This window comes from Bos javanicus, chromosome 18 (genome assembly GCF_032452875.1).
Source record: "Bos javanicus breed banteng chromosome 18, ARS-OSU_banteng_1.0, whole genome shotgun sequence".
Lineage (NCBI taxonomy): Eukaryota > Metazoa > Chordata > Mammalia > Artiodactyla > Bovidae > Bos > Bos javanicus.
In genome coordinates, this window is record NC_083885.1 from 61,574,020 (window position 1) to 61,718,198 (window position 144,179).

A 144,179-nucleotide genomic window follows, 5' to 3' on the forward strand; every position below is an offset into this window, starting at 1 on the left:
AAGTACATAGCTGGACCAGCAACCATCATCTCGTTCTTGGTGGCTGCCCTGTTTTCTATGTTATCTGGGCTCTGCTATGCTGAATTTGGGGCCTGGGTACCACGCTCTGGTTCTGCGTATCTCTATAGCTATGTCACAATGGGTCAACTCTATGCCTTCGTCATTGGCTGGAATGGAATACTTCCATTAGTCATGGGTAAGACAATGGGCCAGCAAATACTGTGCGGCTTAAGATTGGGAAACCATGTTGGAGGATTGGATTCTCAGTCATTCATGATACTTTATTCTTGACCTTGTGCAGGGAGGTTGATAATAGTGTCAGGAAGACCCCACAACTGCATTCAACTGGATTCTATCCTATGTCCTTAAATGATGGACCATGAACCCAGGAGGAAAGGGAACTGTAGGGAATGGGTGAGAGGGAGGTGTGTCCCACAGGCTCACCCCCTCACCATAGTGAAGTCTTTGCTCAGTTGTTGCCTTCCTGGGATTTTCCTTTACCACTTAATTTCAAATTTCATGCCTATCCCAGCCCTCCCAGTCCCACTTATGTGTTTTCTTTTCTTGTATAACATTGATCTGCTCCTAACATATTAAAACACCTGACATTTTGGTGAATCATTTGGGTCTACTCTCCCCAACCCATGAAAAGAAATCTTTGATATTTTGTAGCAGATATTTATATATACGGTATTTGTGCATATATAGTCTTCTTGTATATACAGGTATTTTATCTGTGTTTTTAGATCCTATGGCACATCAATTTTTGTTTGTCAATGAACGCTCCTTCTTCTGCCTCTGCAGGCACTGCCGGCTTGGCCAGGGCATCAAGTTACATCTTTGACAGCCTGATTGGGAATCACATCTCTCAGGCATTACAGGAAACTTTCTCTCTGCACCTGCCTTACTCCCTGGCCACATATGCAGACTTTTTTGCCCTGGGCCTGGTACTGCTGATGACAGGTGAGACAGGGCTCAATGATAGGATGGGGAGAGCAGGGTGTGGAGTGGGAGCTGGTATAGGAAAAGCTTGACATGGCAGACTGGTGGGGGATTAGAAATAGAAAGAAAGGTTTAGAGACAGAAGATAAGACAAACCATTGTGTTCCACCCTTGGCATTATTGACAGTTTGGGCTTATCATTCCTTGGTGTGCAGTGGCTGTCTGTGAATTTTAGGGTTTTTTTTTTCTTAATCATTATTAAGTGTTGAGTATCATCTTTGACCTTTGCTCAGTACATACCAGTGACATCCACCGCCCCAAACTGTGGCAATCAGGGTGTCTCCAGATAGTGCCAATCCCTTGGGCATTGGGGAATTTTGTCTCTTGGGGAACAAAATTACCCCCCAGCTGAGAATCGTTTACTTAGACCAACAAATCTTCCTATGTACTGAGGCTAAAGATTTCTTTTTAATTAAGAGGAAGTTCACATTCACTTTTTTTTTCACATAGCATAAAATTCACCACTTTATTATTTTTCCCAGCTTCAGTGAGGTATAATTGACACACAACATTGTGTAAGATTAAGGTGTACAACATCTTGCTTTGTTAGACTTGTATTCTGAGAAGATTGCCACAGTAATTAACTATCTCAAAGTGTACAACCATTTAGTACATCTGTAATGCTGGGCAACCATCACTTCCATCTAGTTCCAAACACGTTCATCACCTCAAAAGGAAACCCTGTTCCCACTGAGCACTGTCTGTCTGTCCACCACCACCAACTGCCAGCCCTGGGCAACTATTTCTCTGCTTCCTGTTGTTGTTCAGTCACTAAGTCATAGCCAACTCTTTGCAACCCCATGGATTACAGCATGCCAGGTCCTCTGTCCTCCATTATCTTCTAGAGTTTGCTCAAATTTATGTCCATTGAGTCAGTGATACTATCCAACCACATCATTCTCTGTCACCTTCTTCTCCTGCCTTCAATCTTACCCAGCATCACAACCTTTTCCAATGAGTCAGCTCTGCCCATCAGGTGGCCAAAGTGTTGGAGCTTCAGCATCAGTCGTTCCAATAAATATTCAGGGATAATTTCCTTTAGGACTGACTGGTTTGATCCCCTTTCTGCCCAATGGAATCTCAAGAGTCATTTCCAGCACAACTCAAAAGCATCTATTCTTCAGTGCTCGGCCTTCCTTATGGTCCAACTCTCACATCCATACCTGACTATTGGAAAAACTATACCTTTGAGTATACAGACCTTTGTCAGCAAAGTGATGTCTCTGCTTTTTAATATGCTGTCTAGGTTTGTCATAGCTTTCCTTCCAAGGAGCAAGGGTCTTTTAATTTCATAGCTGCAATCACTGTCTGCAGTGACTTTGGAGCCCAAGAAAAGAAAATCTGTCACTGCTTCCACTTTTTCCTCTTCTATTCACCAGGAAGTGATGGGACTAGATGCTATGATCTTAGCTTTTTGCATGTTGAGTTTTAAGCCAGCTTTTTCACTCTCCTCTTTCACTTTCATCAAGAGGCTTTTTAGTTGTTCTTCACTTTCTGCCATTAGGGTGGTATCATCTGCATATCTGAGATTGTTGATATTTCTTCTGGAAATCTTGATTCCAGCTTGTGCTTCATCCAGCCCGGCATTTCACATGACGCACTCTGCATGTAAGTTAAATAAGCAGGGTGACAATATACAGCCTTGACATACTCCTTTCCCAAATTGGAACCAGTCCATTGTTCCACCTCCAGATCTAACTGGTGTTTCTTGACCTGCATACAGATTTCTCAGGATACAGGTAGAGTGGTCTGATATTCCCATCTCTTGAAGAATTTTCCACAGTTTGTTGTCATCGACACATTCAAAGGCTTTGGCGTAATCAATAAAGCAAAAGTAGATGATTTGCTGGTATTCCCCTGCTTTCTCTATGATTCAACGAATGTTGGCAATTTGGTCTCTGGTTCACTTGCATTTTCTTAACTCAGCTGTATACCTGAAAGTTCTTGGTTCACATATTGCTGAAGCCTGACTTGAAGGATTTTGAGCATAATATTGCTAGCACTGAAATGAATGCAATTGTATGGTAGTTTGAACATTCTTTGGTATTGCCCTTCTTTGGGATTGGAATGAAAAACTGATCTTTTCTAGTCCTGTAGCCACTGCCAAGTTTCCCAGATTTGCTGACATATTGAATTCAGCACTTTCACAGCATCATCTTTTAGGGTTTGAAATGGCTCAGCTGGAATTCCATCACCTTCACTAGCTTTGTTTGTAGTAATTCTTCCTAAGGGCTTCTTGCCTTCATACTCCAGGATTTCTGGTTCTAAGTGAATGATCACACCATCATGGTTATCTGGGCCATTAAGACCATTTTCATATAGTTCTGGGTATTCTTGCCACCTCTTCTTAATCTCTTCTGCTTCTGCTATGTCCTTACCATTTCTGTCCTTTATCATGCCCATCCTTTCATGAAGTGTCCCCTTAGTATCTCCAATTTTCTTGAAGAGATCTCTAGTCTTTCCCATTCTATTGTTTTCCTCTATTTCTTTGCACTGTTCACTTGAGACGGCTTTCTTGTCTCTCCCTGCTATTCTCTGGAATTCTACATTCAGTTGGGTATATCTTTCCCTTTCTCCTTTGCCTTTCATTTCTCATCTCCCTCAACTATTTGTAAAGATTCCTCAGACAACCATTTTTTAATTAATTTATTTATTTTAATTGGAGGCTAATTACAATATTGGGGTAGGTTTTGCCATACATTGACATGAACCATCCACAGGTGTACATGTGTCTTTCCATCCTGAACCCCCCTCCCATCTCCCTCCCCAGCCCATCCCTCATGGCTGTCCCAGTGCACCGACTTTGAGTGCCCTGTTTCATGCATCAAACTTGCACTGGTCATCTATTTCACATATGGTAATATACATGTTCCAATGTTATCCTCTCACATCATCCCACCTTCACCTTCTCTCACAGAGTCCAAAAGTCTCTTCTTTACACCTGTGTCTTTTGCTGTCTTGCACAGAGGATCATTGTTACCATCTTTCTAAATTCCATATATATGCATTAGTATACTGTATTGGTGTTTTTCTTTCTGACTTACTTCACTCTGTATAATAGGTTCCACTTTTCATACCTCATTAGAACTGACTCAAATGTGTTCTTTTTAATAGCTGAGTAATATTCCACTGTATATATGTACCACAATTTTCTTATCCTTTCATCTGCCGATGGACATCTAGGTTGCTTCCATGTCCTGGCTATTGTAAACAGTGCTGCGATGAACATTGGGGTACACATGTCTCTTTCAATTCTGGTTTCCTCAGTGTGTATGCCCAGCAGTGGGATTACTGGGTCAGATGGCAGTTCTATTTCCAGTTTTTTAAGGAATCTCCACACTATTCTCCTTAGTGGCTGAACTAGTTTGCATTCCCACCAACAGTGTAAGAAGGTTCCCTTTTCTCCACACCCTCCCCAGCATTTATTGTTTGTAGACTTTTTGATGGCAGCCATTCTAACTGGTGTGACATGGTACCTCATTGTGGTTTTGATTTGCATTTCTCTAATAATGAGTAATGTTGAACATCCTTTCATGTGTTAGTTAGCCATCTGTATGTCAGACAACCATTCTGCCTTCTTGCATTTCTTTTCCTTGGGGATGGTTTTCGTCATTGCCTCCTGTATAATGTTAGGAACCTCTGTCCATAGTTCTTCAGGCAGTCTGCCTACCAGATCTAATCCCTTGAATCTATTTGTCCCCTCTACTGTTTAATCAGAATGGATTTTATTTAGGTCATACCTGAATGGCCTTGTGGTTTTCCCTATTTTCTTCCACTTAAGCATGAATTTTGCAACAAGAAGCTGATGATCTGAGCCATAGTCAACTCCAGATCTTGCTTTTGCTGACTGTATAGAGCTTCTCCATCTTCAGCTACAAAGAATATAATCGATCTGATTTCAGTATTGACCTTCTGGTGATGTCCATGTGAGGTGTTGTCTCTTGTGTGGTTGGAAAAGGGTGATTCTATGACCAGTGTGTCATACTTTCTGTATCTATAAATGTATCAATAATGTGGGAGTTTCATATTACATCTTTCCCACAGGACTACTGGTTCTGGGAGCTCATGAATCAATCCTGGTTACCAAAATATCCATTGGAATAAATATTTTGGTTCTCATTTTCATTATCGTCACTGGCTTTGTTAAGGGAGATCTGCATAACTGGAAGCTCACAGAACAGGACTACAAACTGAACACATCTGGATCCAGAGACATCTATGGCTTAGGAGGGTAATATTGGCCTTAATATATGGGTGAAGGGCATGCAGAGCTGGTATGGTGTAGACTAAAGATATCTGGGCTGATGGATCCAAATGAAGCAATTCCTGGAACCCAGGACTTGAGGTATGAAGGGAGAAGCTCAGTAGAGATGGCTGAACTCACCTCACCCATGTTCTTTCTCTCTCCTTCTCTCACTGTAGCTTGGGCCTTCTGGGTTCTGGAGGTTTTGCACCTTTTGGCTTTGAAGGGATTCTCCAGGGAGCAGCTACATGTTTCTACTATTATTTTGGTGTTGATGGCATTGCCACTAAAGGTAACGTGGTCACTGTATGTCCCATCTAGGGTTTGGGAACAGACTGGCTGTCCCTGGCTTAGGGGAACTCTGCTTGTGGAGTGCAAAATGGAAGGGGATTTTGTGATTTCACTCCAGTGTGTTTTCCTGACCCAACACTTCTTCCCTTCCTGCAGGGGTAGAAGCTCTAAACCCTCATCGTTCCATCCCCTGGAGCATTGTGATCACGATCTTTATCTGCTTTTTGGCATATTCTGGTGTCTCAGCGGCATTCACCCTTGTTGTGCCCTACCACCAGATTCAGCCTCACGACCCTTTGCCACAAATCATTCTCCATAGTTGGTGGCTCCCCGCCAGATACTTCATGACTATTGGGACCCTCTGTAATTTTATATCCAGGTCAGTGTCATGGTTTTCTTCCTGTCTACTGTCGATGCTCAGATCTCCCAACCCTTAGAATTGATAGAGAAGACAGGGAGACACCTTACCCCAAGTCGACAAGAGAGCAGAAACCCGTCTGTCCTGCTTCTCCACATCCTTACATGTCCCCATCTTCTCTTCCAGAATCCATAGTACCATGTTCAGAATGCCTTCTTTGATCTACATGATGGCAGAGGACGGGCTCCTTTTCCGGGTACTCACGCGGATTCATGTCCACACAGGCACCCATGCCGTGGCCATCATGTCTGCTGGAAACCTTACAGGTTAAAAACAGAAAGAAAGAAAGAAAGAAAGAAACCCAAGCCTTAACTTACATATTTTCAGCAGTTTCTCTCTCCCTTCTCCACCTTGTTTGTGACCTCATTCTAGGGATCATGGCGTTACTCTTCAGGTTCACAGATCTTGTGGATCTCGTGGCAGTTGGGACCCTGCTCATTTACTCCCTGGTGGCATTTTCTGTTCTTGTCCTCAGGTGAGACCCCACTGCACCTCGGTAGGGAGTCTTGGAGATTAGTTGGGAGGTAAACGTCTTCTGCCTTCAGCTATCTTCTAAAAGTCCTGCTCTGCTTAAGACAGGACACATGTGAAATAGGCTGTGTGATGTTGGATGAGTAGGGGCTGCTGTTAATATTGCCTTAAAACCTCTAATTCAGGTACCAGCCAGACCAGAATTTAAGCAAGAATGAGAACACAGAGGAGGAAATTGAGATGCCTGACCCTGAAGAACGTCCGTTGGACTCTGAACCTGAAGCAAGAAACTCAAACATTCTAAAGAGTCTGTGGTTCCCTATCAGCACCATCCCCACTAGGAAATCTGGCCAGATTGTCTACGGATGTGCCTCACTACTCGGTGAGCTGTGGGATTTCTCTTTGGTCGTTTGCTGAAATTGACAGTATGGTGTTGGAGTGTGTATTTTGTCAACTGAGGAGTCTTGGTGATATAAGGGCCCTTGCTGAGGTGGGCAGCCTGGGGAGAGGAGTGGCCCAAGGTCTTGACATCTTCAGCTTCTGAAGGTGAACCTGTTCTCCTCCACCTTGACCCCTGTAGTTCTCCTGATGATAATCTTGAGCCTGATCCTGGTCCAGTGGTCCAGTCAGGGGTTCTCTGGAGACTCTGAGTACACACCAGTGGCTGTGCTGCTGCTGCTGCTCATCATTGGAGTCACAGTCATCATCTGGAGACAGCCCCAGAACCCCATTCCTCTTTATTTTAAGGTAAGTGACCTTATGTGCCCAAACTGTACACCTGGAGTGAACATGCTTCGTGGTCTAAACATCCAGGGAGTGAGGGGAACTGCTAAAACCAATGGACTCTTCCCTGATCCCCCTCAGTACATTACATACACAGTCTGAGTAGGCACTGAATACACAGACTGAAGGCTGGTCTTCTTGCCCACTTGGGGTAGAGTCTCTCATTCAGGCATCTGGGGTGTGTTCAGGGATGACTGACTCTGCCCCACAGGTCCCTGCTCTGCCTCTCCTCCCACTGGTGAGCATCTTTGTGAACATTTACTTGATGATGCAGATAACTTCTGGGACCTGGGCCATATTTGGCATCTGGAATGTGATTGGTAAGTGGTATTCTGGCATAAAGAGACCCCTTGAGTGACTGATCCCAAACTGAGCTCCCCTAAGCTTCTTGGCCACCATAATAGGAGGCCTATTGGATGTTTGTAACCAGGAAGAGTGCCTACTTATCCTTCTCATTTTCTCATTTCCTTACTAGGATTTCTCATATACTTTGGATACGGGATCCGACACAGCCTGGAGGAGAACGATGAGCAACAACCACCAACTTCCACCTCCCAGACTCCCGACAAAAACACCCCTAGTCCTGAGTCATCTTAGCCACAAGTCATAGATGCTGTGTAGAATCCCTATATACATAGGAGGTGTCTTCTGCTACATGAACACTTTCAGCCACTATGGAGTGTGAATGTGTATGCATCTACAGCCCTATCTTTATTGCCAGTGGACAATGTGACTTTAATGTTGTCTAACTTTTAAGTAAGCTTTTCAAAGCATGATGTACATACAGAAAAACACATGCTTCTTAAGTGTGCACCAAGACGAATTTTCAAAAAGAAAGTACAACAACATAACAGTGGGAGAAAGAAAATGTCAACCTGGCACCTGAGAAACAACTCCTTGTTCCCATCTCCAGCCTGAGCACAGAGCTGGCCACTTGAGGAGGAAACATAGGTAATCATATATTGTGTAAGAGTTACACCTTAAATATTCAGTCATCAATAAGTTTGAAGTAAAAGGTCAGTTTTCATTCCAATCCCAAGAAAGGTAATGCCAAAGAATGTTCAAACTACCAAACAACTGTGCTCATTTCACAGCCTAGTAAGAAAATGCTCAAAATCCTAAGCTAGACTTCAGCAGTACATGAACTGACAACTTCCAGATACAAGCTGGGCTTAGAAAAGGTAGATGAACTATAGATTAAGTTGCCTACAATTGTTGGATCACAAAGAAAGCAAGGCAATTCCAGAAAAACATCAACTTCTGCTTCATTAACTATGCCAAACCCTTTGACTGTGTGGACCACAACTACTGTGGAATATCCTTAAAGAGATGGAAATACCAGACCATCTTACCTGTCTCCTGAGAAACCTGTATGCAGGTCAAAAAGCAACAGTTAGAATCAGACATGGAATGGTGGACTGGTTCACAACTGGCAAGGGAGTATGATAAGGCTATATATTGTTCCCCTCTTATTTAAATTATATGCAGAGTACATGATGCAAAATGCTGGGCTGGATGAATCACAAGCTGGAATCAAGATTGCCAGGAGAAGTATCAACAACCTCAGATGATACCATCCTAATGACAGAAAATTAAGAGGAAATAAAGAGCCTCTTGATGAAGGTGTAAGAGGAGAGCGTAAAGCCTGGCTTAACACTCAACATTCGAAAATACTAAGATCATAGGATCTGGTCCCGTTACTTCCTGGCAAATAGAAGAGGAAAAAGTGGAAGCAGTGACAGATTTTCTTTCTTTGGCTCCAAAATCACTGCAGACAATGACTGTAGCCATGAAATTTAAAAACACTTGATCCTTGAAAAGAAACCTATGACAAACCTAGAGAGCATATTAAAAAGCAGAGAGATAACTTTGCCGACAAAGGTCTGTCTAGTCAAAGCTATAGTTTTTCCAGTAGTCATGTACGGATGTGAGAGTTCGGCCATAAAGAAGGCTGAACACTGAAGAATTGATGCTTTTGAGAACTGTGGTGCTTGGAAAGACTCTCGAGAGTCCCTTGTACTGCAAGGCCATCAAACCAGAAAATTATAAAAGAAATCAACCCTGAATATCCATTGGAAGGATTGATGCTGAAGTTGAAGCTCCAGTACTTTGGCCACATGATGTGCAGAGCTGATTCAATGGAAAAGACCCTGATTCTGGGAAAGCTGAGGGCAGGAGGAGAAGAGGGAACAGACAATGAGATGTTTAGATAGCATCACTGACTCAATGGACACCTCCAGGAGATAGTGGAGGATAGAGGAGCCTGGTGTGCTGCATTCCACAGGGTCACAAAGACTTGTACATGACTTAGCAACTGAACAACCACAACAGGACCCTGCAGGCATGCCCCTGAGATATTCCTGCTTTGATTCCAGACTACCATAGTGAAGAGAACTGGCAATAAAGAGAATCACACAAATTTTTTTATTTAACTGACTCAATAGACCTTGGTTTGGGTGGACTCCGGGAGTTGGTGATGGACAAGGAGGCCTGGCTTGCTGCGGTTCATGGGATGGCAAAGAGTTGGACACAACTGAGTGACTGAACTGAACTGACTGCATATAAACTTATGTTTACACTACACTGTAGTCTATTCAGTGTGCTATATATTCTGTCTAAAAAAATGTACATACTTTAACTTAAAAGTACTTTATTGCTGAAAAATGCTAGCTGTCATCTGACAACCCAGAGTTGCCACAAAACCTCAGTTTGCAGAAACTGCAGCATCTGCAAAGCACAATAAAATGATATCTGCTTGTACATGTGTATGTATATATTGAAAGATGTATAGTTATTAAGCACAAAAGATATATATGTATTAAAGTATAGGTGCCAAGGTTCATTGTTGATCTAAAATCAATGCATCTAGATGTCCTGTAATACTATTTGCTAAATCTGTCACCTCTTGGTATCTCTGTATGGTCTCCACATCATAATAACCTCTTGACATTTGGGATTAGTCAAACTTCGTTAGGGCCCATCCTCATGACCTCATTTATCTTAATTACCTCTTTAAGGCCCCCAAACAAAATACAGTCACATTCTGAAGTCCTGGGGATCAGGAATTCAACATATGGATTTGAATGAAGGGACATGCATTCGCCTCTTCACACTTTTGACCACCATTTGCTTCCCAGTGGCTAAAACAGTGTCTGAAATACAATAAGTGCTCAGTTATATTTGATGAGATATTTAATGAAAGAATCATATGTACATGTAATATTTTACATGACCCAAGATGGGGAACTTTTTATTTACCAATATTTATCAAAGGGAGACCACAGTATTTGTTTGGGAAAAATGATATTTTATTAAACGACTTGGAACAGAAAATGAGACTTTAAGGTCATGTCTAATCTATGACTGGTCTTCCCTGGTGGCCCCATGGTAAAGAATCCACCTGCCAATGCAGGAGACATGTTCAGTCCCTCGATTGGGAAGATCCCCTGGAGGAGGAGATAGCAACTGTTTCCAGTGTTCTTGCCTGGAAAATCCCATGGACAGAGGAGCCTGGCGGGATACAGTCCAGGGGATTGAAAAAAGAGGCAGACATGACTTAGAGACTGCTGCTGCTGCTGCTGCTGCTAAGTCGCTTCAGTCATGTCCGACTCTGTGTGGCCCCATAGACGACAGCACATCAGGCTTCCCTGTCCCTGGGATTTTCCAGACAGGAACACTGGAGTGGGTTGCCATTTCCTTCTCCAATGCATGAAAGTGAAAAGTGAAAGTGAAGTCGCTCAGTCATGTCCGACCCTGTGCAACCCCATGTACTGCAGCCTACCAGGCTCCTCCGTCCATGGGATTTTCCAGGCAAGAGTACTGGAGTGGGTTGCCATTGCCTTCTCCAGATTTAGAGACTAAACAACAACAATTCTTAGCTGGTGCTGGCTAGATAATTTCACAGGAGAGAAAAAATGCAGAGAGAAATTGGGAAGAGGAGAGAGAAGAGAGGGGTGAGAAGGTGGTGAAGGGTTCTGTGAGATGAGCAACTCTTCCCTTGGTCTGATCTCACTTTCATATGAAAATCATGAAGTGATTGATGTAGGTAGGCATCTCACAGAAAGAAAGATTTTTTAAATGATTATTCTTGGTGTAGATTGATGAGGGGGAAAAACAGTTGGCAGAAGAAGGAGAAAGAGCAAATCATTAGTGTGTTATTCCATGAATGTGTTATTTAAATAGGTGGTTCCCACAGATCGCAGGAAGTCAGTGAGTGGTTGGGAGCAGGGCAAGAAGGTGAGGAAGGGGTTTGGGAGATGACTGAGGGTCTGCTGTCTTTCCAGGGATAAGGATACAACATGGACACCCTCCGGAAGTCACAGATTCCTCTCCCTCCACCCCATGCCTACCCACTCTACTGGCCATGTGAACCTGGAAACGTCACCTAACCTTCCTTCTAACTGTCTAAAAGCTTGGCAAAGAAGTGGAGAAATAAGACACAGGATGAGTCCTTACATAACCTGTGTAACCTATGTAAGATGGGAATTTCAGAGTTGAGGTTCTTGGCTCAGTTGATGGAAAATTAAATAACAATCAAAGAAAAAAGAAAAGAGAACTTTGGTTATTTTTGTAACATCCAGATTTTTAAGATAATATCCTGAATTGTGATTGATAATCTACCAGGACATATCAGATTTTTAGGAATTTCATATAATTTTTAGAACACATATTAATAACACTTATCCTTCCAATATAACCTAAGAAGGTTTATCATCACTTATTTGAGAATGCATGTGTGCTTAGGCACTTCAGTCGTGTCTGACTCTTTGAGACCCAACAGACTATAGCCTGACAGGCTCCTCTGTCCATGGGATTCTCCTGGCAAGGATACTGGAGTAGGTTGCCCTGCTCTCTTCCAGGGGATTTGTTAATGGCACCCATGTAATTATATGTGCCAGTATGCCTAATTGTAATGAGGTAGCTATCATTCCTTGAGATGTTTTAGGAGCTTTCTGAAAAATCCCCAGAATAGCTAGAGGTCAAAAAATATTTCATTTGGGGCTTCTTTGGTGGCTCAGTGGTAAATCTGCCTGCCAAGGCAGGAGACATGGGTTCTGACACGGGCAGATTCTCATGTGTGAAAGCACTTGCAGAAGGTCAGCTTTCCTGCAGAGAGGTTCTGGCACTCCAAAAAAAATAAAAACAATTCTGGTCAAAGCAAAGTTGGAGGTGAGAGAATCTTTCCCCTCCCCCACACAAGGAAACATCCCCACACAGAAAAGGGGAGTGATGATTGAGTGCTCAGCTACCCTAGTTCTGCAGGACATCACAGCAGACACCTGAGAAGGACATCCACAGCAGCACCAGAGACCTGAGACGGGACCTCCATGAGGAGGGAGAGGAAAAATATTTGGAAAGACACAGATAAACATTTCAAAGGGGGTAAAAAGGATTGCTTTTCTCAGTGAGTCCATTCACATGCCTCTGGGAGCACCACACCAGAGAATGTCTCTGCTGCATCCACAGGAACCCTCAGTACGCCGAGTGCTGGACCCACACCTCCCCACACTCTTCGGGGGCTCCTTGTGGGACCCTGCCCCTGCAATGTCCTGGGGATCTCAGGTAGACCAGAAGCAGGCTCAGAAAACCAGTCCCCGCTCTGGGCGAGGGCGCCCGCAGACTGGAGCTCTAGAGCCACCTTCTGGAAATCCAGAGACAGGTTTCCAGGAGGCAGCCTGGTGGGTTGTCAGAGCAGAGATACAGAAAAGCTTCAGAATTCTCCCACAAGGCCTCCCTGGTGGTTCAGTGGTTAAGAATCCGCCTGCCAAGGCAGAGGACCCAGGTTCAATCCCCTGTCTCGGAGGACCCCATATGCCACGGGGCAACTAAGCCCACATACCACAACTACTGCAGCCTGTGCTCTGCAGCAAGAGAAGCCACCCAAGGAGAAGCCCGTGCACCGCAACTAGGGAAAGACTGTGCAGTAACCAAGATCCAGGGCAGACACACTTCATCAATTAATTTAAGATTATTAAAAAGGATTATCCCACAAGAGGGAGCAGAAAGAGTGAAATAAGTGTACTGATACAAAGACAGAGAAAATCCCAGAAAATAACTCCACCATGAAACAACAGTACCCCAGTTGAAGTTAACCACCAAAGATTGAAGGGTGTGTCTACTACAAATATAAAAGCATAGTATAGAATTATACTCACAGTTCTACTCACCTTCATCCTCTTGGGAGCAGCCTCTCCACTGAGGAATTTATTACCACTTTAATTCCCAGAATTTTCTGCTTTGAGTCAGATGAGAGAAACTCAGAGAAGGCTTCTTTCTGCATCTGTTGCGTCTCAGGTGTTTTCCCTTTAAAATAATCTTCCTAACAACTCTGGGTTCAAGAGCATCCCCACACAACCAACTAAAACTCACCACAACAGCTTAAGCTGCTTCATTCCTTTTGTGGAGTTGGCTTTTCAAGGATAGACACTTAGATCAACGGGATAGAATCGACAGTCCTGAGACAAATACTTACATTGATGGTTCGTTTTACCCATGGGAACCAAGACAATACAATGGGTAAAAGATAATGTCACCAACAATAGTGCTCAGACAAGTATACATCCACATGCAAATAAATAAACCTGGACCACTACTTCACAGTAAAAAAAAAAAAAAAAAAGAAAGAAAGAAAAATTAACGGAAGCTTGAACTACGACATGTCGTCCCCACAGTGACAGTGTCTGGCTGGTGTTTTAGCAAGTGTGTCACTTGTTGTATGTCAGAATCTTGTCCACTCTCTAACCCCTCGCTACTTGCTCATCCCTCCCCTCCGACTCCTGATTTTTACCTTCTGTGAGACCTACTGCTTTTGACCTCCTTCAGCATATCTCCCTTTCCTCCCTTGATGCTCAGTCTTCCCAGAAAACAGACTCCTCGGGATCCTATTCCATCCCTTTGTGCAAGGCTGGCTGCAGACATGACACTTGTTCAATGCTTTTGTTGCTTGAATTCACATCAGAGACTGTAAACTCCCCTTCTCCTGGTTGGGGTCCAGCTGGGCTTGGGGGTCGGTCCCCCACAATGGAGTGTCTCAGGTCAGGTGCAGGCTGTGGGGAGTTGAGTCATGTAAGAGGACTGGGTAGGAGGAGGAGTGTGAGTGGGTCCCCAGTTCTGCTTAGGGTCCTTGATGATCAATGAATTCAAGTGTTCCTGGAAATAATCAAGAAACACAATAGAGATGGAAAGGTTATATTTGATGCACACTGAGGATTATAGTGTGACAAGGATGAGCCAGCCTCTCTGAGAGCTCTGAGGAACTGCTCTGCTCAAGCATGGTTTCCAGCACAGTCTTATACCTCATGCATACAAAGCTCACACATCAACACGACAGGGTGTATTCCTTCAAGGTTTCAAAAGAGACAGACCTAGTACATAGACAGTGAGACAGCAGGACTATGGTTTCTGAGAAGGGAACCTTATCTTCCAGGGAGTGTTAACCCAGACACCATAAGAAGGGATTTGCAGATTTTCTTTACCTCAATGGTTAAAGCAGATGAGCTGTGAGGGTCTGACAGGCTGTCTTAGTTCACACACAGTTCAGGCTGAACCATGGATGAGCCCAAATGACTTCCCCATGCCTTAATATGTGAACATCCTCTCCATCACAAGCAGATAAAAAATCTTAGAACCATATGATCCAGCAATTCTATCTCTGAGGATGTACCCAGAACAATTGAAATCACACCCTGGAAGAGATATATGTTCACTCAGGTTCATAGCAGCTCTATTCACAATATTTAAATCATGAAAGCAAACTGACTATCCATTTGCCAAAGAATAGGTAAACCAAATATGGTATATACCAATAATAAAGTATTATTCAGCATTTAAAAAGAAGAGAAGGGACTTCCCTGGTGGTCTAGTGGTTAAGAATCTTCCTTGCAATGCAATGTATATCGGTCAATCCCCAGCCAGGGAACTAAAATCCCACATGCCCCCAGAGCAAGTCTGAGAGCTGCAACTAAATAAAGCTTTCCAGCTGCAACAAAGACTCAGTACAGCTAAAATGTTTTTAAAATGTTTTTTTTTTTAACTTTACAATATTGTATTGGTTTTGCCAAATATCGAAATGAATCCGCCACAGGTATACATGTGTTCCCCATCCTGAACCTTCCTCCCTCCTCCCTCCCCATACCATCCCTCTGGGTCATCCCAGTGCACCAGCCCCAAGCATCCAGTATCGTGCATCGAACCTGGACTGGCAACTCGTTTCATATATGATATTATACGTATTTCAATGCCATTCTCCCAAATCATCCCACCCTCTCCCTCTGCCACAGAGTCCAAAAGACTGTTCTATACATCAGTGTCTCTTTTGCTGTCTCGTATACAGGGTTATTGTTACCATCTTTCTAAACTCCATATATATGCTTTAGTATACTGTATTGGTGTTTTCCTTTCTGACTTACTTCACTCTGTATAATAGGCTCCAGTTTCATCCACCTCATTAGAACTGATTCAAATGTATTCTTTTTAAGGGCTGAGTAATACTCCATTGTGTATATGTACCACAGCTTTCTTATCCATTCATCTGCTGATGGACATCTAGGTTGCTTCCATGTCCTGGCTATTATAAACAGTGCTGCAATGAACATTGGGGTACACGTGTCTCTTTCAGTTCTGGTTTCCTCAGTGTGTATGCCCAGCAGTGGGATTGCTGGATCATAAGGCAGTTCTATTTCCAGTTTTTTAAGGAATCTCCATACTGTTCTCCATAGTGGCTGTACTAGTTTGCATTCCCACCAACAGTGTAAAAGGGTTCCCTTTTCTCCACACCCTCTCCAGCATTTATTGCTTGTAGACTTTTGGATTGCAGCCATTCTGACTGGTGTGAAATGGTACCTCATAGTGGTTTTGATTTGCATTTCTCTGATAATGAGTGATGTTGAGCATCTTTTCATGTGTTTGTTAGCCATCTGTATGTCTTCTTTGGAGAAATGTCTATTTAGTTCTTCTACATATAAAACCCTAAAGACTCCACCAGAAAATTACTAGAACTAATCAATGATTATTGTAAAGTTGCAGGATATAAAACCAACACACAGAAATCCCTTGCATTCCTATACACTAATAATGAGAAAACAGAAAGAGAAATTAAGGAAACAATTCCATTCACCATCGCAATGGAAAGAATAAAATACTTAGGAATATATCTACCTAAAGAAACTAAAGACCTATATATAGAAAACTATAAAACACTGGTGAAAGAAATCAAAGAGGACACTAATAGATGGAGAAATATACCATGTTCATGGATTGGAAGAATCAATATAGTGAAAATGAGTATACTACCCAAAGCAATTTATAGATTCAATGCAATCCCTATCAAGCTACCAATGGTATTCTTAACAGAGCTAGAACAAATAATTTCACAATTTATATGGAAATACAAAAAACCTCGAATAGCCAAAGCAATCTTGAGAAAGAAGAATGGAACTGGAGGAATCAACCTACCTGACTTCAGGCAAAGCCACAGTCATCAAGACAGTATGGTACTGGCACAAAGACAGAAATATAGATCAATGGAACAAAATAGAAAGCCCAGAGATAAATCCACGCACATATGGACACCTTATCTTTGACAAAGGAGACAAGAATATACAAAACTTCTGTACAACAAAGGAAACTATAAGCAAGGTGAAAAGACAGCCTTCAGAATGGGAGAAAATAATAGCAAATGAAGCAACTGACAAACAACTAATCTCAAAAAATGTTTTTTTTAAAAAGGGGAATATAACATAAGCTATAATGCAATGACCTAGTGGACATTATAGTAAGTAAAAGAAGTGTGACAAGAAATGACAAATACCATATGATTCCATTTAAATGAAGTGGTCATATTCATAGAGACAGAAAGTAGAGTGGTGATTGACAGGAACTGGGAAAGAAGAAAGCAGACATTTTGTTGAATGTGTAGAGATTCAGTTTTGCCAAATGAAAAAAGTCCTGGAGTTTGGTTACACAAAATGTGAATGAACTTCACATGACCAAAATGCACACTTAAAGATGGCGAAAACTGTAAATGTAATGCAATATGTATTTTAAGATAAAAGAAATTTACAACCTCCCCTGAGGGTAACCACAGAAGAGTTAAGAGCTGATACCAACACGGCAGATGCTCCCCACCTGCCCAGCCCCATCCCCACCCCAACAACCAGGGGGTGAAGGCTGTCTTCTGTGCTCAGGACTCCCTGCTTCGGTTCTTGGAAATGTTTCAGCTCCAGCCCTACACAGCTTAACCTCAGCCTCCTTGACTGACCCAGTGCTCCAGGCTCTGCTCCAAGGATCCAGTAAGTCTCAGGTCACCCTTTTCTGTAGGAGAATGGGCGCTGAGTTCACATCCTCCCAAAGAGACCTCTGCAACTCCAGAGTGCAGGGGTCAGCTTGGCTCCAGCCTGAGGATGGAGAGACCCTTTTTTTAGTTGAAAGGAGGAGAAGGTGAGAACTGTTGTGTTTGTGAGAGAATGGGTGGGGGTGGGGGTTTGGATCAAGTCTGGAGGTTGGGAGACTGTTTTTAGACTAATGTTCAAACAATATGAAAGAATGCCTTTAGGACAGGGGGAAGGGGAAGTTAGGGAGTTTGGGATGGACATGCACACACTGCTATACTTAAAATGGATAACCAACAAGGACATACTGTAGACACAGCGAACTCTGCTCAATGTTATGTGGCAGCCTGGATGGAAGGGGAGTTTGGGAGAGAATGGATACATGTATATGTGTGTATATATATATATATATATATATATATATATGTTTGGTTGGGTCCTTTTGCAGTCCACCTGAAACTATCACAACACTATTTTTTATAAACTTTTTATAAATTTTTTATAAAATTTTATTATTATAAACTTTTATATAGGGTTTCCATTATGTGAATCACTGATTTCAGTTTCCTGTATACTGTTGGCCCTCCAAATTTATGGGTTCTTCCTCTGTGGATATTGGGGCAACTCTATCGATGTGAACAGCTGTGGATTTTGGTATGTGCAGAGGACTACTGCATGGTAATTTATATTAAGTCATTTTTGGTTTTTCTACACCTGGGAACTCTGTGAAGCTGGCTCTATTATTTATCATTGGCAGCAATTTCTTAAATGGTTGTAAGATACTCATGACATAAATTAATCATCTTAACAATTTTAAGTGTACAGTGGGGGAAAGAGAGGGGGGTGCAGGTTGAGGAAGTAACACTGACATGTATACACTGTCATGTGTGAAATAGCTAGCTAGTGGGAAGCTGCTGTATAACATGGGGAGCCCAGTCTGACGCTCTGTGATGACCTAGAGGGGTGGGATAAGGGGGATGGAAGGGAAGGTCAAGAGGGAAAGGAACACATATATAGTTACAGCTGATTCATGTTGTTGTACAGCAGAAACCAACACGACATAGTAAAGCAATTATGCTCCAATTAAAAATTTTTAAGTATACAGTTCAATAATGTTATCTATATTTACATTGTTGTGCAGCCAATCTCTAGATCATTTTTCACCTTGTGAAACTAAAACTTTGTCCCCATTTTATGATAACTCTCCACTTCACCCTTCACTCCAGCCACTGGAAAACCACCATTTTGCTTTCTGTCTCTATAATTTGATAACTCTCAGAAGTTCACAGAAGTGGAATCATGCAGTATTTGTCTTCTTGTTATTGGCTGAGGTTACTTAGCATAATATGCTCAAGGTTCCTCCATGTTGTAGCACACATCAGAATTTCCTTGACTTTTTAAGGCTGCATAATATTCCACTGTGTATATAGACCACATGGTGCTTATCCATTCTTTCATGGAAGGACATTTGGGTTGCTTCCAACTTTCAGCTATTGTGATAACACTTTTGAACATGAGTGTACTAATATCTCTTTGAGATCCTATTTTCCATTCTTTGGGATATACACCCATAGGGTGAATGGATCATATGGTAAATTAATCCACTTTTAGCTTTTAGAGGAATGACCACAGCAGATGCCGCATTTAACATGCACAAGAATTCATTAGTTCAGTTCAGTCGCTCAGTCATGTCGACTCTTTGCAACCCCATGAATCGCAGCACGCCAGGCCTCCCTGTCCATCACCAACCCCTGGAGTTCACTCAGACTCACGTCCATTGAGTCAGTGATGCCATCCAGCCATCTCATCCTCTGTCGTCCCCTTCTCCTCCTGCCCCCTATCCCTCCCAGCATCAGAGTCTTTTCCAATGAGTCAACTCTTCACATGAGGTGCCCAAAGTACTGGAGTTTCAGCTTTAGCATCCTTCCTTCCAAAGAAATCCCAGGGTTGATCTCTTTCAGAATGGACTGGTTGGATCTCCTTGCAGTCCAAGGGACTCTCAAGAGTCTTCTCCAACACCACAGTTCAAAAGCATCAGTTCTTCGGCACTCAGCTTTTGTCACAGTCCAACTCTCACATCCATACATGACCACTGGAAAAACCATAGCCTTGACTAGACGGACCTTTGTTGGCAAAGTAATGTCTCTGCTTTTGAATATGCTATCTAGGTTGGTCATAACTTTTCTTCCAAGGAGTAAGTGTCTTTTAATTTCATCAGCAGAACATAGTCAAGAAGAAAATGGAGGTCCGTATAAGTGAATGACTTCTTCAAAGACACAGGGGTGTTGAGGAAGCCAATATTCTAATAATTTTCTCCTGGGTTCTTAACCTTGCTCTTAACCAAAGTGCTGGGCTTGGACTTAAGAGTATCAGAAGAGAGAACCCCCTGAAGGTAACTCGTGGTCATCCTAGCCCTGCAGAGCCATGTAGTGAGGAGACATTTCAGGCCTCAAAGGAGCAGGAAACAGAGTCCTGTCATTTCTAATTCAGAATGAAGGTTGGTCCCCCCTCCCTCCAAGCAGTTGGAAGACCTCTCTGGTTTGATGCTATGACTGAGTTAGTCTAAGTCTGTCCCTCCCTACAATTCCATCTCACTCTGCCCCAAAGCAGAGTTCCTATTCCATGTCACTCTGCAAGCAATGAAACAGGAAGCTCTCAGGTTTCAGGATCCTTGGTGAAAAAATTATGCAGAGTCTGAGCTCTTTGATTACCAAGCTCCTAAAACAGTCACTTCATATGTATCAAAGAGGGGATGAAATAATGATGATGACAATTTTCCCTGCATTATACAGGAAAAGAGGGCAAAGGTGGTATGTAGTTTGTGAAAACTCAGAAAAATTATTATGTTCCAGAGCTGGTTGGTTTCAATTAAAAAATCATATTCTTAACCATTCATTTATTAAACCGTTCATTTATTCATTCATGCATGCTCAGTCATGTCTGACTTTTGGCAACCCCTTGGACGGTAGCCTTCCAGGCTCCTCTGTCCATGGACTTTCCAGGCAAGAATCCTGGAATGGGTTGCCATTTTGTCTCCTGCATCTCCTGCATTGGAGGTGGAGTCTTTACCGCTGAGCCACGTGGGAAGCCCCTCTTATCCGCTCAATTTATACCAGTTAAGCAGCTTCTGTGTGTCAACACTGCATTTGAGGCTTTTTCTTCCCAAGAAGCAGAAAACATATCCAGGTTCTTTAGCTGGTCTAATAAGTAAATTGATGTGAGACAAATCAACAAATTTAATTTGTTATATATGTGAAATTGTGAAAGTGAAAGTCACTCAGTTGTGTCCAACTCTTTGTGACCCCATGAACTATATAGTCCATGGAATGCAGGCCAGAATACTGGAGTGGGTAGTCTTTCCCTTCTCCAGGGGATCTTCCCAACCCAGGGACTGAACCAAGGTCCCCGGCATTGCAGGCAGATTGTTATGTATGAGAGCCCCATAAAAACTTGAGGCTCAAGAGAGTCAAGCAATGGAGGCTTATATGGTATCATGAGTTCAACAGAACAAGGGAAGAATCTGGGGCTTCAAAGGGGAGGAAGACAGCTCAAAGGAAGATGGGAAGAGCAAACGCTTGGTGAACAAATGTTTGCCACTCCAAGCAGGGGAGACCTTCTGAGATTAAAAAGTTCTCTCTGGTAATAGCTCTCTTCCTGGCTTAGGTCCCCTAATCCAACTATTTTGAGCAGTTAAGAGAGAGGCAAGGAGCTTCTCCAGAGTCTGCTGGGTCTTAACTGCCTTCAGCTCAAAACAGTCTACCTGCCAAAGGGGTACATTTGGGGAGATAGAATCCACTCCATCTCACTTTCCTTCAAGCAACCTTTCCAGTAATTTTGAATCATATTAAAAGATGTATTTACGTTTAAGGAACCAAAGCTCTGAGACAGAGAACTTGATCAATGTGTCCTTTTACCACCTGCTCCCCATCACTCCATTGCTCCATGGAATTGGACTCCCAGGATCAAGGGCAGATGGGACTTTTTTTTTTATTGAAGTAGTGTTGTTTAAAACCTCTTCCCTGATAGCTCAGTTGGTAAAGAATCCACCTGCAATGTGGGAAACCCTGAGTTGATTCCTGGTTTGGGAAGATTCACTGGAGAAGGGATAGGCTAAATTTCTGCTGTACAAATTCAGTGATACATATGTGTGTGTATATATATATATATATATATATATATATATACATACACATTCTTTTTCATCTTCTTTTCCATCCTGGTTTATCACAGAATATTGAATAGTTTCCTGGGCTACACAGTTAGGACCTTGTTGTTTAAGATGGACATTCTTAATGACTTTGTGTCTTGCATTCCTCAGCAGATCGTAGCCTCCTCAACTCCATCAAGGATGCTGCGTCAATATGTTCACCAACTTGGTCAGAAGCTGGTCCACAGGCGGCCACTGGAGCCCATAGAGGAGTCTGAGAGTCCCGTTGCTCATCTAAACACGCTGGACCTGGTGGGCTTCGGTGTGGCCAGCACCTTGGGAGCAAGTGTGTACATCGTGGCTGGTGCAGTGGCCAAATACATAGCTGGACCAGCAACCATCATCTCCCTCTTGGTGGCTGCCCTGTCTTGTGTGGTGTGTGGGCTCTGCTATGCGGAGTTATGGGCCCAGGTACCATGCTCTGGTTCTGTGTATCTCTACAGCTATGTCACAATGGGACAACTGTGTGCCTTCATCATTGGCTGGAACCTCATCCTGTATTTAGTCATTGGTGAGATGATGGAGTGGGGGAAAGTGTGGGCCTTAAGATCAGGAAGCAAGGTGGAAGGAGGGTTGGGGTCTTCTCTCATTCACAAACACTTTGTTATCTACCTTGTTGAGGAGGAGGATACCATTGGCAGGAAAACCCCACAACTTCATTGTACTCAGCTCTATTCTGTTTCCTTAAATGATGATCCAGGAAACCGGAAGGAAAGGGGACTGTAGGGAGTGGGTGAGAGGGAGGCATGGCCCACAGGCTCATCCATTCACCATATTGAAGTTTTTGGTCAGCTATTGTCTTCGTGGGATTTTCCTTTACCACGTGATTTAAAAATTTCAGCTCTCATCTCCCAGCCTCCCTAGTCCCACTTCTCTGTGTTCTTCTCTTGCATAACATTGATCTCCTCCTAATTATACCAAATAGTGAGACCTATTTTGTGAGTTATCTGGGTCTGCTCTTCCCACCCCAGGAGGAGAAACTCTTTGAGATTAGGTACTTTGTCTTTCTTTCATAATATATCCCATGGCACATAGTCAAGAATAAATTTGTGCTTGTTAATGAATATTCTTCTGCCTCTGCAGGCACTGCCAGTTTGTCCAAAGTGTGGAGCATCACCTTTGACAGCCTGATCGGAAACCACATCTCTCAGGCATTAGAGGGGACTTTCTCTCCGTATATGCCCTCTTTCCTGGCCACATTCCCAGACTTTGTCGCTCTGGCCCTGTTGCTTGTGATGATTGGTGAGAAGGGGACAGAGACAGGATGAGAAGAGTGGGGTGTGGAGCAGGAGCTGGGGAGGGAAAGACTTGGGTGCAGAATGAGGGGGGTTAAGACTGGAAGGAAAGGTGACAGGAGGGGAGGACACACACTGCTGTTTTTTATCCTTGGCACCACTGACAAATTGGGCTGGATCATTCTTAGTATGGGGGGCTGTCCTATGCATTGTAAGGTTTTTAAAACATCAGTGTTGGGTGTGGAGTAGCAAACATTCCCAGCCTTTACTCACTAGACACCACTGATGCCTTTCCTGCCCCCAAACTGTGACACCCAGAAAGTCTCCAGACAGTGCCAGCTGGTTGGGAAACAAAATTACCCCCGCTGAGAATCATTGACTTAGACCAACAAGCTTCTTCCTCCGTACTGAGATCAAAGATTGCTTTGTTTTTCAACTGAAAGGAAGTCCTCATAGCATAAAATTAATACTTTTATTATTATCTCCCAGCTTCATTTAGATATATATCACATACAGCACTGTATAAGTGTAAGTTATACAACCTGATTATTTCATAGACATGTATTGTGAGATACGAAATCAATCATCTGAAAGTGTACAATTCAGTGGCACTTAGAACATTCACCATGTTGTGCAACCATTGCCTCCATCTACTTCCAAACATGTTCATCTCCCCAAAAGAAAGACTGCTGAGCAGTCAGTGTCCTCGCCGCAGTCTGCAACTTCCCACCTCTGGGAACCATTAGTCTCCTTTCTCTTTCTATGGATTTATTTATTTTGAGTGTTTCATATTCCATCTATCCCATAGGAGTAATGCTTCTGGGCTCTTATGCATCACCCCTGGTCATCAAAGTGTTCACAGGCATCAACATTTTTGTTCCAATCTTCACAATCATCTCTGGCTTCATTAAGGGAGATCTGCACAACTGGGAACTCACAGAACAGGACTATAGACTGAACACATCTGGATCCAGTGATATCTATAGGTTAGGAGGCTATGACCCTTGGCCAGAGAAATTCTTTTGAAGGGGAGGAGGGGGCAGTGCAGAGCTGGGAATATGATAGGGACTAGAGAGATCTGGGCTGGTGAATCCACATGATCAGATGTTGGGGGTGCTGGAGCCCAGGACTTGTGGTATGAAGGGAGGAATCCAGTAGAGATGGCTGAGCACACCCCACCCATGTTCTTCCTCATTCCTTCTCTCACCATAGCTTGGGCCCTCTGGGTTCTGGAGGGTTTGTGCCCTTTGGCTTTGATGGGATTCTCCAAGGAGCAGCCCTATGCTTCTACTCATTTGTTGGTTTCGATGGCATTGTCATGAAAGGTAACATGGTTATTGTGGATCCCATCAGGGGCTTGGGCACAGTTTCAGCTGCCTTGGGAACAGGGGTTGGCAGATGGTTAACCTGCTTTGGAAGATGCAAGAGGAAAGGGGATTTTTTCTTCTTTTTGCCTTCACACCAGTGTGTTTTCCTGACCCAGTACTTCCACATGCCTGCAGGGAGAGAAGCCCGAAATCCTCAGCGTTCCATCGCTTTGAGCATGGTGATCTCCATCTTCATCAGCTTTTTGGCATACTCTGGTGTCTCGGCGTCAATCACCCTCATGGTGCCCTACTACCAGATTCATCCTTACAGCCCCTTACCGCAGGCTTTTCTCCACGTTGAGTGGGACCCTGCCAGATATGTCATGGCTGTTGTCTTCTTGTGTGCTCTTTTATACAGGTCAGTGCCATGGTTTTCTCCCTGACTACTGTCAGATTCTCAGGCATCTGTCCATTGGTATGAGGGACAAGAGAGCAAGACACCCTACTCCATGTAGACAAGGGAGGAGATGCACTAGTCTATCCCTCTTCTCTATGTCCCCACACTTGTTTCTATTTTCTCTTCCAGCCTTCTGGGCACCATATTTTACATGTCGCAGTTGATCTGTGCAATGGCCAAGGATGGGCTCCTTTTCCGGGGCCTTGCCCAGATCCATCCCCGCACAGGCACCCCTGTTATGGCTGTAATGTCTTCTGGAATCCTCGCAGGTGAATAAATGAAACGCACCCCTTCTCCAATCAATTTCCTAACTTGGATATTTCTAGTGATTTCTCACCTACTTCTCCACCTTGTTTGTGCCTTCATTCTAGCCATGATGGCGTTACTCTTGGACCTCCAACATATTGTGGAACACATGTCAACTGGGATGATATTTGGTAACATCCTTGGTACTTTTTCTGTGCTTGTCCTCAGGTGAGGCTCCACTATACCTAAGCTGGGGGCCTTGGACCCATGGCGGTTGATGGGGAGGTGATTGTCTTCTGGTTTAACATTGCTTTCTATATATCCTGGTCTGCTTAAGGGAGGAAAGAGATGAATAGATTGTCTGATGTTGAGTTAGTAGTTCAGTTCAGTTCAGTCACTCAGTCGTGTCCGACTCTTTGCGACCCCATCGACTGCAGCATGCTATGCCTCTCTGTCCATCACTAACTCCCAGAGTTTACTCAAACATGTCCATTGAGTCGGTGATGCCATCCAACCACCTCATCTTCTGTCATCCCCTTTTCCTGCCTTCAGTCTTTCGCAGCATCAGGGTCTTTTCAAATGAGTCAGTCCTTCGCATCAGGTGGCCCAAGTATTGGATTTTCAGCTTCAGCATCAGTCCTTCCAAAGAATATTCAGGACTGATTTCCTTTAGGATGGACCTATTGGATCTCCTTGCTGTCCAAGGGACTCTCAAGAGTCCTCTACAACACCACAATTCAGAAGCATCAATTCTTCAACATTCAGCTTTCTTTATAGTCCAACTCTCACATCCATACATGACTACTGGAAAACCATAACTTTGACTAGACAGACCTTTGTTGGCAAAGTAATGTCTCTGTTTTCTAATATGCTGTCTAATTTGGTCATAACGTTTCTTCCAAGGAGCAAGCATCTTTTAATTTCATGACTGCAGTCACCATCTGCATTGATTTTGGAGCCCAAAAAAATAAGGTCTCTCACTGTTTCCATTGGTTTCCCCATTTATTTGCCACGAAGTGATGGGACCAGATGCCATGATCTTAGTTTTCTGAATGTTGACCTTTAAGCCAACTTTTTCACTTTCCTCTTTCACTTTCATCAAGAGGCTCTTTAGTTCTTCTTCACTTTCTGCCAAAAGAGTGGTGTCATCTGCATATCTGAGGTTATTGATATGTCTTCCAGCAATCTTGATTCCAGCTTGTGCTTCATCCAGTCCAGCATTTCTCATGATGTACTTTCCAGTAGTCACGTATGGATGTGAGAGTTGGACTGTAAAGAAAGCTGAGTGCCGAAGAATTGATGTTTTTGAACTGTGGTGTTGGAGAAGACTCTTGAGAGTCCCTTGGACTGCAAGAAGATCCAACCAGTCCATTCTGAAGGAGATCAGCCCTGGGATTTCTTTGGAAGGAATGATGCTAAAGCTGAAACTCCAGTACTTTGGCCACCTCATGCAAAGAGTTGACTCATTGGAAAAGACTCTGATGCTGGGAGGGATAGGGGGCAGGAGGAGAAGGGGACGACAGAGGATGAGATGGCTGGATGGCATCACTGATTCGATGGACGTGAGTCTGGGTGAACTCCAGGAGTTGGTGATGGACAGGGAGGCCTGGAGTGCTGTAATTCATGCCATCACAAAGAGTTGGACACGACTGAGTGACTGAACTGAACTCTACATACAAGTTAAATAAGCAGGGTGACAATATACAGCCTTGACGTACTCCTTTTCATATTTGGAACCAGTCTGTTGTTCCATGTCCAGTTCTAACTGTTGCTTCTTGACCTGCATACAGATTTCTCAGGAGGCAGGTCAGGAGATCTGGTATTCCCATCTCTAAGAATTTTCCACAATTTGTTGTGATCCACACAGTCAAAGGCTTTGGCATAGTCAATAAAGCAGAAATAGATGTTTTTCTGGAATTCTCTTGCTTTTTTGATGATCCAGTAGATGTTGGCAATTTGATCTCTGGTTCGTCTGCCTTTTCTAAAACCAGCTTGAATATCTGGAAGTTCATGGTTCACGTCCTATTGAAGCCTGGCTTGGAGAATTTTGAGCATTACTTTAGTAGCGTGCGAGATGAGTGCAAATGTGTGGCAGTTTGAGCACTCTTTGGCATTGCCTTTCTTTGGGATTGGAATGAAAACTGATCTTTTCCAGTCCTGTGGCCACTGCTGAGTTTTACAAATTTACTGGCATATTGAGTGCAGCACTTTCACAGCAACATCTTTTAGGATTTTAAATAGCTCAACTGGAATTCTGTCACCTCCACTAGTTTTGTTCATAGTGATGCTTCCTAAGGCCCATTTGACTTCACATTCCAGGATGTCTGGCTCTAGGTGAGTGATCACACCATCGTGGTTTTCTGGGTCATGAAAATGTTTCTGTATAGTTCTTCTGTGTATTTTGCCACCTATTCTTAATATCTTCTGCTTCTGTTAGGTCCACACCATTTTTGTCTTTATTGTGTCCATCTCTGCATTAAATGTGCCCTTGTTATATCTAATTTACTTGAAGAGATCTTTATATTTCCCATTCTATTGTTTTCCTCTATTTCTTTGCACTGATCATTGAAGAAATCTTTCTTATCTCTCCTTGCTATTCTTTGGAACTCTGTATTCAAATGGGTATATCTTTCCTTTTCTCCTTTGCCTTTCACTTCTCTTCTTTTCACAGCTATTTGCAAGGCCTCTTCAGACAACCATTTTGCCTTTTGCATTTCTTTTTCTTGGGATGGTCTTGATCCCTGCCTCCTGTACAATGTCATGAACCTCTGTCCATAGTTCTTCATGCACTCTATCAGATCTAATCCCTTGAATCTATTTCTCACTTCCACTGTATACTGGGATACGGTCATAAGGGATTTGATTTACGTCATAACTAAATGGTCTAGTGGTTTTCTCCACTTTCTTCAATTTCAGTCTGAATTTGGCAATAAGGAGTTCATGATCTGAGGCACAGTCAGCTCCTGGTCTTGTTTTTGCTGACTGTATAGAGCTTCTCCATCTTTGGCTGCAAAGAATATAATCAATCTGATTTCAGTGTTGATCATCTGGTGATGTTCATGTTTAGAGTCTTCTCTTGTGTTGTTGGAAAAGGGTGTTTGCTATGGCCAGTGTGTTCTCTTTGAAAAAACTCTATTAGCCTTTGCCCTGCTTCATTCTGTACTCCAAGGCCACATTTGCCTGTACTCCAGGTATTTCTTGAGTTCCTACTTTTGCATTCCAGTCCCCTATAATGAAAGGGACATCTTTTTTGGGGTATTAATTCTAGAAGATCTTGTAGATCTCCATAGAGCCATTCAGTTTCAGCTTCTTCAGCATTACTGGTCGGGCCATAGACTTGGATTACCGTGATATTGAATGGTTTGCCTAGAAACAGAGATCATTCTGTCGTTTTTGAGATACGTCCAAGTACTGCATTTCAGACTCATTGTTCAACTGTGATGGCTACTCCATTTCTCCTAAGGGATTTTTGCCCACAGTAGTAGAGATAATGGTCATCTGAGTTCAATTCACCCATTCCGGTCCATTTTAGTTCACTGATTTCTAAAATGTCAATGTTCACGCTTGTCATCTCCTGTTTGACCACTTCCAATTTGCCTTGATTTATGGACCTAACATTTCAGGTTCCTATGCAATATTGCTCTTTACAGCATTGGACTTCACTTCCAACACCATTCACATCCACAAGTGGATGTTGTTTTTGTTTTGGCTCCGTCCTTTCATTCTTTTTTTTTTTATAATTAATTTTATTTTATTTTTAAACTTTACATAATTGTATTAGTTTTGCCAAATATCAAAATGAATCCGCCACAGGTATACATGTGTTCCCCATCCTGAACCCTCCTCCCTCCTCCCTCCCCATACCATCCCTCTGGGTCGTCCCAGTGCACCAGCCCCAAGCATCCAGTATCGTGCATCGAACCTGGACTGGCATCTCATTTCATACATGATATTTTACATGTTTCCATGCCATTCTCCCAAATCTTCCCACCCTCTCCCTCTCCCACAGAGTCCATAAGACTGTTCTTTCTGGAGTTATTTCTCCACTGATCTTCGGTAGTGTATTGGGCACCTACCGACCTGGGGAGTTCATCTTTCAGTGTCCTATCTTTTTGCCTTTTCGTACTGTTCATGGGTTCTCAAGGCCACACTACTGAATTGGTTTGCCATTCCTTTCTCCAGTGGATCACGTTTTGTCAGAAGAGACTGTTATTATTGCCTTAATACCTCTATTCAGGTACCAGCCAGACCTGAATGAGAAAACAGAGGAGGAAGTTGAAATGGAGCCTGAAGTTGAAGAACATCTTTTGGACTCTGTACCTGTAGCCAGCACTTCAAGGATTCTAAAGAGTCTGTGGTTCCCTACCAGCACCATCCCCATCCAGAAATCTGGCCAGATTGTCTATGGATGTGCCTCCCTGCTTGGTGAGCAGTGGAATTTTTCTTTGGTCCCATTCTGAAATTGACAGGATGGGGTGGGATTCTGCCTTTGGCTGTTCAGGAGGAGTCATGGAGATATTATGGCCCTTCCTGATGTTGGTGGTTTCAGGGAGGGGTGTGACCCAAGGTCCTGACATCTTTGTCTTCTGGGTCCAGCCTCTTCTCCTCCACCTTGACCCTTGCAGTTCTCCTGCTGATAATCCTGAGTCTGATCCTGGCCCAGTGGCCCAGCCAGGTGTTCTCTGGAGACCCCGTGCTCACAACAGTGGCTGTGCTGCTGCTGCTGCTCACCACTGGGGTCACGGTCATCATCTGGAGGCAGCCCCAGGACCCTTCTCCTCTAATGTTCAGGGTAGGTGACCCTATGTGTCCAAAGTGTCTACCTTGGATAAATGAAGTCTGCATGCTTTGAGGTCTGAACATCCTCTGCTGGCCCGAGAAGAAGACAAGTTGCTAAAACAAACGGACCCTTCCATGATGCACACTCAGTGCTTTACATACACAATCTCAGTAGGCACTGAACATACAGCCTGAATTGCACTGAACTTGTCCTGCCCACATTGGGTAGGGTCTCCCTTTCAGACATCTGGAGTGTGTCCAGGGATAAACTGACTCTGCCCACAGGTCCCTGCTCTGCCTGTCCTCCCACTTGTGAGCATCTTTGTGAATGTTTACTTGATGATGCTGATGACCCCGAGGACTTGGACACAATTTGGCATCTGGAATGCCATTGGTAAGTGGTTTTCTGGGATAAAGAGGCTTATTGAGTGACCGAATCCAACCATCTTCCTACCACCTCCCTTAGACTGTGTCAAACACCATAATAGGAGGTCTATTGGGCATTTGTAAGTGAGGAGAGCACCTACTTTTTCTTCTCATAGTCTCATTTCCCTACTAGGATTTGTCATATACTTTGGATATGGGATCCGACACAGCCTGGAGGAGAACAATGATCAACAGCCACCAGCCTCCACTTCCCAGACTCTTGACAAAAACATCCCTGGTGCTGAGTCATCTTAACCACAGGAAGTAGATGCTGTATGGAATCCTTTCAGGCACTGGAGGATCTTCTGGTTCAAAGGACGCTGTGAGCCTCTATGGACTGTGAAGGTGGAGGCACTTAGAGCCTTGTATTTATTGTTCATGGACAAAGTGACTGTAACTTTGTATAACTTTTTTTTTTTAATTTTATTTTTAAACTTTACAATATTGCATTAGTTTTGCCAAATATTGAAAAGAATCCACCACAGGTATACCCGTGTTCCCCATCCTGAACCCTCCACCCTTCTCCCTCCCCTCCCCTCCCTCTGGGTCGTCCCAGTGCACCAGCCCCAAGCATCCAGTACCGTGCATCGAACCTGGACTGGCGACTCGTTTCATACATGATATTATACATGTTTCAATGCTATTTTCCCAAATCTCCCCATGCTCTCCCTCTCCCACAGAGTCCATAAGACTGATCTATACATCGGTGTCTCTTTTGCTGTCTCGTATACAGGGTTATTGTTTCCATCTTTCTAAATTCCATATATATGCGTTAGTATACTGTATTGGTGTTTTTCTTTCTGGCTTACTTCACTCTGTATGATAGGTTCCAGTTTCATCCACCTCATTAGAACTGATTCAAATGTATTCTTTTTAATGGCTGAGTAATACTCCATTGTGTATATGTACCACAGCTTTCTTATCCATTCATCTGCTGATGGGCATCTAGGTTGCTTCCATGTCCTGGCTATTATAAACAGTGCTGCGATGAACATTGGGGTACATGTGTCTCTTTCCCTTCTGGTTTCCTCAGTGTGTATGCCCAGCAGTGGGATTGCTGGATCATAAGGCAGTTCTATTTCCAGTTTTTTAAGGAATCTCCACACTGTTCTCCATAGTGGCTGTACTAGTTTGCATTCCCACCAACAGTGCAAGAGAGTTCCCTTCTCTCCACACCCTCTCCAGCATTTATTGCTTGTAGACTTATGGATTGCAGCCATTCTGACTGGTGTGAAATGGTACCTCATAGTGGTTTTGATTTGCATTTCTCTGATAATGAGTGATGTTGAGCATCTTTTCATGTGTTTGTTAGCCATCTGTATGTCTTCTTTGGAGAAATGTCTATTTAGTTCTTTGGCCCATTTTTTGATTGGGTCATTTATTTTTCTGGAGTTGAGCTGTAGGAGTTGCTTGTATATTTTTGAGATTAGTTGTTTGTCAGTTGCTTCATTTGCTATTACTTTCTCCCATTCTGAAGGCTGCCTTTTCACCTGGCTAATAGTTTCCTTTGTTGTGCAGAAGCTTTTAAGTTTAATTAGGTCCCATTTGTTTATTTTTGCTTTTATTTCCGATATTCTGGGAAGTGGGTCATAGAGGATCCTGCTGTGATGTATGCCGGAGAGTGTTTTGCCTATGTTCTCCTCTAGGAGTTTTATAGTTTCTGGTCTTACATTGAGATCTTTAATCCATTTTGAGTTTATTTTTGTGTATGGTGTTAGAAAGTGGTCTAGTTTCATTCTTTTACAAGTGGTTGACCAGTTTTCCCAGCACCACTTGTTAAAGAGGTTGTCTTTAATCCATTGTATATTCTTGCCTCCTTTGTCAAAGATAAGGTGTCCATAGGTGCGTGGGTTTATCTCTGGGCTTTCTATTTTGTTCCATTGATCAATATTTCTGCCTTTGTGCCAGTACCATACTGTCTTGATAACTGTGGCTTTGTAATAGAGCCTGAAGTCAGGCAGGTTGATTCCTCCAGTTCCTGTATAACTTTTAAATAAACTTTTTAAAGATTAGAAAAGTGCAGCAAGATGAATTTTCACAAAGAAATTACAAAGTAAGCAGCAACCAGAAGAAGAAATGAAACACTCAGCTGCACATAAGAAGCTCTTCCTCTTGCCTCTTTTCAGTGACTCCCACACCAGAGCCTCCCCATGGGAAAGAGACTCAGGTAACAATATATATGTCCACTATTGCACTTGAAATATTAGGACACAAATATATTGTGAGTAAAACGAAAAGAACAAACATATTGTGCAAACAGTAACACGAGAAAGCTAGCACAGCTACATTAATATCAGACAAAGTTGACTATAAGAAGAAGAGAGTAATAACAGATGGCGTGGATCATTTCATAATGATAAAGGTATATGCTCATTTGTACCTTTCCTGTGGCTTTATTGAGATATAGAGTCAATTGTGAAAATAATCATTTTTCTTGACTTTTCTGTCTCAGGCTTTTAGAGCTACACAGTAGAGTTGATTAGGAAAAATTCTTTTTTCAATCATTTTATTTATTTATGACTGTGCTAGGTCTTCATTGGTATGGGAGGGCTTTCTCTAGTTGCAGAGAGTGGGGGCTACTGTTTGTTGTGGGCCCTAGAACATGCAGATTTCAGTATTTGTGGCACACAAGCTTAGTTGCTCCACAGCACGTGGAATCTTCCTGGACCAGGAGTCAAACCCATGTCCTCTGCATTGGCAGGCAGATTCTTATACACTGAGCCACCTGGGAAGTCCAGGAAAAATTCCTAATTGGAAAAAACATTTGCATTGCCAGAGAAGGGTAGACAGGGTGGGAAGTAAGGGTTTGTTGATAAATGATTACAGCTGGGTGGAACTGAAAAATAGGAAGTGAAACTGAAAAGACAAGATTAAGTTGTTGCAAGACAGAATGCTCGATATTGAGATTATGAACACTGAAGACATTTGGTAATAATGAAGTAGAGGATTAATTGTGGGATTGAGCAACTGATATAGGGTGAAGGAGGGATGGAGGTCCAGAAACTAGCAGCAGGCTTCTCTTATAGCTCAGAGGTAAAGAATCCACCTGCCAATGCTGGAGACACAAATTCAATCCCTGGTCTGGGAAGATCCCACTTGCCTCAGGGTAACAGAGCGCATGGGCCACAACTACTGAGCCTGTGCTCTAGAACCTGGGAGCCATAACTCCTGAAGCCTGCATGCCCTGGAGTCTGCGCTCTGTAGCAGAAGAAACCATTGCAATGAGGAGCCTGTGCACCACAGCTAGAGAGGAGCCTCTGCTCATCACAACTACAGAAAAGCCCACGCAGCAACACAGACCCAGAACAGCCACTAATAAATAAATCAAATAATAATTTAAAAAAAGAAACTGAGTAGCAAGTTATTAGGTGAATTAAAACTAGATGCAACAGGGGACTTCCCCAGTGGTCCAGTGGTCAAGTCTCCGCCCTCCAATGCAGAAGACGTGAGTTTGATCCCTGGTCAGAGAGCTAAGATCCCATATGCTGGGGGGGTGACTGAGCCTGCCCACCACAGCTAGAGAGAAGCCTGACTGCTGTAGGGAGTCTTCATGCCACAATGAAGGACCCCAGGTGCCACACCTGAGACCCAGTGCAGCCAAATAAGAAAAATAGCAAGTATATTTTTTAAAATAAATGGAGGAGGTTGAACAGAAGTAGGAAAATCACCAAACTGAAAGTCATGATGAAATTAGAGGTGTAGGATCCAAGTAATGGAGACTGAAACTGTTGGTAAAACTTTGATGGAAGAGGTTGACCTCACCTGATTATCACTCTTCCCTTACTTCTAGGGGACAACTGGATATCCTGTGCTACTCCATGTGCTGTGATAGGCAAGACTCGATGAAAAGTTGAATCACAATGTAGTCAAGCCTCCAGATCAACCACCAGCTCGTAGTGGACAGGACGGATAGATTCACATTTCAAGTGAAAGCGCCATTAACTGAAACTGGAATGTGGATAATTCTCCAGGAAAGAAAATGGTGCATTTTCATAACTATTGAATGGCATGGGGAATTCCCTGGCGGCCTGGTCATTAGGGCTCCATGCTTCCACTGCAGGGATTACGGGTTCTGTCCCTTATGGGTGAACTAAGATCCCACAAGCTGCACAGCGCAACCAACAAAATAAAATAAGTTATATGACCCAAACTGGAGGTTCATTCATTAATCAAATACTATCACCTACACAAGCATACTTTGGAAATATCACTGGTTGGGTCCAGATGACCCAATAAAAATAATTGGCAATAAAAGGAGTCATATACAAATTTTTAGTTTCCCTGTGCATGTAAAAGTTATGTCATACTACACGCTACTCAGTGTGAAAGAGCATTCTGTAAAAAAAATAATGTACATACCTTGATTTAAAAATACTTTTCTAAAATGTGGTAAAAATAACTTCAGTGGCCACAAATTTTCAATTTATAAAAAGTACATTATCTTTGAAGTACAAAAAAGTAAGGTACAGGTGTACTTGTGAAAGTATCTGTACCTTATAAGATATGTATATATGTATAATTAACATGCACAAAATATTTATCTAAGATACTTTTGAACTGTGGTGTTGGAGAAGACTCTTGAGAGTCCCTTTAACTGCAAGGAGGTCCAAACAGTCCATCCTAAAGGAGATCAGTCCTGAGTGTTCATTGGAAGGACTGATGTTGAAGCTGAAACTCCAATACTTTGGCCACCTGATGCAAAGATCTAACTCATCTGAAAAGACCGTGATGCTGGGAAAGATTGAAAGCAGGAGGCGAAGGGGACGACAGAGGATGAGATGGTTGGATGGCATCACTGACTCAATGGACATGGGTTTGGGTGGACTCTGGGAGTTGGTGATGGACAGGGAGGCCTGGCGTGCTGTGGTTCATGGGGTCACAAAGAGTCAGACACAACTGAGTGACTGAACTGAACTGAACTGAAGATATATGTAATAAATATATATATATTTTTTTAATGTTCACTGTTTCTATGAAATTCGCTACATTTAGGGTGTCTTGTATTTTTATTTCTTAAGTCACTCACCACTTGGTCTCTGTATGTTCTCTGCAATCCAATCACCTTTCTTATCAGGACATTAGTCATACTGAGTTAGGACCCACCCTAGTGGTTTAATTACCTCTTTCAGACTCCCCATCACCAAACAGTTACATTCTGAGGTTCTGGGGGTAGGACTTCAACATATGACTTTGACATCAGAGAGATACATTCAAATCATAACACTTCGACACCATTTTCTTCCCAGCAACTGAAACAGTGCCTGGAATACAGAAAGTGTTCACTTATATCTGATAAAAGAGATATATAATAAAAGAATCACATGCATATGTAATATTTTGTGTGCCCCAAGATAGAGAAAATTCTATTTAGCAAATGTTATCAAGGGGAATTCATTTGGGGAAAAAACATTTGTGAAACTAATTGAAATGGAAAATGGGACTTTAAAGCCATGTCTTATCTGAGAGTGATGTTGCCCATTGAAATTAGAATGGACAAGCAATAAATGCTGGAGAGGGTGTGGAGAAAAGGGAACCCTCTTACACTGTTGGTGGGAATGCAAACTAGTACAGCCACTATGGAGAACAGTGTGGAGATTCCTTGAAAAACTGGAAATAGAACTGCCTTATGATCCAGCAATCCCACTGCTGGGCATACACACTGAGGAAACCAGAATTGAAAGAGACACGTGTACCCCAATGTTCATCGCAGCACTGTTTATAATAGCCAGGACATGGAAGCAACCTCGATGTCCGTCAGCAGATGAATGGATAAAGAAAGCTGTGGTACATATACACAATGGGGTATTACTCAGCCCTTAAAAAGAATACATTTGAATCAGTTCTAATGAGGTGGATGAAACTGGAGCCTATTATACAGAGTGAAGTAAGTCAGACAGAAAAACACCAATACAGTATACTAACGCATATATATGGAATTTAGAAAGATGGTAACAATAACCCTGTATACGAGACAGAAAAAGAGACAGTGATGTATAGAACAGTCTTGGACTCTGTGGGAGAGAGAGAGGGCAGGATGATTTGGGAGAATGGCATTGAAACATGTATATCATATATGAAATGAGTCGCCAGTCCAGGATGCTTGGAGCTGGTGCACTGGGATGACCCGGGGGGATGGTATGGGGAGGGAGGAGGGAGGAGGGTTCAGGATGGGGAACACATGTATACCTGTGGTGGATTCATTTTGATATATGGCAAAACCAATACAATATTGTAAAGTTAAAAAATAAAATTATAAAAAAAGAAATTAGAATGGATAAATACTTTGTGACATAGTCACATGATATTTTCCAGCTTCGTTGTTGTTCAGTCCCTCATCTGTGTCCAACTCTTTGCTACCCCACGTACTCCAGCACACCAGACACCCCTGTCCTCCACTATCTCCAGGAATTTGCTCAAATTCATGTCCATTGAGTTAATGATGCCATCCAATCATCTCATTCTCTGTCACCCTCTTCTCCTCCTGCCCTTAATCTTTCCCAGAATCAGAGTATTTCCCAGTGAGTCAGCTCTATGCATCAGGTGGCCAAAGTATTGGAGTTTCAGCTTCAGCATCAGCTTTAATGAGATAAAATTCACAAATAACTCTGGTTGAGTTTAAAATGTAGAATATGATGATGTGATGGAATACCCTACTGCAATGAGTATGGACTATCTCAGCTATATGCAGCAACCCTACACAGTATGTCTGAACACAATATTGAGTTGAAAGAGCCAGACTAAAAAAGCACATAGTATGAGGTCACTGTGGATTCTTTACCAGCTGAGCCACCAGAGAAGCCCAAGAATCCTGGAGTGGGTAGCGTATCCCTTCTCCAGGGGATTTTCCCGACCCAGGAATCAAACAAGGGTCTCCCACATTGCAGGCGGATTCTTTACCAGCTAAGCTACCAGATCAGATCAGATCAGATCAGTCACTCAGTCGTGTCTGACTCTTTGCGACCCCATGAATCGCAGCGCGCCAGGCCTCCCTGTCCATCACCAACTCCCGGAGTTCACTCAGACTCACGTCCATCGAGTCAGTGATGCCATCCAGCCATCTCATCCTCTGTCGTCCCCTTCTCCTCTTGCCCCCAATCCCTCTTAGCATCAGAGTCTTTTCCAATGAGTCAACTCTTCGCATGAGGTGGCCAAAGTACTGGAGTTTCAGCTTTAGCATCATTCCTTTCTCTGTGGGAGAGGGAGAGGGTGGGGAGATTTGGGAGAATAGCATTGAAACATGTATAATATCATGTATGAAACGAGTCGCCAGTCCAGGTTCGATGCACGGTACTGGATGCTTGGGGCTGGTGCACTGGGACGACCCAGAGGGAGGGTAGGGGAGGGAGGAGGGAGGAGGGTTCAGGATGGGGAATGCCGGTATACCTGTAGCGGATTCATTTCGATATTTGGCAAAACTAATACAATATTGTAAAGTTTAAAAATAAAATTAAATTAAAAAAAAAAAAAAACAAAGAAATCCCAGGGCTGATCTCCTTCAGAATGGACTGGTTGGATCTCCTTGCAGTCCAAGGGACTCTCAAGAGTCTTCTCCAACACCACAGTTCAAAAGCATCAGTTCTTCGGCGCTCAGCCTTCCTCACAGTCCAACTCTCACATCCATACATGACCACAGGAAAAACCATAGCCTTGACTAGACGAACCTTTGTTGGCAAAGTAATGTCTCTGCTTTTGAATATGCTATCTAGGTTGGTCATAACTTTCCTTCCAAGGAGTAAGTGTCTTTTAATTTCATGGCTGCAGTCACCATATTATATGAGATGAAATCAGTAAATGCTACTGGAAATCAGGACAGAGATTATTTTTGGAGTAATAGAGACCAGACAGGAGCATGTGGGGAGGGTAGGTGATGGGATACTGGTAATATTTTCTCTTTGTCTTAATATAAGTATGTTTACTTGTGAAAATTCATCAATCTCTATACTATGTGCATTTTTTCTTTTTATGTCGTACTCAAAAAAGATTTTTTAGATCTTTTTTATTAAGGTAACATTGTTTTATAACATTATATGAGTTTCATTGAATAACATATTTCTACCTTTATGTACCCAAATGTGTTCACAATCAAAAAAAAACTATTTATTAAGGATTTATAAACTAAGGATTATAACACACACAGCAAAGATGATTATTTCTGGAATCTTTCATTTGATAAGGTAAGGCAGAAAATTCTTTGGGTCCATGTGGGTCCCTACCAGTGTATCTTGGTAAGTGGAAGAATTTTTTGTTTTATCTTGGCTTGGAGTCTATTTATTCTCCTTCTCTGTCACATGTCTTTCCCTCAGCTCCCCTCTGATATAGTGTCAGTTCTGCCAAGTTGACTTGGTTTCAGAGATTTGGACAATTTGCTATATGCAACCAGTACATGGACATTATACCCACAAGTCCAAGGCACAGAAACCAGTTAGTATCAAAAATAGGATGTATAGGGAGAGGCATGAGGTAACAGAGACACAGACAGAAACAGAGAGAAGGAAAAGAAGTGTTTCCTTTCAAGACAGAAAAGGTTGTCAGGAAGAATGGCAAAGTTGGAAGGACTAAAATACTTAAAACTTGGGAAAGGCTTCTGATCATGAATCACAGGTCACAATGATCTCAAGTCAATTTAAAATATTCATATATAATGTACATACAAAGCACCCAAATTCAACTATGGTTATAAAATTAAGTAATAAATTCATAAGCTTGAGGATGTACGTGAAAAATAGATGCAGGAGACATAAGAGTTGCAGGTTCAATTTATGGATGTGGAAGATCCCCTGGAGAAGAAAATGGCAACCCACTCCAGTATTCTTGCCTGGGAAATCCCATGGAGAATGGAACCTGGTGAGCTACAGCTTGTGGGGTCACAAAGATTTGGACATGACTGAAGCGACTTAGCATGAATGCACACATGCAGTATTTGAGAGATAGAGGTCATGGGTCAGGGAAATTAGGGAAGAGATGGTGGTAATATTAAAAAGCAGAGACATTACTTTGCCAACAAAGGTCTGCCTAGTCAAAGCTTTGGTTTTTCCAGTAGTCATGTATCGATATGAGAGCTGGACTATAAAGAAAGCTGAGTGCTGAAGAATTGATGCTTTTGAGCTGTAGTGTTGGAGAAGACTCTCTAGAGTCCCTTGAACTGCAAGGAGATCCAACCAGTCCATCCTAAAGGAAATCAGTCCTGAATATTCATTGGAAGGACTGATGCTGAAGCTGAAACTCCAATACTTTGGCCACCTCATGCGAAGAGCTAACTCACTTGAAAAGACCCTGATGCTGGGAAAGATTGAAGGCGGGAGGAGAAGGGGACGACAGAGGATGAGATGGTTGGATGGCATCATCGACTCAATGGACATGAGTTTGAGTAAACTCCAGGAGCTGGCGAAGGACAGGGAGGCCTGGTGTGCTGCAATCCATGAGGCCACAAAGAGTTGGACACGACTGAGTGACTGAACTGAACTGAAGAGTCAACTAGTACATTTTGATCCCATGTTGGTGGTTTATGTCCAATGTTTTAGCATGTGTGTCACTTGATGAGTGCTATAATCGTGCCAACTCATCACCAGCTGGCACCCCAACCACCCAACTCTGATTCTTGCTTCAGGGCTTTTCCTTCTCTGAAGAGTAGTGCTCATTACCTCTTCCATTCTCCTTCCCTTCTCTGGCTGTATGCTCAGGTCTCCCAGAAAACAGAGCTCCTTGAAGAAGAGGACCAAGTCACCTTTATCCTCTTCCCTCCCTGTGTTCAAGGCTGGGCACAGCCACAGTGTTTCTTGTATGCTTGTGCTGCTTGAGTTAATATCAAAGATGTTAAACTTCCCTTCTTCTGGTTGGGATCCAGCTGTCCTTGGGGGTTCCCCACACTGGAGTGTCTCAGGTCAGGTACAGAGTGTGCAAAGTCAAGTAGTGTAAAAAAAAAAAAAAAAAAAAACCTAGGTGTGAGGATGGCTGTGAGTTGGGTCTCCAGTTTTATAGCCCCTACATCTCAGGGTCCTTAATGATGGATAAATTCAAGTGTCCACAGAAATAATCAAAAAACAGTGCATAATTGAAATAGAAGAGAGTTTTATTTGAGCCAAATAGGATGATAGCTCTGAAGGCAGTCTCTCGGATAACTCTGAGGAACTGCTCGGTTGAAACATGGTTTTCACCATGTCTTATGCCTTATTCAAATAAAGCACACACATCAAATGTGACAGGGCACATTCCTTCAAGGTTTCAAAAGAGACAGACTCGGTACATAGACAACAACAGAGAAGCAGCCTGGTGTCTGGGAAGGGAACCATAAGGAGTGCTAACAAGGACACCATGAGAAGGGAGTTACTCATCCTTATCTTCAAAACGACGTTCTCTACCTCAAGCCTTAAAGCAAATGAGCTGTGAGGGTTGGACAGGCTGTCTTCATTCACACAAAATTCAGGCTGAACCATGGATGAGCCAAAATGACTTCCCCATTCCTCAACATGTGAACATTTTCTCTGGCAAAAGCAGATAAAAATCTTAGAAGCATGTGATCCAGCAATTTATTTCTGAGGCTATATCCCAAAATTGAAAGCACACTCTGGAATAGACATTTGTACAGCAATGTTCTTAGCAGCATTTGTTCACAATAGCTAAAACATGAAAGCAACCCAAGTGCCCACTGATGAACAAATCAGATCAGATCAGATCAGTCGCTCAGTTGTGTCCGACTCTTTGCAACCCCATGAATCGCAGCACGCCAGGCCTCCCTGTCCATCACCAACTCCTGGAGTTCACTCAGACTCACGTCCATCGAGTCAGTGATGCCATCCAGCCATCTCATCCTCTGTCATCCCCTTCTCCTCCTGCCCCAAATCCCTCTTAGCATCAGAGTCTTTTCCAATGAGTCAACTCTTCGCATGAGGTGGCCAAAGTATTGGAGTTTCAGCTTTAGCATCATTCCTTTCAAAGAAATCCCAGGGCTGATCTCCTTCAGAATGGACTGGTTGGATCTCCTTGCAGTCCAAGGGACTCTCAAGAGTCTTCTCCAACACCACAGTTCAAAAGCATCAATTCTTCAGCGCTCAGCCTTCCTCACAGTCCAACTCTCACATCCATACATGACCACAGGAAAAACCATAGCCTTGACTAGACAGACCTTTGTTGGCAAAGTAATGTCTCTGCTTTTGAATGTGCTATCTAGGTTGTTCATAACTTTCCTTCCAAGGAGTAAGCGTCTTTTAATTTCATGGCTGCAGTCACCATCTGTAGTGATTTTGGAGCCCAGAAAAATAAAGTCTGACACTGTTTCCACTGTTTCCCCATCTATTTCCCATGAAGTAATGGGGCCAGATGCCATGATCTTCGTTTTCTGAATGTTGAGCTTTAAGCCAACTTTTTCACTCTCCACTTTCACTTTCATCAAGAGACTTTTTAGTTCCTCTTCACTTTCTGCCATAAGGGTGGTATCATCTGCATATCTAAGGTTATTGATACTTCTCCCGTCAATCTTGATTCCAGCTTGTGTTTCTTCCAGCCCAGTGTTTCTCATGATGTATTCTGCATAGAAGTTAAATAAGCAGGGTGACAATATACAGCCTTGATGTACTCCTTTTCCTACTTGGAACCAGTCTGTTGTTCCATGTCCAGTTCTAACTGTTGCTTCCTGACCTGCATACAAATTTCTCAAGAGGCAGATTAGGTGGTCTGGTATTCCCATCTCTTTCAGAATTTTCCACAGTTTATTGTGATCCACAGAGTCAAAGGCTTTGGCATAGTCAATAAAGCAGAAATAGATGTTTTTCTGGAACTCTCTTGCTTTTTCCATTATCCAGCGGATGTTGGCAATTTGATCTCTTGTTCCTCTTCCTTTCCTAAAACCAGCTTGAACATCAGGAAGTTCACGGTTCACATATTGCTGAAGCCTGGCTTGGAGAATTTTGAGCATTATTTTACTAGCGTGTGAGATGAGTGCAATTGTGTGGTAGTTTGAGCATTCTTTGGCATTGCCTTTAATGGATAAGCCAATTGTGATGTATACATGGGTAAGATTCAGGCCACCCAAGATGGCTGTTCTCTTGCTCTCTGTACAACCCCTACTCAGCCCACATCCTACTCATATGACTTCACTCTAAATCTTATGGTCTAATCAGTAAATGCCTACATACTTTACATACTTTATCCATACTTTATTTTCTTGGGCTCCAAAATCACTGCAGATGGTGATTGCAGCCATGAAATTAAAAGATGTTTGCTCCTTGGAAGAAAAGCTGTGACCAACCTAGACAGCATATTAAAAAGCAGAGACATTACTTTGCCAACAAAGGTCTGTCCAGTCAAAGCTATGGTTTTGCCAGTAGTCATGTATGGATGTGAGAGTTAGAGAGTCATTTCCTAGGCAGGTTGATAAGGAGTCTAGGGGTCCCCAAGGAGAGAGGGGTCTGGAATTCTCAAGGAGGAAGAAAGGACAAACTTTTTTTCCTTCTCTACGTTCCTTATGATTATATAACAATAATGTATCCTGCCTGAGGACAGTCTCTGGATTAAGGGCAGTCTCTGGATTAAACCTTCTGTTATCTTAAAATGTAAATTATGGGAGTAGACCTGGTCTTTACAAGGATGTATCCTGCCTAAGGACAGTCTCTGGATTAAACCTTCTGGCTAATTCTGTTATCTTAAAATGTAAATTATGGGAGTAGGTCTGGTGAGGTCTTTACAACCCCCGGACATTCTTTGGATTCATTGGAGAGTATATAACTTCATTGCTAACACTAGCAAGCGGGTACTTTTTCTGCCCGCTTCTAATGCCTCTGTCAGAAGCTTTCTCTATCTCCTTTATACTTTAATAAAACTTTATTACACAAAAGCTCTGAGCGATCAAGCCTCGTCTCTGGCCCCGGATTGAATTCTCCTCCGGGGGCCAAGAATCCCGGTGTCTTTGCATGATTCAAGAACAACCTTTCAAGTTGGACTATAAAGAAAGCTGAGAGCTGAAGAATTGATGCTTTTGAGTGGTGATGTTGGAGAAGACTCTTGAGAGTCCCTTATACTGCAAGGAGATCCAACCCGTCCATCCTAAAGGAAATCAGTCCTGAATATTCTTTGGAAGGACTGATGTTGAAACTGAAACTCCAATACTTTGGCCACCTGATGCAAAGGACTGACTCACTTGAAAAGACCCTGATGCTGGGAAAGATTGAGGGCAGGAGGAGAAGGGGACCACAGAGGATGAGATGGCTGGATAGCATTACTGACTCAATGGACATGAGTTTTCGTAGGCTCCAGGAGTTGGCGATGGACAGGGAGGCCCGGCATGCTGAAGTCCATGGGGTTGCAAAGAGTTGGACACGACTGAGCAACTGAACTGAACTGAAAAACTGTTCTAAACTGTAACTTGTCCACCTGAATAGCTTATCAAAGAGATAGTGAAGGGTGTGTTCCTCTGCTGGTTTCCCTGGTAACCAATGAACCAACCTGATGTTAATTCCTCCTATAACTAGTCACCTCCCCCTCCCCCCAGTAGTGAAGACTACCACCATGTCCTGCCTACCCTCTGGTAAACATGGTTGAGGTGTCACTCCAGGACCTTGCTTCAAACATGTAAGATTCCCCCTATTCATTAAAAGATGATTGTGGGCTCTTTCTTCAGTCTTGAAGCTGAGAAAACACAGGGCTTGCAGGCGTGGGGTTGCAGCCCAACATTATATATAATAAAGTATTCTTCAGCATTTAAAAGGAAAGGATTTTATAGTTTATCCATGCTGCAACATGGATGAACTTGTGGACATTTTACTAAGTGAAACAAGTCTCACTGGAAGAGACTTTAGACTATATTTGATTCCACTTAAATGAAGTACCTAGAATGGTCAGGTTAATAGAAACTTAAAGTACAGTGGCAATTGCCAGGAACTGGGAAAGGAGAAAAGGGAAATTGTTTTTTGTTTTTTGTTTTAGATTTTATTTTATTTTTAAACAGGGAAATTGTTGATAATGGGCACAGGGTTGATGTTTTGCCAGATGAAAAAAGGTCTGGACTTTGGTTGTATAAATGTGAATGTATTTAACCCTATGGAACTGCAAACTTGAAAATGGTTCAAGTGGTAAATTTTATGTTTTGCGTACTTTATCATAATTTTTTTTAAAAAAGCATTTCAGACACACCCTCCAAGGGTAACCACAGAAGAGTCAAGGACTGATAGAGATTCTACAGATGCTTCCCGCCCAACCAATTCCATCCCTACCCCAACTTAAGAGTTGTCTTTTGTGAACAGGGACTTTCTGCTTTAGTTTTTAGAGATGTATTGCTCCAGCCCTTGTTGTTAACTCACTAAGTTGTGTCCAACCTCCTTGTGACCCCCATGGACTGCAGCACACCAGCCTCCCTTGTCCTTCATCATTTCCAGGAGTTTGCTCAATTCATATCCAGCTCCAGCCCCGCACGGCTTAAACTCAGCCTCCCAAACTGATCCAGTGCTCCAGGCTCTGCTCCAAGGACCCAGTATGTCTTGGGTCACCCTCTTCTGTAGGAGACTGGGCGCTGAGTTCACATCCTCCCAAAAAGACCTCTGCAACCCCAGAGTGTGGGGAGTCAGCCCGGCCTCTAACTGAGGGTGGAGAGAATCAGTTTTCAGATGAAAACAAAAGGAGCTGGGAGTTATACGTAGGTTTTGTGAGAAAAGGTAGGGGATGGGGATAAATTAAAAGACACTTACTCTTTGGAAGGAAAGTTATGACCAACCTAGATAGCATATTCAAAAGCAGAGACATTACTTTGCCAACAAAGGTCCGTCTAGTCAAGGCTATGGTTTTTCCAGTGGTCATGTATGGTTGTGAGAGTTGGACTGTGAAGAAAGCTGAGCACCGAAGAATTGATGCTTTTGAACTGTGGTGTTGGAGAAGACTCTTGAGAGTCCCTTGGACTGCAAAGAGATCCAACCCATCCATTTTAAAGGAGATCAGTCCTGGGTGTTCATTGGAAGGACTGATGCTGAAGCTGAAACTCCAATACTTTGGCCACCTCATGCGAAGAGTTGACTCATTGGAAAAGACTCTGATGCTGGGAGGGATTGGGGGCAGGAGGAGAAGGGGACGACAGAGGATGAGATGGCTGGATGGCATCACTGACTCGATGGACGTGAGTCTGAGTGAACTCCGGGAGTTGGTGATGGACAGAGAGGCCTGGCATGCTGCGATTCATGGGGTCACAAAGAGTCAGACACGACTGAGCAACTGAACTGAACTGAACTGACTGGGGATATTGCATCCATGCCCAGAAGCACTGAAATACCTTTTCCTGATTGGTGTTCTAACAATAGTAAAGATTACTCTTATGTAGGGTTTATGATATGTGGACCACTGACCTCAGTCTCCTGTATACTCTTAATCCTTTGGGGGTTTCTCCTCTGTAGATATGGGGGTGACTGTAAGAGACTTGAGTATCCATGGATTTTAGTATCCACAAAGGATGACAGTATAGTGATTTTTATTAAATTACCTTGGGGTTTGTTACATCTGGCAATTTGGTGAAGCTAGCTCTGTTATTCATCATTTGCAGCAACTTTTTAAATAGTGATAAAACATAACATAAAACGTGCCATCTTAACACTTTTAAGTGTACAGTTCAGTAGTGTTAAGTATGCTTACACTGTTGGACAATCACTCTTCTGAATACTTTTCTTCTCATAAACGTAAAGCTATGACCCATTAAACAGTAAATCCCCATGTCCACCTCACCTCAGCCCCTGGAAGCCACCTTCTACTTTCTGTCTCTGTGAATTTGACTGTTTTAGGTATTTCACAGAAGTGGAATCATACAGTGTTTGTCTTTTCATGACTGGCTTATGACACTTGGTATAATTTCTCAGGATTCTTCCATGTTGTACCATGTGTCAGAATTTCTCTGTCTTTAAAACTGAATAATTTTCCATGCACCTTTAGATCACATTGTATTTACCCATTCCTTTGTGGATGAACATTTGCTTTGCTTCCATCTTTTGGCTACTATGAATAATGCTGCTATGAGCATGGGTGTACAAATTTCTCCTTGAGATTCTGTTTTAAGTTCTTTTGGGCGCACACCCAGAAGTGGAATTGCTGGATCATATTGTAGTTTTATTTTTAATTTTTGGAGGGACCACTGTAATTTATCTATAGCAGCTGCAACATTTTACATTCTTACTAACAGTGCAAAAGTGTTCATCAGCAGCATTTGAGCAAGAAGAAAACAGAGATTCAGGACAGTGAATGACTTCTTCAGGGTCATAGGGGTGGTGATGGAGCCAAGATTTTAATCATAGTTTCCTGGGTTTTTCCCCTTGCTCTTAACTAAAATGTTAAATGTGACTTTGGCATATCCAGTGTGGAAGCCTCCTGATAGGGACTTGTAATCTCTGGGTCAGCCTAGCCATGCAGAGCAGTGTAGTGAGGAGACATTTCATGCCCTCAAAGGAGCAGGAAACAGAATCCTGTCATTTCTGATTCAGAATGAAGGTTAGTTCCCCTCTCCCTCCAGGCAGGTGGGAGACCACTCTGGTTTGATACTTTTACTGAGCTGGACTAGAACCTGTCCCTCCCCACAAATTTCTTCTCATTCTGCCCCAAATCAGAGTTCTTATTCCTCATCATTCTGTGAGTAATGAAACAGAAAGCTACCAGGTTTCAGGATCTTTGGGGTAGGAATCTGAGCTCTCTGACCACCAAGCCCCTAAAAGAAGCACTTCAAACATGCTGAGGAAAGGAAGGAATAATAATGACAGTAATTTTCCCTGTTTTATACAGGAAAGGAAGGCAAACAGTGTCATGTATCTTGTACAAATCAGACAAGCTAATATGTAGCAGAGCTGCATTTGAATCAGGAGATTTCAGTTCAGTTCAGTTCAGTCGCTCAGTCATGTCCAACTCTTTGCGACCCCATGAATCGCAGCACGCCAGGCCTCCCTATCCATCACCATCTCCCAGAGTTTACTCAGACTCATGTCCATCGAGTTGGTGATGCCATCCAGCCATCTCATCCTCTGTCGTCCCCTTTTCCTCCTGCCCCCAATCCCTCCCAGCATCAGAGTCTTTTCCAATGAGTCAACTCTTCACATGAGGTGTACTTGGTTAGCTTTAATTTAAAAATCAGCATTATTATCCATTCAACTCATATCAACTAAGCACCTACTGTGTGCCAGGCTCTGCGATAGAAGCTTTCGCTTCAGTAGGGGCAGAAGACTTTTCTTTCAAGGTTCTTTAACTGGCATAGTAATTAAACTGACATGAGACAGATTAGCAAATATAACTTGCTTTTTCATTTTTGTTGTTGTTCAGTCGCTAAGTCGTGTCTAATTCTGTGACCCCAGGGACTGCAGCATGCCAGTCCTCCCTGCCCTTCACTATCTCCCAGACCTTGCTCAAATTCATCTCCATTGAGTCAGTGATGCCATCCAACCATCTAATCCTCTGTCACCCCTTTCTCCTCTAGCTCTCAAACTTTCCCAGCATCAGCATCTATATATATACTGGACACTATAAAAACTATGAGGCTCAAAGACAGGTAATTGAGGCTTCTGTGCTACCATGAGCTAAGGAATATAGGGTAGGTTTCTGGGTCTTCAAATGGGAGGAGGCAACCCACAGGAAGGTGGGAAGAGCAAATGCTTGGGAAACAAGTGTTTCCCACTCCATGCAGACAACTATTTCTGAAATAGTCTCAATAGCAATAGTGTCTTCCTGATATACACACCCTATCTAAATTATCTGAGCCATGAAGGGACAGGCAGAGTTTTTCTTGAGGCTGCTAAGTCTTAACTGCCTTCAGCTTAACACAATCCATGTGCCAAAGTGACACATTTTAGAGAAACAATTTCTACTCCCCATATCTTTAAGCAATACTTCAAGTAACTTTTGGAGCATATTAAAAGTCTTATTTATGTTTAAGAAAGCAAAACTCGAAGATGAACTTGCGCAATGAGTCTTTTTACAACCAATTCCCCATAGCTCTGTTGCTCCATGGAACTGGATGCCAAGAGTGGACAGGCAATCTTGACGACTTTGTGTCTTGTTTTCTCAGCAGATCATGGTCTCCTCAACTCCATCTAGGATGCTGTGTCAGGATGTTCACCAATTTGGTCAGAAGCTAGTCCGCAGGAGGCCATTGGAACCCAGAGCACGGGCTGAGAGTCACCTGTCTCGTTGTCTGAACACTCTTGACCTGGTGGCCTTGGGTGTGGGCAGCACTCTGGGGGCTGGAGTGTACATCCTGGTTGGAGAGGTGGCCAAGAACAAACTGGACCAGCTAGCATCATCTGCTTCTTGGTGGCCACCCTGACTACTGTATTGCCTGGACTCTGCTATGCTGAGTTGGGGGCCCGGGTACCAAGCACTGGTTCTGTATATCTCTACAGCTACATCACCATGGAACAGCTGTGTGCCTTCATCATTGGCTGGAACCTCATACTGTCCTTGTTCATTGGTGAGATGATGGAGTGGGAGAAAGCTGTGGGGTTTAAGATCAGGAAACTAGGAGGAGGGATTACATGACAAAGTGCTCACTCATTCATGAGCACTTTGTCACTATCCCACGGGTAGGAAGTGGGTATTAGTAGCAGGAAAAAGCCACAATTTCATCTTACCCAGCCCTCTCCTGCTTTCCTTAAATTATGGGACTAAGAATCTTGAAGGAAAAGGACTTGTAGGTAGTGGGTGAGAGGGAGGCATGTCCCACAGGCTCCTCCCCTCACCACATTGAAGCCTTTGTTTGGTTTTTGCCTTCGTGGGATTTTCCTTTATTGCTAGATTTAAATTGCAACCCTCATCTCCCAGCTCTCCTGGTTCAACTTCCCTGTTATATTTTCTGGCCCAACATTAACTTCCTCTTTACATATTAACTTGGAGAAAGAAATAGCCACTCACTCCAATATTCTTGCCTGGATAATCCCATGGACAGAGGAACCTGGTGTGCTACACTCCATGGGGTGGCAAAGAGTTGGACATGACTTAGGTATCTATCGAGCAAGCACAACATTTCCTCTTGAGAAATCTGTATGCAGGTCAGGAAGCAACAGTTAGAACTGGACATGGAAAAACAGACTGGTTCCAAATAAGGAAATGAGTACATCAAGGCTGTATATTGTCATCCTGCTTATTTAACTTATATGCAGAGTACATCATGAGAAACCCTGGGCTGGAAGAAGCACAAGCTGGAATCAAGATTGCTGGGAGACATATCAATAACCTCAGATATGCAGATGACACCACCCTTATGGCAGAAGGTGAAAAAAGAACTAAAGAGTGATGAAAATGAAAGAGGAGAGTGCAAAAAGCTCAACATTCAGAAAACTAAGATCATGGCATCTGGTCCAATCACTTCATGGCAATAGATGGGGAAGCAATGGAAACAGTGTCAGACTTTATTTTTGGAACTCCAAAATCACTGCAGATAGTGATTGCAGCCATGAAATTAAAAGACACTTACTCCTTGGAAGGACAGTTATGACCAACCTAGACAGCATATTAAAAAGCAGAGACATTATTTTGCCAACAAAGGTCCGTCTAGTCAAGGCTATGGCTTTTCCAGTGGTCATGTATGGATGTGAGAGTTGGATATACTAACGCATATATATGGAATTTAGAAAGATGGTAACGATAACCCTGTATACGAGACAGCAAAAGAGACACTGATGTATAGAACAGGCTTATGGACTCTGTGGGAGAGGGAGAGGGTGGGAAGAAAAAATATATATATATATACTACAATATATGAACAGTCAAACTGTGATGCATCCATATTATGGAAAACACAGCAATAAAACCTTGAATACACACACTAGAAGGGGTCTCAAGGGCATCATGCTGAGCGAAAAAAGTCAATCTTAAAACCTCACATTCTGTATGATTTCATTTGTCCTCAAAATGACAAAATTATACTGGTATAAAACAGTACAGAGGTTAAATGTTATCTGTCAGAGGTTAGAGAGAGTTTGTTGAGGGATGGGGCTAACCCAAGGAAGATCTTCACAGTGATGAAGTATTCCCATATCTTGAGTAGATTAATGGTTACAGAAATCTGCTCAGGAAAAAATGACATACATATACACACACTGAGTCAATGTCAATTTCCTAGTCTTAATATAGTGCTATAATTATGCAAGATGTGGCCACTGAAAGTACATGGGGATTCCTCTGCACTGTTTACAGCTTCCTATGAATCTATAATTATTTCAAAATAAAAAATTTAAAAAAATTTTAAAGGAGAAAGTGTCCTAAAAAGCACACAGCATTTGTAGCATATGCATATATTTAAAAATAAATAAAATACCAAGCTAAAAAAAAAAAAAAAGAAAGCTGAGTGCCGAAGAATTGATGCTTTTGAACTGTGGTGTTGGAGAAGACTCTTGAGAGTCCCTTGGACTGCAAGGAGATCCAACCCGTCCATTCTAAAGGAAATCAGACCTGAATATTCATTGGAAGGACTGATGTTGAAGCTGAAACTCCAATACTTTGTTGTGAAGAACTGACTCATTTGAAAAGACCCTGATGCTGGGAAAGATTGAAGGCAGGAGGAGAAGGGAACAGAAGATGAGATGTTGGATGGCATCACCGACTCAATGGACATAGAGTTTGGGTAAACTCCGGGAGTTGGTGATGGATAGGGAGGCCTGGTGTGCTGTGGTTCATGGGATCACAAAGAGTCAGACACAACTGAGCGACTGAACTGAATTGAACTGAAGCACAACATGTTAACTAGTTGATCCATTTTGTGAATCATCTGGGTCTACTCTCCCCACTCTTGAAAAGAAACTCTGAGATTTGGTATTTTGTATACTTTTTCCCTCAAAATACATCCCATGGTGCAAACTGAAGGTTCAACTTATATCTGTCAATGAATGTTCACGCTTCTACCACTGCAGGCACCGCAGTGTTTCCAGGGCCTGGAGCTATGCCTTTGACAGCCTCACTGGGAAGAACCACATCTCTCAGGCATTACAGAGGGTTTTCTCTCAGTATATGCCTGCCTACCTGGCCACGTACCCAGACTTTTTGGCACTGGCCCTGGTGCTGCTGCTTATGGGTGAGACGGGGTCAGAGATAGGATGAGAAGAGCGGGATGTGGGATGGGGGGAACTGGGAACTTGGCTGCAGAAGGCTTGGGGCTCCAGACTAGTGGGGGAATTAGGACTGGAATGAAGGGTCTGAGATAAGAGAGGAAGGAAGACACAACACAGACTGTTGTTTCCCAGTGTTGGCATTATCAGCAATTTGGGCTGGATCATTCTTTGGTGGGAGGGAGCTGTCCTGATCATTTTAGGGTTTGTTTTTAATCATTGTCAGATTTTGAATAGCATCCCTGCCCTTTGCTCACAGGATAATAATGACCCCCACAAACTGCAACAATCAGAATGTCTCTGGACATTGCCAAATGTCTCTTGGGAAACAAAATCACCCCCACCTGGCAATCTTTTACTTAGACTTGCAAATTCCTTTCTTGTCCTGAGACTGAAGATGTTTGTTTGAAATTCACACAAAATAAAATGAACCATTTTACTATATTCCCCCAGATGTATTGAGCTATTGACGTACGATATTATATAATTTTAAGATGTAGAAAGAGATGATTTGATTGATGTGTTTGTTGTGAGATGATGGCCACAGTAAGAAATTAACCATCTGAAAGTGCACAACTCAGTGGCACTTACCATGTTCACAATGTTGTACAACCGTCATCTCCCTCTGGTCCAAGCATTTTCATCACAACAGAAGGAAACCCCGTAACCACTGAGCAGTCTCTGTCCATCTCCCACCTACACAAACTCAAGCCTCTGAAAATTACTAGTTTTCTTTCCGTGTCTATGGATTTGGTTACTTTGGATGTTTCATAGTCCATCTTTCCACAGGAGTACTGATTCTGGGAGCTCGTCAGTCAGCCCTGGTTACTAAACTGTTCACAGGCATCAACATTTCAGTTCTCATCTTCATCATCGTCTCTGACTTCATTAAGGGAGACCTGCACAACTGGAACCTCACAGAACAGGACTACAGATCAAACACATCTGGATGCAATGACACCTATAGGTTAGGAGGGTCCTCTTGTCCATAGTAATGCTTGTAGGGGTACACAGGGCTGAGACTATGATGGGGACTAAAGAGACCTGGGATAACAGATCCAGTGAAGGGGGACCTGGAGCCCAGGACTTAGTATTAACTAAGTATCCTTATTATTATTAATACTAATAATCCTTAGTATTAACTAAGGATTCCAGTACAGATGGCTGACACACCTCAACTAAATTTTTTCCTCATTCCTTCTCTCACCATAGGTTGGGACCCCTGGGTTCTGGAGGGTTTCTGCCTTTTGGCTTTGAAGGGATTCTCCATGGAGCAGCAACATGTGTCTCTGCTTTTCTTGGTTTTGACAGCATTGCCACTACAGGTAACAAGGTCACTGTGTGTCCCATGAGGGATGTGGGTACAGTGTGGGCTGCCCTTGGGCACAGGGGCTAGTAGTAGGTCAGTCAGCTTTTGGAGATGCAAGAAGATATTGATTTTTTGTTTTCACCCCGGTGCTTTTACTGACCTCCACCACTGTTGCAGGGGGAGGAGCCCTAAATCCCCTTTGTTCCATCCCCTTGAGCATCATGATCATGATCTTCATCTGCTTTCTGGCGTACTACTCTGGTGTCTCAGCAGTGCTCACCCTCATGGTGCCCTACTACCTGATTCACCCTGTGAGCCCCTTGCCGCAGGCTTTTGTCCATGTTGGGTGGGACCCTGCCAGATATGTTGTGGCTGTTGGCACCCTCTGTGCTCTTTCATCCAAGTCACTGCCAAATTAAAAAGTATCTTAGCCCTAAGGATTGAGAGACAAGAGGGAAAGGCATGAAGACTAGGGAACAGTGTCCACGTCCTCACATGTGTTTCCATTTTCTCTTCTAGCCTAGTGGGTGTCTTGTTCCCTATGCCTCCTGCGATCTACTCAACGGCAGATGACGGGCTCCTTTTCCGGGACTTGCCCGGATCTACACCCACACCCGTACCACTGTCAAAACCACCTTGGTTTCTGGAATTCTTGCAGGTAAATAAGTAATGCTCATTTCTTCTTTGATCAGTTTTCTTAGCTTGGATATTCCCACTGGTTTCTCACTCTTTCTTCACTGTGTTTTTGCCCCAATTTTAGCGGTCATGGCATTACTCTTTGAGCTCAGTGACCTTGTGGAACTCTCTTCAATTGGGACCCTGCTCGCTTACATCGTGGTGGCTTTTTCTGTTCTTGTTCTCAGGTAAGACCCCACAACACCTTGACTGGGGATCCTGACATTGAGGGGATTGATGGGAAGGTAATTCTCTTCTGCTTTCATGCTGCCTTCTAAATTTTCTGCTATGGTTAAGCTGGGAAAGAGATGAACTAGACTGTCTGATGTTGGATGAGTAGGGGCTACTATTAACACTGCCGTCATACCTCTAATTCAGATACCAGCCAGACCAGAACGTAAGCAAGAATGAGAAAGCAAAAAATGAAATTGAGATTTGTGAATGTGACATGAGTTCTTTGGACCCTGTACCAGAAGCAGGAACCTCATGGATTCTAAAGAGACTATGTGACCCTATCCACACCCCCACACACATCCAGAAATCTGGCCAGATTGTCTATGGATGTGCCTTCCTGCTTGGTGAGCAGTGGGATTTCTCTTTGGTAATTTTATGAAATGGATGGTATGTGGAGGGAATGTGTCTTTTCTGTCAGCTGAGGTGTCTTGGAGATATGATGGCCCTTCCTGAGGTGGGCAGCCTGGGGAGGGGTGTGACCCGAGGTCCTGACATCTGTGTCTTCTGGGTCCAGCCTGTTCTCCTCCACCTTGACCCTTGCAGTTCTCCTGCTGATAATCCTGAGTCTGATCCTGGCCCAGTGGCCCAGCCAGGTGTTCTCTGGAGACCCCGTGCTCACAACAGTGGCTGTGCTGCTGCTGCTGCTCACCACTGGGGTCACGGTCATCATCTGGAGGCAGCCCCAGGACCCCTCCCCTCTTCCGTTCAGGGTAGGTGACCCTATGTGTCCAAAGTGTCCACCTTGAGTGAATGAAGTCTGCGTGCTTCAAACCCTAAACATCATTTGCTGGACCAGGAATGAGAGGAGTTATTAAAACTAATGAACTCTTCCTTGATCCACACTCAGTGCTTTACATACACTATCTCAGTAGGCACTGAACACACAGCCTGAATTGGACTGAACTTGTCCCACCCACATGGGGTAGGGTCTTTCAGATGTCTGGGCTGTGTTCAGGGATGAACTGACTCTGCCCACAGGTCCCTGCTCTGGCTGTCCTCCCACTGGTCAGCATCTTCATGAATGTTTACCTGATGATGCAGATGGCGTCTGGGACCTGGGCCCTATTTGGGGTCAGGAATGTGATTGGTAAGTGGTTTTCTTGGAAAATGAGACCCCTTAAGTGACTGAACCCAACCATCTCCCTGCTACCTCTCTCCTAAACTGTGTCAGATACCATAATAGGAGACCTACTGGGCATTTGTAAGTGAGGAGAGCACCTACTTTCCCTTCTCACTGTCTCATTTCCCTACTAGGATCTGTCACATACTTAGGATATGGGATCCGACACAGCTTGGAGAACAATGAGCCACAGCCACCAGCCTCCACCACCCAGAATCTGGACAAAAACATCCCTGGTGCTGGTTCATCTTAACCAAAGGACATCGATGTTGTGTGGAATCCCTCCATGCCCTGGAAGATCTGCTGGTTCAAAGGGTACTTTGAGCCTCTAGGGAGTGTGAATGTGGGATGTATTTAGAATCCTGTATACATTGCTCTTGCCTGGAAAATCCCATGGATGGAGGAGCCTGGTAGGCTGCAGTCCATGGGGTCGCTAAGAGTTGGACACGACTGAGTGACTTCACTTTCACTTTTCACTTTCATGCACTGGAGAAGGAAACAGCAACCCACTCCAGTGTTCTTGCCTGGAGAATTCCAGGGACGGGGGAGCCTCGAGGGTTGCCGTCTGTGGGGTCACACAGAGTCAGACATGACTGAAGTGACTTAGCATAGCATAGCATAGCATAGCATACATTGCTAGTGGACACAATGACTTAAATGTTATACAGTTTTAAAGTAAACTTTTCAAAGCATAATATACATACAGAAAAGTCCATGTTTCATAAGCATACAGCAAGATGAATTTTCACAAAGTCCAAAAAATGTAACCTGCAACCAACAGAAGAAATAAAATATTAACTGGCACATAAGAAGCATCGTGTGCCAATTTCCAGTAAAAACACAGAGATGGCAACATGGGGAAAAAACACAGGTAACTATATATTGTGTCAAGAGTTGCACTTTATGTATTAGGACACAAATATGTTGGATGTAAAAGTAAGGTAAGAGATACATTGTGAAAACAGTAACCAAAAAAAGCTTGCACAGTCATATTAATATCCAAAGTAGACTTTAAGAAAAAGAAAATAAAGTGGATCATTTCATAATGATAGAAGGAAAAGGTTATTTTTATCTTTTTCCTTGGTGACCAAGATGTAGTATGACGTTGGGTAAATAATCATTTTTCTTTACTTTTCTGTCACAGGCTTTAGAGTTGCACAGTAGAGTTGAACAGATAAAGTTCTTAATTGAAAAACAGAAACAAAAATGAAACACCCTGCATTGCCAGAGGCAAGAGTAAGGGATGGGAAGTAATGGTTGGTTAATAAATGGTTACAGTCGAGAGGAACTAAAAGATAAGAAGTGAAACTGGAGGGGCAATATAAAAAGCCGTTGCTGTAGGACAGAATGCTTGAAATTGAGATTATGGACATTGAAGATGTTGGTAATAACAGAGTATAGTGTTGTTTGTGGGAATGAACACCCGAAGTAGAGTGAAGGAGTGATGGAAGACACGATACTGAAATAAAGTTATTAGATGAATTAAAACCAGATGGAGGAGGATGAACAGAATTAGGAAAATCAGTATCTTGAAGGACCTAGTGAAATTACAGACTCAGGAAACAATGGAGACTGAAACTGTCAGGTGAGACTGTGATGGAAGAGGCTGACATCACCTGATTGCTGCTCTTCCCTTACCACTGGGGGACAACCAGATACCCCGTGTTACCCAGTGTGCTGTAACAGGCAACACAGAACACCGCCCAGAACACAGCCCTGATGAAAAGTTGAGTCAGAAAGTCATCGAGCCTCTAGATCAACCACCAGCTCATAGCAGACGTGAGAGATAGACTCACATTTTAACTAAAAACATAATCAGCCAAACCAGAATATGGAGAGTTTTCCAAGAGAGAAAAGTGGTGCAGTTCCTGTAACAATTAAATGATGTGACCCAAACTGGACATTAACTCATTAACTAAATGATATCACCCATACAGGCATATCTTGGAGATATTGCTGGTTTACTTCCAAACTTCCCCAATAAAGAGAATTGGCAATAAGAGGAAAAATTTTTTTTTGTTTTCCAGTGTGTATAAAAGTTATGATCACACTACACTGTATTCTACTCAGTGTACACAGAATTCTGTCCAAAAAACAATGCATATGCCTTAATTAAAAAAAAAAAAAAGTTTTTGCCAAAATAATACTAAGCATCTATTGACAACATAAAGTAGCTATAAACCTTCAATTTGTAAAAATGCAGTATTTGCAAACCATAATAAAGCCAGGTGTGCCTGTACATTTGCCTGTGTCTGTGCATATTAAAATATGAAACTGGAGCCTATTATACAGAGTGAAGTAAGCCAGAAGGAAAAACATAAATACAGTATACTAACGCATATATATGGAATTTAGAAAGATGGTAACAATAACCCGGTGTACGAGACAGCAAAAGAGACACTGATGTATAGAACAGTCTTATGGACTCTGTGGGAGAGGGAGAGGGTGGGAAGATTTGGGAGAATGGCAATGAAACATGTAAAATATCATGTAGGAAACGAGTTGCCAGTCCAGGTTCGATGCATGATGCTAGATGCTTGGGGCTGGTGCACTGGGACGGCCCAGAGGGATGGTATGGGGAGGGAGGAGGGAGGAGGGTTCGGGATGGGGAACACATGTATACCTGTGGCGGATTCATTTTGATATTTGGCAAAACTAATACAATTATGTAAAGTTTAAAAATAAAATAAAATTAGAGAAAAAAAAAGAATTATACTGTAAAAAAATAAAATAAAATAAAATACGTATATGTTGGGACTTCTCTGGTGGTCCAGTGGTTAAGACTGTGTTTCCACTGCAGGGAGCACAGGTTCAATCTAGGGAGCACAGGTCAGGGAACTAAGATCCCACATGCTGCACAGCACGACCAGAAAAATAAAAATAAAATGAAATATGTACTGTATAATTAATACACATATAATATATACATAAAATATATATTAAATATATTTCATAAGGTTTATTGTGTATCTGAGTTTCACTTTTCACTCTATCTAGGTGTCTTTTACTTCTATTTGCTAAATCTCTCACCCCTGTTCTCTGCTTATGCTCTCTGCATTCTTATCTCTTCTTGTAACATTAGTGACACAAGGTAGGACCTCTTCTAATGGGCTTCTTTAAGCTTAATTATGTCTTTAAGGTGCTATCACCAAATACAGTCATATTCTAAGGTCCTCAGAGTCTGGACATCACATATGAATTTGAGAGCAAGGAGACACAGTCAGCCCACAAAATATTTGACTACCATTTTCTTCCCAGTAGCCAAACCAGTGTCTTGAAAACAGTGAGTGTCAGTATTATTAGATGACATATACAATGAAAGAATGTCATGTATATGTAATGTTTCAAGTATCCCAAGATGGAGAAAATTTTATTTACAAGATGTTATCAAAGGGAGTGTGCAATATTTGCTTGGGAAAAAATATTTAGTTAAACTACTTGGGATGGAAAATGAGTCTTTAAAGCCACGTCTAATCTATGAGTGGTTCTGGCCAGATCATTTTGCAGGAGAAACAAAATACAGGGAAAAATTGGGAAGGGGAAAGGAAGGTGGTGAAGGGGTTCTGTAAGGTGAGAATGTCTTCCCTTGATCTGGACTCTCACTTTTGTATGAAAATTATGAAGTGACAGGTGTAGGTCTCATGGTAAGTTATAAAGGAGTTTTAAAAATTATTCTTATTGGCTGAATTGGTTAGCGCTGCAGTCCCTAACCTTTTTGGCACCCGGGACCAGTTTCATGGAAGACAGTTTTCCCTTGGGAGAGGATGGTTTGGAGATGACTCAAGCAGATTACACTAACTATGCACTTTATTTCTGTTATTATTACATTGCGATATACAAGGAAATAATTACACAATTTGCCATAAGGCAGAATCAGTGGGAGTCCTGAGCTTGTCTTCCTGCAACTAGACGGTCCCATCTAGGGCTGATGGGAGACAGTGACACCCTAAGTGTGTTGCTTATGTCCGGCTACTCCATAATCTCATTTTGATTGTTGTCACTGCTGAAAACTCTGCTTCCCAAAGATAGGATGTTGGAAATGGAAGCAGACTTTTCTCGGTGCATTTGCAGCAATCTCAGGATATTCCACTTTGACTTTGACTTTAACCCAGAACATATGGAAATTTGAAGTTGTCTCAAACATGACTTTTAAGGGCACCATCATCTGTGATCTCAAGCAGTTGATCCTCTTCTAGCATGGACAAAGTCGATTCACCTGGCTTACTCACAGATGAGTCACAGATCCATTCCTTCCCGGTTCAGGGGTCTTCTGTGGTTGGGAGATAATGCTCAAACTCTTGAAAGCTGACATGGGTGATCGTGCACCAGCTGGAAGAAAGAAGGTCCTGGCTCAGTCTCTTTCAAAACCTCTGCTAATGTTTGAAACATGTCAAAAACCCCAATGCTCACTAGTCTCCCCTGTAATTCCAGTTTGGCTTTGAATGCAGCCACTTTACCTGCCTACTTCAACACACTTGTCATTCTCAGAAGTGACAGATTGAGTTTATTAAGCAGGTTGAGTATGTGACACAAGTAAGGAAGTTTTGCGACCCATTCTGTGACACTGAAATGTGCTAGCAGTGGTGACTGATTTTCTTAAAAAAATCTCTGGAGCAGCTCTCAAAACTCAGAAATGCTGGCCTGTGATCTACCTTTAGCTTTCTCACTTCTGTGTATAAAAGAAGACGTGTGCTCTGTATGCATCTCCTCACAGAACCGTGTGAATAGATGTGAGTTAAGGGCATGAACATCAATTCGTTGATAATTTTAATCACATCCTGCAATACGTTGTTAAGTTCAGGTGACGTTCTCTGGCTCGTCAGCATTTCTCTATGGAGGATACAGTGCAAAGATCTACATTCAGAAGCGACCTCTTTGACCCAAGTAATGAAACCAGAAATCGGTCCAGTCACGGCAGCTGCTCTGCCTGTGCATATATTAATACAAAATGACCAATTCAGTTTTCCTGATCTGTAAACATTCAAAGATTTGAGTAATTCTGCAACCATGGAGTTGGTTGGCAACAAAAGTGCACATAACATATCCTCATGCACATCTTCCTGAAAAATAAATTGCCCATAAACAAGCCTTGTTGCCTTGTTATCAACATCGGTAGACTTGTCAACCAGGACTGCGTACCACAGCGACTTATTAATCCTCTCTAACAATTGTGCCTTGATAGTCTCTGCTGTTTCATCCATTCATCTTCTTATGGTGCCAGCCAAAAGAGGAACATGTGCCACCTTTTGAACTGCAGCCTCTCCTAAAAGTTCACAACAAATGCCCTTAACAGCTTGTGCTTGTGCTCAATTGTGTCCTACTCTTTTGCCACCCCATGGACCATAGCCCTCCGGGCTCCTCTGTCCATGGAATTTGCCAGGCAAGAAACCTGGAGTGGGTTGCCATTTCCTTCTCCAAGGGATCTTCCTGACCCAGGGATCAAACCCTTATCTCCTGCATTAACGGGTGGATTCTTTACCGCTGAGCCATCAGAGAAGCTCCATCCTTAGCAGCAGACAGGATCAACTCTTCACCATTGCTTAAGGGCTTCTTAGCTTTAGCAATGCAGTTAGCCACCAACAATGATGCTCTCAGTGTGGACATATTTAATGAAGTGGTGGGCTTCAATAATTGCTTTTGTTGTTCATGGTTTTTTTTTCTTTCTTTCTTTTGAAAAACTCCAAAGGCTTATCTTTTAATGTAGAGTGCTTAGTTTCCATGTGGTGAAGCAGTTTTGAAGCTTTCATGGCTTTATTGGAGAGGACTATTATACAAAAAGGACTTGGAGAATGTGAATCACCTGTTGCAATAAACCCATAATTTGAGTAGGACTCTTGGCATTTTATCTTAAATGCAGCTTTCTTTTTGTTGGCAGTCTTATCATGCTGTCCCATCATTGGGTCATTCTCCCTTTTCAAAGAAGCTCTCCAGCAATGTTTGTTGATAACTCATTTTGGCTAGTGTTAGCTTGTGGGCTTACCTAAACTGTGACAACTGTAAGACAAGTGCATAGTTCAGGAAATAGGCATGGATGGAAGTGGTAAATAAAATAATGGGCAGGCCATGTGCAGACTAAAGTAAGTGTTGAGATCTGACTTAAAGCCTGCCACCAGATGCAGGTTAATTGTTACTTGCTACTCTCTGACAGAGTTTCGAGATGAGTCTGCAAGCAATTGATTTCTTACGTTATCTGTGCAGTCAAGCCTCTCTACTAATGATAAACTGTATTTACAGCTGCTCCCCAGTGCTAGGATCACCACCTCAGCTCCACCTCAGGTGATCAGCCATTAGATTCTCATAAGTAGCATGCAACCTAGGTCCCTCACAAGCACAGCTCACAGTAGTATTTGTGCTCCTATAAGAACCTAATGCTGCTGCTAATCTGACAGGAGGTGGAGCTCAGGCAGCAATTTGAGTGGTGGGGAGCAGCTGTAAATACAGTCAATGCCTTGCTTGCTGGCCTGCCACTCACCTCCTGTTGTGCTCCTCAATTCCAAACAGGCTGTTAGTGATCTATGGCCAGGGGTATGGGGACTCCTGTCCTAAATGATTAAAGTTACAGGCTTGTTGGAAAAAACAAATGGGTTTCTTTAGGAAAGAAAGACAGGTTGAGACAACAAACAGGAGATGAAAAACCTTGTAATAATGTTGGTCTTTGCAGATGTCAATAGTCTTTCCCCCTTCTTCAGGCTATGAAACTCCAGGAGAGGGGAATTAGCGTCATAGGTTTACTCACCTTTATCCTCTTAGGAGTGGCCCTTCCCCGAGAAGGGAGTTTCTTACAGCCTGATTTCCCAGAATTTTCTGCTTTCAGTCAGATAAAGAAAGTTAAGAGAAGGCTTCTTTCTGTAACTGTTGCACCTCAGACATTTTCCTTTAAAATACTCTTCCCACCAACTCTAGGGATTTGAGTGGGTCCCCACACAGCCAACTAAAACTTTTCAGAATAGGTTAAGTCTTCCCTGGTGGCTCAGACAGTAGAGAATCAGCCTACAATGCCAGAGACCCGGGTTTGACCCCTGAATGGAGATGATCCCGTGAAGCAGCAAAGAGCGACCCACTCCAGTATTCTTGACTGGAGAATCCCATGGGCAGAGGAGCCTGGTGGGCTACAGTCTACAGGGTCATGAAGAGTCAGACTCGACTGAATGACTAAGTCACTTCATTCCATCTTGTGTGCTTGGTTTTTCAAAAGCTAATGAGCCAATTAGTACATTTAGATCCCATGTTGCTGGTTTGTGTCCACTAATTTTGCATTTGGGTCATTTGATACACATCATAATTTTGTCAACCCTTCACCAGTGGCTCCTTCACTGCACAACTCCCCTTCCCTTTCCTGGGTTTTTCTTTCCTTGGGAAAAGTAGTGCTCCTTATTTCTAACATCCAGTTTCCCTTCCCTGTCTTCGTGATCAGCTCTTCCAGCAAACAGAGAACCTTGAAGAAGAGGATCAAGTCCCACTCCCCTTTATCTTCCTTCTTCCATCCTTTAGTACAAGGCTGGATGCAGGCACCATGCTTGTTAAATGCTTCCATTGCTTGAATTAACACCAGAGATTTTAAGCTCCCCTTCTCCTGGCACCCAGCAGGGCTTAGGGATTCCCCACACTGGAGTGTCTCAGGCCACAAGCAGACTGTGCAAAGTCAAGTAGAAACACTGGAAGGGAGGAGGGTTGTGAGTGGGGTCCCTGGTTTTACAGCCCCTAGTTTTCAGGTTTGTTTTTTTTTTTTTTTTTTTTTGATGGTTCTTCTTGTTCATTTTTTTTATTTATTATTTTATTGAAGAATAATTGCTTTACAGAATTTTGCTACTTTCTGCCAAACCTCAACATGAATCAGCCATAGGTATACATATTTCCCCTCCCTCTTGACTTTCCCTCCCATCTCCCTCCCCATCTCACCCCTTTAGGTTGACACAGAGCTCCTGTTTGAGTTTCCTGAGCTGTACAGCAAATTCCCGTTGACTATCTGTTTTACATATGGTAATGTAGGTTTCCATGTTACTCTCTCCATACATCTCACCCTCTCCTCCCCTCTCCCCATGTCCATAAGTCTATTCTCTATGTCTGTTTCTCCATTGCTGCCCTGTAAATAAATTCTTCAGTACCGTTTTTCTAGATTCCATATGTATGTGTTAGAATACAGTATTTATCTTTCTCTTTCTGACTCACTTCACTCTTTATAATAGGTTCTAGGTTCATCCACCTCATGAGAACTGATTCAAATGTGTTCCTTTTTGTGGCTGAGTAATATTCCATTGTGTATATGTACCACAACTCCTTTATCCATTCATCTGTGGATGGGCATCTAGGTTGCTTCCATGTTCTAGTTATTGTAAATTGTGCTGCAATGAACAATGGGATACATGTATCTTTTTCAACCCTGGTTTCCTCAGGGTAATATGCCTAGCAGTGGGAGTGCTGGTTCATATGGTGGTTTTGGAGAAGGTAATGGCACCCCACTCCAGTACTCTTGCCTAGAAAATCCCATGGACGGAGGAGCCTGGTAGGCTTCAGTCCATGGGGTCATGAAGAGTCAGACACGACTGAGTGACTTCACTTTTACTTTTCACTTTCATGCACTGGAGAAGGAAATGACAACCCACTCCAGTGTTCTTGCCTGGAGAATCCCAGGGATGAGAGAGCCTGGTGGGCTGCCGTCTATGGGGTCACACAGAGTCAGACATGACTGAAGTGACTTAACAGCATGGTGGTTTTACTCCTAGTTTTTTAAGGAATCTCCACACCGTCTTCCACAGTAGCTGTATCAATTTACATTCCCACCAACAGTGCAAGAGCATTCCCTTTTCTCCACAACAGAGTTCTTGATGATCGAATAAACTTGTGTTCACGGAAACAATCAATAAAAAAAAAAAAAATCTACTTAGAAATAGAAAAAGTTTTATTTGAGCCAAACTGAGCACTACAGTGAGGCAGGCAGCCTTTCTGAGAGCTCTGAGGAACTGCTCTGCTGAAGCGTGGTTTCCAGCACAGTCTTATGCCTCACGCAAACAAAGCTCACACATCAACACGACAGGGTACATTCCTCCAAAGTTTCAAAAGAGACAGACTTACACATAGACATCGAGACAGCAGGACCCTGGTGTCTGGGAAGGGAACATTATCTCCCAGGGAGTGTTAACATGGATGCCATGAGAAGGGAGTTACCCATCCTTATCTTCAAAACAGACGTTCTTTACCTCGTTGGTTAAAGCAGATGAGCTGTGAAGGTTAGACAGGCTGTCTTAGTTCACACAAATTTCAAGATGAACCATGTATAAGCCAAAATGACTTCCCCATACCTCAATATGTGAATATTTTCTCTGTCACAAACAGGTAAAAATCTTAGAATCGTGTTATCTGGCAATTCTACTTCTGAAGATATACCTGGAAGAATTGAAAGCACACTCTGGCAGAGATATTTGTACATTCATATGCACAGCAGAATTATTCATAATAACCAAAGCCTGAGAGCAACTCAAGTGCCCATTGATCAAGAAATAGTTAAGCCAATGTGGTATGTATAAATAACAGAGTATTATTCAGCATTACTAAAGGAGGGAATTCCAACATATGCTATAACATGGATGAAACTTGTGGACATTTTGCTAAGTGAAATAAGCCTGGCAAGAAATAACAAGTATTGAGTGCTTCCATTTAAATGAAGTACCTAGAGTGTTCAGATTCATAGAGACAGAAAGTAGAATGGTGATTGCCAGGAACTGTGGAGAAGAAAGGGAGAATTGTTGAATGAGTACAGAGTTGAAGTTTTGCAAGATGAAAAAGTTTTGGAGTTTGGTTGTACAAATATAAATGTGCCTAACATTACTGAACTGGACACTTAAAAATGGTTAATTTTGTAAATTTTATAGCAATAGAAAAACCTCTCAGAACCTCCCCTGAGGGTAACCACAGAAGAGTCAGGGCTGATAGCTACACCACAGATGCCCCCCGCCCGCCCAGCCCCATCTCCACCCCAACAACCCAGGGGTGAGGACTGTCTTCTGTGCTCAGAACTCCCTGCTTTGGTATTTAGAGATGTCTCAGCTCCAGCCCTGCACACCTTAACCTCAGCCTCACTGACTGACCCAGTGCTCCAGGCTCTGCTCCAAGGATCCAGTAAGTCTCAGGTCACCCTCTTCTGTAGGAGACTGGACACTGAGTTCACATCCTCCCAAAGAGACCTGTGCAACCTCAGAGTGCAGGGGAGTCAGCCTGGCTTCAGCCTGAGGGTGTAGAGACCCATTTTCCAGATGAAAGCAGGAGCTGGGACCTCTTGTGTTTGTGAGAGAAGAGGTTGGGATGGGAGAGATTGGATCAAATCTGGAGGTTGAGACTCCTTTCAGACCAGCTTTCAAACAATATTAAAGATTCCCCTTATACAGGGTTTATGGTATGTAGACCATTGATGTCAGTCTCCTGTATATTGTTGGCCTCCGTATCTGCAGGCTCCTCCTCTGTGGATGTGGGGACAATGTAAGGGACTTAAGAATCCTCAGATTTTGATAACCACAGAGATGATTGTATGGAGATTTATATTAAATTATCATGAGGCTTTCTACAACCAGCAACTCTGTGAAGCTGGCTCTATTATTTATCATTGGCAGCAACTTTTTTTAATAGTGGTAAAGTACACATGACATAAAATTGCCATCTTAAGCATTTTTAAGTGTCCAATTCTGTAATGTGGAACATTTTGATATGACATCTTTTGCTCCCCTCAATCCTTTTACACTTTCAGTAAATTTAAAAGACATTAATGATTTTATTCATGTTTGTAGAAACCAAAGCTCAGAAATCAGAACTTACTTGATGTGTTATTTTGCCTCCTGCTTCCTATAACTCCATTACTCGAAGAATTATACTTTCATGGCCAAGGAGAGATAGATATTATTGATGGCTTTGTGGCTTGTTTTCTCTGCAGACTGTAACCTCCTCAACTATGTCTAGGATGCTGCGTCAGTATGTTGACCAATTTGGTGAAAAGCTGGTCTGCAGGCGTCCACTGGAGCTCAGGGCAGAAAGACCCAGAGCTTATCTTAACACCCTTGACCTAGTGGCCTTGGGTGTGGGCAGCACCCTGGGAGCTGGCGTGTACATCCTGACTGGTGAATTGGCCAAAGTGAGAGCTGGACCAGCGACCGTCATCTGCTTCCTGGTAGCTGCCCTGTCCTGTGTGATGTCTAGTCTCTGCTTTGCTGAGTTTGGAGCCTGGGTACCACACTCTGGTACTGCGTATCTCTACATCTATGTCACTGTGGGACATTGTGTGCCTTCATCATTGGCTGGACCCTCATCCTGTCCTATGTCTTGGTGAGATGGTGGGGAGGGGGAAGGTGCGTAGCTTAAGATCAGGAGATAGGATGTCGGGTTTAGGTCTTCACTCCTTCATGAGAACTTTATTATTGACCTTGTGGGGTGAAGTGGATAATAGTGGCAGGAAAATTCCAAAATGTCATTCTACTGAGTTCTATCTTGTTTTTCTTAAATGATGGACCAGGAACCCAGAAGAAAGAGAACTATAGGGAGTGGGTGAGAAGGGAGGCGTGTCCAACAGGCTCATCCCTTTACCGTATTGAAGTCTTTGCTCAGCTGTTGGATTCATGGGATTTTCCTTTACATGTGGAGGTAAAATTTCAACCCTCAGCTTCTAGCCCTTCTGACCCCAAACTTCTGTTACATTTTTCCATGTGACATTGATCTCCTAGAATATTAATTAGTTGACTTATTTTGTGGGTCATCTGGCTCTGCCCTCCCCAACCCATGAAAAGAGACTCTTTGAGATTAAGTATTTTGCTTGGAGTCCCCTCCCCTCAAAATATATCCCGTATTAGAAACCGATTTATGTTTGCCAATGAATATTCCTTCTTCTGTTGCTGCAGCCACCGCCTGTGTGTCCAGGGCCTGGAGCTATGTCTTTGACCACCTGATTGGGAACCACATCTCTCAGGTGTTACAGGAAACTTTCTCCCTGCAAATGCCCTACTTCTTGGCCAGGTATCCAGATTTTTTTGCCCTGGGCCTAGTACTACTGTTAACAGGTGAGAAGGAGTCCATGATAGGATGTGGAGAGTGGGGTATTGAGGGGAAGCTGTGGTGGGAAAGCCTTGGGATGGAAGAATGGTGGGGGATTTGGACTGAAAAGAAGCATCTGGGATATGAGAAACAGGAAGGCAAGACACAGACCATTCTTTCCCATTCTTGGTATTATTGACAATTTGGACTGGATTATTCATAGATTTAGAGGTGTGCATTTCAGATTTTTTTAAATAATCTTTGTTGGGTATTTAGTAGCATCTCTGGGAACTTTAGAATATTTCCAGATGTTGCTACATGTCATATGGTGGACAAATCACCCCAACTGAGAATCATTTACTTAGACCATAACTTTCTTCTCTGTACTGATACCAAAGATATGATTGTTGTTGTTTTTTTAAATAAAAATATATATTAAATTTTATTTATTTATTCAGCTGCAATGGTAATTAGTTGTGGCACACAGACTCTCTGTTTGTGGCACACGGGCTCCAAAGTGCATGGGCTCAGTAGTTGGGACTCGAAGGCTTGGCTGCTTCCAGGCATGTGGGATACTAGTTCCTTGACAAGGGATTGAACCCACAGATTGCATTGCAAGGCGAATTCTTAAACACTAGGCCAAAAGAGAAGTCCCCAAAGATGTGTTTTTAATTGAGAGGAGACTAAAATAACATAAAATAAAACATTTTATTATTTTCCCCAGCTTTATTGAGATGCAAATACAACACAGTATAAATTTAAGGTGTACATGAGATGCTTTGGTAGAAGTTTATATTACGAGAGGGTTGCCACAGTCAGAAATTGACCATCTGAAAGTGTACAATTCAGTGGGAGTTAGTACATTCATAATGCTGTGTAACCATCACCTCCAGCTGGTTCCAAACATTTTCACCACCCCAAAGGACACATTGCACCCACTGAGCAGTCACTGTCCATCGGCCCATCACCACCAGTGCCCTAACTCCCAGATACCACTAGTCTGCCTTCTGTATCTATGGGCTTAGTATTTTATATGCTTCATGTTCCATCTTTCCTGCAGGACTGCAGGTTCTGGGAGCTTGTGAGTCAGCCCTGGTTAATAAAGTGTTCACAGGCATCAACATTCTGGTTCTCATCTTCATCATCCTCTCTGGCTTCATTAAGGGAGACCTGCACAACTGGAAGCTCACAGAACAGGACTACACATTGAACACGTCTGGATCCAGTGACACCTCCAGGTTAGGAGGGTTCTCTTGGTCATAGTAACGCTTGTGGGAGTGCTGATATGGGAATATGGTGGAGACTAGAGATAAATGGGCTGATGGATCCAGGTGACAAGGGTACTGGGGCCTGGGACTTGTGGTACTAAGGGAGGAGTCCAGTAGAGATGGCTGAACTCACCTCACCCACCTTCTCCTTCATTCCTTATTTCACTGTAGCTTGGGTCCTCTGGGTTCTGGAGGGTTTGTACCCTTTGATTATGAAGGTATTCTCCACGGAGCAGCTACATGTTTCTATGCATTTCTTGGCTTTGATTCCGTTGCTACTAGAGGTAACATGGTCATTGTGTGTCTCATCAGGGGTGTGGGCACAGTTTGGGCTGCCCTTGGGTGTAAGGGTCGGTAGAAGGTTAGACTATATTTGTATGTCAAGAGGGAATTTGATTCTGTGATTTCACCTCAGTGTGTTTTCCTGACCCAGAACTTCCACTCTCCCTGCAGGGGAAGAAGCTCTAAATTCTGATCGTTCCATCCCCTTGGGCATCATGATCACGCTCTTCATCTGTTTTTTGGCATATTTTGGTGTCTTGGCATCACTCACCCTCATGGTGCCCTACTACCTGATTCATCCTGACAGCCCCTTTCCACAGGCTTTTTTCCACGTTGGCTGGGATGCTGCCAGATATGTTGTAATCATTGGCGCCCTCTGTGCTCTTACATCCAGGTCAGTGTCTTGGTTTTCTCCCCGTCTACTGTCAGATGCTCCAGTATCCCAGCCCTTGGGATTGAGAGACAAGAAGGAAGGGCACCTTGCCCCATGTAGACTAGGGAGCAGATGCCCTGGTCTCTCCTGTTTCTTCATGTCCTCACATGTGTCCCCATTTCCTCTCCCAGCCTCCTGGGTATCATGTTCACCATGCCTCGGCTGATCTGTGCAATGGCAGAGGACGGGCTCCTTTTCCGGGGACTTGCCTGGATCCATGATTGCACAGGCACCCCCGTCATGGCCATCATGGCTTCTGGGAACCTTGCAGGTGAATAAACAAAACCCACTCCATCTTTGGTCAACTTCCTTATCTTGCATATGTCTAGTGGTTTCTCACTGTCTCTCCCACCTTGTTCCTGCCCTCATTCTAGGGATCCTGGCATTACTTTTTGAGTTCAGGGATCTTGTGGACCTTGTGTCAATCGGGACCCTGATTGTTTACTCCCTAGTGGCTCTTTCTGGTCTTGTCCTCAGGTGAGACTCCACTACATCTTGACTGGGGGCCATGGACTCATGGGGATTGATGGGGAGGTAATCTTCTGCCTTCATGCTGTCTTCTAAATGTCCTGCTCTGCTTAATGCAAGACTGATGTGGAATAGGCTGTGTGATGTTGGATGAATAAGGGCTGCTGTTAATATTGCTTTAATACCTCTAATTAAGATACCAGCAAGATCAGAATTTAAGCAAGCAAGAGAAAACAGAGGAGAAAATTGAGATGAAGCCTGATATTGAAGGAAGTCCTTTGGAATCCGTACCTGAAGGAGGAACCTCAAACATTCTGAAGAGTCTGTGTGACCCTATCAACACCATCCCCACCCAGAAATCTGGCCAGATTGTCTATGGATGTGCCTTCCTACTTGGTGAGCAGTGGGATTTCTCTCTGGTTATACTCTGAAACTGACAAGATAGAGTGGGATTCTGTGTCTTTGTTAGCTGAGGAGGAATCTTGGAGATATGATGGCTCTTCCTGCTGTGGGCAACCTGGGGAGGGGTGTGACCTGAGGTCCTGACGTCTTTGTCTTCTGGGTCCAACCTGTTCTTCTCCTTGACCCTTGCAGTTCTCCTGCTGATCATTCTGAGCCTGATCCTGGCCCAGTGGCCCAGCCAGGTGTTCTCTGGAGACCCTGTGCTCACAACAGTGGCTGTGCTGCTGCTGCTGCTCATCACTGGGGTCACGGTCATCATCTGGAGGCAGCCCCAGAGCCCTATTCACCTTTATTTTAAGGTAAGTGACCTTATGTGCCCAACTATCCACCTCGAGTGAATGAAGTCTGCGTGCTTCATGGCCTAAACATCATTTGCTGGACCAGGGAAGAAGCGAAGTTGCTAAAACAAACAGACCCTTCCCTGATCCACACTCAGTGCTTTACATACACGATCTCAGTAAGCACTGAATGCAAAGCCTGAGTAGGACTGGAGTCTTCCCACAACCATGGGGTAGGGTTTCCCTTTCAGATGTCTGTGGTGTGTTCAGGGATGAACTGACTCTGCCCACAGGTCCCTGTTCTGCCTGTCCTCCCACTGGTGAGCATCTTTCTGAACATTTATCTGATGATGCAGATGACCTCTGGAGCCTGGGCCCAGTTTGGTATCTGGATGGTGATTGGTAAGTGACTTTCTGGGATAAAGAGTGATTGAACCCAAATTGAACTCCCCCAAACTGTCTTTGATACCATGATAGAAGCACTGTTGGGCACTTGTAATTAGGGAGAGCACCTACTTTTCCTTCTCATTGTCTCATTTCCCTCCTAGGATTTGCCATATACTTTGGATATGGGATCCGACACAGCTTGGAGGAGAACAATGAGCCACAGCCACCAGCCTCCACCTCCCAGACTCTTGATAAAAACATATCAGGTCATGAATCATCTTAGCCACAGGAAGTAGATGCTGTGTGGAATCCCTCCATGCACTGGAGGATCTGCTGGTTCAAGGACACTGTGGGTCTCTATGGCCTGTGAAGGTGAAATGCACTTACTGCTGTGTATTTATTGCTAGTGGACAAAATGACTTGAATGTTTCACAATTTCTAAGCAAGCTTTTAAAAGCATAATATACATCTTAAAAAGTGCATGCTTTGTTAGTGAGCAACAAGATGACTTTTCGCAAAGAAAGTATACCAGTATAACCAGCAACTAGAGGAGGAAATAAAATATTAACCTTCACATACAAAGCATGTTCCTATGCCTAATTTCAGCAAAAACACAGAGATTGAAACTTGGAAAGGAAATACAGGCAACTTATGCATTTTGTCAAGAGTTACACTTTACGTGTTAAGACAAAAAGAGGTTGGAAGTAAAAGCAAGGGAACAGATATACTGTGCAAACAGTAATACTAGGAAGCCAAGGTAGCTATGTTAATACCAAACAAAGTAGACTTTAAGAAAAAGAGAATAATTACTTATAAATTAGATCATTTCATACTGATAAAAGGAAATGGTCATTTTTATCTCTTTCCCCAACTTTATTGAGTTATAGTGTAGTGTGGTGGATTAGTTGCTAAGTCGCACAGGACTTGTGTGACCTCATGGACTGTAGCCCACCAGGCTTCTCTGTTCATGGGGATGCTTCAAGGCAATAATACTGGAATGGGTTGCCATTTCCACCTTCAAGGAATCCTCCTGCCCCAAGGATAGAACTCATGTCTCCTGCATTGCAGGTGGATTCTTAACTGATTGAGCCACCAGGGAAGCCAGTCACATGCTCTTAGAGTTACACAATACAGTAGATGGGGGAAAGTTCTGTATTGAAAAAACTACTCCTATTTTGCCAGAGGAGAGGGAAGTGGATGGGAAGTAACGGTTGGTTGATAAAGGGTGACAGTTGCATAGAACTAAAAGGAACTGAAATTGGAGAAAGAAGATTAAAAGCTGCTGCTGCAGAATTAATGTTTAAATTGGGCTTACGGACATTGAGGACATTGGTAATAATGAAGTAGAGGACTGTTGGTGGGGATGAATAGCTGATGTAGAGTGAACGAGAGATGGAGGTCAAGATATTGAGTACAAGTTATTGGGGCTTCCCTGGTGGCTTAGAGGTTAAAAGCGTCTGACTGCAATGCAGGAGACCTGGGTTCGATCCCTGGGTTGGGAAGATCCCCTGGAGAAGGAAATGGCAACCTACTCCAGTACTCTTGCCTGGAGAATCCCATAGACGGAGGAGCCTGGTGGGCTACAGTCCACGGGGTCGCAAAGAGTCAGACACAACTGAGTGACTTCACTCAACAAGTTATTAGATTAATTTAAAAACAGATGAGGGTGAACAGAATTAGTACTGCAGTATCTTACAAGTTCTGAGATAACAGGCTTAGAAAGCAGTTCATGGAGACTGATTCTTTTGAGCAAAACTTTGATGGAAGAGGCTGACATCACCTGATTGCTGTTCTTCCCTTACTGCTGAGGGACAACCAGATATCCCGTGCTACCCAATGTGCTGTAACAGGCAACACAGAATACTGTCCATGAAAGAGTCTTGATGAGAAGTTGAATCAGAATGTACTCAAGTTTCTAGATCAACTGCTAGTTCATAGAAGACCTAACAGTTTCAGCCAAAACCATTATTAGCCAAAACCAGAATGCGGGCAATTTTCCAGCAAGGAAAAATGATGCACTTTCTGTAACAATTAAATGGTATGACCCAAAGTGGAGAGTTAATGTAGACATATCTTGGAGATTTGGTTCCAAACCACTGCAATAAGGAGAATTGGCAATAAAGAGAGTCACACAATTCTTTGTTTTTCCAGTGCATATAAGCTATTTTATACTACACTGTAGTCTGTTCAGTGTGCTATAGCACTGTCTAATTAAACAATGTGTAGACCTTATTTTTAAAGATGTTATTGCTAAGAAATGCTTACCATCATCTGATGACTCAAGGTTGCCACAAAGCTTCAATTGTAAAAAAGTAAAAAATACAGTATTTGCAAAACACAACAAAGAAACTTATATCTGTAAATATGTATGTATCTTTATATTCAATTTATATGTAATTAATACATATAAGTATTAATATTCATAAAATGTGTATCTATGTAAAGTATTTGTATTAAAACAGTACATGATGTATGGAACTTTATAATTGGGTAAATTAATTAAAATGCAGTAAACGTGTACACTGATGGAGAAATGTTTTATAGATGTGTGTGGGTGTGGGTGTGGGTACATTCACTAAGTTTTGTCTGACTCTTTGAAACATGGACTGTAGCCCGCCAGGTTCCTCTGTCCATGGGATTCTCCAGGCAAGAACACTGGAGTGGGTTGCCGTTCCCTTCTCCAGGGGATATTCCCAACCTAGCGATCAAACACACATCTCCTGCATTGGCAAGCAGATTCTTTACCACGGACCCACATGTGAAGCCATTTTATAGATTATACATTTGATCCATCATCTCAGTTTCCTGTACAATCATTTGTATGTGTGGGTTGGGCAGCAGACTTTAAGCAGATGGGGATATATGTCATGAGTAACTTGATAGCTAGGGAAAGGATAATATTTAAACAATAATCATCTATAAAGCAGTGTGGAAAATTTGCCTAGTCCCAAGGGGAACCAACTAATCAGGTCATTGAAAGAGTCAGTCTGTGTTACATTTTGCAACCATTTTGCCCCTTGGAAAATTTTTTCTGTGTATGTCTCAATGTCTTCTGAGGTAGTAATGTAAGTCAAAGAAGTCATGTGAGTAATAGTATAATGCCTTCTTGTTTGGCCAGTAGAAAATCTAGGGCAATTCTACTCTCTAAAACCTACTTTGGCTGGGGGTTTTAGGTATATCTGTTGTGCTACAATTCTTTCTGTGGTTTCTTCAGTTATTTGAGCAATGGTGGCTTATAGATTTCTAAGTATATTTCTGTTTACATGTACGCTTGGGCTAGGAACCAAGATTCCCAAAGACTTCGCCACCAGCTATCTCGGTATCCTGCTAACATGGATCTCTTGACTCTGTAATGGGGAGGTAACATAATGACCCAATTCCATATACCTACTTGCCAGATATTGAGACATACCTTGGTTAGATGGATTAGTTCCACTACCGCATATGAAGACAAAACCCAGGACAGCAGAAGGCAGATTTGGACAGATGGGGACCCTCATACACTCTTGTTGGGAATGTAAATTTGTGCAAACACTATAAAACACAATATGGAGGTTTCTCAAAAAACTAAAAATAGAACTACCATCTGACCCAGCAAGTCCACTCCTAGGTATATATCCAATAAAAACAAAAACACTGATTTGAAAAGATGCATGCCCTTCTATGTTCATAGCAGCATTATTCACAATTGCCAACGAATGGAAGCAACCGAAGTATCCATCAACAGGTGAATGGATAGGCCTTCCCAGGTGGTCCATTCACCTTCCAATGCAGGGTACACAGATATATGATGCCTAGTCCAGGAAAATCCTACGTGCCATGGGGAAACTAAGCCTGTGAACCACAGCTACTGAACCCACATCCTGCAAACACTGAGGCCCTTGCAGCTGGAAACCATGCTCTGCAACAAGAAAAACCCCTGCAATGAGAAGCTTGTTCACTGCAACTAGAGAGTAGCCCCCACTTGTTAAAACTAGAAAAAGCCCACGTGCAACAAGGAAGACCCAGCGCAGCCAAAAGTAATATAAGTAAATAATTTTTAAAAAAGAAATCAGATGAATGGATAAAGAAGATGTCATATAAATATTTGTGTGTGTGTGTGTGTGTGTATACATATAATGATATACTACGCAGCCAGAAAAAGAACTAAAACTCTCCACAATAGCTTAATCTACTTCACTCCGTCTTGTGTGGTTGGCTTTAAAAAACAAAATGACAATAATGTAAATCAACTATACCTCAATTTTTAAAGAAGTTAATGTAAGAGTCAACCACTTATATTTAAGACCCATGTTGCTGGTTTGTGCTCAGTGTTTTAGCATGTGGGTCATCTCATGGAGGTCAGAATCTAGTCAACGCTTTACCAGTACCAGCATCACCCCCTCACCACTCCACTTCCTGCTCCCGGCCTTTCCTTCTTGAGGAGCAGAGCTCCTGACCTCTCACATCAAGTATCACTTCTCTGTCTCTGTGCTCGGCTCTCCCAGCGACAGAACTCCTTCAGGAAGACCAAGTCACATCCCCTTTATCCTCTCCCATCAACTGTTCAAGACTCAACAAAGCGCAGTGCTTGTCAATGTTTGTGTTGCTTGAATTCACATCAGACATGTTAAGCTGGGGCATAGCTGAGCTTGAAGGTCCCCACACTGGGGTGTCTCAGGTCAGGTGCAGACTGTGGGGAGTCGAGTCATGTAAGAGGACTGGGAGGGAGCAGGGTTGAGTGGGATCTCAAGTCTTACAGCTCGTATTTTTCAAGGTCCTTGATCTCAAGTGTCCACAGAAATGATCAATGAAAAGTACATAACTGAAATAGAAAAGAGTTTTCTTTGAGCCAAACTGTGGCCCTCAAGGGAGACAGTGTCCCTAGAGCTCTGAGGAAATGCTCTGCTGAAGTGTGGTGTCCAGCACATTCTTCTACTTCATCCAAGCAAAGGACATACATCAACATGACAGGGTGTATTCCTTCAAGGTTTCAGAAGAGACAGACTTCATACACAGACAGCAAGACGGTAGCTCCCTGGTGACTGGGAAGGGAGCCTTATCTCCCAGAGAGTGCTAACACTCATGCCATGAGGGGGGAGTTACTCATCCTTATCTTCAAAACAGTTGCTGTTTACCTCACTTGTTAAAGAAGACATTCTGTGAGGGTTTCGTGCACACAGAGTTTAGGCTCAACCATGTATTATAAGTCAAAACGATGTCCCTATACCTCAATATATGAACATCTTCTCAATCATAAGCAGATAAAAATCTTAGAACTGTTTGATTCAGTGATTCTACTTTTGATGATGTAAGCAGAGGGATTGAATGCACACTCTGGAAGAGATATGTGCAAATTCCTGTTCACAGTATGTTTCACAATAACTAAAGCATGAGAGCAACACAAGTTTTCCATTGATCAAGAATGTATAAGCCAATATGGTAGGTACCCACAATAGAGTATTGTTCACCATTAAAAAGAAAGGGAATTCTAACACAAGATACAACAGGGATGACCTTGCGGACATTTTACTAGGTAAAATAAACCTGACAGGAAAGGAGAGATATGGAATGACTCCACTTACAATGAAGTACCTGGAGTGGTCAGATTCATAGAGACAGAATGCAGAAGGGTAATTGCCAGGAACTGTGAACAGGAAATGGGAATTACTATTGAATGGAACAGAACTGATGTTTTTGCAAGATGAAAAACTTCTGAAGTTTGCACAAAATTTGAAGGTACTTAACACAACTGACCTGCAGACTTAAAAATGGCTAAAATGGTCAATTTTGTGTTATGGGTATTTTACCACACGTAAAAAAACCTCTCAGAACCACCCCACTGAACGCAGAAGAGTCAGGGCTGATAGTAACACTGCTCCCCGCCCACCCAGCCCCATCTCCACCCCAACAGCCCAGGGGTGAGGACTGTTTTCTGTGCTCAGGACTCCCTGCTTCAGTTCTTGGAGATGTCTCAGCTCCAGACCTGCACGGCTTAACCTCAGCCTCCCTGACTGATCCAGTGCTCCAGGCTCTGCTCCAAGGATCCAGTAAGTCTCGGGTCACCCTCTTCTGTGGGAGACTGGGCGTTGAGTTCACATCCTCCCAAAGAGACCCCTGCAATCCCAGAGTGCAGGAGGGTCAGCCTGGCTCCAGCCTGAGGGTAAAGAGACCCATTTTCCAGATGAAAGCAGAAGAAACTGAGAGCTGTTGTGTTTGTGTGAGAAGAGGTGGGGAGAGGGGAATTGCATCAAGTCTAGAGGTTGTGAGACTCTTCTTAGACTCTTTAATATAGAAATAATAGACTGAGGACCTGGAGGAAAACTTGCCGCCCAGAGAGGACATTTTGGAGGTTTTGCTGCCTGGAAGAGGGGTCTCTGGAGTCCCACTCCTAGATCTTAATCGAAGATTTGAAAAGAATTAAATTAGGGCCATGGGGACCGCAAAGGTCACCGCACCTCTGATCTTCACCATCTCAGTTGCTACCATAGGCTCTTTCCAGTTTGGCTACAACACTGGAGTCATCAATGCTCCTGAGGAGATCATAAAGGACTTTCTCAATTACACTTTGGAAAAGCGGTCAGAAACCCCCCCGTCCAGCATGCTCCTCATATTCCTATGGTCCTTCTCCGTGGCCATCTTCTCCGTGGGTGGTATGATCGGTTCCTTCTCCATCGGACTCTTTGTCAACCGATTTGGCAGGCGCAATTCAATGTTTATTGTCAACCTGTTGGCCATAGCTGGCGTGTGCCTTATGGGATTCTGCAAAATGGCAGAGTCGGTTGAAATGCTGATCGTGGGCCGACTGGTTATCGGCCTCTTCTGCGGACTCTGCACAGGATTCGTGCCCATGTACATTGATGAGATCTCACCTACTGCCCTGCGGGGCGCCTTTGGTACTCTCAACCAGCTGGGCATCGTTATTGGAATTCTGGTGGCCCAGATCTTTGGTCTAAACGTCATCTTGGGGACTAAAGATCTCTGGCCTCTGCTCCTGGGCTTCAGCATCATACCAGCCATCATCCAGTGCACTGCCCTTCCATTTTGCCCTGAAAGTCCTAGATTCTTGCTCATTAACAGAAAGCAGGAGGAGAAGGCAAAGGAGGTCCTCCAGAGATTATGGGGCACTGAGGATGTGGCTCAGGACATCCAGGAGATGCAGGAAGAGAGTGTGCGGATGTCGCAGGAGAAGCAAGTCACAGTGCTAGAGCTCTTGCGTGCCCCCAACTACCGGAAACGCATCATTGTCTCCATCATGCTCCAGCTCTCCCAGCAGCTCTCTGGGATCAATGCAGTGATCTACTACTCAACAGGAATCTTCAAAGAGGCAGGTGTCCAGGAGCCAGTCCATGCCACTATCAGCACAGGTGTGGTCAACATCTTCTTCACCGTGCTGTCTTTGTTCTTGGTGGAAAGGGCTGGGAGGAGGACTCTACACCTGATTGGCCTTGGAGGGATGGCTTTTTGTTCCATCTTCATTATGATTTCTTTGTTACTAAAGAATGATTATAGCTGGATGGACTGTATCTGTATTGGGGCCATCCTGGTCTTCGTGGCCTTCTTTGAAATTGGCCCAGGCCCCATTCCCTGGTTTATTGTGGCTGAACTCTTCAGCCAGGGACCCCGCCCAGCTGCCATGGCAGTGGCTGGTTGTTCCAACTGGACCTTCAACTTTTTGGTTGGACTGCTCTTCCCTTTGGCCGCATTCTACTTAGGCGGCCACGTTTTCATCTTCTTCACCATCTTCCTCATTATCTTCTGGGTCTTCACCTTCTTCAAAGTTCCTGAGACCCATGGCAGGACTTTTGAGGAAATTACACGAGCCTTTGAAGGGTAGGTGCAGACAGGAACCTGTGGTGAGAAAGGCCCCATCATGGAGCATCCAGCCCATGAGGGACACCAATGCCTAAGACGTGCCTCCTACCCACCTCCCTCCCATCACAAAAAGCAGCCTTGACCTCATCAGGTTGTAACCCAGGACCATTTCTGAATGCTGCTACTCAATTCCTTTCTCATCCACACACTCGATGGGTGCTCAGAGGATCCCAAGGCTGGGGTTAGTCGTTGTCATCAATGGCTTTTGAAAATTTCATTTCTTGGACATTCTCTTCAGCTCAGGAGAGACCAAGTAAACCTACCTTCATTTCAGGAGGGATTGGCCACTTGGTATGTGACAACCTGGCCAGCTCCTGCTCCCTTAGGTTCTAAAACTGCCTCAGGGCATTTTGGGGAGTGGGCTAGAAGGTACCATTCCTCCAACCTCAGACTCACCGGGAAGCAGGTCCACTCAAGAGTAGGGGGCAGAGAGGAGTTCCATAAGAGCTCCTTCTTCTCTTCCACATAGCTCTACTGAGCAAATTAACTTGAGTTTTATTTATCTTCTGGTTTGATTTGCACAAATATTTATTTTTTTAATATAAAGTAATTTTACCAAATAATGAAAGCATAAGGAAATTGAGGTTAGAGGGAGGTGCTTCAGGAGAGGTTACAGGGTGGAAGATTTTATACTGAAGAAGTTAAGGTGTAATAAGAAGGGAAGGATTTAGGGAGAAAGGTCATGCATAATTGGAGGATGCATGATGGGGTGTGTGAAGTTTGCACGTTGCCTCTTAACAATTTCTATCCTCCTGATAAAAACTCTCAACTTTCTCAGAAAAGTCATGTGCCTGTATAAAGAAGCTATTGGTTTCCTTTGGAACTTTGTTCTTCATTTAAGATTATATGTAGTATTACTTGAAATCTAGGATTATTGCTAAGGTGGGCATTGTAGTTAATAGGGGTTTATGGGTTCTAATTTTGGATGGAGTCCAGAGAAGGGATGGTTATTTCTACAAATCCTCTCTCCCTTCACTGGACCAAGCAGCTTCCTTCTCTGTAGTGAACTCACTTTTAAAAAAAAATATTCCTATCATCCATCTGGTGGGAGAGCCTCCCAAGTGAGCAACCAAAAATCTTGGTTCTTGGTAGAGGTTCATTATTTCTTCAGTTTGTTGTTTAGAGGATTTTAGATGTTGATTTTTATTTTGCTTTAAGCCATAGCTTTGAAAGAACTTAGAGATGTTTATAGCTAACTTGGAATTTGTAACCTCAGCGCCGGAAGACGATTTTTTTTCCTGAACAATTATTATTCGGTTGACGTGTGTTATTACATGAGGGTCATCTCATGCTTGTTTACGTCAGCTTACCATGTGAAGTTACCCTTGTTACCACATTACATGGTGTTACGTCAGGTGCCCCCTGAGGGACTTGAACTTTCCTGTAGACCACACGTGACAGTCTGTGTGGATGTGCGGCAAGGCCCACACATGAGCGTGAACATTTGTGCACCATCACGAAGCAGTTGCTGGTTATCTTGTTAGGTTCCTAAGTCCCCTATTGGATATAATGTGTTCAGACTCATTCGTGTATATGTAAACAACACTGCCTCTGCTGGGTGGAATCTGTACCAATGGTTTTCTTTGAAACTTCAGAGTTCCATCCCATCTGGCTGCCTTTCCTTGTTGGAGAGGACAGAGAGAACTCCCTAAATGTTGAGACTGAGAGTGGAGGACTCACTCTCCACTCAGACAGCAGGAGAAGACAGGAAAGAGTGTGAGACCAGGACATGATGCCTCCTGGGTATGCTGGAAGGGCGTCATGGGGGAGAGGGGGGCATTCTTAAGGGGACAATAAGCTTCTAGATCTGGGGTGGCCAGAGGGTTTGCTGAGATGGAGGGATTACATTTACCACAGCCCACGGCCACTTCCAGGATCATCCAGTATTTTTAGAAGTGGAGACTGGGCTCTTCATCCCTCCTTCATATGTTGTTTGATCTCCCTTAGCTTCTTTGGTGCTTACATATTTCAAGCCCTTCAGTCAAACCCTCGCCTATGACAGTATTTGGGTTCTAAGTTCTCACCATTCCCTCTGGTTGCTGAGGCTTTGGGTACAAAACTTGCAGTGCCTTGGGACAGGGCTTTGCCATGGCTGGGGACTGTCCTCCAGCTGCACCTCTGCTCCGACTCCTCAGACCAGCGGGTTGGCAGTGGTGCAGCATGGAATGTTTCCCAGTTCTCAGTGACCAGGTTGTGAATAATTTCCAAATGGACTTTTTATATTATTGTTGCTACAGTTCTTTGTTTTGAAATAAAATTCTGAATGTACATATATTACATCCCAGGCTTGGCTTTGTGTGCGGGGGTGGGGTTGGGGGGAACCTTCCTCTGTAACAATAAATCAGCTTTAAACGCCGTGTGGCTGCTCAGTTCTTGTTGTAACCTAAGTAAGTTTCTTATACGAGAGTTTTGTACAAATGAAAATAGCCATACTCGTTTATTATGCACAGATGAAATGGGAAAGCCTTAGTGCGTTGCCTTGCGTACTTAATAAATTATGTTGCTTGCTTTCAAAAAAAGAAAGAAAGAAAAAATAGTAACGATTCCCCTTATCCAGGGTTTGTGATGTAAATACTGATGTCAGTCTCCTGTATACTGTTGACCCTCTGTATCTGTGGACTCCTTCTCTGTGGACACGGGGATGATGTAAGGGACTTGAGGACCCCCAGATTGTTATACCTCAGAGATGACTGTATGGTGATTTATACTAAATTATAATCACGTTTGTTCCAACCCACAACTCTGTGAAGCTGGCTCTATTGTTTACCATGGCAGCAATTTAGGAAATAGTAGTAACATACCACAGAGCATAAAGTTTGCCATCTTAAAAATGTTTGTGTCTTTTTCAGTAATGTGGCACTTTTTGATGCAACATGATTTGCTCCCCTCAATCCTCTTACACTTCCAATAACTTTGAAATGTATTAAAAGTTTCATTTGTGTTTGTAGAAACCAAAGCTCGGAGATGGAGAGCTTGCCCCGTATGTCCTTTTATCACCTGGCCCTCACAACTCCATTGCGCTATGGACTTGGACTCCAGGGCTGAGGGCAGATGACGTTCTTGATGGCTTTGTGCCTTGTTTCTTCTGCAGAACATAACCTCCTCATCTATGTCTGCTGCTGCTGCTGCTGCTAAGTCGCTTCAGCCATGTCCAACTCTGTGCGACCCCATAGACGGCAGCCCACCAGGCTCCCCCGTCCCTGGGATTCTCCAGGCAAGAACACTGGAGTGGGTTGCCATTTCCTTCTCCAATGCATGAAAGTGAAAAGTGAAAGTGAAGTTGCTCAGTCGTGTCTGACTCTTAGCAACCCCATGGACTGCAGCCTACCAGGCTTCTCCATCCATGGGATTTTCCAGGGAAGAGTACCAGAGTGGGGTGCCATTGCCTTCTCTGCATCTATGTCTAGGATGCTGCATTAGTATGTTTGACAGTTTGCTCAGAAGCTGGTCGGCAGGCGGCCACTGGAACCCATAGAGGAGTCTGAGAGTCCTGAAGCTCATCTGAACACCCTTGACCTGGTGGCCTTGGGTGTGAGCAGAACCCCAGGAGCCGGCGTGTACATCCTCACTGGTGCAGTGGCCCTGCCTGTCGCTGGACCAGCGACTGTCATCTCCTTCTTGGTGGCTGGCCTGTCTTGTGTGATGTCTGGGCTCTGCTATGCTGAGTTTGGGGCCCGGGTACTATGCTTTAGTACTGTGTATCTCTACAGCTAATTCACTGTGGGACAACTGTGTGCCTTCATCACTGACTGGAACCTCATACTGTCCTTAGCCATCAGTGGATAAGGGGAAGTTGTGGGTTTAAGATCAGGAAACAAGGAGGCGGGATTTAGTTCTTCACTCTTCACTCATTCATGAGAATCTTGTTATCCACCTTGTGGGGTAAAGAGGATAACAGTGGCAGGAAACTCCCACAATGTCATTCTATTCATCTCTATCCTGCTTTCTTTAAATGATGGACCAAGAACCCAGGGGTCAGGGAACTGTAGGGAGTGTGTGAGAAGGAAGCATGTCCCATGGGCTCATCCCTTCACCATTTCGAAGTCTTTGCTCGACTGCTGCTTTCATAGAATTTTCCCTTATATCTTGTTTTAAAATTTCTAGTCTCACTTTCCAGTTCTCCTGGTCCCAATTTCCTGTGATACTTTCTTGCATAACATTGATCTCCTCCTCGCATATTAAATAGCTGACCTATTTTGTGAAGGCTTTCCAGATGGTGCCGTGGTAAAGAATCTGCCTGCCAATGCAGAAGACAAGACGTGGGTTCCATCCCTCGGTGGGAAGATTCCCTGGATTAGCAAATGGCAACCCAATCCAGTATTCTTGCCTGGGAAATCCCATGGACTGAGAAGCCTGGAGGGCTACAGTGCATGGGGTTGCAATGAATCAGACAAGACTGAGTGCGTGCACTCTCACACTCACACACACAATTTTGTGAATCATCTGGGTTTTCCCATCACAGCCCTTGAAAAGAATCTCTTTGCGATTAAGTATTTTGTTTGGGTTCCCTTCCCAAAAAAAATATAGCCCATGGCCGTGTTAGGAATCTACTTATGTTTGTCAATGAATATTCCTTCTGCCACTGCAGGCACCACCAGTGTAGCCCAGGCCTGGAGCTACACCTTTGACAGCCTCATTGGGAACCACATCTCTCAGGCGTTACAGGAAACTTTCTCTCCATATATGCCCTCTTTCCTGGCCACGTACCCAGACTTTTTTACCCTGGGCCTGGTGCTGCTGATCACCAGTGAGTCAGGGGTCAGAGAAGAATGGGAAGAGCAGAGTGTGGAGGGGGAGCTGGGGTGGGAAAGGCTTGGGTGGCAGAATGGTGGGGGATTAGGGCTGGAATGGTCTCTGATGTGAGAGCAAGAGAGGCAAGACATAGACCATTGTTTCCCATTCTTGGCATCATTGCCAGTTTGGGTTGGATCATTCATAGGTATAGGGGTGTGCATTTCAACTTTTTTAGAAAATCATTGTTGGATGTTGAGTAGCATTTCTGACATTTACCCACTAGATACCAGTGATACCCACCTCCTAAACTGTGAAAATCAGAATATCTGGAAACATTGTCAAATGTTCCTTAGAGGACAAAATCATTCCCATGCTGAGATTCATTTACTTAGACCTATTAGTATCTCTTCTGTATTGAGACCAAATTGTGGTTTTAATTGATGAGAAATTAGCATAGCACAAAATTAAACATTTTATTATTTTCCCAGGTTTATTGAGATATGAATACAACACTGTACAAATTTAAAGTATACAGGTAATGATTTGGTAGATGTATATATTGTGAGATGATTGTCATGTAAGAAATTAACCTTCTGAAAGTGTACAATTCAGTGGTACTTAGTATATTCACAATGTTGGGCAACCACCTCCATTGAGTTATAAATATATTTTTAAATAAAAACATTTGATTTCAAGGCCAAGCATGTTTCAAATCTGTAAGCAAGATCACCCAACTCAAAATAGCAAAAGAGTACCCCTATCAAGTGAGTTTCCAAACATTTTTATCACCTTAAAAGGAAATCCCATACCCATTGAGCAGACATTTTCATCTGTCCAGCACCAATCCCTCAGCTCTTGGCAACTGTCTATGGATTTAGTTATCTTGGATGTCTCATATTACATCTTTCCCACAGGCGTACTGGCTCTGGGAACTGGTGAGTCAGCCTGGGTTTACAAAGTGTTCACGGGCATCAACATTTTGGTTCTCAGCTTCATCATCGTCTCTGGCTTCATTAAGGGAGACCTGCACAACTGGAAGCTCACAGAAAAATATTAGCTTGCTCATTGCAAACAACTACTCAGCCACAAAAAAAGAACCAAACTCTGCACACAGCTTCAGCCACTCCTTTACATCTTGTGTGGTTGAATTTTTTTTTTAATTTTGACTATTTTAAATGGATTATACTTCCATTTTTTTGTCAGTTAGTGTAAAAGTCAAGTGGAACGTCCCAGGTAGCTCAGTGGTAAAGAGTTCACCTGCCAATGCAGGAGACGTTGATTCAATCCCTGGGCCAGGAAGACCCCCTAGAGAAGGAAATGGCAACCCATTTCAGTACTCCTGCCTGGAAAATTTCATGAACAGAGGAGCCTGGTGGGCTACAGTCCACTGGGTCACCAAGAGTCGGACACAACATAGCTACTAAACACCAACAACAAAGAGCCAACTACTACATTTAAGCCCCATTTTGAAGGTCTGTGCCCAGTGTTTTAGCACGTTTGATGCACGCCAGAATCTAGTAAACCCTTCAGCAGTACCCCCATCCACCCTTCACCCCTCCACTTCCTGCTCCAGGTTTTCCTTCGTGAGGAGCAGAGCTCCTGACCTCTGACATCACGTATCACTTCCTTGCCTGCGAGCTCAGCTCTCCCAGCAAACAAGGAGCTCTCCAAGAGCTCCTTGGAGAAAGGACAAAGTCACATCCTTTTTATCCCCTTCCATCCATTTGTGCAAGACTGGACACAGGCACCTTGCTTATCCAATGCTTATGTAGCTTGAATTAACATTGGAGACTTTAAGCCCCTCTTCTCCTGCTTGGGGTCCTGCTGGGTTGGGGTCCCCAACACTGGAGAGTCTGTGTGTGCTCAGTTGCTTCAGTCGTGCTCAGCTCTCAGTGACCCCATGAACTGTAGCCCACCAGGCTCCTTTGTCCGTGAGATTCTCCAAGCAAGAACACTGGAGTGGGTTGCCATGCCCTCTGTAGTTTCACCTTCAGTTCAGTCACTCAGTCATGTCCGACTCTCTGAGACCCCATGAACCGCAGCATGCCAGGCCTCCCTGTCCATCACCAACTTCCAGAGTTTACCCAAACTCATGTCCATTGAGTCAGTGATGCCATCCAACCATCTCATTCTGTCGTCTCCTTCACCTCCTGTCTTCAATCTTTCCCAGCATCAGGGTCTTTTCAAATGAGTCAGCTCTTCGCATCAAGTGGCCAAAGGATTGGAGTTTCAGCTTCAACATCAGTCCCTCCAATGAACACCCAGGATTGATCTCCTTTAGGATGGACTGGTTGGATCTCCTTGCAGTCCAAGGGAATCTCAAGAGTCTTCTCCAACACCACAGTTCAAAAGCATCAATTCTTCTGTGCTCAGTTTTCTTTATAGTCCAACTCTTACATCCATACATGACCACTGGAAAAACCATAGCCTTGACTAGACAGACCTTTGTTGGCAAAGTAATGTCTCTGCTTTTGAACATGCTATCTAGGTTGGTCATAACTTTCCTTCCAAGGAGTAAGCGTCTTTTAATTTCATGGCTGCAATCACCATCTGCAGTGATTTCATCATGTGAAATGCCAGGCTAGATGAAGCACAAGCTGGACTCAAGACTGCCAGGAAAAAATATCAATAACCTCAAATACGCAGATGACACCACTCTAATGGCAGAAAGCAAAGAGGAACTAAAGAGCCTCTTGATGAAAGTGAAAGAGGAGAGTGAAAAAGTTGGCTTCAAATTCAACATTCAAAAAACTAAGATCATGGCATCCTGTCCCATCACTTCATGGCAAATAGATGGGGAAACAATGGAAACAGTGACAGACTTTATTTTCTTGGGCTTCAAATCTTGGCAGATGGTGACTGCAGCCATGAAATTAAAAGACGCTTGCTCCTTGGAAGAGAGGCTATGACCAACCTAGATGAAATATTAAAAAGCAAAGACATTACTTTGCCATAAAGGTCTGTCTAGTCAAAGCTACGGTTTTTCCAGTAGTCATGTATAGATGTGAGAGCTGGGCCACAAAGAAAGCTCAGTGTTGAAGAATTGGTGCTTTTGAACTGTGGTGTGAAAGAAGACTCTTGAGAGTCCCTTGGGCTGCAAGGAGATCCAACCAGTTCATCCTAAAGGATATCAGTCCTGAATATTCATTAGAAGAACTGATGCTGAAGCTGAAGCTCCAATACTTTGGCCACCTCATGCGAAGAACTTACTCACTGGGAAAGACTCTGATGCTGGGAAAAATTGAAGGCAGGAGGAGAAGGGGACGACAGAGGATGAGATGGTTGGACAGCATCACTGACTCAATGGACATGAGCTTGAGTAAACTCTGGGAGTTGGTGATGGACAGGGAGGCCTGGCATGCTGCAGTTCATGGGGTCTCAAAGAGTTGGACACAACTGAGCGACTGAACTGAACAGCTGAGATCATTTATAGTACTTATATGCATCATGACGTACTCAGCTGGTCATGGGCTACTGTGTGCAGGACACCTGTAAGAGCTTCACCATGAAAGCCCTGGTTGCTGCTGCATGAGGGCCACATTGCAGCAACATTATGGTCATGTTATATGAGGTTATGTTATGGCTCCATTTACCAACGTTACGGTTATGGCTGCTGCATCAGCCAAGAGAGGGGCTGTGTCATGGCTGCCATGCCAGCCAGGAGAGAATAAATATGTCTGTAGTTTCTATGACTCCTCGCATCTCCTTCCAGCTTCTTAGCTTTTGCCTTACCTACCCTGGGTTCAGCGAACAGTGTGAAGAGCGAGACAACTGGTGTCATGAATAGGATCAGATAGACACCCTCCTCCAGGAGATCTTGCCAACCCAGGAAACAAACCCGAGTTTTTTGCCTCTCCTGCATTGCAGGCAGATTACCACTGAGCCACCAGGGAAGACCCCCACACACACTGGAGTGTTCTCAGGTCATGTGCAGACTGTGGGAAGCTGACTGGTATAAGAGGACTGGGAGGGAGCATGGTTTGAGTGGCATATCCCCAGATTTACAGTCCTTTATTCCTAATGTCTGTGATGATCAAAGGAATTCAAGTATGCATGAAAATAAACAATCTCTAATGAGAATAGGAAAGTTTTATTTGAACCAAAATGAGTATTAAAGTCTGGGGGACAAACTCGGAAATAGCTCTGACTAACTGCTCCACTAAAGCATGGATTTCAGCACATTCTTATCCTCATCCAAACAAAGAACATACATTAATATAACCGGGTACATTCCTTCAAGGTTTCAAGAGACAGACTTAGTACATAGGGAGACTATAGGACCCTGGTGTCTGGGCAGGGAGTCTTAGCTTTCAGGAGGCGTTAACATGAATGCCATAAAGGGAATTATCATCCTTATCTTCAAAACAGATGCTCTCTGCTTCAGTGGTTAAAGAAGATGTGCTGTGAGGGACTGACAGGCTGTCTTAGTTCACACACAGTTCAGACTGAACCATGTATAAGACAAATTGAATTCCCCATACCTCAATATGTGAACATTTTCTCTATCACAAGCAGATAAAAATCCTAGAACTATATGATCCAGCAATTCTACTTCTGAGGCTATACACAAGAGAATTGAAGACACACTCTGGAAGAGATATTTTTACACTCCTGTTCATAGCGGCATTTTTCACAATAAATAAAGCATGAAAGCAACCCAAGTGTTCATTGATCAAAAAAAAAAAAAAATGGAAAAGCCAATGTGGTATGTGCCCACAATAGAGTATTCTTCAGCATTGAAAAAGAAGGGGATTCTAACACATGCTACAACATGCATGAACCTAGTAAACATTCTACCAAGTAAAATAAGCCTTCCAGGAAAGGACAAATATTGATTGATTCTACTGAAATGAAGCCCCTAGAGTGGTCATAATCATAGAGACAGAAGGTAGAATAGTAAATTACCAGGAACTGGGAAAGGAGAAAGGGGGGTTGTTGTTGAATGGGTAGAATTTCAGTTTTGCCAGAAGAAAAAGTCCTGGTTTGTTTGCACAAAAAGTGAATGTATTTAACTTGACTGAAAAGTGAAAGTCGCTCAGTCATGTCTGACTCTCAGCTATCCCATGGACTGTATAGTCCATGGAATTCTCCAGGCCAGAATACTGGAGTGGGTAGCTATTCCCTTCCCAGGGAATCTTCCCAATCCAGGGATTGAACCCAGGTCTCCTGCATTGAAGGCATATTCTTTATCAGCTGAGCCATCAGGGAAGCCCTACGTGATTGATCCACACACTTAAAATGATTAAACTACTCAATTTTATATTATGTGGCTTTTAACACACACACACACACACACACACACACACACACATGCACACACACACACACAAACTATCTTGGAACCACCCCCTGAGGATAACCACAGAAGAGTCAGGGCTGATAGCCACACAGCAGATGGTCTCCGCCCGCCCAGCCCCATCTCCACCCCAACAACCCAGGGGTAAGGACTGTCTTCTGTGCTCAGGACTCCCTGCTTCGGTTCTTGGAGATGTCTCAGCTCCAGCCCTGCATGGCTTAACCTCAGCCTCCCTGACTGACCCAGTGCTCCAGGCTCTGCCTCAAGGATCCAGTAAGTCTAGGATCACCCTCTTCTGTAGGAGACTGGGAGCTGAGTTCATATCCTCCCAAAGAGACCTCTGCAACCCCGGAGTGCAGGGGTCAGCCCAGTTCCAGCCTGAGGGTGGAGAGCCCCATTTTCTAGATGAAAACAGGAGCTGGGACCTGTCTGTGTTTGTGTGAGAAGAGGTGGGATTTGGGGGGTTAAATCAAGTCTGCAGGCTGTGACTCTTTTTTGACTGGTGTTCAAACAATAGTGAAGATTCCCCTTATACATGGTTTGTAATGTGAATATTGATGTCAGTCTCCTGCATACTGTTGACCCTCCATATCTGTGGGTTCCTCCTCTGTGGATACAGGGACGACATAAATGACTTGACAATCCTCAAGTTTTGGTGACTGTAGAGATGACTGTATGGTGATTTATACTAAGTTACCATGAGGTTTGCTACAACCCTCTGTGAAGCAACTCTGTGAAGTTGGCTCTATTATTTACCATGGCAGCAATTTAGGAAAACAGAAGTAAATACCACAGAGCATAAAATTTGCCATCTTAAAATATTTTAAGCGTCCAGTTCAGTACTGTGGCACATTTTGATGCAACATGTTTTCTTCTCCTCAATCCTCTTATACTTCCAGTAACTTTGAAACATATTAAAAGTCTTCCCTGAGTTTAACAATCCAAAGCTCAGACACGGAAGACTTGCTCAATGTGTCTTTTGACCAACTGCTCCTAATCACTCCATTGCTCTGTGGAATTGGACTCCCAGGCCCAGTGGCAGATGGACCTTCTTGATGGCTTTGTGTCTTACTTTCTCAGCAGATTGTAACCTGTCAGCTATGTCTAGGATGCTGCATCACTATGTTCGCCAATTTAGTCAGAAGCTGGTCCACAGGCGGCCGCTGGAGGTCGGAGCAGAGTCTGAGAGTCCCGAAGCTCATCTGAACACCCTCAACCTGGTGGCCCTGGGTGTGGGAAGAACCCTGGGAGCTGGCGTGTACATCCTGGTTGGTGCAGTGGCCAAAGTGGGAGCTGGACCAGCGACTGTCATCTGCTTCCTGGTGGCCGGCCTGTCCTGTGTGTTGTCTGGGCTCTGCTATGCAGAGTTTGGGGCCCAGGTACCAGGCTCCAGTTCTGCATATCTCTACAGCTACATTACCATGGGACAACTCTGCGCCTTCATCACTGGCTGGAACCTCATCCTGTCCTTGGTCATTGGTGAGTGGATGGATCAGAGGAGAGTGTGGGGCTTAAGATCAGGTTCTAGGAGGTGGGGTTTAGGTCTTCACTCTTTCATGAGAATTTGATTATCCACCTTGTAGGGGGAAGTGGATAATTGTGGCAGGAAAACTCCACAACTTCATTGTTCTCAGCTCTCCCCTGCTTTCCTTAACTGATGGACCAAGAGCCCACAAGGAAAGGGGGCTCTAGGCAGTGGCCAAGAGGGAGGCATGACCCACGGGCTCATCCCCTCACCATACTGAAGTCTCTGCTCAACTGTTTCTTTCATGGAATTTTCCTTTACATCCAGCTTTCAAATTTCAATCCACACCTTCCAGCCCTCCTGGTCCCAACTTCCTGTTACGTTTTCTTACATAACATTAATCTCCTCCTAGCATATTAAATAGTTGATTTATTTTGTGAATCATCTGGGTCTTCCCATGCCAACTCATGAAAAGAAACTCTTTGAGGTCAGGTATTTTGTTTGGGTCCCTCCAAAACAAAATATAGCCCATGGTCCATACTAGGAATTGGTTTATGTTTGTCAGTGAATGTTCCTTCTTCTGCCACTGCAGGCACCGCCTGTATAGCCCAGGGCTGGAGCTCCTTCTTGGACAGCCTGGGGGGAACCACATCTCTCAGGGGTTACAGGGAACTCTCTCTCTTCATGTGCCCTACTTCCTGCCCACCTATGCAGACTTTGTCGCCCTGGCCTGGTGTTGCTGCTCACAGGTGAGAGGGGGTGATGGGATGGGAAGAGTGGGGTGCAGAGCAGAAGCTGAGGTGAGAAAGGCTTGGGGTGGCAAAATGGTGGAGAATGAGGACTGGAAAATAGGGTCTGTGATATGAAAGACAAGAAGGCAAGACATTTCCATTGTTGGTACCTCTGACTGTTGGGGATTGATCATTCATAGGTGTTCAGTTCAGTTCAGTTGCTCAGTCGTGTCCGACTCTTTGCGACCCCATGAATCGCAGCATGCTAGGCCTCCCTGTCCATCACCAGCTCCCGGAGTTCACACAGACTCACGTCCATCGAGTCAGTGATGCCATCCAGCCATCTCATCCTCTGTCGTCCCCTTCTCTTCCTGCCCCCAATCCCTCCCAGCATCAGAGTCTTTTCCAATGAGTCAGCTCTTCGCATGAGGTGCCCAAAGTACTGGAGTTTCAGCTTTAGCATCATTCCTTTCAAAGAAATCCCAGGGCTGACCTCTTTCAGAATGGACTGGTTGGATCACCTTGCAGTCCAAGGGACTCTCAAGAGTCTTCTCCAACACCACAGTTCAAAAGCATCAATTCCTCGGCGCTCAGCCTATTTCACAGTCCAACTCTCACATCCATACATGACCACAGGAAAAACCATAGCCTTGACTAGACAGACCTTTGTTGGCAAAGTAATGTCTCTGCTTTTGAATATGCTATCTAGGTTGTTCATAACTTTCCTTCCAAGGAGTAAGCGTCTTTTAATTTCATGGCTGCAGTCACCATCTGTAGTGATTTTGGAGCCCAAAAAATAAAGTCTGACACTGTTTCCACTGTTTCCCCATCTATTTCCCATGAAGTGATGGGACCGGATGCCATGATCTTCGTTTTCTGAATGTTGAGCTTTAAGCCAATTTTTCACTCTCCACTTTCACTTTCATCAAGAGGCTTTTGAGTTCCTCTTCACTTTCTGGAATTTAGAAAGATGATAATGATAACCCTATATGTGAGACAGCAAAAGAGACACAGATGTATAGAACAGTCTTTTGGACTCTGTGGGAGAAGGCGAGGGTGGGATGATCTGAGAGAATAGCATTGAAACATATATATTATCACATGTGAAACAGATCGCCAGTCCAAGTTTGATGCATGAGACAGGGTGCTCCAGGCTGGTGCACTGGGATGACCCAGAGGGATGAGATGGGGAGGGAGTGAGGAGGGGAGTTCAGGATAGGGAAAACATGTAAACCCATGGCTGATTCATATCAGTGTATGGCAAAAACCACTGCAATATTATAAAGTAATTAGCCTCCAACTAAAATAAATAATTTAAAAAAAAAAAAACCATAAACAGTATGAAAAGGCAAAAAGATAAGACACTGAAAGATGAACTCCCCGGGTCAGGAGATCAGTGGATAAATAAATCCAGAAAGAATGAAGGGACAGAGCCAAAGCAAAAACAACACCCAGTTGTGGATGTGACTGGTGATAGAAGCAAGATCCGATGCTGTAAACAGCAATATTGCACAGGAACCTGGAATGTTAGGTCCATGAATCAAGGCAAATTGGAAGTCGTCAAACAGGAGATGGCAAGAGTGAACATCGACATTTTAGGAACCAGCGAACTAAAATGGACTGGAATGGGTGAATTTAACTCAGGTAACCATTATATCTAGTACTGTGGGCAAGAACCCCTTAGAAGAAATGAAGTAGCCATCATAGTCAACAAGAGTCTGAAATGCAGTACTTGGGTGAAATTTCAAAAACGACAGAATGACCTCTGCTCATTTCCAAGGCAAACCATTCCATATCATAGTAATCCAACTCTATGCCCCGACCAGTAATGCTGAAAAAGCTGAAGTCGAAAGGTTCTATGAAATCTACAGGCCTTTTAGAAATAACACGCAAAAAAGATGTCCTTTTCATTATAGGGGACTGGAATGCAAAAGTAGGAAGTCAAGAAACACCTGGAGTAACAGGCAAATTTGGCCTTGGAGTACAGAATGAAGCAGGGCAAAGGCTAATAGAGTTTTGCCAAGAGAACTCACTGCTGGTCATAGCAAACACCATTTTCCAACAACACAAGTGAAGACTCCACATGGACATCACCAGGTAACCAACACCAAAATCAGATTGATTATATTCTTTGCAGCCAAAGATGGAGAAGCTCTATACAGTCAGCAAAAGCAAGACTGGGAACTGACTGTGGCTCAGATCATGAACTCCTTATTGCCAAATTTAGACTGAAATTGAAGAAAGTAGGGAAAAACCACTAGACCATTCAGGTATGACCTAAATTAATCCCTTACAATTATATAGTGGAAGTGAGAAATAGATTCAAGGTATTAGAACTGATAGACAGAGTGCCTGATGAACTATGGATGAAGGTTCATGACATTGTACAGGAGACAGGGATCAAGACCATCCCCAAGAAAAAGAAATGCAAAAAGGCAAAATGGCTGTCTGAGGAGGCCTTACAAATAGCTATGAAAAGAAGAGACGTGAAAAGCAAAGGAGAAAAGGAGAGATATACCCATTTGAATGCAGAGTTCCAAAGAATAGCAAGGAGAGATAAGAAAGCCTTCCTCAGCTATCAATGCAAAGACATAGAGGAAAACAATAGAATGGGAAATATAGAGATCTCTTCAAGAAAATTAGAGATACCAAAGGAACATTTCATGATACCACACAGTATCTATAAAAATACTAAATCACCATGCTGTCCACCTGAAACTATTATGATATTATAAACCAACTACATTTCAATCATCAAACAACAAACTAGGCATCTATTTTCAGTGAGAAGCTCGTGAACTGCAACTAGAGAGTAGCTCTTGCTTGCAGCAGCTAGAGAAAGCCTTCATGCAGCAAGGAACACCCAGTAGAGCCAAAAATTAGTTAATTAATTAAACATTTAAGAAGAATTCTCCCACAAGAGGGAGCAGGAAGAGTGGAAAGTGCGTACTGACACAAAGAGAGAAAACCCCAGATTATACCACCACCATGGGACAGAATGCCCCAGCTGAAAGGAACCACCAAAGGTTTGAGGAGGTGTCTAATACTTCAACTGGGGCTTCCCTGATGGCTCAGCAGTAAAGAGTCTGTCTGCAATGCAAGAGGCCTGGATTCAATCCCTGGCTTGGAAAGATCCTCTGGAGAAGGAAATGACAACTCACTCCAGTATTCTGGCCTGGGAAATCCTATGAATTGAGGAGCCTGGTGGGCTGCAGTCTGTGGGGTCGCAAAACATCAAACACAACTGAGTGACTTACACTCACTAGTAACATGTCACAGGGCATAAAATTTGCCATCTGAAAAATTTTTTGTGTGCCCAGTTCAGTAATGTGGCACATTTTTATGCAGCATGTTTTGCTTTCCTCAATCCTCTTAAACTTCCATTAACTTTGAAACATATTAAAAGTCTTTGTGTTTAAGAAATCAAAGCTCAGGGACTTCCCTGGTGGTTCACTGGTTAAGACTCTGCACTTTCATTGCAAGGGATGCAGGTTTGATCCCTGGTCAGGGAACTAAGATCCCACATGCCATGTGGTCAAAATAATAATAATAATAAAAATAAATCAAAGCTCAGAGATGGAGAATGTGCCCAATGCATCACTTTGCCTCCTCCTCCCCATCACTCCATTGGTGGGTGAAATTGGATTCCCAGGGCCAAGGGGAGATGACACTCTTGATGGCTTTGTGTCTTGTTTCTTCTGCAGAACGTAACCTCCTCAACTGTGTCCTGGATGCTGCATCAGTATGTTCATCAATTTGTTCCAAAACTGGTCAGCAAGTGGATGCAGGACACCAGGGTAGAGGTTGAGAGACCTAGAGCCGATCTGAACACCCTTGATCTGGTGGTCTTGGGTGTGGGCAGAACCCTGGGAGCTGGCATGTACATCATGGTTGGTGCAGTGGCCAGAGTGAGAGCTGGACCAACAACTGTCATCTCCTTCTTGGCGGCCAGCCTGTCCTGTGTGTTGTCTGGGATCTCTACTATGCAGAGTTTGGGGTCAGGTACCAGGCTCTGGTTATGAGTATCTCTACAGCTACATCAACCATGGGACAACTCTGTGCCTTCATCACTGGCTGGAACCTCATACTGTCCTTAGTCATCAGTGAAATGATGGGGTGGGGAAAGGTGTAGGGCTTAAGAACAGGTTCTAGGAAGTGGGGGTTAGGTCTTCAGTCATTCATGGGCACTTTTTCATTGACCTTCATTGTGGGGTTAAGTGGATAACAGTGGCAGAAAAACCCCACAAGTTTATTGTTCTCGGGTTTATATTGCTTTCCTTAAATGATGGACAGAGAACCCAGAGTAAAGGGAGCTGTAGGGAGCGGGAAAGAGGGAGGCATGACCCACAGGCTCATCCCCTCACTATACTGAAGTCTTTGTTCAGCTGTTACCTTCATGGAATTTTCCTTTACATCTGGACTTAAAATTTCAGTCCTCACCTTCCAGCCCTCCTGGTCCCAACTTCCTGTTATATTTTCTTGCATAACATTGATCTCCTCCTAGCATATTAAATAGTTGACCTATTTTGTGAATCGTCTGAGTCTTTCCACCCTAACCCATGAAAAGAAACTCTGAGAATATTTTGTTTGGGTTCCCCTCTCCCCAAAATATATTCCACATTAGAAATCGATTTATGTTTATCAATGAATGTTCTTCTTCTGCCACTGCACTTACCACCTCTATAGCCAGGGCCTGGAGCTACAACTTTGACAGCCTGATTGGGAAACAACTCTCTCAGGCATTACAGGGAACTTTCTTTCCATATTCCCTCTTTTCTGGCCATGTACCCAGACTTTTTTGCCCTGGGCCTGGTGCCAGGTGAGACAGTGATAGGATGGGAAGAGTGGGGTGTGAAGGGGGAGATGGGATGGGAAAGGCTTGGGGTGGCAGAACAGTAGATGATTAAGCCATTAAAAAGAATACATTTGAGTCAGTTCTAATGAGGTGGATGAAACTGGAGCCTATTATACAGAGTGAAGTAAGCCAGAAAGAAAAACACCAATACAGTATACTAGCGCATATATATGGAATTGAGAAAGATGGTAACGATAACCCTGTATGCAAGACAGCAAAAGAGACACAGAGGTATAGAACAGTCTTTTGGACTCTGTGGGAGAGGGAGAGGGTGGGATGATTTGGGAGAATGGCATTGAAACATGTATAATATATAAGAAACGAATCGCCAGTCCAGGTTCGATGCAGGATGCAGGATGCTTGGGGCTGGTGCACTGGGATGACCCAGAGGGATGGTATGGGGAGGGAGGTGGGAGGGGGTTCAGGATGTGGAGCACGTGTACACCCGTGGCGGGTTCATGTTGATGTATGGTAAAACCAATACAATGTTGTAAAGTAATTAACCTCCAAGTACAATAAATAAATTTAAATTAAAAAAAAAAAAAAAGACCAGAAAGAAAGATCTGTGATATTAGAGACAGGAAGGCAAGAGAGAGGCCATTATTTCCCTTTCTTGGCATTCCTGACAATTTGGGCTGGATCGTTCATAGTTGTAGAGGTGTGCATTTCAGGTTTAAAAAAAAATCGGGGAGGGAGGAGCCAAGATGGCGGAGGAGTAGGACAGGGAGAACATTTTCTCCCCCACAAATTCATCAAAAGAGCATTTAAACGTCGAGTAAATTCCACAAAACAACTTCTGAATGCCGGCAGAGGACACCAGGCACCCAGAAAAGCAATCCAACTCTTCGAAAGGAGGTAGGAAAAAATATAAAAGACAAAAAAAGAGACAAAAGAGGGAGGGACGGAGTTCCGTCCCGGGAAGGGAGTCTTAAAAAGAGAGAAGTTTCCAAACACCAGGAAACCTTCTCACTGCCGAATCTGTGCCGAGCTTTGGAAGCACAGAGGGCAACATAACAGGAAGAAAAAATAAATAAACAATTAAAACTCGAAGACTGCGAGTCCTACGGTAACTCCCCCAGTGGAGAAGCAGCGCAGACGCCTGCACGCGCCATTAGCAAGCGGGGGCTGGGCAGGGAGGCGCAGCGCGGGCTGCATCGCTTAGAGTAAGAATCTGGCCTGAATACCCTGAGCACTATCTGAGCGAAATAATTTGGGCTAGCAAACCAGACTGTGGGATATCTACCACGCGAAAAGCCAGCCCCAACCTAAGACACTGCCAGGCCCGCGCACGGAACAAAGAATTGAACAGAGATAGCCGGCTGCAGACCTTCCCCCTCCGGTGACAGGCAGCCAGAGCCGGAAGGGGGCAATCGCAGCCCCAGAGAGACATTATCTATAAAACTGTAAGCAGGCTTCTTTGCTAACTAAAACTTCTTGGGGGTCTGGACGGTCAACATCTGCCTAAGAAGGTGCGCCGGTTTTACGCCCAGATAACCGAGTGGCAGGGAGGCGATAAGTCACAGCATTGGCGCTCGCCAAACACCTCATCACTTGAGCTGCTCGGACCTGGGAAGAGCACAAAACTCAGGCCCAACTGAGTCTGCGCCTCTGAGGACTACCCGAGTGCCTGAACCTGAGCGGCTTGGACCTGGGAGGTACATGCAACCCAGGGCCAGCCTCGGATTGTTCCCGGCGCAACAACCTAGAGCCCGAGCAGTGTGGGCAGGGAGGCTACACGCGCCGTGAGCGGGGGCAGACCCAGTGTGGCTGAGGCACTGCGAGTGCACGCCAGTGTTAATTGTTTGCAGTATCCCTCCCTCCCTCCCTCCCCACAGCGCGACTGAACAAAGAGAAGAAATACAGTTCCACCCATCAGAACACTGACACAAGCTTCCCTAACCAGGAAACCTTGACAAGCCACCTGTACAAACCCACACACAGCGAGGAAAAGCCACAATAAAGAGAACTCCACAAACTGCCAGAATACAGAAAGGACACCCCAAACTCAGCAATTTAAACAAGATGAAGAGACAGAGGAATAGCCAGCAGATAAAGGAACAGGATAAATGCCCACCAAACCAAACAAAAGAGGAAGAGATAGGGAATCTACCTGATAAAGAATTCCGAATAATGATAGTGAAATTGATCCAAAATCTTGAAATTAAAATGGAATCACAGATAAATAGCTTGGAGACAAGGATTGAGAAGATGCAAGAAAGGTTTAACAAGGACCTAGAAGAAATAAAAAAGAGTCAATATATAATGAATAATGCAATAAATGAAATTAAAAACACTCTGGAGGCAACAAATAGTAGAATAACAGAGGCAGAAGATAGGATTAGTGAATTAGAAGATAGAATGGTAGAAATAAATGAATCAGAGAGGATAAAAGAAAAACGAATTAAAAGAAATGAGGACAATCTCAGAGACCTCCAGGACAATATTAAACGCTACAACATTCGAATCATAGGGGTTCCAGAAGAAGAAGACAAAAAGAAAGACCATGAGAAAATACTTGAGGAGATAATAGTTGAAAACTTCCCTAAACTGGGGAAGGAAATAATCACCCAAGTCCAAGAAACCCAGAGAATCCCAAACAGGATAAACCCAAGGCGAAACACCCCAAGACACATATTAATCAAATTAACAAAGATCAAACACAAAGAACAAATATTAAAAGCAGCAAGGGAAAAACAACAAATAACACACAAGGGAATTCCCATAAGGATAACAGCTGATCTTTCAATAGAAACTCTTCAAGCCAGGAGGGAATGGCAAGACATACTTAAAATGATGAAAGAAAATAACCTACAGCCCAGATTATTGTACCCAGCAAGGATTTCATTCAAGTATGAAGGAGAAATCAAAAGCTTCTCAGACAAGCAAAAGCTGAGAGAATTCTGCACCACCAAACCAGCTCTCCAACAAATACTAAAGGATATTCTCTAGACAGGAAACACAAAAATGGTGTATAAATTCGAACCCCAAACAATAAAGTAAATGGCAACAGGATCATACTTATCAGTAATTACCTTAAACGTAAATGGGTTGAATGCCCCAACCAAAAGACAAAGACTGGCTGAATGAATACAAAAACAAGACCCCTACATATGTTGTCTACAGGAGACCCACCTCAAAACAGGGGACACATACAGACTGAAAGTGAAGGGCTGGAAAAAGATTTTCCATGCAAATAGGGACCAAAAGAAAGCAGGAGTAGCAATACTCATATCAGATAAAATAGACTTTAAAACAAAGGCTATGAAAAGAGACAAAGAAGGTCACTACATAATGATCAAAGGATCAATCCAAGAAGAAGATATAACAATTATAAATATATATGCACCCAACACGGGAGCACCACAGTATGTAAGACAAATGCTAACAAGTATGAAAGGAGAAATTAACAATAACACAATAATAGTGGGAGACTTTAATACCCCACTCACACCTATGGATAGATCAACTAAACAGAAAATTAACAAGGAAACACAAACTTTAAACGATACAATAGACCAGTTAGACCTAATTGATATCTATAGGACATTTCATCCCAAAACAATGAATTTCACCTTTTTCTCAAGCGCACATGGAACCTTCTCCAGGATAGATCACATCCTGGGCCATAAAGCTAGCCTTGGTAAATTCAAAAAAAATAGAAATCATTCCAAGCATCTTTTCTGACCACAATGCAGTAAGATTAGATCTCAATTACAGGAGAAAAACTATTAAAAATTCCAACATATGGAGGCTGAACAACACGCTGCTGAATAACCAACAAATCACAGAAGAAATCAAAAAAGAAATCAAAATTTGCATAGAAACGAATGAAAATGAAAACACAACAACCCAAAACCTGTGGGACACGGTAAAAGCAGTCCTAAGGGGAAAGTTCATAGCAATACAGGCACACCTCAAGAAACAAGAAAAAAGTCAAATAAATAACCTAACTCTACACCTAAAGCAACTAGAAAAGGAAGAAATGAAGAACCCCAGGGTTAGTAGAAGGAAAGAAATCTTAAAAATTAGAGCAGAAATAAATGCAAAAGAAACAAAAGAGACCATAGCAAAAATCAACAAAGCCAAAAGCTGGTTCTTTGAAAGGATAAATAAAATTGACAAACCATTAGCCAGACTCATCAAGAAACAAAGGGAGAAAAATCAAATCAATAAAATTAGAAATGACAGTGGAGAGATCACAACAGACAACATAGAAATACAAAGGATCATAAGAGACTACTATCAACAATTATATGCCAATAAAATGGACAACGAGGAAGAAATGGACAAATTCTTAGAAAAGTACAACTTTCCAAAACTCGACCAGGAAGAAATAGAAAACCTTAACAGACCCATCACAAACACGGAAATTGAAACTGTAATCAAAAATCTTCCAGCAAACAAAAGCCCAGGTCCAGACAGCTTCACAGCTGAATTCTACCAAAAATTTAGAGAAGAGCTAACACCTATCCTGCTCAAACTCTTCCAGAAAATTGCAGAGGAAGGTAAACTTCCAAACTCATTCTATGAGGCCACCATCACCCTAATACCAAAACCTGACAAAGATCCCACAAAAAAAGAAAACTACAGGCCAATATCACTGATGAACATAGATGCAAAAATCCTAAACAAAATTCTAGCAATCAGAATCCAACAACACATTAAAAAGATCATACACCATGACCAAGTGGGCTTTATCCCAGGGATGCAAGGATTCTTCAATATCCGCAAATCAATCAATGTAATACACCACATTAACAAATTGAAAAACAAAAACCATATGATTATCTCAATAGATGCAGAGAAAGCCTTTGACAAAATTCAACACCCATTTATGATAAAAACTCTCCAGAAAGCAGGAATAGAAGGAACATACCTCAACATAATAAAAGCTATATATGACAAACCCACAGCAAACATTATCCTCAATGGTGAAAAATTGAAAGCATTTCCTCTAAAGTCAGGAACAAGACAAGGGTGCCCACTTTCACCATTACTATTCAACATAGTTTTGGAAGTTTTGGCTACAGCAATCAGAGCAGAAAAAGAAATAAAAGGAATCCAAATTGGAAAAGAAGAAGTAAAACTCTCACTATTTGCAGATGACATGATCCTCTACATAGAAAACCCTAAAGATTCTACCAGAAAATTACTAGAACTAATCAATGATTATAGTAAAGTTGCAGGATATAAAATCAACACACAGAAATCCCTTGCATTCCTATACACTAATAATGAGAAAACAGAAAGAGAAATTAAGGAAACAATTCCATTCACCATTGCAACGAAAAAAATAAAATACTTAGGAATATATCTACCTAAAGAAACTAAAGACCTATATATAGAAAACTATAAAACACTGGTGAAAGAAATCAAAGAGGACACTAATAGATGGAGAAATATACCATGTTCATGGATTGGAAGAATCAATATAGTGAAAATGAGTATACTACCCAAAGCAATTTATAGATTTAATGCAATCCCTATCAAGCTACCAACAGTATTCTTCACAGAGCTAGAACAAATAATTTCACAATTTGTATGGAAATACAAAAAACCTCGAATAGCCAAAGCGATCTTGAGAAAGAAAAATGGAACTGGAGGAATCAACCTACCTGACTTCAGGCTCTACTACAAAGCCACAGTTATCAAGACAGTATGGTACTGGCACAAAGACAGAAATATAGATCAATGGAACAAAATAGAAAGCCCAGAGATAAATCCACGCACATATGGACACCTTATCTTTGATAAAGGAGGCAAGAATATACAGTGGATTAAAGACAATCTCTTTAACAAGTGGTGCTGGGAAATCTGGTCAACCACTTGTAAAAGAATGAAACTAGAACACTTTCTAACACCATATACAAAAATAAACTCAAAATGGATTAAAGATCTCAATGTAAGACCAGAAACAATAAAACTCCTAGAGAAGAACATAGGCAAAACACTCTCTGACATACATCACAGCAGGATCCTCTATGACCCACCTCCCAGAATATTGGAAATAAAAGCAAAAATAAACAAATGGGACCTAATTAAACTTAAAAGTTTCTGCACATCAAAGGAAACTATTAGCAAGGTGAAAAGACAGCCTTCAGAATGGGAGAAAATAATAGCAAATGAAGCAACCGACAAACAACTAATCTCAAAAATATACAAGCAACTCCTACAGCTCAACTCCAGAAAAATGAATGACCCAATCAAAAAATGGGCCAAAGATCTAAATAGACATTTCTCCAAAGAAGACATACAGATGGCTAACAAACACATGAAAAGATGCTCAACATCACTCATTATCAGAGAAATGCAAATCAAAACCACTATGAGGTACCATTTCACACCAGTCAGAATGGCTGCGATCCAAAAGTCTACAAATAATAAATGCTGGAGAGGGTGTGGAGAAGAGGGAACCCTCTTACACTGTTGGTGGGAATGCAAGCTAGTACAGCCACTATGGAGAACAGTGTGGAGATTCCTTAAAAAACTGGAAATAGAACTGCCTTATGATCCAGCAATCCCACTGCTGGGCATACACACTGAGGAAACCAGAAGGGAAAGAGACACGTGTACCCCAATGTTCATCGCAGCACTGTTTGTAAAAGCCAGGACATGGAAGCAACCTAGATGTCCATCAGCAGATGAATGGATGGGAAAGCTGTGGTACATATACACAATGGAGTATTACTCAGCCATTAAAAAGAATACATTTGAATCAGTTCTAATGAGGTGGATGAAACTGGAGCCTATTATACAGAGTGAAGAAAGCCAGAAGGAAAAACATAAATACAGTATACTAACGCATATATATGGAATTTAGAAAGATGGTAACGATAACCCTGTATACGAGACAGCAAAAGAGACACTGATGTATAGAACAGTCTTATGGACTCTGTGGGAGAGGGAGAGGGTGGGAAGATTTGGGAGAATGGCATTGAAACATGTGAAATGTCATGTATGAAACGAGATGCCAGTCCAGGTTCAGTGCACGATGCTGGATGCTTGGGGCTGGTGCGCTGGGACAACCCAGAGGGATGGTATGGGGAGGGGGAGGGAGGAGGGTTCAGGATGGGGAGCACGTGTATAACTGAAATTTTTTAAAAAAATTAAAATTAAAAAATAAAAAGAAAAAAAAATCATTGTTGGATGTTGGGTAGCATCTCTGACATTTACTCACTAGATATCAGTGACATCCACCCACACTGTGAAAATCAGGATTCCTCAAGACATTGCCAAATGTCCCTTGGGGGGATGAAATCATTCCTAGCTGAGATTCACTTACTTAGATCTATTGGTTTCTTCTCGGTACGGAGACCAAAGACGTGTTTTCAAATGAGAGGAATTGGTTGGATAACATCACCGACTCAATGAACATGAGTTTGGGTAGGCTCCAGGAGTTGGTGATAGACAAGGAGGCCTGGTGTGCTGCAGTTCATGGGGTCACAAAGAGTCAGACACGACTGAGCAACTGAACTGAACATCACATAAAATTAAACATTTTCCCCAGCTTTACTGAGATACAAAAACAACACTGTCCAAATTTAAGGAGTACCCATGATTTAGTTGATGTATATGTTGTGAGATTATTGTCACAGTAAGACATTAACCATCTTACAGTGTGTGACTCAGTGGGACTTAATACATTCACAATGGTGTGTAACCATTACCTCTGTCTGGTTTCAAACATGGTCATCACCCCAAAAGGAAACCTCGCACCCACTGAGCAGACACTGTCTGTCCATTGGCCATACCCCCACAACCCTCAGCCCCTGGCAACCACTGGTCTGCCTTCTGTGTCTATGGATTTAGTTATTTTGGGTGTCTCATATTCCATCTTTCCCACAGGAGTACTGGTTCTGAGAGCTTGTGAGTCGACCCTGCTTTACAAAGTGTTCACAGACATCAACATTTTGCTTCTCAGTTTCCTCATCCTCTCTGGCTTCATTAAGGGAGACCTACACATCTAGAAGCCCACAGGATAGGACTACAAATGGAACACATCTGAATCCACAGACACCTCTAGGTTAGGAGGGTTCTCTTGGCCATTGTAATGCCTGTGCGGTATGGTGCAGAGCTGGGAACATGGTGGGGACTAAAGACACCTGGGCTGATGGATCCTGGTGTCAGGGGTCTTGGAGCCCAGGACTTGTGGTATTAAGGGAGGAGTCCAATAGAGATGGCTGAACTCACCTCACCCACATTCTTCTTCATTCCTTCTCTCACCATAGGTTGGATGATCTTGGTTCTGAAGGGTTTGTGCCCTTTGGTTTTGATGGGATTCTTCAAGGAGCAGCAATGTCTTTATATGCGTTTCTTGGTTTTGATTCCATTGCCACTAGAGGTAACATGGTCATGGTGTGTCCTATCAGGGATTTGGGCACAGTTTTGGCTGCCCTTGGGCTTAGGGGTTGGGAGAAGGTTAGCTAGCTTTTGGACATAGAAGAGGAAATTTGACTTTGTGATTTCACCTCAGTACGTTTTCCTGACCCAATACTTCCTCCCACCTCACAGTGGGGAAAGCCCTGAATCCTCAGCATTCTATCCCCTTCAGCATCATGATAATGATCTTCATCTGCTTTTTGGCTTATTTTGGTGTCTGGGCAGCACTCACCCTCATGGAGCCCTAATACCAGATTCATCCTGAGAGTCCCTTTCCTCAGGCTTTTCTCCATGTTGGCTGGGGCCCTGCCAGATGTTTTGTGGCTGTTGGTACCCTCTGTGCTCTTACATCCAAGTCAGTGTCATGGTTTTCTCTCCATCAACTGTCAGATGCTGAGGTATCCCAGCCCTTGAGATTGAGAGACAAGAAAGAAGGACACCTTACCCCATGTGGGAGTGTGTGTCTTTTTTCAGTAGAGGAGACTTGTAGCTATGATGGCCTTTCCTGATGTGGGCAGCCTGGGGAGCAGTGTGACCCAAGATCCTGACATCTTTGTCTTCTGGGTCCAGACTGTTCTCCTCCACCTTGACCCTTGCAATTCTCCTGCTGATCATCCTGAGCCTGATCCTGGCCCAGTGGCCAAGCCAGGTGTTCTCTGGAGACCCCATGCTCACAACAGTGGCTGTGCTGCTGCTGCTGCTCATCACTGGGGTCACGGCCATCATCTGGAGGCAGCCCCAGGACCCCTCTCCTCTTTATTTTAAGGTAAGTGACCTTATGTGCCCAAAATATCCACCTTGAGTGAAGAAGGCCTGTGTGCTTTTAGGTTTAAAGATTCTTTGCTGGACCAGGGAAGAAGAGGAGTTACTAAAACCAATGGATGCACCCCTGATCTACACTCAGTGCTTTATATATCCAACCTCAGTAGGCACTGAAGGCAGAGCCTAAATAGAATGAAAGTCTTCCCACCCACGTAGGGTAAGGTCTCCCTCTCAGACATCTGCAGTGTGCTCAGGGATGAAATGACTTTGCCCACAGGTCCCTGCTTTGCCTGTCCTCCCACTGGTGAGCATCTTTGTGAATATTTACTTGATGATGCTGATGACTCCTAGGACCTGGACCCTATTTGGTATCTGGACAGCCATTGGTAAGAGGCTTCCTTGGAAAATAAGATCACCTGAATGATTGAAAAAAAAAAAAAAACATCACCCTACTACCTCTCCCCTAAACTGTGTGAGACACCATAATAGGAGTTCTATTGGCCATTTATAAGTGGGGAGAGGACCTACTTTCCCTTCTCATCATCTCATTTCCCTACTACGATCTGTCATATACTTTGCTGTGTCGGAGACCAATTAGCAACAACCACCAGCCTCCACCTCCCAGACTTGACAAAAACATCTGGTGCTGAATCATCTTAACCACAGGACATAGATGCTCTGTGGCATTCCTCCAAGCACTGGAGGGTCTGCTGGTTCAAGGACACTCTGAGCCTCTATGGAGTGTGAATGTGGGGTGCATTTATAGCCATGAATTTTTTGCCAGTGGACAAAGTGACTTTAAAAGAGAAAGTCGCTGAGTCATGTCCAACTCTTTGCAACCCCATGGCATGGACTATATAGTTCATGGAATTATCAAGGCCAGAATACTGGAGTGGGTAGCCTTTCTCTTCTCCAGGAGATCTTCCAAACCGAGGAATCAAATGGAGGTCTCCTGCATTGCAGGTGGATTGACCATGAAGCCTCCTCTTGGTAATTTTCCATCCACTCACTCACCTTTACTCTGCTGTTGGCTATGACTCCCTGATTTTGAGCCCAATCTCAATCCCCATAGGGCTTCCCTTGTGGCTCAGCTGGAAAAGAATATGCCTGCAATGCAGACTGGATTCAATCCCTGGGTTGGAAGATCCCCTGGAGAAAAGAAAGGCTACCCATTCCAGTATTCTGGCCTGGATAATTCCGTGGACTGACTTTAATGTTGTGCCTTTTTTTTTTTTTTTTTGGCCACAGCGAATGGCTTTTGGGAACTTAGTTCACCAACCAGAGAATGAACCCCAAGTCCACAACAATGAAATCTCCAAGTCCTAACTACTGGACCTCTAGGGAACTCCTAATGTTGTCCAATTTTTATGTAAACTTTCAAAAATATAGTATGTATACAGAAAAGTGCATGCTTCATAAGTGTGCAGTAAGATAAGTTTTCACCAAGAAAGTACCACAATGTAATCAGCAACCAGAGAAAGAAGTAAAGATATTAACCTGCACATTGGAAAACAACTCAGTTCAGTTCAGTCGCTCAGTTGTGTCCAACTCTCTGCAACCCTATGGACTGCAACACGCCAAGCCTCCCTGTCCATCACCAACTCTGGGAGTTTACTAAAACTCATGTCCATTGAGTCAGTGATGCCATCCAACCATCTCATCCTCTGTCATCCCCTTCTCCTCCTGCCCTCAATCTTTCCCAGCATCAGGGTCTTTTCAAATGAGTCAGCTCTTTGCATCGGGTGGCCAAAGTATTGAAGTTTCAGCTTCAGCATGAGTCCTTCCAATTAATATTCGGGACTGATTTCCTTTAGAATGGACTGGTTGGATCTTCTTGCTGTACAAGGAACTCTGAAGAGTCTTCTTAAACACCACAGTTCAAAAGCATCAATTCTTTGGCACTCAGCTTTCTTTATGGTCCAAGTCTCACATCAATACATGACTACTGGAAAAACCATAACTTTGACTAGACAGACCTTTGTGGATAAAGTAACATCTCTGCTTTTTAATATGCTGCCTAGGTTGGTCGTAACTTTTCTTCCAAGGAGCAAGCATATTTTAATTTCATGGCTGCAGTCATCTAACACGGGTGTACATGTGTTCCCCATCCTGAACCCCCGTCCCACCTGCCTCCCCATCCCCTCCCTCAGGGTCATCCCAGTGCACCAGTCCTGAACACCCTGTCACATGCATCAAACCTGGACTGATGATCTATTTCATCTATGATAATACACATATTTCAATGCTATCCTCTCAAATCATCCCACCCTCATCTTCTCCCACAGAGTCCAAAAGTCTGTTCTTTATATCTGTGTCTCTTTTGTTGTCTCACATATAGGGTCATTGTTACCATCTTTCTAAATTCCACACACAGAAATCCCTTGCATTCCTATACACTAATAATGAGAAAACAGAAAGAGAAATTAAGGAAACAATTCCATTCACCATTGCAATGGAAAGAATAAAACACTTAGGAATATATCTACCTAAAGAAACTAAAGACCTATATATAGAAAACTATAAAACACTGGTGAAAGAAATCAAAGAGGACACTAATAGATGGAGAAATATACCATGTTCATGGATTGGAAAAATCAATATAGTGAAAATGAGTATACTACCCAAAGCAATTTATAGATTCAATGCAATCCCTATCAAGCTACCAACAGTATTCTTCACAGAGCTAAAGTTTAAAAATAAAATAAATAAATAAATAAATTCCATATATATGCGTTAATATACTGTATTGGTGTTTTTCTTTCTGACTTACTTCACTCTGTATAATAGAATACAGTTTCATCCACCTCATTAGAACTGACTCATATGCATTCTTTTTAACAGCTGAGTAATATTCCATTGTGTATATGTGCCACAGCTTTCTTATCCATTTGTCTGCCAATGGATATCTAGCACCTGAGATTGCTTCCATGTCCTGGCTATTGTAAACAGTACTGTGATGAACACTGGGGTACACGTGTCTCTTTCAGTTCTGGTTTCCTCGGTGTGTTTGCCCAGGAGTGGGACTGCTGGGTCAAATGGCAGTTGTATTTCCAGGTTGTTAAGGAATCTCCACACTGTTCTCCAGAGTGGCTGTACTAGTTTGCATGCCCACCAATAGTGTAAAAGGGTTCTTTTTTTTCCACATCCTCTCCAGCATTTATTGTTTGTAGACTTTTTGATAGCAGCCATTCTGACCAGCATGAGATGGTACCTCATTGTGGTTTTGATTTGAATTTCTCTTATAATGAGTGATGTTGAGCATCTTTTCATGTGATCATTAGCCATCTGTATGTCTTCTTTGGAGAAATGTCTGCTTAGTTCTTTGGCCCATTTTTTGATTGGGTCCTTTATTCTTCTGGAATTGAGCTACAGGAGCTGCTTGTATATTTTTGAGATTAACTCTTTGTCAGTTGCTTCATTTGCTATTATTTTCTCCCTGAAGGCTTCTCTCTTCACTCTATTTTCTCCCTTCAGTCTGAAGGCTGTTTTTTCACCTTGCTTATAGTTTCCTTCGATGTGCAAAAGCTTTTAAGTTTAATTAGGTCCTATTTGTTTATTTTTGCTTTTATTTCCATTACTCTGAGATGTGGGTCATAGAGGATCTTGCTGTGATTTATGTCAGAGAGTGTTTTGCCTATGTTTTCCTCTAGGAGTTTTATAGTTTCTGGTCTTATATTTAGATCTTTAATCCATTTTGAGTTTGTTTTTGTGTATTGAGCAGTTTCCCCAGCACCATTTGTTAAAGAGATTATCTTTTCTCCATTGTATATTCTTGCCTCCTGTGTCAAAGATCAGGTGTCCATAGGTGCGAGGATTTATATCTGGGCTTTCTATTTTGTTCCATTGATCTATATTTCTGACTTTGTGCCAGTACCATACTGTCTTGATAACTGTTGCTTTGTACTATAGCCTGAAGTCAGGCAGGTTGATTCCTCCAGTTCCATTCTTCTTTCTCAAGATTGCCTTGGCTATTTGAGATTTTTTGTATTTCCATACAAATTGTGAAATTATTTGTTTCAGTTCTCTGAAAAATACTGTTGGTAGCTTGATAGGGATTGAATTGAATCTATAGATTGCTTTGGGTAGTATGCTCATTTTCACTACATTAATTTTTCCAATCCATGAACATGGTATATTTCTCCATCTATTTGTGTCCTCCTTGATTTCTTTCATCAGTTTTTTATAGTTTTCTATTTATAGGTCTTTTGTTTCCTTAGGTAGATTTATTCCTAAGTATTTTATTCTTTTTATTGCAATGGTGAATGGAATTGTTTCCTTAATTTCACTTTCTGTTTTCTCATTGTTAGTGTATAGGAATACAAAGGATTTCTATATCCTGCAACTTTACTATATTCATTGATTAGCTCTACTAATTTTCTGGTGGAGTCTTAAGGGTTTTTTTCTATGTAGAGGATCATGTCATCTGCAAACAGTGAGAGTTTTACTTCTTTTCCAACTTGGATTCCTTTTTTTTCTTTTTCTTCTGATTGCCGTGGCTAAAACTTCCAAAACAAGGCAAGAGCACCCTTGCCTTGTTCCTGACTTTAGGGGAAATGCTTTCAATTTTTCACCATTGAGGATAATGTTTGCTGTGAGTTTATCATATATGGTTTTTATTATGTTGAGGTATGTTCCTTCTATGCCTGCTTTCTGGAGGGTTTTTATCATAAATGGATGTTGAATTTTGTCAAAGGTTTTCTATGCCTCTATTGAGATAATTCTGTGATTTTTATCTTTCCATTTGTTAATGTGGTGTATCACATTGATTGATTTGCAGTTATTGAAGAATCCTTGCATCCCTGGGATAAAGCCCACTTGGTCATGATGTATGATCTTTTTAATATGTTGTTGGGTTCTGTTTGCTAGAATTTTGTTAACTTTTGCATCTATGTTCATCAGTAATATCAGCCTGTAGTTTTCTTTTCTTTCTTTCTTTCTTTTCTCTCTTTCTTTCTTTCTTTTTTTATTGCATCTTTGTCTGGTTTTGGTATTAGGGTGATGGTGGCCTCATAGAATGAGTTTGGAAGTTTACCTTCCTCTGCAATTTTCCAGAAGAGTTTGAGTAGGATAGGTGTTAGCTCTTTACTAAAGTTTTGGTAGAATTCAGCTGTGAAGCCGTCTGGCCCTGGGCTTTTGTTTACTGGCAGATTTATGATTACAGTTTCAATTTCCATGCTTGTGATGGGTCTGTTAAGATTTTCTATTTCTTCTTGGTTCAGTTTTGGAAAGTTATACTTTTCTAAGAATTTGTCAATTTCTTGCAAGTTGTCCATTTTATTGGCATATAGTTGCTGATAGTAGTCTCTTATGATCTTTTGTATTTCTGTGTTGTCTGTTGTGATTTCTCCATTTTCATTTCTAATTTTGTTGATTTGATTCTTCTCCCTTTGTTTCTCGATGAGTCTGGCTAATGGTTTGTCTATTTTATTTATCTTCTCAAAGAACCAGCTTTTAGCTTTGTTGATTTTTGCTATGGTCTCCTTTGTTTCTTTCTTCATTTATTTCTGCCCTAATTTTTAAGATTTCTTTCCTTCTACTAACCCTGGGGTTCTCCATTTCTTCCTTTTCTAGTTGCTTTAGGTGTAGAGTTAGATTATTTATTTGATTTTTCTCTTGTTTCTTGAGGTAAGCTTGTATTGCTATGAACCTTCCCCTTAGCACTGCTTTTACTGAATCCCATAGGTTTTGATTTGTTGTGTTTTCATTTTTGTTCATTTCTATGCATATTTTATTTCTTTTTTGATTTCTTCTATGATTTGCTGGTTATTCAGAAGCATGTTGTTTAGCCTCCATATGTCTGTATTTTTAATAGTTTGGTTTTTTTTTTTTCCTGTAGTTAACATCTAATCTTACCACATTGTGATCAGAAAAGATGCTTGGAACGATTTCAATTTTTTTGAATTTACCAAGGCTAGATTTATAGCCCAGAATGTGATCTATCCTGGAGAAAGTTCCATATGCACTTGAGAAAAAGGTGAAATTCATTATTTTGGGGTGAAATGTCCTATAGATACCAATTAGGTCTAACTGGTCCATTGTATCATTTAAAGTTTGTGTTTCCTTGCTAATTTTCTGTTTAATTGATCTATCCATAGCTGTGAGTGGGGTATTAAAGTCTCCCACTATTATTGTGTACTATTAATTTCCCCTTTCATACTTGTTAGCATTTGTCTTACATATTGCGGTGCTCCTATGTTGGCTGCATATATATTTATAATTGTTATATCTTCTTGGATTGATCCTTTGATCATTATGTAGTGTCCTTCTTTGTCTCTTTTCACAGCCTTTGTTTTAAAGTCTATTTTATCTGATATGAGTATTGCTACTCTTGCTTTTTTTTTTTTTTTTTTTGGTCTCCATTTGCGTGAAATATCTTTTTGCCGCCCTTCACTTTCAGTCTGTATGTGTCCCTTTGTTTGAGGTGGGTCTCTTGTAGACAGCATATATAGGGGTCTTCTTTTTGTATCCATTCAGCCAGTCTTTGTCTTTTGGTTGGGGCATTCGACCCATTTAACTTTGGGTAAATATTAATAAGTATGAGCCCATTGCCATTTTCTTTGTTGTTTTGGGTTCAAATTTATACATCCTTTCTGTGTTTCCTGTCCTGAGAAGATCCTTTAGCATTTGTTGGAGAGCTGGTTTGGTGGTGCTGAATTCTCTCAGCTTTTGCTTGTCGGTAAAGCTTTTGATTTCTCCTTCATATTTGAATGAGATCTTTGCTGGGTACAGTCATCCGGGTTGTAGGTTTTTCTCTTTTATCACTTTAATTATGTCTTGCCATTCCATTCTGGCCTGAAGAGTTTCTATTGAAAGACCAGCTGTTATCCTTATGGGAATCCCCTTGTGTGTTATTTGTTGTTTTTCCCTTGATGTTTTTAATATTTGTTCTTTGTGTTTGATCTTTGTTAATTTGATTTATATCTTTCTTGGGGTGTTTTGCCTTGGGTTTATCCTGTTTGGGACTCTCTCAGTTTCTTGGACTTGAGTGGCTATCTCCTTCCCCATTTTAGGGAAGTTTTCAACTATTATCTCCTCAAATATTTTCTCATGGCCTTTCTTTTTGTCTTCTTCTTCTGGGACTCCTATGATGTGAGTGATGGGGTGTTTAACATTGTCCCAGAGGTCTCTGAGATTGTCCTCATTTCTTTTAATTCTTTTTTCTTTTTTCCTCTCAGCTTCATTTATTTCTACCATTCTGTCTTCCACTTCACTTATCCTATCTTCTTCCTCAGTTATTCTACTGTTGGTTCCCTCCAGAGTACTTTTGATCTCAGTTGTTACATTATTCATTATTGATTGACTCTTTTTTATTTCTTCTAGGTCCTTGTTAAACATTTCTTGCATCTTCTCAATCCTTGTCTCCAGACTATTTATCTGTATCTCCATTTTGTTTTCAAATTTTTTGATCATTTTTACTATCATTATTCTGAATTCTTTTTCAAGTAGACTCCCTATCTCCTCCTCTTTTCTTTCGTTTGGTGGGCATTTATCATGTTCCTTTACCTGCTGAGAATTTCTCTGCCTTTTCATCTTGCTTAGATTGCTGTGTTTGGGGTGGCCTTTCTGTATGCTGGAAGTTTGTGGTTCCTTTTTGTTGTGGAGATTCCTCCCTGTGGGTGGGGTTGGACGAGTTGCTTAACAAGGTTTCCTGGTTAGGGAAGCTTGCGTCAGTGTTCTGGTGGGTGGAGCTGGATCTCTTCTCTCTGGAGTACAATGAAGTGTCCAGTAGTGAGTTTTGAGGTGTCTGTCAGTTTGGTGTGATTTTTGGCCACCTGTATTTTAATGCTTAATGTTATGTTCCTGTGTTGTTGGAGAATTAGCTTGATATGTCTTGCTCTGAAACTTTTTGGCTCTTGGGTGGAGCTTGGTTTCAGTGTAGGTATGGAGGCTTTTGGATGAGCCCTTGTCAATTAATGTTCCCTGGAGTCAGGAGTTTTCTGGTGTTCTCAAATTTTGGATTTAAGCCTCCTGCCTCTGGCTTTCAGTCTTATTCTTTCAGTAGCCTCAAGACTTCTCCATCCATATAGCATTGATGATAAACCATTTAGGTTAATGGTGAAAAGATTCTCCACAGTGAGGGACACCCAGAGAGGTTCACAGAGTTACATGGAGAAGAGAAGAGGGAGGAGGGAGATAGAGGTGACCAGGAGGAGAAGAGGGGGAATCAAAGGTGGGGAGAGCAATCCAGCCAGTAATCACTTCCCTATGTGCTCTCCACAGTCTGGAACACCCAGAAAGGTTCACGGAGTTACCTAGAGAAGAGAAGAGGGAGGAAGATGATAAAGGTGACCAGGAGGAGAAGAGGGGGAGTCAAAAGGATAGAGACATATCTAGCCAGTAATCTATTTCCTAAGTGTTCTCCACAGCCCAGTACATCCAAAGAGTTTCACAGATTGGGTAGAGAACAGAAGGGTAGAGAACAGAAGGGTAGAGAACAGAAGGGGGAGGAAGGAGATAGAGGCGGCCTCCTTTCAAAGAGAATGAGCTGTATTTCTGGGTGCCTGGTGTCCTCTGCCAGCGTTCAGAAGTTGTTTAGTGGAATTTGCTCAGCATTCAAATGATCTTTCGATGAATTTGTGGGGAAGAAAGTGGTCTCCCCGTTCTATTCCTCCACCATCTTAGGACCACTCCCTTCAATCTTAATTTGTAGTGAGATCTAAGAAGTAAGCAAGAGTGAACTATTTGTTATGTCAGTATTTCTTAAAACTGAAGTATAGTTGCTTTTCAATATTATGTTAGTTTCAGATTTACAGCATAGTGCTTTAGTATTTTCACAGATTAGACTCCATTAAAAGTTATTACAAGATAAGGGCTATAATTCCTGTGCTCTACAGTCTATCCTTCTTGCTTTTCTACTATGTACACAGTATAATAGTTTATATCTCTGAAGCCTATATCCCTAATTTTATCCTTCCCACCTCCCTCTCATCACTGATACCCACCTATTTGTTTTCAGAATCTTTGAGTTTGTTTCTCTTTTGCTATATACATTCGTTTGTATTATTTTTTAGATTCCATATATAAGCAATACATGTAAAAATACTGAATTACCATGCTGTACACCTAAAATTAATATATTATAAATCAACTACACTTTAATCAGCAATCAATAAATTAGACATCTGTTCAGGAGTAAAAGCACCTTTGTGGGGGTGGGGGGCAAAGCTCCATGTGCCCAGGGAGCCCTGGAGGAGTCTTGTCCTTTTGTGCATATGGATCACAGGCCGACAGACCTCACTATGGGCTGCAGAACCTGCCCAGACCCCTCTTAGGGTGGTCGTAATGGTGGTGGTGTAACCTGAAGAGTAGTGACCTGGGAAGATTCTCATGCCTGAGAGAATTTGCAGAAGGTCCACTTTCCTGCAGGGAGGTTAAGAGGTTAACAGAATTTCTCCCCTTCCCCCTGCAAGGAAGCATCCCCCCCACAGAAAAGGGAAATGATGAGTGAGTGCTCAGCTACCCTAGTTCTGCAGGATACCTTTTTCTCCACAGCAGCACTGCAGACCTGAAGCTGAACCTCCATGAGGAGGGAGAGGGAAAATATTTGGAAAGACGCAGATAAACATTTCAAAGGGCATGAAAAGGATTGCTTTTCTTAGGGAGTCCAGTTGCATGCCTCTGGGAGTTTCACAGCAGGGAATCTCCCTCCTGCGTCCATGAACACCCTCAATGCCCCAAGTGCTGGACTCACACCTCCTCCAGCCCTCCGGGGGCTCCTTATGGAACCCTTCCCCTGCCACACCCAGGGGAGCTCGGTACACAAGGAGCAACCTCAGCAACTGCGCCCCCGCCCCGCTCTGGGTGAGGGCGCCCGCAGACTGGAGCCGTAGCGCCACCTTCTGGAAATCCAGAGACAGGTTTCCAGGAGGCAGCCTGGTGAGTTGTCAGAGCAGAGAGACAGAAAAGCTTAAGAATTCTCCCACAAGGCCTTCCTCGTGGTTCGGTTAAGAATCCACCTGCCCAGGCAGGGGGCACGACTGTCTGGGACGATCCCACAGGATGTGGGGCAACTAAGCACAAGCCACAAGTACTGAGCCCTCGGGTGACAGTTACTGAAGTTCGTGCTCCCTAGATCCTGTGGTCCACAAGAGAAGCCGCCACAATGAGAAACCCGTGCCTGCAACTAGAGAGTAGCCCTCACTGGCTGCGATTGGAGAAAGCCAGCACAGAGCGACAAAGACCTACTGTGACCAAAAATAAATCAACTGATTTAAAAAAAGAAGAAGAAGACTGAGAAGGAGGAGGGTTGTGAGCTGGATCCCCTAGTTTTACGCTCCTTCTACTTCGGTGTCCTTGCTGATCAATGAATTCAACTGTCCAGGGAAATAATCAAGAAACACAATAGCAATGGAATAGTTTCATTTGACCCAAACTGAGGGCTATAGCTTGGGGGAAACCTCTCAGATAGCTCTGGGGAACTGCTCCACTAAAGCATGTTTTCCAGCAGTCTTACACCTCATCCAAACAAAGCTCACACAATGCAACAGGGTGCATTCCTTCAAGGTTTCAAGAGAGACAGACTTAGTGCCTAGACAGCGAAACACCAGCTCCTGGTGTCTGGAAAGAGAACCTTATCTTCCAGGGAGTGTTAACATATTAACCATGAGAAGGGAGTTATTCATTCTTATCTTCAAAAAAGACGTTCTTTACCTCAGTGGTTAAAGCAGGTGAGCTCTGAGAGTTGGACAGGCTGTCTTAGTTCACACACAGTTCAGGCTGAGCCATGGATAAGCCAAAATGACATCCCCATTCCCCAATATGTGAACATCTCCATCACAGGATATAAAAATGTTAGAACCATGTGATCCAGCAATTCTGCCTCTAAGAATGTACGCAGAAGAATAGAAAGCACACACGGGAAGAGATATTTCTACATCCTTGTTCACAGGAGCATTATTCACAATAGCTAAAACATGCAAGCAACCCAAGTACCCACTGATCAAAGAATGGCTAAATCCACGTGCTATGTGCATATAGTAGAGTATTATTCAGCATTAAAAATGAGAGGAATATAACCCATGCTACAACATGGAGGAACCTAGTACACACTCTACTAAGCAAAATAAGCCTGACAGGAAGGGATAAAAATGTTTGATTCCACCGAAATGTATCTGCAGTGTTCAGATTTAGAGAGAGAAAGTAGAAGAGCAATCACCAGGAACTCAGAAAGGAGAAAGGAGGAATTGTTGTTGAATGGGTACAAAGTTGATATTTTGCAAGGGGAAAAAAGTTTTGGAGTTTGGTTCCAAAAATGCAAATGTACTTCTGAAATGGACACTTAAAGATCGTTAAAATGCTCAATTTTATGAGTAATAAAATTTAATTAAAAAAAAAAAAAACACCTCTCAGAACCACTCTCTGAGGGTAAACAGAAGATTCAAGGCTGATAGCTACACTGCAGAAGGTCCCCACCCGCCCAGCCCCATCCCCACCCCTAACAACCCAGGGGTGAGAACTGTCTTCTTTGCTCAGGACTCCCCACTTCGGTTCTTGCAGATGTCTCAGCTCCAGCCCCACATGACTTAACCTCAGCCTCCCTGACTGACCCAGTGCTCCAGGCTCTGCTCCAAGGATCCAGTAAGTCTCGGGTCACCCTCTTCTGTAGGAGGCTGGGCACTGAGTCCACATCCTCCCAAAGAGACCTCTGCAATCCCAGAGTGCAGGGGGGTCAGCCTGGCTCCAGCCTGAGGGTGGAGAGACTCACTTGCCAGATGAAAACAGGATCTGGGAGCTGATTTGTTTACATAGAAGAGGTAGAGGGTTTGGATAACTACCTGGAGATTCCAAGGCTCGTTTTCTTGACTGGTGCTCAAACAATATCAGAGATTCCCCTTGAACAGGGTTTATGGTGTGAGGACCACTGATGTCAGTCTCCTGTGTGGTGTTGACCCCTGAATCTGCAGGTTTGTCCTCTGTGGATAGCCAAGCGACTATAACGGTCTTGAGCATCCATGGATTTTGCTGTCCTCAGAGGAGGGCTGTGTGAGGATTTGTGTTAAGTCACCATTGGTTTGCTAAGCTGGCAACTCTGTGAAATTGGCTCTATTATTTGATATTGACAGCAATTTTAAAATTTGGTGGTAAATTAAATATAGCTTAAAATTTGCCATCTTAACCATTTTTAAGTATACAGTTCAGGGCTGTTACATATATTTATATTGTGCAATCGATCTCCAGAATTCTTTTCATCTTAGAAAACTGAAACTGTCTCCATTTAACAATAACTCCCAGCTTTATCCTTCATCCCAGCCCCTGGCAAACCACCATTCTGCGTTGTCTCTATGAAGTTGACTCTTCTCAATGCTTCATAGACATGGAATCATAGCATCTTTTTTTGTGACTGGCTTATGTCACTTTGGAGAAGGAAATGGCAACCCACTCCAGTATTCTTGCCTGGAGAATCCCATGACAGAGGAGCCTGGTGGGCTACAGTCCATGCGATCGCAAAGAGTTGGACACGACTGAGCAATTGTCACTTGGCGTAATGTCCTCAATGTTCCTCCACACTATAGCATGCATCAGAATTTCCTGTCTCTTTTAGAGAACAGACTTGTGGACACAGAGGGGAAGGGATAATGTGGGATGAATTCAAAGAGTAGCATATATATATGAAATATATACTTTACCATATGTAAAATAGATAGCTGGTTGGAATTTGCTGTGTGATGCAGGGAGCTCAACCCGGTGCTCTGTGACAACCTAGAGGGGTGGGATGGAGTAGGGGATGGGAGGGAGGGTCAAGAGGAAGGGGACATATGTATACCTGTGGCTGATTCATGTTGGTGTATGGCAGAAACCAACACAACAATGCAAAGTAATCATCCTCCAATTAAAAATAAATTAAAAAAAAAAAAGAATTCCCTGTCTAATCAAGGCTGAATAATATTCCACTGCATGTATAGACCACATTGTGTTTATCTGTTCCTTCATGGATGGACATCTGGGTTGATTCCAACTTTCAGCTATTGTGAATAATGCTGCTAAGGAACACAGGTGTACAAATATGTCTTTGAACCCTATTTTCAATTCTTTGGGGTAGACACCAAATGTGGCATGACTGGATCATGTGGTAAATGTATTTTTCATTTTTGAGGAACCACCGTACTGCATCCATAGCTGCTGCCCCATTTTACATTCCTGCTCACGGTGCAGAAGGGCTCAGCAGCAGCATTTGAGCAAGAACAAAACACAGTCCAGAGAAGTATATGACTTGTTCAAGAGTCCTGGAGTGTTGGCAGAACCAAGATCTTATTCACAGTTTCCTGGCTCTTTGAATGCTTACTCTTAATTAAAATGTTAAAGTTGGACTTTGGAATATCAGGGGTGGAAGCCCCCCTCACAATAACGTGGTCACTGGGTCAGCCTAGCCCTGCAGAGCTGTGTAGGCAGGAGACCTTTCATGTCCCAAAGCAGCAGGAAACATAGTCCTGTCCTTTCTGATTCAGAATGAAGGCTAGTCCCCCCTCCCTCCAGGTAGTTGAGAGGGCACTCTGGTTTGACACTTTGATCTGGGCTACAATCTGTCCCTCCCCACAAATTCCATCTCCTTCTCCCCAAAGCAGAGTTCCTGATCCACTCTGCAAGAAACGAAACAGAAAGCTACCAGGATGAGAATCCATTGTGAAGAAATGTATGGAGTCTGAGTGCTCTGATCAAGCTCCTAAAAGAGTCACTTCACACATATCAAAGAGGGGAGGGAATTATGATGATAACTTGCTCTATTTTACAGAGGAAAATAGAACAAAGATGGAATGCAGTTTGTGCAAAATCAGACAAGAAGAGCTGGTTGATTTCAATTCAGAAATCAGCATTCATATCCATTCAACTCAATCCAATTAAGCACCTACTGTGTGCCATACTCTGTGTTGGAAGCTTTTGCTTCTGTGGGGCAGAAGATGTTGCTTTCTAGATTTTTTTGGCTGGGCTAATAATTCATTTGCCATAAAATAGATGAACAAAGTTAGTTTGGTATGTACAGGACCCCCATAAAGAACACTGAGGCTCAAAGACAGTCAGGCAATTGAGGCTTATGTGCCCCCCTGAGCTAAGGAGAAGGGGTAGGGGTCTGGGTCTTCAAGGAGGAAGAAGAGAACCCACAGGAGGATGAGAAGAGCACGTGCTTGGTGAGCAAATGCTTACCACTCCAGGGAGGGAAGTCTTCCTGAGATTAAAAGTTGTTCTCTGGTAATAGCTCTCTTCCTGGCATAGGTCTCCTAATCTAATTGTTTTGAGCAGTTAAGGGAGAGACAAGGAGCTTCTACTGAGTCTGCCGGGTCTTCACTCTCCTTAGCTCATAAACTACTCCCAAGCCAAAATGGCACATTTGAGGAGATGTATTCTCCTCCCCCTCACTTCTTTTCAGGCAACTTTTCCAGTCTTAATATGACTCTTTGAATTATATTAAGATTCTTCTTTATATTTGAAGGAACCAAATCTCAGAGAACTTTGCCCAATGTGTCTTTTCACCACCTACTCCCCATCACTCCCTTGCTCTGTAGAATTGGGCTGCAGGGCCAAGGATGGATGAAAATCACTGATGGCTTTATGTCTTATTTTCTCAGCAGCTTGTAACCTCCTCAACTATGTCTAGGATGCTGTATCAGTATGTTTGCCAGTTTGGTCAGAAGCTGGCCTGCAAGTGGCCACTGGAGCCCAGGAAAGAGTCTGAGAGACCCAGAGCTTATCTGACTACCCTGGGCCTAGTGGTCTTTGGTGTGGCCAGCACCCTGGGAGCTGGTGTGTACATCTTGGCTGGTGGAGTGACCACGTTTGTCGCTGGGCCAGCAATCATCATCTCCTTCTTGGTGGCTGGCCCTATCTTGTGTGTTGTCTGGGCTCTGCTATGCTGAGTTTGCAGCTTGGGTACCGTGCTCTGGTTCTGTGTATCTCTACAGCTACATCACCATGGGACAACTGTGTGCCTTCATCACCGGCTAGAACCTCATCCTGTATTTAATCATTGGTGAGATGATGGAGTGGGGGAAAGTTTGGGCCTTAAGATCAGGAAACTAGGAGGGGGTCCTTGCAATCTTCATAAATTCATGAGCATACTGTTATTCACCTTGGGAAGCAAAAGGATAATAGCATCAGGAAAACTTCACACATCAGTCGACTCAGCTCTATTCTGCTTTCCTTAAATGATGGAACAAGAACCCACAGGACAGGGAACTGTAGGGAGTGGGTGAGAGGGAGGCATATCCCAGAGGCTCATCCCTTCACCATGGTGAAGTCTTTCTTCAGCTGTTGCCTTTGTGAGATTTTCCTTTACACTTGGATTTAAAATACCAACCTTCATTTCCCAGCCCTCCTGGTCCCACTTTCTTGTCTTTTTTTCTTGCATAACATTGATTTCTTCCTAGCGTATTAAATAAGTGACCTATTTTGTGAATCATCTGGGTATGCCCTCTGCACCCATGATAAGAAATTCTTTGAGAGTAGGTATTTTGTCTGTTTTTCTTTTCCCCAACATATATCCCAAGAACACAGCAGGGGATCAATTTATGTTTCTTAATGAATATTTCCTTTTCTGCTGCAGCCTCTGCCTGTGTGGCCAAGGCTTGGAGCAGCGCCTTTGACAGCCTGATTGGGAACTACATTTCTCAGGCATTCGAGGGAACTTTCTCTCGCTTGCCCCACTTCCTGGCCATGTACCCAGACTTTGTCACCCTGGTTCTGGTGCTGCTGATGCCTGGTGAGACAGGAGTCAAATGGGATGGGGTAAGTGGGGTATAGAGGGAGCTGGGGTGGGAAAGGCTTGAGGTGGCAGAATGGCAGGGTATTTGGATTGGAAAGAAGGGTCTGCTAGAAAGGTAAGACATAGACCATTGTTTCCCACCACTGGCACTATTGAAAATTTGGGCTGGATCAGTCTTTGGTGTGGGTGGCAGTCCTGTGAATTGAAGGTTTGTTGTTTTGTTTTTTTTTTAAGTCATTGTATAGTTTTAGAGATGAACCCACGTACCTATGGTCTCCTGATCTATGACAAAGGAGACAAGAATATACAATGGAGAAGACAATCTCTTCAATAAGTGTTGCTGGGAAAACTGGACAGATATGTGTAAAAGAATGAAATTAGAAAACTCCCTAACACCATACACAAAAATAAACTCAAAATGGATTAAAGACCTGAATGTTAGACTGGACACTGTAACACTCTTAGAAGAAAACATAGGAAAAATATTCTTTGACATAAATCACAGCAATATCTTTTTTAATCCACCTCCTAGAGCAAGGAGAGACTTCCTAAATAAAAACAAAAATAAACAAATGGAACCTAGTTAAACTTAAAAGTCTCTGCACAGCAAAAGAAACCATAAACATGGTGAAGAGACAGCCCTCAGAATGAATGGAAATATTTGCAAACAAAGCAACTGACAAGGGATTAATCTCAAAAATATATAAACAGCTTGTGGAGTTCAATATAAAAAAAAAACAATCAAAAAGTGGGTGGAAGGCCTAAATAGACATCTCTTCAAAGAAGACATAGAGATGGCTAAGAGGTACATAAAAAGATGCTAACATCACTGGTTATTGTTTAGTTGCTAAGTCCTCTCTGACTCTTTTGTGACTGTGGCCCACCATCCTCCTCTATCCATGGGATTTCCCAGGCGAGAATACCAGAGTGGACTGCCATTTCCTTCTCCAGTGGATCTTCCCAATCCAGGGATTGAACCCACTTCTCCTACATTGCAGGTGGATTCTTTACTGCTGAGCCACCATAAAAGCCCCACTGATTATGAGAAAAATACAAATCAAAACTACAATGAGATACCACCTCACACCAGTCAGAATGGCCATCATCAAAAAAATACAAACAATAAATGCTGGAGAGGGTGTGGAGAAAAGGGAATCCTCTTGCATTGTTGGTGGGAATGTAAATTGATACAGTCACTATGGATAACAGTATGGAGGTTCCTTAAAAACTAAATTAATAGAACTATCATATGACCCAGCAATCCCACTACTAGGCAAATACCTTGAGTAAGTGATAGTCGCTCAGTCATATTCAACTGTTTGCAATCCCATGGACTATAGCCCACCAGGCTCTTCTGTCTATGGAATTCTCCAGGCAAGAATACTGGAGCGGGTTGCCATTTCCTTCTCCAAGGCAAATACCTTGAGAGAACCATAATGCAAGAAGACTTGGATAACCCAATTTTCATTGCAGCACTATTTACAATAGACAGGGCATGGAAGCAACCTAAATGTCATCGGTAGAAGTAGAGAAAGGACATGTGGACACAGGGTGGGAAGCGGAGGGTAGAATGAACTGGGGGATTAGAATTGATGTGCATACACTACCATGTGCAAAGCAGAACCTGCTACAAAGCACAGCAAGCTCAGCTCAGTGCTCTGTGGTGACCTAGAGCGGTGGGATGGGGTGGGATGGGAGGGAGGTTCAAGAGGGAGGGGATCCTTGTATACCTATAACTGATTCACTTCGTTGTATACTGGAAACTAGCAAAACATTGTAAAGCAATCATACTCCAATTTTTTTTAAGCCATGTGCACTCTTGAGTAGCATCCCTGGCCATTACTCACTAGATACCAGTGGTGTCCATTCCCCCCAAACTGTGACAATCAGGAGGTTTCCAGACATTGCCAAATGTCACTTGTGGGAGAAAAATCACCCCAGCTCAGAATCGTTCACTTAAACCAAGTTCCTTCCTCTGTGTTAAAATCAAATATGTTTTTATATCCATTTTTAAAGATTATTTTCCCTTCTAGACCATTTAAAGAGTATTGAGCAGATTTCCCTGTGCTATACAGTAGGTCCTTATTGGGTAATTTATTTTATATAAAGTAGTATGGGAGAGTTCTAATTTTTGATGTTAGGTCTTATCTGTCAATGTTTCCTCTGGTAACATTATCTGTGGATTTTTCTCTCAATTTTTTTCACTACTCCAGTAATTCATGGTTGCTTTAGAAAAAAAATAGAAAATACAGATATAAAAAAATTAAAAGTAACTGAAATTTTTGGCATCTACTGACTATAATCACTAGCATTTTGATATATTATTCATGTCCTTTTATAGATATGTGTATATAACCTATGTATTTACAAAATTAGAAATACACTACACCTATGTTGTTGTTTAGTCAGTCATGTCCAGATCTTTTTTGACCCCACAGACTGTAACCAGCCAGGCTCCTCTGTCCATAGAATTTTCCAGGCCAGGATACTGAAGTGGGTTGCCATTCCCTTCTCCAGGGCATCTTCCTGACCCAGGGACCAAATCCAAGTCTCCTGCATTGGTAGGTGATTCTTTACCACTGAGCCACTCAGGAAGCCCCTATATGTATCTATAGCTATTTATATATGCATACATGTGCAGTATGCATCATACTGTTTTAACCTATTATTAGATTATTTTCAAGTCAATAAATATACATTTATTTTATAACTTTGTCAAATCCAAAGAAATCAATGCTTTTATACTTGAGAGGAAATTCATATATGGCATAAAATAAACTCTTTTTCCAAGCTTTATTTAGATATAATTGACATACAACATTATATGTTTAAGGTGCATAACGTGATGATTTGATAGATATAAGAGAGGTGATTGCTACAGAAAGAAACTAACATTTTAAAAAGTACAATTCTGTGGCACTCAGTACACTCACAGTGTTACGCAACCATCACCTCCATCTAGTTCTAAACATGTTCATCACAACAAAAGGAAACCTTGTTCCCCCTTAAGCAGTCACTGTTTGTCTGTCCACCCTCCCTGCCAGCCAGCCCCTGGAAATTACTAGTCTGCTTCCTGTCTCTACTGATTTAGTTATTCTGGATGCCTCATATTCCATCTTTCCCACAGGACTACTGATTCTGGGAGCTCGTGTGACACCTCTAGGTACCAAAGTGTTCACAGGCATCAACTTTGTGTTTCCAATCATCATGATCATCTCTGGCTTCATTAAAGGAGACCTGCACAACTGGCGGCTCACAGGGCTACAGACTGAACACATCTGGAGCTAATGATATCTATAGGTTAAGAGGGTTTTCTGGACATAGTAATGCTTGCTGGTTGGGGAGGATGCAGTGGAAATACAATTGAAACTTAAAGAGCTGGACTAATGGATCCAGGCAATGGGGGTGCTGGAGCCCAGGACCTGTGCTATTAAAGGAGGATTCCAGTAGAGATGGCTGAACACACCTCACCCATGTTCTTCTTCATTCCTTTTCTCACCATAGGGTGGGCCCTCTGGGTTCAGGAGGCTTTATGCCTTTTGGCTTTGATGGAATTCTCCATGGAGCAGCTCTATGCTTCTACGCACTTACTGTTTTTGATGCCATTGCCTCTACAGATAACATAGTCATCTGTGTCCCATCAGGGTTTGGGAGAAGGTTAACCTGCTTTGGGAGAAACTTAGCCTGCTTTGGAGGTGAAAAAGGAAGATGTATTTTGTTTCACAGCAATTTTCCTGATACATCTGTCCTGCAGGGAAAGAAACTCAACATCCTCATCCTTCCATCCCCCTGACCATAGTGATCTCCATCTTCATCTGCTTTTTGGCATATTCTGGTGTCTCAACAGCACTCATCCTCATGGTGCCCTACTACCAGATTTATCCTTACAACCCTTTGCCACAGGCTTTTCAGTATCTCGAGTGGGGCCCTGCCGGATATGCCATGGCTGTTCTCACCTTGTTCACACTTTTAAACACTTAAGTATCAAAGCTTTCTCCTCCTCTACTGTCAGATTTTAGGCACCCAGTCCTGGGTTGTTGTTGTTCAGTCACTAAGTCATGTCCAACTCTCTGTGACCCTCATGGACTACAGCATGACAGGTTCCTCTGTCCTCCATCATCTCCCAAAGTTTGCTCAAACTCATGTCCATTGAGTCGGCGATGCCATCCAACCATCTCATCCTCTGTCATCCTCTTCTCCTGCCCTCAATCTTTCCCAGCATCAGGATCTTTTCCAATGAGTCAGCTATTCTAATCAGGTGGCCAAAGTATTGGAGCTTCAGCTTCAGCATCAGTCCTTCCAATGTATATTCAGGACTGATTTCCTTTAGGATGGACTGGTTGGATCTCCCTACTGTCCACGGGACTCTCAAGAGTCTTCTTCAGCACCACAGCTTGAAAGCATCAATTCTCCAGGGCTCAGCCTTCTTTACAGTCCAATTCTCACATTCATATATGACTACTGGAAAAATGATAGCTTAGACTATACAAACCTTTGTCAACAAAGTGATATCTCTGCTTTTCAATATGCTGTCTAGGTTTGTCATAGCTTTCCTTCCAAGAAGCAAATGTCTTTTATTTCACAACTGCAGTCAACTTCCATATTAATTTTGGAGTCCCCCAAAATAAAATCTGCCACTGCTTCCACTTTTCCCCCCTTCTCTTTACCATGAAATGATGGGACCAGATGCCATGATCTTAATTTTTTGAATGTTGAGTTTCAAGCCAGCCTTTTCACTCTCTTCTTTCACCCTCATCAAGAAGCTATGGCAAAACCAATACAATATTGTAAAGTAATTAGCCTCTAATTAAAATAAATTTTTTTAAAAAAGAAGCTCTTTAGTTCCTCTTCACTTTCTGCCTGTAGAGTGGTTGTTGTTGTTGTTCAGTAGCTCAGTCATGTCTGACTCTTTGCGACCCCATGGACTGCAGCACACCAAGCTTCCCTGTCCTTCACCATCTCCAGAAGCTTGCTCCAACTTATGTACATCAAGTGGGTGATGCCATCCAACCATCTCCTCCTCTGTCATCCCCTTCTCCTCCTGCCTTCAATCCTTCCCAGCATCAGGGTCTTTTCTACTAAGCTGGCTCTTCACATCAGGTGGCCAAAGTATTGGAACTTCAGTTTCATCCTCAGTCCTTCTAATGAATATTCAGGGCTGATTTCCTTTAGGATTGACTTGTTTGATCTCCTTGCAGTCCAAGAGTGGTGTCATCTGCATATCTGAAGTTGTTGTTATCTCTCCTGGCAATCTTGATTCCAGCTTGTGATTTATCCAGCCCCGCATTTCATGTGATGTCCTCTGCTTAGAAGTTAAATAAGCAGAGTGACAATATACAGCCTCTGCATACTCCTTTCCCAATTTTAACCAGTCCATTGTTCCATGTCTAGTTCTAACTGTTGCTTCTTGACCTGCATGTAGGAGACAGGTAAGGCGGTCTATATAAGAATTTTCTATATATATAAGAATTTTCCACAGCTTGTTGTGACCCACACAGTCAAATGCTTTAGCTTAATCAATGAAACAGAAGTATATGTTTTTCTGGAACTCTCTTTCCTTCTCCATGATCTAATTAATGTTGGCAATTTCATCTCTGGTTCCTCTGCCTCTTTGAAACTCAGCTTGTACATGTGGAATAAAGGACAGAAATGGTAAGGATCTAAGAGAAGCAGAAGAGATTAAGAAGAGGTGGCAAGAATACACCAAAGAACTCTACAAAAAATGTCTTAATGACCCAAATAACAATGATGGTGTAGTCACTCACCTAGAGTCAGACATCCTGGAGTGTGAGAGCAGGTGGGTCATGGGAAGCATCACTAGGAACAGAGCTAGTGGAGGTAATGGAATTACAGCTGAGTCCTTGGGACTATGAGACATAAGAGATAGATACCTTACCCTATGTATATGAGGAAACAGAAGCCCTAGGTGCCCTGCTTCTCCATATCCTCTTACGTGTTCCCACTTTCCTTTCCAGCCTCCTGGGTGTCATGTCCTCTACATCTTTGTTGACCTATGCAATGGCAAATGACAGGCTCCTTTTCCAGGGACTTGCCCAGATTTATGCTCTCACAGGCACCCACATCATGGCCATAATGGCTTCTGGAACTCTTACAGGTGAATAAACACCCTTTTTTGATCTTATTTCTTAACTTAGATATTTCCAGTGGCTTCTCACTCCCTCCTCCCACCCTCATTCTAGGAGTCATGGCATTATTCTCAGAACTTGCTGATCTTGTGGAACTCATGTCAATCGGGACCCTGCCAGTTTACTCCCTGGTGGTTTTCTCTGTGCTTGCACTCACATGAGACTCCACTACACCTTGGCTGGAGGTCTCAGACTCTTGGGGAAGATGGGGAGGTCATCATCTTCGACCCTCACGCTGCCTTCTAATGCCCTGCTCTGCTTAAGGCAGGAAAGAGGTTATTGTCTATTGTCTTCTAATGTCTGATGTTGAATGAATGGGGGTTGCTGTTAATATTGCTGTAATATCTCTAATGCAGGTACCAACCATATCAGAGTTTAAGCAAGAATGAGGAAACAGGACAAAACTCAGATGGAACCTGCAGTTGAAGGAAGTCCTTTGGATTCTGTACCTGAAGCAGGAAACTCAAAGATTCTACAGATGAATGGATAAGAAAGCTGTGGTACATATACACAATGGAGTACTACTCAGCCATTAAAAAGAATACATTTGAATCAGTTCTAATAAGGTGAATGAAACTGGAGCCTATTATACAGAGTGAAGTAAGCCAGAAAGAAAAACACCAATACAGTATACTAATGCATATATATGGAATTTAGGAAGACGGTAATGATAACCCTGTATGCGAGACAGCAAAAGAGACACAGATAGATAGAACAGTCTTTTGGACTCTGTGGGAGAGGGAGAGGGTGGGATGATTTGGGAGAATGGCATTGAAACACGTATAATATCATATATGAAATGAATTGCCAGTCCAGGTTCGATGCAGGATACAGGATGCTTGGGGCTGGTGCACTGGGATGACCCAGAGGGATGGTATGGGGAGGGAGGTGGGAGGCGGGTTCAGGATGGGGAACACGTGTACACCCATGTCAGATTTATGTTGATGTGTGGCAAAACCAATACAACATTGTAAAGTAATTAGCCTCTAATTAAAATAAATAAATTTACATTTAAAAAATTAATTAAAATAAAATAAAGAGTCTGTGGTTTCCTATCAGCACCACCCCAACCTGGAAATCTGGGCAGATTGTCTATGGATGTGCCTCCTTGCTTGGTGAGCAGTGGGGTTTCTCTTTGGTCATATTCTGAAATTGGCAAATAGGATGGGAACCTGTGTCTTTGGCTGTTGAGGAATCTTGGAGATATGAAGGTCCTTCCTGAGGTGGGAAACCTGGGGAGGGGTGTGACCCAAGGTCCTGACATCTTTGTCTTTTGGGTCCAGCCTGTTCTCCTCCTCCTTGGCCCTCCCTCTTGACCCTTGACCCTTGAACTGGAGGAGTCTCCTGCTGATCATCCTGAGCCTGGTCCTAGCCCAGTGGCCCAGACGTGTGTTCTCTGGAGACTCCATGCTCAGAACAGTGGCTGTGCTGCTGCTGCTGCTCATCACTGCGGTCACTGTCATCATCTGGAGGCAGCCCCAGAGCTTCAGTCCTCTTATGTTCAGGGTACGTGACCTTATGTACCCAGAGTGTCCACCTTGAGTGGAGGAGGTCTGTGTGCTTTAGGTCTAAACATCTTTTGCTGGACCAAGGAAGAGGGGGAGTTGCTGAAACCAATGGACTCTCCCCTGATCCATACTCAGTGCTTTACATGCCCAATATAAGTAGGCACTAAACACACAGCTGTAATCAGACTGGAGTCTTCCTGCTCATGTAGGCTAGGCTCTCCCTTTCAGACATCTGGGGTGTGTTCAGAGACTGACTGACTTTGCCCACAGGTGCCTGCTTTCCTTGCCTTCCCACTAGTGAGCATCTTTGTGAACGTTCACTTGATGATGCAGATGACCTCTGGGGCCTGGGTCCTGTTTGGCATTTGGAATGTGATTGGTAAGTTTCTTTCTGGGATAAAGAGGCCATTTGAGTGACTGAATCCCACCATCTTCCTACCATCTCTCCCCTAAACTGTCTTAGCCACCATAACAGGAGGCCTTCTGGGCATTTGTAAGAGGGAAGAGTGCCTACTTTCCCTTTTCATTGTCTTATTTTCCTACTTCCTAGGGCTTGTCATATACTTTGGATATGTGATCGGACACAGCTTGGAGGAGAACAATGAGCAACAGCCGCCAGCCTCCACCTCCCAGACTTGACAAAAACATCCATGGTGCTGAGTCATCTTAACCACAGAAAGTAAATGCTGTGTGGAATCCTTCCACACACCAGAAGTATCTGCTGGTTCAAGGAGTACTCTGAGCTTCTATGGACTGTGAAGCTGCATGCATTTAGAGCCTTGTATTCATTGACAGAGAACAAAATGATTTTAATGCTGTATAATTTAAAAGCATAATATACATACGGAAAAGTCCATATTTCATAAGCATGCAGCAAGATGAAATTTCACAAAACAATGTACAAGAATGTAAGCAGCACCTGGAAGAAGAATACAATATTAATCAGCACACGAAAAGCTCCTCCTTGTGCCTATTTCCAGCAAAAAGACAGATTGCCACATAGAAAGTAAATTCAGGTCACTGTATTATGTCATGAGTTGCACTTTATGGAGGAGGAAATGGTAGCCCACTCCAGTATTCCTGCCTGGGAAATCTCATGGACAGAGGAGCCCAGAGGGCTACAGTCCATTAGGTGGCAAAGAGCCATACACAACTTAGCGACTAAACAACAACAAGCCTTCACGATAGCAAGACAATACCTTGGGGCTTCCCTTAGTGGCTCAGTGGTAGTCCGTCTGCCAATGAAGGAGACACAGATCCAATCCCTGATCAAGGAAGGTCCTATATGTTGTAGAGCAACTAAACCTATGTGCCACAACTACTGAGCCTGTGCTCTAGAGCCCAAGAGCTGAAACCACTGAAGGCCATGCACCCTAGAGCTTGTGCTCAGCAACAAGAGAAGACACCACAATGAGAAGCTCCCCCACCACAACTAGAGAAAATCCAGCAGCAACCAAGACTCAGCACAGCCAAAAATAAATAATTTTTTTTAAAAACTCTTTTATCCTGCATGTTGATGTATGGCAAAACCAATACAATATTGTAAAGTAAAATAAATAAATAAATAAACATTAAAAAAATGTTTATATAGTTCTAAAAAACATTTAAAAAAATAAAAAAACTCTTTTAAAGAGTTGCACTTTAAATTCAGTTCAGTTCAGTTGTTCAGTCATGTCTGACTCTTTGCGACCCCATTGACTGTAGCACGCCAGGCCTCCCTGTTCATCACCAACTCCCAGAGTTTACTCAAACTCATGTCCATTGAGTCAGTGATGCCATCCAGCCATCTCATCCTCTGTCATCCCCTTCTCCTCCCACCTTAAATTTTTCCCAGCATCAGGGTCTTTTCAAATGAGTCAGCTCTTCGCATCAGGTGGCCAAAATATTGGAGTTTCAGCTTCAGCATCAGTTCTTCCAATGAATATTCAGGACTGATCACCTTTAGGATGGACTGGTTGGATCTCCTTGCAGTCCAAGGGACTCACAAGAGTCTTCTCCAGCACCACAGTTCAAAAGCATCACTTCTTCGGTGCTTTAAATATCAGGATACAAATGTGTTGAAAGTAAAAGGAAGGGAACGGATACATGTGCAAACAGTAACATGAGAAAGCTAGGCTAGCTATATAACTATAAAAATAGACTTTGATAAAATAATAATAATCAAGTGGATTACTTCATAATGTTAAAGAGAAATGATCATTTTTATCTTCTCCCATAGCTTTATTAAGATGTAGTGTAACATGATGTAAATGGTCATTTTTCTTTCCTTTTCTGTAGCAAACTGTTAGAGTTACACAATAGAGTTGATGAGGAAAATTTCTTTAAAAAAATTTTTTTCTGCATTTCCAGTGGTCAAGAAGGGGGGCGGGACATGATGGTTAGTTGATAAATAGTTGGTTGGGACTAAAAGATAGCAATTGAGACTAAAAAAGACAGGAGATTTCCCGGTGGTCCAGTGGTTAAGAATCCATCTTCGAGTTTTTTAAGGAATCTCCACACAGGGGTTCAGGATGGGGAACACATATACACCCGTGGCGGATGCATGTTGATGTATGGAAAAACCAATACAATATTGTAAAAAATAATAATAATAATAAATATATTTTTTTAAATTTTATTTTATTTAACTTTACAATATTGTATTGGTTTTGCCATATGTCAAAATGAATCTGCCACAGGTATACATGTGTTCCCCTTTCTGAACCCTCCTCCCTCCTCCCTCCCCATACCATCCCTCTGGGTTGTCCCAGTGCACCAGCCCCAAGCATCCAGTATCGTGCATCGAACCTGGACTGGTGACTCGTTTCATATATGATATTATACATATTTCAATGCCATTCTCCCAAATCATCCCACCCTCTCCCTCTCCCTCTCCCACAGAGTCCAAAAGATATATATATAAAAAAAAAAAAAAGAATCCGCCTTCCAATTCAAGGGATACAAGTTTGATCCCTGGTTGGAACTAAGATCCCACAAGCCACGCAGCGTGGCCAGGAAAAAAAAGTACATACCTTAATTTAAAAATACTTTATTGCTAAAAAATGCTAACCATGATCTGACAACCCACAGTTACCATGAATCTTCAATTTGCAAAAAATCCAGTGTCTGTGAAGCACAAGAAAATGACATATACCTTCACCTGTGTATGTATACATATTAAAATAAGTATGTGTATAATTAATATGTATAATACACAGATTAAAGTATGTGTGTTCATTATTTATATCTAAATTCAGTATATCTGGTTGTCTTGTAATATTATTTGCTAAACTTCTCACCCCTTGGTCTCTAAGTATGCACTCTGCATTCTAATATCCTCTTGGTATAAGAACATTAGTTCTATTTCCTTAGGGCCCACCCTTATGACCTCGTTTAACCTTAATTACCTCTTTTTAAAATAATTTTCTTCATTTGAAGTATGAGTTGTTAGTTGCTTCAGTCATGTCCAACTCTGTGACCACATGGACTGTAGCCCTCCAGTCTCCTCTGTCCATGGCAAGAATACTGGAGCGTGTTGCCATTCCTTCTCCAGGGGATCTTCCCAACCCAGAGATCAAACCCAGGTCGCTTGCATTGCAGGTAGGTTATTTAACTTCTGAACCACCAGGGAAGCCCTTTCTTCATTTAAGTCTCACCTTTATTTATTTTTGGCTATGTCGGGTCTTAGTTGTTGCACTCCAGCTCAGTAGTTGCCAGGTGGGCTAAGTCCAGACAAAGAATCAAACCCCCGTCCCCAGCTTCAGAAGGTGGACTCTTAACCACTGGACCAGTAGGGAAGTCCCTTCGTTTTCTCATTAAGCCCCTATCACCACATACAGTCACATTCCGAGGTCCTAGGGGTTAGGACTTCAACCTATGAATACAAAAGTGGGGAAGTACCTTCAGACCACAACACTTGACACCCTTTTGCTTCCCAGTAGCTAAAACAGGATCTGGAACACCGTAAGTGTTCAGCTATCTTTGATGAGCCATATAATGAAAGAATCACATGTACACACTGTTTTACCTGACTCAAGATGGAAAACTTTTTATTTACCAGAAATGACCAAAGGGATACCACAGTATTTGCTTTGGAGGGAAAATATTTTGTTAAACTACTTGGAATAGAAAGTGAAGTGAAAGTGAATGTCACTCAGTTGTGTCTGACTCTTTGTGACTCCACGGACTATACAGTCCATGGAATTCTCCAGGCCAGAATACTGGAGTGAGTAGCTTTTCCCTTTTCCAGGGGATCTTCCCAACCCAGGGATCAAACCCAGGTCTCTTGCATTGCAGGCAGATTCTATACCAGCTGAGCCACAAGGGAAGCCCATTATCAATGGTGATGCCTAGATCCTGTTCCAGGAGAAAAGACATGCAGAGAGAAATTGGGAAGAGGAGAGAGAAGAGATGGGGAGGGGAGGTGGTGAAGGGTTCTGTGGGATGAGAACCTCTTCCTTTGACCTGGCCTCACTTTCATATGAAAATCATGACATGATGGATGTAGGTAGGCATCTCATGTAAAGCTGTGAAGGATTTTTAAAATGATTATCCTTGGTGTAGATTGATTAGGGGGATAAAACAGTTGGCAGAAGCAGGAGACAGAGCGAATCATGAACAATTTTACTCCACGGAAATTCATTAAAATGGGTGGTTCCCACAGTGCAGGGAGTTAGTGAGTGGTTGTAAGCAGGGCAGCAAGATGAGGAAGGGGTTTGGGAGATGACTGAGGGTCTGCTGTCTTTCCAGGGACAGGGGTACAACGTGGACACCCTCCAGGCTTCACACATTCCTCTCCCCCCACCCCATGCCTCCTTACTTTACTGGCCACTTGAGCCTGGAAAAGTCATCTAACCTTCCTTCTAACCCTCTAAAGGCTTGGCAAAGAAGTGGAGAAATAAGACACAGGATGAGTCCTTACATAACCTATGTAAAATTTCAGAGGTGAGGTGTTTGACACTGTTGATGAATTTAAATAACAATCAAGGACTTAGCAGCAGCAGCAGCAAGGTAATTAAAAAGAAAAGAGGGACTTCACTGGCAGTCCAGTGGTTAGGACTCTGCACTTCAAACTGCAGAAAACTAAAAGCCTGCCAGCTATGTGGTACAGCCAAAAAAACATTTTTTTTTAATTTTAAATGTTAAAGAAAAAAGCTATTTCTGTAACATCCTGTTTTTTAAAATAATAACTAGAATTATGACTGATGACAATTTGCCATGACATACAAGATTTTCAGGATTTCATATAATTTTTAGAAACATACATTAATAACATTTATCCTTCTGCTATAACCTTAGAAGGTTTATCATCTCTTATTTCACAATGACACTCATGTAATTATATGTAAAAATATGCCTAATTATAATGAGTTTAATATCTTTATTTGAGATGCTTCAGGGGCTCTCTAAAAAGTCCCCAAATTAGCTAGAGGTCAAAAAATACTATGTTTAAAATTTGGTTAGAGCTCTTAAACATTTCATCAAAGAGGATTTTAGGTCTCTGTGAAACAATGATTATCCACCTACCCAAGTGACAATAAAATATTCCAAAAGCAAATACAAACAGTTACAATCGAGTATTACTATTATCAAAATTAAAAAACAAAATTCTAGATCTGCACAAGCTTACTTTTAATATTAAAATTCACTCAGTTAATTTGCTCTCATCTTAGCCAGTCCTGAAGCCAGGAAAGAAGTCCTTTTTCAAGCTCCATTTCCACAAACTTTCTATAATTTCCTTTATTACATTCCAATTTTGTCTCATGCTTCTCTGCTCTCTCTTTAATGTCATTTTGGGACAAAATTACCTTCTTCCCCCTTAACAAATGCATGTTCCTTCCTTATAACTTTTTAAAAATTTCCTTGAACACAAAGATGTTTTCCTTATTAATTTTGATAGTTCTAATTACACATATTTATCAGAATTCTTTATCCTTAGTAATCTTAATTTGTAGTGAAATCTAAGAAGTAAAAGCACCTGTGAACTGTTTGTTCTATCAGTATTTTTCAAAATTGAAGTATAGAACTTCCCTGGTAGTCCAGTGGTTAAAACTCTGTCCTTCCAATGCAAGGAATGTGGATTCAATCCCTGTCTGGGAACTAAGATCCCACGTGCCTTGAGGTGCCACCAAAAATAAATAAATGAAAAATAATAATTAATATAATTTATTAATTATATTAATATAATTTATTTATAATTAATATAATTTATTTAATTATTATATTAGTTTCAGGTGTACAGCCTAGTGATTCAGTATTTTCACAGATTAGAATCCTTCAAAAGTTATTACAAGGTAAGGGCTATAGTTCTACAATCTATCCTTATTGCCTACCTATTTAATACATAGTATAATAATTTGTATTTCTGAATCCCATATCCCTAATTTTCCCCTGTCCCCTTCCTGCTCCCCACTGGTACCCACTACATTGTTTTCTGAATCTGTGAGTCTGTTTCTCTTTTGCTATGTACATTCATTTGTGTTATTTTTTAGATTCCATATGTAAGTAATACCATACAGTATCACTAAATACTAAATCACCATGTTGTACACCTGAAATTAACATGATATTACAAATCAACTATACTTCAATCACCAAACAACAAATTAGATATCTATTCACAAGGAGAAGCCCGTGAACTGCAACTAGAGAGTAGCTCTTGCTTGCAGCAGCTAGAGAAAGCCTTCATGCAACAAGGAAGACTCAGCACAGCCAACAACTAATTAATTAATTAAAATTTGAAAAAAGTTCTCCCACAAGAGAGAGCAGGAAGCCTGGATAGAGTGTACTGACACAAAGAGAGAAAATTCCAGATTATACCACCACCATGGAACAGAATGCCCCAGATGAAAGTAACCACCAAAGACTTGAGGTGTCTACTACTCATCTCACATGCTAGCAAAGTGGTGTTCAAAATTCTCCAGGCCAGGCTTCAACAGTACATGAACCATGAATTTCCAGATGTTCAAGCTGGATGTAGAAAAGGCAGAGGAAGCAGAGATCAAATTACCAACATCCGCTAGATCATCGAAAAAGCAAGAGAGTTCCAGAACAACATCTACTTCTGCTTTATTGACTACGCCAAAGCCTTTGACGGTGTGGATCAAGACACACTGTGGAAAATTCTTAAAGAGATGGGAACACCAGATCACCTGACCTGCCTCCTGAGAAATCTGTATGCAAGTCAAGGAGCAACAGTTAGAACTGTACAGGGAAAAACAGACTGGTTCCAAATCGGGAAAGGAGTACGTCAAGGCTGTATATTGTCACCCTGCTTATTTAACTTAAATGCAAAGTACATCATGTGAAATGCCGGGCTGGATGAAACACAAGCTGGAATCAAGATTGCCAGGAGAAATATTGATAACCTCAGATATGCAGATGACATCACCCTTATGACAAAAATCGAAGAACTAAAGAGCCTCTTGATTAAAGTGAAAGAGGACTGTGAAAAAATTGTCTTAAAACTCATTCAGAAAACTAAGATCATGGCATCCTGTCCCATCATTTCATGGAAAACAGATGGAGAAACAATGGAAACAGTGAGAGACTGTATTGTTTGGGACTTCAAAATCACTGCAGATGGTGACTGCAGCCATGAAATTAAAAGATGCTTGCTCCTTGGAAGAAAAGCTATGACCAAACTAGACAGAATATTAAAAAGCAGAGACATTATTTTACCAACAAAGGTCCATCTAGTCAAAGCTATGGTTTTTCCAGTAGTCATGTATGGATGTGAGAGTTGGACTATAAGGAAAGCTGAGCACGGAAGAAGTGATGCTTTTGAACTGTGGTGTTGGAGAAGACTCTTGAGAGTCCCTTGGACTGCAAAGTGATCCAACCTGTCAATCCTAAAGGAAATCAGTCCTGAATATTCACTGGAAGTACTGACGCTGAAGCTGAAACTCCAATACTTTGGCCACCTGATGAGATGAACTGACTCATTAGAAAAGACGCTGATCCTGGGAAAGATTGAAGGTGGGAGGATGAGGGGAAGACAGAGGATGAAATGGTTGGATGGCATCACCGACTCAATGGACATGAATTTTAGTAAACTCAGGCAGTTGGTGATGGACAGGGAGGCCTGGCATGCTGCAGTCCATGGGGTCACTAAGAGTTGGACACGACTGAGCAACTGAACTGAACTGAACTGAACTACTACTTCAATTGGATCTTCCCTGGTGGCTCACAGTAAACAATAAGCCTGCAATGCAGACCTGGATTTGATCCCTGGATCGGGAAGATCCTCTGGGGAGTGAAATGGCAACCCACTCCAGTATTCTTGCCTGGGAAATCCTGTGAACTGAGGAGCCTAGCGGGCTTCAGTCCTGGGGTTCCAAAGAGTCAGACACGACTGAGCACACACATGCTAATAGTCATAGTTTCACTGGTCTTCATCCTCTTGGGAGCAGCCTCTCCCTCAAAGACGGAATTTATTACAGCCTTATTTCCCAGAATTCTCTGCTGTGAGTCAGATACGAGAAACTCTGAGAAGATGTTTTTTCTGCATTTGTTGCAGAAAAAACATCTCAGATGTTTTCCTTTAAAATTCTCTTCTCTGGGGATTTGAGTGGGTCCCCACACACCCAACTGAAATTGTCCACAACAGCTTAAGCCATTTCATCTTGTGGGGCTGGCTTTTCAGAAGTTAATGGGAGGGACTTCCCTGGTCTTCCTGTGGTTAAGAATCTGCCTTGCAATGTAGGGGCTGTGCATTCAATCCCTGGTCAGGGAACTAAGATCCCATCTGTCTCGGGGGAACTAAACCCACGCGCCTCGAAGCCCAAGCTCCGCAACAAGAGAAGCCACCCCAAGGAGAAGCTCCCCCACCACAACTGGAGAGTAGCCCCCACTTGGCGCAACAAGAGAAAGCCTGCTCCTAGCAAAGAAGACCCAGCAAGGCCAAAAATAAATAAGTAATTCGTTTAAAAAGGCAAAGTTAACGGGAGATTCGACTATGACATGCAAACCCCACGCTGGTGGTCTCTGGCCAGTGTTTTAGCCTGTGTGTCACTTGACGTATGTCAGAATCTTTTCCAACCCACACCCCACCTCATCCGTCCCCTCTGATTCCTGATTTTTTCCTTTTGTGAGATGTAGTGCTTTTTGCCTCTTACTACATGTTTCCCTTCTCTGCCTTGATGCTCAGTCTTCCAGAAAGCAGACTCCTTTAAGAAGCGGACCACGTCACACTCCCCTTTATCCTCTTTCATCCCTTTGTGCAAGGCTGGACACAAGCACAATGTGTATTTAATGTTTTTGTTGCTTGAATTAACGTCAGAGATTTTAGGTTCCTCTTATCCCAACTGGGGTCCAGCTTGACTTGGGGCTCCCCACTGGAGTGTGTCAGGTCACGTGCAGACTGTGGGGAGTCAAGTGGTATAAGGGGAATGGGAAGGAGAAAGGTTGAGAGGGGTCCCCAGATTGATGATCAATTACTTCCAGTGCCCAGGAAAACAATCAATACACACAATAGAAATGGAATAGTTTTGTTTCACCCAAGCTGAGAACTATAGCTTGTGAGGTTGTCTCTCAGAGAGCTCTGAGGAACTGCTCTGCTGAAGCACGGTTTCCAGCACAGTCTTACACCTCATCCAAACAAAGCTCACACATCAACACAACAGGGTATATTCCTTCTGGATTTCAAGAAAGACAGACCTAGTACATAGACACTGAGACAGCAGGACCCTGGTGTCTGTGAAGGGAACCTTATCTTCCAGTAAGTCTTAACATGGACACCATGAGAAGGGAGTTACTCATATTTATCTTCAAAACAGACATTCTTTACCTCAACGGTTAAAGTAGATGAGCTGTGAGGGTTGGACAGGCTGTCTTAGTTCACACACAGTTCAGACTGAATGGTTTATAAGCCAAAATGACTTCCCCACACCTCAGTGTGGCGAACTTTTTCTCCATCACAAGCAGGTAAAATCTTAGAATCATGTGTGTGTCTGTGTGTGTTAATCATGTCTGATGCTTTGCAACCCTGTGGACTATAGCCCACCAGGCTCCTCTGTCCATGGGATTCTCCAGGCAAGAATACTGGAGGGGGTTGCCATTTCCTTCTACTGGGGATCTTCCCGACCCAGGGATCAAACCCAGCTCTCCAGCATTGCAGGCAGAATCTTTACTGTTTGAGCCACCTGGGAAGTTCTATATGATCTAGCAATTCTTTCTCTGAGACTATACCCAGAAGAATTGAAAGCACACCCTGAAGAAGATATCTGTACATGCATGTTCAAAGCAGTATTATTCACAATAGTTAAAACATGAAAGTAACCCAAGTCCCCTTGATCAAGAAATGGTTAAGCCAAAGTGTTACCAATAATCGAGTTTATTAGCGTTAAAAAAGAAGGGAATATAATGCTACAACATGGATAAACCTAGTGGACATGATACTAAGTAAAATAAACCTGATAAGAAAGAACAATTATTGAAGGATTCCACTTAAATGAGGTGCTTAGAGTGGTCAAATTCATTGAGATAGACAGTAGAATGGTGATTGCCAGGAATTAAGAGGAGGAGAAAGGGAAATTGTTTAATGAGTATACGATTTCAGTTTTGCATGATGAAAAGGTCCTGGACAAAATGTGAATGTACTTAATACAAATGAACTGGACACATAAAATGATTAAAGTGGTAAATTTCAAGTTATGGGTATTTTCCCACCAAAAAAAAAAAAAACCCTCTCAAGATCTCCCCTGAGGGTAACCACAGAAGAGTCAGGGCTGATAGTAACACTGCAGATGCTCCCTGCCCACCCGGCCCCATCTCCACCCCAACAATCCAGGGGTGAGGACTGTCTTCTGTGCTCAGGACTCCCCGCTTCTGTTCTTGGAGATGTCTCAGCTCCAGCCCTGCATGGCTTCACCTCAGCCTCCCTCACTGACCCAGTGCTCCAGGCTCTGCCTCAAGGATCCAGTAAGTCTCAGGTCACCCCTATCTGTAGGAGACTGGGTGCTGAGTTCACATCCTCCCAAAAAGACTTCTGCAACCCCAGAGTGCAGGGGGTTCAGTCCGGCTCCAGCCTGAGGGCGGAGAGACCTGTTTTCCAGCTGAAAACAGAAGCTGGGGACTGTATATGTGAGAAGAGGTAGGGTCTAGGGGGTTGGATCAAGTCAGGACATTTTGAGACTCTTTAATATTCAAACAATATTAAAGATTTCCCTTATACACGGTTTATGGTGTGAATAGTGATGACAGCCCCTGTATACTGTTGTCCTCTGTATCTGAGAGTTCCTCCTCTGTAGATATGGGAATGATATAAGGGACTTGAGAATCCTCCAATTTTGGTAACTGCAGAGATGACTGTATGGTGATTTATATTAAATTATCATGGGATTTGCTATACCCAAAAACTCTGTGATGCTGGCTCTATTGTATATCATTGGCGGCGTTTTTAAAATGATGATAAAATATGAATGGGCTTCCCTGGTGACTCAGTGGTAAAGAATTCACCTGCAATGCAGGAGATGCAAGAGATGTGGGTTCAATCCTGGGGTTGAGAAGATCCCCTTGAGTAAGAAATGGCAACCTACTCCAGTATTCTTGCCTTGGAAATCTCATGGGCAGAGGAGCCTGGCAAGCTACAGTATGTGGGATTGCAAAGAGTCGGACATACGAGTGACTGAGCACACACACACATGCAAAATACACATAGCACAAAATTTGCCATCTGAAACATTTTTAAGTGTCCAGTTTAACAGTGTGGCACATTTTGATGCAACATATTTTGCTTCCCTCAATTCTCATACACTTCCAGTAATTTCAAAAGACATTAAAAGTTTTATTCATGTTTGTAGAAACCATAGCTCAGAGATGAAGAATTTGTCTGATGTGTTATTTTGCCCCCTGCACCCCTTAACTCCATTGTTCCAAGGAATTATACTCTCAGGGTCAAGAGCCAATGGACATTCTTGATGGCTTTGTGTTTTCTGCAGATCGGAGCCACCTCAATTATGTCTAGGATGCTGCGTCAGTATGTTCGCCAATTTGGCCAGAAACTTATCCACAAGCGGCCACTGGAGCCCAGACAGGAGTCTGAGAGAACCACAGCTTATCTGAACACCCTCGACCTGGTGGCCGTGGGTGTGGGCAGCACCCTGGGAGCTGGTGTGTACATCCTGACTGGTGAATTAGCCAAAGTGAGAGCTGGACCAGCAACTGTCGTCTTCTTCCTGGTGGCCGCCTTGTCTTGTGTGATGTCTAGTCTCTGCTTTACTGAGTTTGGGGCCCGGGTACCATGCTCTGGTACTGCGTATCTCTACAGCTATGTCACCATGGGTCAACTGTGTGCCTTCATCACTGGCTGGAACCTCATACTGTCCTATGTCATTGGTGAGGTGATGGATTGAGGGGAGAGTGTGGGGCTTCAGATCAGGAAAGTAGGAGGTAGGTTTCAGGTCTTCACTCATTCATGAGAGCGTTGTTTTTGACCTTGTGGAGTGAAATGGATAATAGTGGCAAGAAAATCCCACAACTTCATTGTACTTAAGTCTATCCTGTTTTTCTTAAATAATTGGACCAAGAACCCAGAGGAAAGGGAACTGTAGGGAGCGGGTGAGAGGGAGGCATGGCCCACAGGCTCATCCCCTCCCCTTAGTGAAGTCTTTGCTCAGCTGTTGCCTTCATGGTATTTTATTTACACCTGGACTTAAAATTTCGACCCACATCTTCCAGCTCTCCTGATCCCAACTTTCTGTTATATTTTCTTTTATAAAATTGATCTCCTCATAGCATATTAAACAGCTGACCTATTTTGTGAATCATCTGGGTCTGCCCTCTCCAATCCATGAAAAGAAACTCTTTGAGATTAAATATTTTGTTTGAGCCACCCCCCCCAAATATACCATATCAAGAATAGATTTATGCTTGTCAATGAATATTCCTTCTTCTGTTGCTGCAGCCACAGCCAGTGTGGCCAGGGCATGGAGCTACATCTTTGACAACCTGATTGGGAACCACATCTCTCAGGTGTTACAAGAATCTTTCTCTGAATATGCCTTACTTCCTGGCCAGGTATCCAGATTTTTTTGCCCTGGGCCTGGTGCTGCTGGTCACAGGTGAGACAGGGGTCAGTGATAGGAAGCAGGGAGTAAGGTGTGGAAGGGGGAGGGGGGTGGGAAAGGCTTGGGATTGAAGAATGCTAGGGGATTAGGACTGGAAAGGAGGATGTGTGACACAAAAGACTGGAAGGCAAGACATAGACCATTGTTTCCCACACTTGGCATTATTGACAGTCTGGGCTGGATCATTCAAAGGTGTGGAAGTGTGCACTTCAGGTTTAAACAAAAAAAAAAGATTCTTGTTGGATGTTGAGTAGCATCTCTGAGAAAATCAGAATGTCTCCAGACATTTCCAAAAGTCAACAGTGGACAAATCACCCCAACTGAGGATCAATTACTTAGACCTATAAGTTTCTTCTCTGTATTAAGACCAAATATAGGTTATCATTTTATAAAAAATATCTTTTAAATTTTTTATTTATGTAATTGGCCGTGATGGAAATTAGATATGGTGCACAGACTCTCTACTTGTGCCACTCGGGCTCCAGAGTGCAAGGGCACAGGCTTGCTTGCTCTGCAGCATGTGGGATCTTAGCTCCCTGACTAGGGATCAAACGCACATCCCCTGCATTGCAAGGCAGATTCTTAAACACTGGGCCATCAGGGAAGTCCCCAAAGATGTGTTTTAATTGAGAGGAAATTAATATAGCATAAAATTAAACATTTTATTATTTTTCCCAGCTGTATTGAAATATAAATACAACACTGTATAAATTTAAGGTTTACATGAGATGATTTGGTAGATGTATATATTGTGAGGTGATTGTCACCATAAGAATTTAACCATCTTAAAGTGTACAATTCAGTGGGACTTAGCTGTTGGGCAACCATCACCTCTATATAGTCCAAAACATGTTCATCACGCTAAAAGAAAACCCTGTACCACTGAACAGTCACTTCCATCTGTCCACTACCACCAACCGCCAGCCCCGGGCAACCACTAGTCTGCTTTCTGTTTCTATGGATTTGGCTACCTTGGATGTCTCATACGCCATCTTGCCCACAGGAGTACAGGTTCTGGGAGTTCGTGAGTTGACCCTGGTTAACAAAGTGTTCACAGGCATCAACATTTTGGTTCTCAGCTTCATCATCCTCTCTGGCTTCATTAAGGGAGACCTGCACAACTGGAAGCTCACAGAACAGGACTACATGTTGAACACATCTGGATCCACTGACACCTCTAGGTTAGAAGGGTTCTCTTGGTCATTGTAATGCATGTGAGGGTGCAGAACTGGGAATATGGTGGGGACTAAAGAGATCTTGGCTGATGGATCCAGATAACAGGGTCCTGGAGCCAGGACTTGTGATATGAAGGGAGAAGCCCAATAGAGGTGGCTGAACTCACTTTACCCAACTTCTTCCTTATCCCTTCTCTCACCATAGCTTTGCCCCTCTGGGTTCTGGAGGGTTTGTGCCCTTTGACTTTGAAGGAATTCTCCATGGAGCAGCTACATGTTTCTACGCATTTCTTGGCTTTGATTTAATTGCCACTAGAGGTAACATGGTTATTGTGTGTTCCATCAGGGGTTTGGGGCCAATTTGGCTGCCCTTGGCATTAGGAGTTGGGAGAAGGTGATCCTGGTTTTGAACATTGAGAAGGGAATGTAATTTTGTGATTTCACTCCAGTGTTTACCTGACCCAGTACTTCCCCCATCCTGTAGGGGGAGAAGCCCTAAATCCTCAGCGGTCCATCCCCATCAGCATCATGATCACGCTCTTCATCTGCTTTTTGGCATATTTTGGTGTCTCAGTGGCACTCACCCTCATGGTCCCCTACTACCAGATTCATCATGACAGCCCCGTCCCACAGGCTTTTCTCCACGTTGGCTGGGACCCTGCCAGATATGTCGTGGCTGTTGGCACCCTCTGTGCTCTTACATCCAGGTCAGTATCATGGCTTTCTCCCCATCTACTGTCAGATGCTCAGGTATCCCAGCCCTCAGCATTGAGAGACAAGAGGGAAGGACACCTTGCCCCATGTAAACTAGGGAACAGATGCCCTTGTCTCTCCTGCTTCTCCACATCCCCAACATGCTCCCATTTCCTCTTCCAGCTGCCTTGGTACCATGTTCACCACCCCTCCTGTGATCTGTGCAATGGCAGAAGACAGGCTCCTTTTCTGGGGCCTTGCCCAGATCCATGCCTGCACCCGTACTCCCATCATGGCCATCATGTCTGCTGGAAACCTTGCAGGTGGATAAACAAAACCCACTACTTCATTGTTTGACTTCCCTCCCTTGCATGTTTCCAGTGGTTTCTCACGCTCTCTCCCCACCCGTTCATGCCCTCTTTCTAGGGGTCATGGCATTACTCTTTGAGTTCAGGGATCTTGTGGACTTCGTGTCAATTGGGACTCTGTCTGTTTACTCCCTGGTGGCTTTTTCTGTGCTTGTCCTCAGGTGAGACTCCACTACACCTTGACTGGGGACCTTGGACTTGCGGGGATTAATGGGGTTGTAATCATCTTCTGCCTTCATGCTACCTTCTAAATGTGTTTCTCTGCTTAATGCAGAACAGATGTAGAATAAGCTGTGTGATGTTGGATGAGCAGGGGCTGCTGTTAATACTGCCATAATGCCTCTAATTCAGGTACCAGTGAGATTAGAATTTAAGCAAGAAGGAGAAAACTGAGGTGAAGCCCGAAGTTGAAGGAAGTTCTTTCGACTCTGTACCTGAAGCAGGAAACTCAAATATTCTAAAGAGCCTGGGGTTTTCTACCAGCACCAACCCCACCCAGAAATCTGGCCAGATTGTCTATGGATGTGCCTCCCTGCTTGGTGAGCACTGGGGTTTCTCTTTGGTCATACTCCAAAACTGACAAGATGGGTGGGATTCTGTGTCTTTGGCAGTTAAGGAGGGGTCATGGAGATATGATGGCCCTTTCTGATGTAAGCAGTTTCATGGGTGGACTCAAGATCCTGACATCTTTGTCTTCTGGGTCCAGCCTGTTCTCCTCCTCCTTGACCCTTGCAGTTCTCCTGCTGATAATCCTGAGCCTGGTCCTGGCCCAGTGGCCCAGACGTGTGTTCTCTGGAGACCCCATGCTCAAAACAGTGGCTGTGCTGCTGCTGCTGCTCATCACTGGGGTCACGGTCATCATCTGGAGGCAGCCCCAGGACCCCACTGCTCTTTACTTCAAGGTAAGTGACCTTACATGTCCAAACTGTCCACCTTGAGTGAATGAAGTCTGCATGCTTTGAGGTCTAAACATCTTTGCTGGACAAAGGAAGAAGGAAATTTGCTAAAACAAATGGACCCTTCCCTGGCCCACACTCAGCACTTTACATATACAATCTCAGTAGGCACTGAACATACAGCCTGAATTGGACTGAATGTAGGGTAGGGTAGGGTCTCCCTTTCAGATGTCTGGGCTATGTTGAGAGATTAACTGACTCTACCCACAGGCCCCTGCTCTGCCTGTCCTCCCACTGGTGAGCATCTTTGTGAATGTTTACCTGATGATGCAGATGACCTCTGGGACCTGGGCCCAGTTTGGTATCTGGAATGTGATTGGTAAGTGGTTTTCTGGGATAAAGACTCCAC

At 43.0% G+C, this 144,179-nt stretch overlaps 6 protein-coding genes and 1 pseudogene across 6 annotated transcripts in view; all 7 read left to right on the plus strand.

The window, feature by feature from the left end:
* Positions 1-8,166, plus strand: part of LOC133231030 (cationic amino acid transporter 3-like) — an 8,340-nt gene extending 174 nt beyond the window's left edge. The window contains exons 1-11 of the mRNA XM_061389197.1: positions 1-196; positions 805-963; positions 5,047-5,233; positions 5,425-5,537; positions 5,693-5,915; positions 6,081-6,220; positions 6,327-6,429; positions 6,611-6,807; positions 7,006-7,172; positions 7,420-7,528; positions 7,684-8,166. The exon at positions 1-196 is cut by the window's left edge and continues 174 nt beyond it. Of these exons, the coding sequence (XP_061245181.1) occupies positions 1-196; positions 805-963; positions 5,047-5,233; positions 5,425-5,537; positions 5,693-5,915; positions 6,081-6,220; positions 6,327-6,429; positions 6,611-6,807; positions 7,006-7,172; positions 7,420-7,528; positions 7,684-7,805 (1,716 nt within the window). The 3' untranslated portion in view covers positions 7,806-8,166. The remainder of the gene's footprint in view (positions 197-804; positions 964-5,046; positions 5,234-5,424; positions 5,538-5,692; positions 5,916-6,080; positions 6,221-6,326; positions 6,430-6,610; positions 6,808-7,005; positions 7,173-7,419; positions 7,529-7,683) is intronic.
* A 13,688-nt stretch (positions 8,167-21,854) lies between these two features.
* Positions 21,855-30,568, plus strand: LOC133229885 (cationic amino acid transporter 3-like). The gene is made up of 11 exons (XM_061386643.1): positions 21,855-22,254; positions 22,827-22,985; positions 23,787-23,964; positions 24,191-24,303; positions 24,481-24,703; positions 24,872-25,011; positions 25,114-25,216; positions 29,226-29,413; positions 29,614-29,780; positions 30,053-30,161; positions 30,327-30,568. Exons 1-11 carry the CDS (start codon positions 21,885-21,887, stop codon positions 30,446-30,448), a joined length of 1,872 nt encoding a protein of 623 aa, XP_061242627.1. The 5' UTR covers positions 21,855-21,884; the 3' UTR covers positions 30,449-30,568.
* A 17,668-nt stretch (positions 30,569-48,236) lies between these two features.
* Positions 48,237-54,831, plus strand: LOC133229910 (cationic amino acid transporter 3-like). The gene is given in 13 exon segments (XM_061386662.1): positions 48,237-48,420; positions 48,423-48,613; positions 51,050-51,206; positions 52,030-52,207; positions 52,453-52,565; positions 52,727-52,952; positions 53,069-53,136; positions 53,139-53,207; positions 53,310-53,412; positions 53,603-53,802; positions 54,002-54,168; positions 54,437-54,545; positions 54,713-54,831. Coding segments are annotated over 13 exon segments (1,884 nt in total).
* Positions 54,832-65,526: 10,695 nt separating this feature from the next.
* Positions 65,527-70,474, plus strand: LOC133231031 (cationic amino acid transporter 3-like). The gene is given in 12 exon segments (XM_061389198.1): positions 65,527-65,836; positions 65,839-65,893; positions 66,462-66,616; positions 67,651-67,828; positions 68,030-68,142; positions 68,312-68,534; positions 68,705-68,844; positions 68,948-69,050; positions 69,238-69,437; positions 69,636-69,802; positions 70,075-70,183; positions 70,330-70,474. Coding segments are annotated over 12 exon segments (1,875 nt in total). The 3' UTR covers positions 70,452-70,474.
* A 5,997-nt stretch (positions 70,475-76,471) lies between these two features.
* On the plus strand, positions 76,472-78,043 carry LOC133231025 (solute carrier family 2, facilitated glucose transporter member 3-like). Its single transcript, XM_061389193.1, has one exon. It carries the CDS (start codon positions 76,581-76,583, stop codon positions 77,982-77,984), a length of 1,404 nt encoding a protein of 467 aa, XP_061245177.1. The 5' UTR covers positions 76,472-76,580; the 3' UTR covers positions 77,985-78,043.
* Positions 78,044-89,152: 11,109 nt separating this feature from the next.
* On the plus strand, positions 89,153-128,231 carry LOC133229472 (cationic amino acid transporter 3-like). The gene is given in 19 exon segments (XM_061385841.1): positions 89,153-89,531; positions 90,110-90,266; positions 104,053-104,248; positions 113,947-114,120; positions 118,809-119,057; positions 119,059-119,206; positions 119,780-119,935; positions 123,066-123,192; positions 123,194-123,238; positions 123,443-123,542; positions 123,680-123,908; positions 125,907-126,053; positions 126,139-126,238; positions 126,438-126,476; positions 126,478-126,549; positions 127,111-127,206; positions 127,422-127,590; positions 127,863-127,971; positions 128,143-128,231. Coding segments are annotated over 19 exon segments (2,781 nt in total).
* Positions 128,232-139,528: 11,297 nt separating this feature from the next.
* The window catches only part of LOC133229473 (cationic amino acid transporter 3-like), a 21,767-nt pseudogene continuing 17,116 nt past the window's right edge, over positions 139,529-144,179 (plus strand).

Bases quoted from the DNA above. Each gene is read 5' to 3' on its own strand.
- LOC133229885 (XM_061386643.1), top strand. From the start codon at position 21,885: ATGCTGCGTCAATATGTTCACCAACTTGGTCAGAAGCTGGTCCACAGG. The intron at 22,986-23,786 runs GTGAGAAGGGGA...TCTATCCCATAG, and splicing joins CCTGTTGCTTGTGATGATTG to GAGTAATGCTTCTGGGCTCT. The intron at 30,162-30,326 runs GTAAGTGGTTTT...TTTCCCTACTAG, and splicing joins TGGCATCTGGAATGCCATTG to GATTTGTCATATACTTTGGA.
- LOC133231025 (XM_061389193.1), top strand. From the start codon at position 76,581: ATGGGGACCGCAAAGGTCACCGCACCTCTGATCTTCACCATCTCAGTT.